The 144,179-nt window shown below is 43.5% G+C and overlaps 1 protein-coding gene and 1 pseudogene across 1 annotated transcript; both read left to right on the top strand.

The window, feature by feature from the left end:
- Positions 1-30,422: 30,422 nt before the first annotated feature.
- KIAA1755 (KIAA1755 ortholog) lies at positions 30,423-104,231 on the top strand. The gene is made up of 14 exons (XM_036753145.1): positions 30,423-30,708; positions 42,342-42,539; positions 54,357-55,794; positions 56,784-56,972; positions 63,431-63,554; positions 69,646-69,739; positions 72,574-72,660; positions 78,834-78,950; positions 83,062-83,160; positions 84,029-84,177; positions 90,884-91,022; positions 92,362-92,484; positions 93,064-93,255; positions 103,263-104,231. Exons 1-14 carry the CDS (start codon positions 30,706-30,708, stop codon positions 104,187-104,189), a joined length of 3,879 nt encoding a protein of 1,292 aa, XP_036609040.1. The 5' UTR covers positions 30,423-30,705; the 3' UTR covers positions 104,190-104,231.
- Positions 104,232-115,992: 11,761 nt separating this feature from the next.
- Positions 115,993-116,633, top strand: LOC118845072 (annotated as a pseudogene).
- The last annotated feature ends 27,546 nt before the right edge of the window (positions 116,634-144,179 follow it).

Here is a 144,179-nt window from a genome sequence, read left to right as displayed (position 1 = left end):
ACAGAGACCAGAGATGGAGTATTGTTTTCAAGGAGCAGCAAGTAGGTCATTATGGATGGAAGCAGCATTAAGTGTTAAAAGACTGGAAAAGTAGGATGGGGCCAAGGAGAGAAGAGCTTTAAGTACCAAAGAGGACTTTCTATTGGATCCTGATTCTAATAGGGAGCCACTGGCATTTATCTAGGAAGAAAGCATACAATTCTTTGCACAGGACTACATTATAGAGGTAGGCTGAATAGGGGAAGTCAGTTCAGTTTTCAATGCAATTTATCTCAACAAAAAATTGTGTTGTTGTTCAGTCATGTCTAACTCTTCGCTACCTCATTTGAGTTTTTCTTGACAGGTACTGGGGTGGTTTGCCATTTCCTTCTCCAGCTCATTTTACAGATGAGGAAACTGAGAGGTTAAGGTTAAGTGATTTGCCCAGGGTCACACAGCTAGGATAGTTTGATAGTTTGACATTGTGGAAGGATGACACCAAAACAGCTAGCATGAAAAAAAAACATACAAGTAGGAGAGCACAAGACATAGCTATATGGGTCTGGGGTTGGGGGTGGGGTGGGTACAGAAAGTAATCAGGAGTGTCTGGGGCCAGATTTGAACTCAGGAAGATAAGTCCTTCTGACTCCAGGCCCAGCACTCTATCTTCTCTGCCAGCTGGCTGCCCTAAGCCAATTCAGTTTTCAATGCAATTCAATTCATCTCAACCAAAATTTACTAGGCAATTATAAGCACAAGGTCCTACGCTAGGTACCGGGGTTAAAGATCCCAAAGGGTCAGAAAGCACCCTACCTGCCTTTCCAGCTTTCTTTCCTTTTAATGAGCTCTATTTCTCTCTTCCAACCAATCCTGATTACTTTCTGTACCCACCCCACCCCCAACCCCAGACCCATATAGCTATGTCTTGTGCTCTCCCACTTCTATGTTTTTTTTCATGCTAGTTGTTTTGGTGTCATCCTTCCAGAATGTCAAACTATCAAAGCTTGGAAAATTTCCCGTGTCAGTACAGTACAAGGTGGGCATCTAATATTTGTTGCAATTATGTTTGTAAGAAAAGATGAAAAACGACCCAATCTGTTCCTTGAAGAAGTTTTCAATCTAATAAGAGAAATGCACCATGCTCCCCAAAAGAATAATAAAAGACAGACTTTAATAGGGGCTAAAATGGAGAGATCCAAACAGAATACTCTAGGAAAATTTGAGGATAGCACAATTTTTAGCTGTTGAGATCAGGAAGCCACCTAAGTACTGTATTCACAAGAATATAGAGAGAGAGCTAGAAGTGATTTGTGGGGATCCAAAGGCTCCCTCTCCTGCCCGCTACAGTGCCTGAAACTCCCTCCACTAGGAAATTTCCTCCTTTGGGCTAAAGCACTGAAGGATGTAGTTAGAATACAAATATGTTGTCATGGACAGGTGACACATTGACCTGCTAGTACTCATAGGGCACATTAACATATTTTTAAATAAATTTTTATTGAGATCATTTTTATATCACTACAATTTCTCCCAGCATCCCCTCCCATTCCTTCTCAGAGAGCCATCCCATATAACAAATGGTATTTTTAAAGACAAAAAAAAAGGAAGAGGAAAAAATCAGAATAACTAATCAATACATTTTAAAAGTCCAAAAAATATCTAAGATGGCAAGACTTGTGGATGATTTCCCACCCAAAAGAAGGTGTGGGTTCAGAGTGAAGGGGCTTACCTTCCAAGGGTGGAGGGCAACACATAAAGGGGGCTAAAAGGGAGTGGGGGAGGTACTTGTACAAAGGCAACTTGGAAAAGCTGTCTAGAGAATTGGAGGCTGAGCTGGGTTAGAAGTAAGCATGGCTGGCATGTGTATTTCCTCAAATGAGGTTCCTGGAGGAACTCAGAGGAGGTCATTTGGATGGAGATGTTGTTATTAGGCTAGAGGTAGAGAAATATGCTGAGGAGTCATGTGCTGAGCCAGATTAGAAGTGAGCGTGGCTGGCAGGAGTATTTCCTCAAATGGACACTGTCACCAATCAGAGGAGGATATGGAAGTGGCCGCCAGGGTGGAGGCATTGCTGTATGAGAAGGCTGCTAGGGCAGGGGTAGTCCTAGGTCTATGGGGGAGACAAACAGACATTAGACATAAAATCTGCCTCAAGGCACAGTTTGGTACGGAAAGATGTACATGGAGAGTGGAACAGATAGCACTATTCAGATGAAGAAGGTTAGCAGGAGCCAGAGAATTCCGGAAAGATTTCCCCAAAGAGGTTCACCAGTTGAATCAATTCAACAAGCATCGTCCTTCTATGTTCCAGGCATCGTAGCAGGCACTGGAGATTCAAGGACAAAATACAAAATAAAATCTGCCCTAAAGGCTTAAATTCTACTGGAGAAACAATGTGTATCCTGATAAGTGTATACAAAATACATCCAGAGTAAATACAAAGTAATTTTATGAGGCCAGATGGGGAGCATTAACAAGTGGGGAAATCAAGAAAGGCTTCCTGTAGGAGGTAGCACCTGAATCACATTTGAAGGAAGCTAGGGATTCTATGAGGCAAAGGTGAGGAGGGAGAGCATTCCAAGCATGGGAGATAGCCTGTGCAAAGGCGTGGCGGTGGGAGATGAATTCATCCATAGGAAATAGCATGAAGGTTGGTTCCAGTAAACTAATGAATAAGAGGGTGAAGGGAAGTAATGTGATTAGTCTGAAAAGGTTGGACATATTGTGAAGAGCTTCAGATGTCACTTGGAGAGGTTTGGTATCAGTCTTGCAACTGTGTAGAGAATAGTAACAGTAGCTAGCATTTATACAGTGCTTTACAAAGACCTCATTTTATCCTTACAACAGCCCTGAGAGGTAGGTGCTATTATTACACAGACAAGGAAAGTGAGGCAGACAGAGCAATTTACCCAGGATCTCCCAGCTAGTGAATGAAGCACGGCAGATCCTGGCTCCAGGGCCAAACCTCTGTCCACTGCATCACCCAGCTGCCTCATAGATTGCATAGATTGGAATGGGAAGAGGCTGGATTTGTTGTTGTTCAGTGGCTTTCAGTCACGTCTAACTCTTCATGACTCCATTTAGGGTTTTTGTGGCAAAGATACTGGAGTGGTTTGCCGTTTCTTTCTCCAGCTCATTTCACAGATAAAGAAACTGAGGCAAACAGGGCTGAGCAACTTGCCCAGGGTCCCACAGCTAGGAAGCGTCTGAGGCCAGATTTGAACACAGAAAGATGAGTCTTCCTGACTCCATGCCCGACACTCTATCCACTTTGCCACCTAGCAGCCCAAGAGGCTAAATGCACAGAACCAATTAGGAAGCTATTGCAATGCTCTAAGTGAAAAGTGATGAACTAAAGTAATGTCCGTGTGAGTGGAGAGAAAGACATGAGGGACGTTATGAAGGCAGAATGACAGACCTTGGGCACTGGTTGTCTTCGGGGTGAAGGGGAATGAAGGATTTGAGTGTGACTCCGAGGTTGAGAACCTAGGTGTCCGCAAGAATGGTGATGTCCACAAAAGAAATAGGAAAGTTAAAAGAACAGCTGATTTTGTCAGAAAGATAATGAGTTCTGCTTATACACAAAGGTTGAACTCTGAAGGGAGGCTAAGAACTAAGGAAATGGGAAGGCAAGAAGAGGGCCTTCCAGAGCATAGACGAGAATGCCTATTTAGAGAACAATGCAGTTTGGCTGGAGTGCCTGGATCAAGTCAGAAACAGAGGAAGCGATGGCTGGAGCCAGATGGTGGAGGGCCTCTAATGTCAAGCCAAGGAGTTTTATCTTCCAGACAATGGGGAGCCACTGAAGGCCTTTGAGTAAGGGAATGACATGATCAGGTATTACGCATAATGAAAATTAATGACAAAATCAAAGAATGTTAGCATTGGAAGGGATCCTTTGAGGTCACGTGGCTCAAGCCTCTCATTTTACACATGAGGAAGCTGAGGCCCCAAGAGGTAAAGTGATGTCCCAGGGCTAATAAGTGAAACAGCCAAGATGAGAATCCCAGTCTCCTGCTTCCAAGTCTCACATTTTCCCACACTTAGCTTCTCATAGATTTATTTGGTAGCATACTCAGGATTGATTGAGAAGGGAACAAACCAGAGTCAGGGGGACAGTCTGGTCAGGAAGAATAACATGAGATGATAAAAGCCTGCACTAGCATGGCAGTGCAGTGGGAGGTAGTCAGCTTGAGATCTGTGTTAAATAAAGAAGACAGAGTTTGAGGACTGTCTGGGAAAAGTGGGAGGAATCTAGGATGACTTGGGATGTGCATTATAGCTACACTGTCATTTCCTATGGTTTCCGATGGTCTTTTCTGAGTCTGAATTACTCTTAGTTCCATCCGAGAAGAGAATTCAACCTCTCTCCTATGATGCCCCTCCCACCTCCCTCTTTCTGTACCAGCTGCTGCCGCCCACATGTTTACCAGCTTAATTTCCCACTGGGACTAGAAAAAAAAAGGCAGCCTTGAGGTTGGGGCCAAGGGCTCATTTGAGGACTGCTGTTTTTCCAGCTGTGGGATCAGTCTAAAGTTTTACAGACCAAGAGCTAGAATCCAATGGCTCCCAGGAGCCAAGGGAATGTCCTTGGGAGACAGCAGAATGAATTACTGAGGGAAGGGAATCCACAGCTGAGCTTCCTGCTGAGAGAGATGGTATGTTGGGCCCCTCTGAAAAATAATCATTTTCCTGCCTCCCATTCTCCTGGGGCCCAGGATGTCAGCCAGCCTCTGTGATAACCTGTGGGGATGGGCTATTGTTAGAAGACTGGGGGCAGACTTCAGTTCATAGAAGAAAAACCTTTCCAAGGATTAGAGCTATTCACAAGGAAAATGGGCGAATGACCCCTTTCCCTGAGAGTCTTCAAACAAAGGCTGTATGACCAGTAGGGAAGAATGTTACAGATAGTATTTCTGCTCAGATGGGGAGGGGTGGGTGACAGGGGGAGGTTGCAAGGCTCCAGAGGTTCCTTCATCTCTGAGTTTCTATGATTTTATGGGCATTTTGGCTGGAGCACTCTGGAGGTGCCATTTGTTGCCTAACCTATTAGAGGCAATTAAGTGGCACAATAGATAAAGTGATAGACCTGGAGTTGGGAAGAACTGAGTTCAAATTGGGTTTCAGACATTTACCAGATTATTTGTATAACCCTAGACAAGCCACTTAAACTCCATCTTCGTTTGTTCATCTGTAAAACGGGGATGATACTATCACATACCTCCTAGGATTGCTGTGAAAAGCATTTGTAAAGTGTTTCACAAACCTTAAAACACTATAAACATGCTAGTTAGTAGTAGTAGTAGTGTTATCATTTCCACTGGTGGGGACTTCAGCCTGGGAAGGAAGTGAGAATGAAGGCCAGAGAATGACATCCTAGATCCTCGAATTACAGATCACAGAGTCTCAGAACTGTAAGCTTAGATCCTCAAAAGCCTCTAGGGTAACCACCAAGAGATATGTAGTGATTCAGCGCTGGACTTGGAATCATAAAGACCAATGTTTGAATCTCACCTATAGCACTTGCTAGCTGTGTGATTATGGCCAAATATCTTAACCTCTCTGAGCCTTTTTGTTCCCTCATCTGTAGAATGGGGATAATGTTTCCTTTATTCTAGGGACATTATGGGGCTCATATGAGATAGTATATGTAAATGCCATATACAGAGGGCCAGCTAGGTGGTGCCGTACCAGACCAGGATTCAGGAAGACTCATCTTCCTGATTTCAGTCTATTCTCAGACACTCAGTTGTGTGACACTGGGCAAGTAACTTAACCCTGTTTGCCTCAGTTTCTCCATATGTAAAATGATCTATAGAAAAAATTGCAAACCACTCTAGTCTCTTTGCCAAGAAAGCCCCAAATGGGGTCATGAAGAGTCAGACATGAGTGAAAATGACTGAACAAGACAAGTTCACCTGGGGACTTCTTTATATAATTATTTCATTGGTGACTGTTTTCTACCATCTCTAATTCTTTAATCAAAAATTTCTGAGTAGAGTTGTCCATTCTACTTTGTTTCAGAGTTATGGAAAAGCACCACTTGGTATGAGTCCCATTACATAGGAAGACCTGGAGTCAGGAAAACTCTTCATGAGTTCACATCTGGCTTCTAGCAGTTGCTACTGTGTAACCCTGGACAAGTCACTTAAACCTGTTTGCCTCAGTTCCTCATCTATAAAATGAGCTGGAGAAGGAAATAGCAAACCACTCCTGTATCTCTGACAAGAACAACAACACAACATCATTATTATACAAATGAGAAAATTGAGCCCTTATAGTTGAAAAGTATATATTTTATACTTACTGAAAATTATGTATTTTATAAATTTGCCAAAATCACATAGGTAACACTGAATGGATCCAGGATTCAAACTTAGGGATCTAAATCCAAAGTTCATATCACTATACTATCATTGTTACCTCATTTGGGAAGGTGGTAGACTTGATGATCTGAGCCCTGCCCTTGCTCCAGAAAAGCAATAGACCTCCCTGAAGAAGAGTTGAGGAGGAAGTGGTTTTTTTTTTCTGTCTCCTCTAATCATTTGGCCTCCTTAGATAGTTCAACCAAAGGTTTCTTCCAGTTCTCAGCCTCTATAACTATATGATTCTAAGATCTGCAAAGAATATAAGGCTGAGACTCAAACCTTAACTGTTCTCTCTGTCCTCACTTCAGCCTCCCTTGAGGGCCAAGACTCTGGCCATCCCTCTACAGTTAAGAGGCTTCCATGCATCCTTTCACCTTAGACAGTCTCCAAATGGTCCCCATGTCCCAAAGATGAGCACGCACCCTCCCCACTAAATGAATGGAATTGAAGAAAAACAGCCCCTTGAACACCTTGAGTCAACATTGATGAAGCACCCATCAAATGCAAGGCCCAGTGCTTGATGCTGGGGATAAAGACAAAAAGGAAAACTACCTCCCCTTTCTCCCAAAGGAGCTAAGCTTTGACTTGCAAAATAATTTCCAAGTCTGGTCTCAGGGATAATTCAATCACTAGGCTACCTTCATCCTAGAATCATAGGAGCATCAGTCTAGAGTGGGATGAGATTTTGGAGACCATGTAGTTGAACTCCTCCATTTTGCAGATGTGAAAACTGAGGCCCAGGAAGGATAGGTGACATCATACATTGAAATAACCTATCAATCAACCAGCATTTACTAAGTTCCTACTGTCTGCCAGGTACTATACTAGGCACTGTGGATATAAGGAGAAAGAATGAAATAATCTCTTCTCACAAGATACTTCATTCTAAGAGGGAAGCCATTAAGTACAAACATGTACAGAAAATAAATGCAAATAAACATAAATTGATTAAACTCATGGTAATTTGGAAGGAATGGTACCAAAAGTTGAGAGGATCAGGTCAGGTTTCATGTAGAAAGTGGTACGTGAGAGAAGAGAAGAATTCTAAGAGGCAGAAGTGGGGAGAAAGTACCCTCTGTTTTATAAATGTTGAAGCACTATATCTATATATCTATATCTATATATATATATAGATATATAGATATATATATCAGCTATTATTATGATCATTCACCTATTAGGAGTGGTGGAAGGTCATGATTTCAAAGCAGTAGCTACAAGACACTGGACCGTCAAACCCAAGAATGAGTTTAGAGGTGAGTAGAACCAGCATGGGGCAGATAGAATAGGAGAATAGGGACGGTGCAAAGGACTGATGGTTACTGTGAGGGAGAAGGAATGATTTAGTGGGGAAGAATAGAAGAGATGGAAAGACAATTATCACACAATGGAATTTCAGTCACAGAGTCACAGGATTTCAAGCACTGGAAGAGACCTCAGAGGGATAACCCAGGCCTGAAAAAGAATCCATTTTATAATTGATAAGATGCATGGTCACTCGTTCTTTGCTTGAAGATCTCCAATGAAGATTATGGATCTTGGAGGCAGAGTAAGAGATATTGATGTGTGGGGTACAATCATATTGGTGAGTTCCTGAAGTAGGGGGGAGAAGGTGAGTTTTGGAGTTGAGAAGTTGAGGAATTACAAGGTTATTTGAATACTGAAGTCCCTAGGAATGATGGCAGGAAGGAGGGGCAGTAAGTCAGCTACCAAACTCACTAAAAAAATTTGAGGAACTGATTTGGAGGTTAGTAGATAACAGCCAAAAGAGTGGTGAGAGATACAAGTGGATAGAAAGACCCAGGAAAGAATGAAAATTGAAGGACAAGGGAGAAGGACCTGGAGGGAATCAGTATTCTCGCCCTTCCTCTTGATTCTGCACATTGGTGAAAAGTTTCAGAGTAGTAAAATTTTAAATAATAACTGGGTAGGGGGGATAGCTCAGTGGAATTCACGGGGTGATAATGAACTGGATTAAAGCGGGACAGAAGAGGAATAGGGGTAATTAGAATAGGAATCAAGACTTAGGAAGAGGTGCTTTGGGCATGATCCTTCAACCCTAAGAGATGATATGGAATGACCAGAATAGGGGGCCAGTATAACAAGAAGTATTTGACAAGCTCCCTCCATGTGATAAAAATAAGATTTAGGCCCCTGTTCATGACTGTAATACCATACACTTACATGTCCCCCTAGGGCCTTTTCGATCCTAACTGATGCAATCCATTTCACAGTGTCTGGTTTGTAGCATCTAGGACCCTTTCTTATGATGTGTCTAAGGACATATTTAAGTCTTAAAATTTTTTAAGAGGCAGTGCTATCTTCCCTTACCCTGGAGAATGAAAAGAAATTTATATTGCTTAGTAGGTAATACATATATTCAAGCATTCATGCACATACATTTATGTGTTCTCCCATTCTTAAGGTTTTTTTTAATTCTGGAAATTTATTTCCCCCTATGATCCCTATCCCCTATGGAAGCTGAGTTAGCCTTCCTATATAGAATCCTGATTGAAAAAACTCTAAGCAGCTCCATGAGGTCTTGGATCCTTACTGTGGGAGGACAATCCAATGTCATTCTTCTAGCACTAGACAGGGATTTTATAAAGCAGAATTCTCTGGAGAGATACATATCCATATCAGTTGGCCAGTATTCTGTTAAGTGTTAATTGTTCCTTATTTTCTTTTGCTTTTACCCCTAAAAGTAGCTAAAGAGGGTTCCCTTTCTTCTCCCCAAAATAACTCTGTAAATAATTGTCCTTCTGAACTCAAGCTGCCCCCTATCACCTGGCATGATGAGTAAGTCCCTCCATATACTCCCTTGCTAGTTAACCTTGAGTAAATTGGAAAACATCCTGATTCCATACACTCCTTCTCCTCAAACAATTGTTGTGCTCAAAGATTCCAGTGTGGCTCTAGAAACAGAGATAGTAAATAATACCTTATTGCTCATCAAAAACCACCGTGGAACCACCCAAAAGGAGAATGCATCTCTCTAATACACACCATAGATGGGACATTTTCTGTACCAAAAGGAAAAACTACAAAGTCATTTTTAGAGCTGCCGTACCACCACCCCAAAATCTGGGGAACTGTCACATCATCATCGTCTGAACCAGGGGTGTGCTCATAAATGTTTTAAAAACAGTTCTTAAAAACAAAACAACACCCAACCCCGAAAAAAACTGTGTACGCATCATACACTTTTAAGTTTAATCTATATTAACATTTTCTCTGTCACTTTCATAAGTCTAGACAATCAACAAAATAAATCAAACCCTGATTTGTAGTGTTTACCAATTTCTGAGATATAAATGCTCACACTGAAAATTTGACAATTGACTCTCACAAGCCAGTTAAGGATGCCTCCAACATAGCCTTGCTCTGGACCCAGATTTGGACACTCCTGTTTCTAGCTGGCTTTAAAGAATATTCTTTAATAAATCTCTTTTGAACACATACATCTTGTCCACGGGTTTCTTCCTTTTCATTTTGAGACTTATTTGCTGCCAAATTAAGGTATTAAAATATCTAGAAGACACTGATCAACTCTCCTCCTTTTTAAATCCTCAAACTCAAAGAACACTCATTGCATTTGCTTCAGGGAGTGTCCTTAATTTTGTCACTGTTTTCAAAATGTTTTCAGATCTTTGATCTTATTTACTTAGAATACCCCTCCGAAATAAGTAGGACAGGCATTATTCCTACCTGACAAATGAAGAAATAAAGACACAGAGCTGTTGAATGTGATTAAAAGGACAGAACAAGAGTTAGAGGATGAATCGAGTCCTAGTTTGGTCACTTGCTGCTGGTGTGCCCTTTGGAAATTAACTACCCCTCTTTGGGTCTTAGTTTTCCCACTTTTACAAGAAAGGGATTGGCCTTTTCAGTTTTTAATTCTATGACCCTGTGATAGACTGGAAGGAGATTTAAGCTGGAAGTCGGACAATCTGGGCTCTAGTCCCAGTTCCACCAATGACTCCCTGGATAATCCTGGGGGAATCACTTCACCTCCTTCACATTCTGTTTCTCATCTATAAAACCTGAAACTAGATGATCTCTATGGTTGCTTCCAACACTAACATTTCTTGATTCTATGATTAAATGCGCTCTTCTCTGCTTCCCTCCACTCAGGGTGGGTGTGACAAAAAAAAAAGGAGTGGGCTCTCGGCAGAGTCACAATAACAGGATTTAGAGCTGGAAGGAACTATAGAGATCTAGTCTGGTTCCTTCATTTTACAAATGAGGAAACTGAGCCACTGGGAGGTTAAATGACCTGCCTAATATCATAATGCTGATCTGGAAATCACCCTCCTCTCTGCCCTCAGGAACAATCTGGTTTATTCTTCTCCATGTTCTGCAATGCACCCCTTCCTCACTTTATCTGAGCTTCCTGGTTCATCCTCTGCCCAGTTCTCATAAGTTCTGATTTCTTTTTTTCTCTCTTACTATCCTCGAGCAAAGGATTTTCTGACTGGCTATTTTCTTAGCTCCTTTATTCTGAACCTGTACACACTCATTTTCATAGAGTTACAGAAGCTGGGAAGGGACCTCAGGGAATCTACTCAAACTCCTAGCTAAATAGGAATACCTTCTATAACATCTTTGACACATGAACCTCCAGCTACTGTTTGAAGATCTCCAGCAGTTGGGACCCCACTGTCTCCTAAAGCAATTCATTCAAATTTCCATGGCAACTTCAATTGTTAGGAAGTGTTTCCTTTCCTCCCAGACTCTTCGTGAAGATCCAACGAGGTGATACTTGCCTAACCCTCACCTTACATTGAGTTGACCAAGCTTAGCCTGCTTTCCATAAGGTCCACTCATTGTTCCTACTTTTGGTGTCTATAGCCAAGCAGAACAAGTGTAGTTCCTCTTCCACAGGACGACCCTTCAAATATTTACCAAAATAGTCTCCCCTAAGTCTTTTTCTTTCCAGTTTAAACTTCCTCAGTTGCTTCTGCTGATCCTCACTTTACATGGCATCCAGCTCCTCCAACCTGGTTTCTCTCCTTTGGATACATTCCAGTTTATCAAGGTCTTTCCTAAAATGTGATATAAAATGTGAATAAAACCCTCCTGATATGCTATAACCAGGAAAGAGCTGTCTTCTACAGGATTCATTTTTTTCTAAGATTCACAGTGCTTAAAAACATATTAGCCTAAACAAGTCATGGAACTTGACTGTGCTTTAAGAAATAATGAAGGGGGAGGGGGAAGAGAAAAAAGGGAATAAAAGAAATTGACATGATAAGTTTATTATATATTTAAAAGGAATAGCAAGTTATATGTAATAGATTTGCAGTTTCATGTACAACTACCTTTTTTATTATACTGTGTTATGGAAATGCTTGTTTATTCCATAAATCAAAATTAAATATTAAAAAAAAAGCAATGAACATGAAGAATTCTGAGAAGCGTAAGAAGACTTATATGAATGGATGCAGAGTGAAGTAAGCAGAACTAGGAAGTCAAAGTACATAATGACTTCAGAAATGTAAATACAAAGAACAAAAAAACAAAACTGAGCACTGTGCAATTATAATGACCATCTTTGCCCCCTAAAGAAGAGATAAGAAAACTCACTTTCCTACTTTCTTCGCAGAGGCAAGGGACACTAGGTGTGGAACATTACAAATACTATTAGACTCATCTGATGTGTTGGTTAGTTTTGCTGAACTGCTCCCCCCCCCACTTTTTTCAAACACTTTGTTATAAGGGGCAGCTCCCTAGGTAGGGAAGGAGGAATACATTCAGAAATGAACAATATAAAAAATAGCAACAAAATTTAAAATTTAAGCATTAATTTTTAAAAGGTACATTCTTCCACTAGAAGAGATAATGCCTATGTAGTTCTAAGTGAGTCCCAAATTGCCTTCCATTTTTTTACAACCTCCCTCAGCCATCCATTATCCTATTTTAGTGAGGTCAATGTTTATGTTAGGGGGATACATTTGCCAGCATCTGTCCCATTTTTGTGAGATCCAGACATTTTCCAGGCAGATTCTCTCAGCAGAATGTCCTCCTCAGACTTAGACTTGCTGAAAATCTGGCAAACTGGTACCATAAAAGGAAAGACAAAGGATTCCTTTTGTACCTGTTCTAGGCTCAGCCTTGTTCGTGAGTATGTGGGTTCATGAGGCTTTTCCTAGATGCTTGGCTGAGCACTACCTCAGAGACTTGGGAGCACAAGCAACTGGCTAGAAGAAAATCAACTCTCAGGGCATAATCCTCTGGCTGTATCTGCCCTTTCCAAGGAAAGCTTAACTTTAGTCCTTGCTCTAAGGCCTGTGCTCCTAGGATGGCCCACAAGGGGCTAATTGCATGTACAATTAAGCCCATATAGTCTAAGGAGAGCATAAATGGCTAATTGCACCCCACCCCAAGCAGCTACTTGTGGTTGGAAATGAATTGATCCTGTAGGCAAAGACGGAGGCTCTGGGAAGCCCTGGGAGACTGGGGGTGGGGGAGAGCTTCCTGGTGAAAAATGGAACTAATCATTCCAAGCTTTGCTGCAAACACAAAGCATCTCTAGCCCTCCCTTAGAAACATGGGTTGATGGAGACCAGAGCAAGAGCCCCCTCCCCAATCCAGTGTAAGCTCACCCATTTTTGTGTTCCTAGTCTCAAAGCTAACAGCTTCTTTGTGCTCAGCACATTAATGAGCCCTGCAGAGAATGCTTGCACTCAGCCACCATCCATCTCCTTCTCTCCACAGGAAACTGGGGCGGGGTGTGCTGGAGGCTTCTTGTTCCACCCCATTAAAGGGAGAAAGCAGCAGTGTGGCCACCCCTCCCCCCCATTCCTTATACCTTACATTGAACATCTGGAGCCCCCCACTCATACCTAGTGGATTCTCTAGGGGGCACCTTGTGGTAAAGGGCTGTAAGTGAGGGCTGCCCCTCTTAAGGAAGCAAGACTGGAGGCTATTATAAATGGGATATTGTGCGGCTCAGATTCCATTATAGTGGCGGGATCTAGGGGATAAAGTTCCAGGTTGGGAGCCAGGAAACTGAGATTTCAGGACTTCTTCTACCTCTCATTTGCTGTGTGATTAAGCTCAGGCAAATCTCAGAATAACCTTTTGGGGCCTTAGCTTCCTTCCTTATTGAACAGGGGTAAAGATGCCAGTCCTAAATTTACTCACAGAGGTGATGGCAGTAGCCAGTGAGATAAAAGTGCTCTGAAAAGAAAGAAATTGATTTAACCACAATGACAGACATCACAATAAAGGGAAAAAGGAGTCCAGATTTCAGCCGATGTCTCATGGCAGCCAGGTTTCAGTTAAGAAGAAGGCCCAGAGAATGGGCTACTTCAATGAGAATGAAGATTAACCAGGGATTTCCCTGATCTATTTTTATGAGTTTCCTTCCTCCAAGTCAGCTTGATGAAATTACACGGTGCAGTGCTGGACTGTGGGTCTGAAGAGCACTTCCTGTGGAAACATCCCCACTCACTAGAAACCAATCAGTAAGGATACTCAAGGTTTTAGCCGATCAACCCCTGTCAATCAATCAAATTTTCTGGGTACTTAGGGTTAACTTAGAATCTGTTTCTTCCATATCCAACCTTTGATGTTAAAAATCTTTATTAAAATAGGGCGTCTTAATGTGAGAAGAAAACGGTTGTAGTGAAATTGGTTTCAGGAAGACATTGATTTAAATCTAGCCCTACAATTGGCTATTAGTTAAGGGCAAGTCCCTTAGCTCCTTCCAGACTCAGTAAAATGAGGATACTTGCGGTATCTGCTTCACAAGATGGTTGTGTTGGGGTCTTTTAATATTGTAAGGAATCAGTGTCATCTGTCTAAACAGAAATTCTCCAGGTCCAGGAGAGAGAGGGATCCCATCTCTGACTCTTTACCGTGCCTGCTCTGTCCAGAGTTACCAACGATCTCTCAGTCTAGCCAAATCTGATGATCTTTTTTCAGTCCTCATTCTTTTTAATCAGGGCATTTGACGTTGTTGACTATTCTCTCCCTCTGCATACGCTCTCACCTCTGGGTTTCCATGACACTTGGTTCTCCAATTTGTCCAACTTCCTCTTTTCAATCTCCCTTGCTGGCTTATCATCCACATCATGCCCCCTAATTGTGGGTGTTTCCTAAGGTTCTGTCCTAGGTCCTCATCTCCTTTTACACCCTCTGTAACCTCATCAAGTTTCATGGCTTTAATTATCATCTCTAAGCATAAGACTCCCAGATCTATATATTTAGCCCCAGCCTCTCTCTAGAGCTCAGTCAGTCCCCTATCACCAATTGCCTATTGGACATTCCAAACTAAATGTCCTGGAGATGTCTCAGACTTGACAATGAACTCATCATCTTTCCCTGGCCCCAACCCTCTCCTCTTCTAAACTTTCCCCTTTCTGTTAAAGGCCTCAAGTCCTTCCAGTCTCCAAGGTTCACAACCTCAGCATTATCCTCTATTTCTCACTCTGTCTCACACCACATATTCAAATAGTTGCCAAATTTTGCCTTTTCTACTTCAATGACATCTCTCTATTCACATAGCTACCACCTTAGTTCAGGCCCTCATCACTTCTCCCTTAGATAATTGCAACAGCCTTCTAATTGGCCTCCCTGCCAAATTTTCCCCACCTCAGCCCATCCTACACATTGTTGCCAAGGTGATTTTCCTTAAGCAAGATCTGACCATGTTACTCCCCTTCTCAATCAACTCCGTTGGCTCCCTATCACCCCTAGGATCTAATAAAAACTCCTCTGTTTAGCTTTTAAATCCTTTCAAAACCTGGCTTCAATTTACTTTTCTAGTTTTATTATATATTATTCCACTTCGGCTAAAATGACCTTCCTGTTATTTCTCACATAGGACAGTCTATTTCCCATCTCCACACCTTTGCACATGGGGCAACTAGGTGGATGGAGCTCTGGGCCTGGAGTCAAGAAGACCTGGGTTCAAATCTGGTCTCAGACCAGATTAGATATGTTACCTTGGGCAAGTCATTTAACCTCCATCTGTCTCGGTTTCCTCAAAGATAATAATAGCACCTACATTCAAGGGTTGTTGTGAGGATTGAAAGACATAATAATTATAAAGTGCATAAAACAGCATCTGACGCATAGTAAGCCCTACATAAATGATAGCTGTTGTTATTATAAATATTAATTAATTGATTCACCTCTTAAACACCTGGCCATTTTCCTAAACTCACTTCAGATGCCACCCCCTCCAGAAAGCCTTCCATGATCCCCCTGGTTAGAAACAACATCCCCCCCTCAAACATCACACCACAGGAATCCATCACACAACAACCACCTCATTGTGTAACACTCAGATGTACTTTAAAAGGCCTTAGGATGGACAGAGGAGGTCACATCATGAAGAACGATGTGCTAATGAAAAGTTATTTTTCCTATCTTACATGGTTACCCAGGCCTGGTCTCAGTCTTGTCTTCCTAACTAGATGATAAGTTGTTTCAGGGCCAGATTTATTCTAATTCTGCTCTAGCTATGTGACCTTGGCCAAGTCACTTCTAGGCCCAGGGACCTCTGAGCCTTGTTTCCTCTTATCTATCATAAAGGAGTTGGATTAACTTTAATGTCTTTTCCAGCTCTAACATCCCATGCTTCTATGGCTTGTCACACAACAATTTAGAGCCTGGACTAAATGGTCTCTAAAGTCAGCTTTGTTTTTCATATTCTACTACTCGATGAAACTCTGGCCTTCAGGCCCAAGCTATCTCCCTTGTTTGTGTCTTTTCCAGAATGTTTCATTTAATAAACACTTATTAAGTGCCTTCTGAGTACAGAGCACTGTAGCCCTAGGGAAGACACAAAGTTTAGGAAAGGCATGGTCCTTTACCTCGTGGGGCTCATAGTCTAGTGCCTATTAATCAATCAACAGACTTTTATGAGATGCTTAATGTTGTTTGTCCTTTGTTCTTGAAGAGGACCATGACACACAAGTGAAACGGATTTAAGTGAGGAAGGGCTGTGTAAAGTCACCAGTCTCGCTTTCTTCTCTGGAGCCATCTGGGTCCAGTGGCAAGATATAGATCAGGACAACTGGAGATGGCCCTGGATGCACTGGGAGACCTTGGCCTTTTCAAGCTAAGGTCTTCAACAGGTCTCAGTTTGACCGAGGCAATATCCATTCAGTGATCAAGGCTAGGTAAGAAAAGAGTCAGAGAATGGACTCTTTTATCTAGTCCAAAAAAAAAAAATCAGTCTGGCAGGGGAAGACCCTCAGGGTTTCTGGCCAAAACAGAAGTGCTATTTATACCCACTCTGAGCCCTCAGGGCCCAAACATTGACCAAGTAGGGCTTGGCCTGGGACTTATTGTTGGCTAATCAATGAGAGCCAGAAGGATTTAAGTTTAAGGCACTGTCCTTAGGGAAAAGAATTAAGTGCTTCCTGTGTTCTAGTAATAAAAAGAAATAAACAGGAGTCTCTGCCCTCAGAGAGCTTAGGTTCTATAGGAGGAAATAAAACATATAGCTGTAACCCCAGCTCCAAAGCCCATTGATATGGGACTCACTGGTGGAGGCGAACACTTGGTGAGAGCGGTAGAGCTTGTTAATTTTCTGAGGTCTTCTCAGAGTCTTTTCCTTCAGCAGCCTGAAGTGGATGACCTCTTCCATCTTTCCTCTCCAAACTGCAAGCCAGAAGTGCCCGAGGCAACTTGAAAAATGTCTGAAAAGAAATCAAAGAAGGCTGGAATTCTCCCACTCTTGCCAACTCCAGCCTTTCCCTCATGTAGGACAGGACATTCATCTCCACCAATGAGGAAAGAATCCCATACCAATGGGCTTTGGAACCAGTGTTACCTAACTATAATATAATGTATCATAAGCGAATTAGAGTTAGGAAACAAAGAGGCATGTTAAGTGTGAGGTGAAAGGTTATATACCTTTATCTCTCCCTCTAGAGTAAGACAGGAAAATTAGGAGCAGATGGAGGGGGAAAGGAGCAAGCATATATTAAGCACCAACTATGTGTCAAGCACTGTGCTAAATGCTTTACAAATATCACATTTGATCCTCACAAAAAACCCTGGGAAGTAGGTGCTATTATGATCCCATTTTACAGTTAAGGAAACTGAGGCTGACAGAGGTTAAGTAACTTTTTCAGGTTCACACAATTAGTGTCAGAGGACAGATTTAAAATCAGATTTTCCAGACTCCAGGCCCAGGGGATCCACTGCATCACCCAGGTGGACATCAAGAGTCCCTAGCCTACATACTGACTTTCTTCATTCACCATGGTAGAGTAGAAAAGGGACAGGTTTGGGAGTCAGAGGATGCGGATTCAAATACTGCCCCTCCCACTCACTACCTCAGTGACCATGGGCAAGTCATTAAGCCTTTCTTATATGGTTTCATCTTTCTTATCTGTAAAATAACGGAGTTAGATTAGATGGCTCTTAAGGTCCCTTTTCAGTTCTAAATCCATGAGCCTATGATCTTAGTTCAGTCTCTCTGAAGAGGAATTTGATATAGAGGAGAGAGTGCTGGACTGGATGTCTGGAGACTCTCTGCCAATAACTAGATATACGACTTTGGGCAAATAATTTTCCTTCACTGGGCCCCAGCTTCCTCCACTAGAAAATGAGGCAGTTGGCCTAGATCATCTCTAAGGCCCTTTCCGGCTCTCATAATCAATGACTCAATGCTTCGTTTCAGGATTGAAATAACCACAATGAATCTATTTTGGCCAGCTCCAAGATGTGCTCCAGCTGGGGGGACTAGATGGCCCATACACCCTCACTATAGAGGATGCTGTGTCTCCTGTCCCTTTGACCCCCTTTTCCCCACTGCCTTCTGCCCATATCCATACAGACGTCTCCAAAGATACAATGATGACACAGATTCTGAAAGCCTACTTAGCTCCCGAAAAATGCAGAAGTCCTGACCCCTTCTATACACCCTTGGGGGAAAAGAATGTAACTGAAACTTTGGACCCTGAATAGTGGCTGTGTGCCATGGGATGACTGAGATAAGACAGGGAGGGTGAGAAGGAATTAGAGGCTGTGGAACTAGACAGATGTTTGAGAGAAAGACGATGGAGCAGAAGGAAAGAAAGAATACTGTAACAGAAAGGGCAATAGCTCAAAAGGAGCTCTTATACCAAGTCGCAGGATGATAGGGCTTAGAAGATAGAATGCCAGTTCTATTCAATTCAATAAACTTTTATTCAGTACTTACTATGTGCCAAGCACTGTGCCCAGCAAGGCATATCCACACCAGAGAAGGTGTTGTGTTCTGTAAGCAAATCAGAATGGAAGTAGCTCAAAAGAAATGTGAGATGCACAAATTTAGAGGATCCACCCCAGATGGTCGCATGGACTATTTGGGCCCAACCTGTGGTAGGGCATTTGGAGCTTGTATTGGCCCGATCAGCCACAGTCGGCCACACGGTAGCTTAACTCTAATAGTGATGCCATTTTGGTCCTCTTCCAGAACAAAGGACAATGACCATGGCCACCATTACATACAAGCACTGGGGATACAGAAAGAGGCAAAAGACAGTCCCTGCCCTCAAGGAGCTCACAATCTAATGGGGGAGACAATATGCAAACAAACATATATCAAGCAAGTGATGTACAAAATAAACAGGAAATAATTTTTAAAAGGAAAGCACTGTAATTAAGAGGGGTTGGGGAAAGCTTCCTGTAGGAGGTGGGATCTTAATTGGAACTTAAAGGAAGCCATGGAGGTCAGCGATCAGAGCAGAGGAGGGAGAACATTTCAGACATGGGGGACAGCCAGAGAAAAGGTCTGGAGCTGACAGATGGAGTGTCTTATTCATGAACAATCAGGAGGCCACTGTCACCGGATCGAAGGGGGCATGTTGCCTTACCTATTTTCACAGGGTTGTTGTGAAGCTTAAATGAGATTATGAATATAAAGCGCTATAGAAATTTAAGCTGCTATTGACAACAATTTATTAAGCACTTGCCACATCAGGCACTGTGCTAAGCGCAAGGGATATGAATCAAAAAAAAAAAAAGAAACACCTTTGCCTTCGAGGAGTTTACATTTGATAGCAGGGATGTATCACACACACTTAAGATAATTTGAGGAGGGAGAAAATGATCACTAGAGAGATGAAGGAAGGCTTCATGTAGGAGTGGACACTTTATCTGACCCTTGAAGGGGTATAAGAATTCTGAGAGGCAGAGATGAGGAAGGAGAGAGATGGTTTGTGTGAGCACATATGGAAGGAATACATTTCAAGTTTGAGGATCATTTAATAGTTCATTTTTTTTTGCTAGAACATGGAATGTATGAGAGTGATATAAAATTAGACTGTATGCCATAGTCGATGGGGCATTGCCCTTGGAGTCAAGAAGATTCTGGTTTCAAATATACCTCAGACACTTACTAGCTGTGTGACCTTGGAGAAGTCACTGAACCTTTCAATGCCTCAGTTTCCTCATCTGTAAAAATGATAGAGTTGGACTTGATGGCCTCTAAGATCCCCTGTAGCTCTAATTCTATGATCTTTTAAGTGCAGAACAAAATGTTATGTGAGTCTCAAAAAGAAAGATCATTGTCATCCAGGCAGGCCACCCTTCATGGAGAACCCAGCATTTGAATTAATCTTTAAAGACTGCCTAGGAATTCAACCCAATTCCCAAAACATTTTAACAAAGTTGGAGTGGTGATACTTCCAAACCTCAGGAACACTGTGAGCAAAGTCAGTGAAGTTAGGAAATAAAGCTTTTTGGTTTCTTTTGTTTTGTTTTTTCTGGGAACAGAAAGCAATTCAGTTTGATTGGGAGCCCCAAATGTCAGGAGGTAATACAAGACAAGGCTGGCAGGTACTGCTACATCTGACTGTGGAGGACCACAGAGAAAGAATCCATGATGGAACAGAGGCAGCTGGACAGAGTCTAGACTCGAGCCCAGGGACTTAGGCAGCGAGTTCTTCCTGGAAGAAGAAACCATGGAAGAGGTCTGGGAAGGCTGGGAGAGCTGTCCAAATCAACAAACATTTATTAAGAGCCTGCTCTACGCAAGATGCTTAGAGGGCTGCTGAGTATATTTATATCTTCTTTTAGCTGGCCTCTCCTCTTCCAGAATTCTTGTTCTGGCCCTTATTACCTTTCTTCTGGACTAGGTTAAATGGGATCATAGATCTGGAGCTGAAAGGGACCTCAGAAGTCATCAAATCCAACTCTCTCTCTCTCTCCGTCACTCTCTCTCTCTCTCTCTCTCTCTCTCTCTCTCTCCCCATCTCTCTCTCTCTGTCTCTCTCTTTCTCTCTCTGTCTCTCTGTCTCTCTCTCTGTCTTTCTCTCTGTCTCTCTCTGTCTCTCTCATAGATAAGGAAACCGAAGCCCAGAAAGGCTAAGTAATTTACCCAAGGACACACAGTGGCCGAGCTGGGATTAGAGTGCAGTCCAGCTTCCTTTCTCTCATACTACTTCCTTTCACATAGTGCACATTTCAGCCAAACTGGACCTCTCTCCATCCGACATTCTTGTTCCACCCTCTCCCACCTCAGTGCCATTGTTCACGCCATTCCAAGGCTAAAAGGGGCTCCCCATATCCCCACCCGTGTCTTTTGTAGTCCTTCCCTTTCTTCAAAGCCTTCAGATGCTACCTCCCCTACAAAGCCTTTCCTGCCCCACCCCAGACCACAGCTGGAAATGATCTCTCCCTCCCCAGATGTTTTTTATCCAGCTTTGTCTGGGCTTCTCCTTTTAAGTTTCTCCTTATACCAACATTATTTGAGAATTTCTCCTGCAGCACCCATTAGATCACAAGCTCCTTGAGAACAAGGACTGTCATCTTTGTATCCTAGCCCCAAACTCAGGATTTTGCATTTAGATGGTATTTTTTTCAATGTTTGCTGAGATCTCCCATGCATCACCTCTCACAGAGTGCACTGAAAATAGTCTTGGCTCTGTCCCAATGGCCCCTGAGGCCAGTCCCCAGCCACTGGAGTTGTGGCAGCTCCCCCAGGTGGTCAGAAGAGAGACTGAGTGCTTTGTCTGTCTGTTCACATTCCCAGGGGGTGGGAGCAGCTGGGTGAGGGGGAGGCAGTTGGAATAACAAGCACAAAGCCTTGGGATTAGTCAGTGGATGGACTCAGCGCTCCATAAACAAGCCGGTGCTGGGTGGAGTAGTGAGCACCCTGTGGCTGGACTGGGAAGGAGGCCCGAGAGCCTGCCAAGAGAAGGAAGCATTCAGAGGAAGGATAATGGGTTGGCTGTTTTGGCAACCTGGATGACATGAGGGGCATAGTCCTCGCTTCTGAGAATTCACCAGTGCTGGGTACCAGCTTCCATAGGCAGGCTGCCTTCTTCCACAGCATGAGGTGTCCTTCTGGGTATGGCTTGATTCAATTCAAGTGGACAAGCATTTATTAAACACCAATTGTGTGCCTGGCACTAGAGATGCAAAGAAAAAAAAATAGTCCCAGCCCCCAAGGATTGTTCATTCAACAATACCTGACAGTGGCTTTTCTCACCTCTCCCCAAAGAGCTGAAAGAATTATTTGTAAGACCTTGGGCAAGTGACTTAACCCCACTGGGCCTCAGTTTCCCTGTCAGTAAAATGAGGGTTAGATCATCCTTTGCAGCTCTAAATCTATTATCCTATGACAGTGCCTCCTGGAAATTCCTCCTTTGCAGTCTAGGAGAGCACCTCTCCCAAGGGTTTTCTAGTGGTCTAGTTCATTCATTCATTGAACAGATATTTATTAAGCTTCTAGTGTGTGCAGAGAGAGAAGAGGAAGATGCCAAACTGGACCTTGTCTTCATGGAGTTTATAGTGTAGTGATCACACCGCCTTCTGAAAAAGAGTAGATCTCATCTGGGTAGAAAGAGAGCCAGCCTTGGAGTCAGGTCCCTGTGCTGCTTTTAAATGTGACTGGTTTGGGGGTAGCTAGGTGGTGCAGTGAGTAGAGCACCGGCCCTGGAGTCAGGAGGACCTGAGTTCAAATTCTGTCTCTGACATTTAATCTCTAGTCTGTCTCCTGCTCCCCTGAGAGGGGCAAGTTCCTAAAACTTCAGTCTCAGTTTCTTCATTTATCAGAATAAACAAGTTGGCCAGTTGGCTTTCCCTGAGGTCCCTTCTCCTTCTAAATTTATGATGTTATGAATCCTAGCTCTGCTGCTTACTAGTAGAGTGACCATGGCACCCTGGCTGAGACTGAATTTCTTCAAGTATAAAATGAGAATAAAAATATCTGCCCTTTCTACCCGAGAGAGTCATTGTGAGGCAAGTGCTTTGTAAGCCTTTTTTTTAAAAAAAAAAACTATTTAATTCTGAATTCAAGAAAATCCTAAACATTTCCATATATAAAATGAAATATAAAAAGCATTGTATATGAGACTATAAATCTCTATTTCATATAGTTTGTTTTTTAAACATATATGAGTTCACCATGTCACTTTCAAAACTGTCCTGCTTGTCTGTGCTCCTTTCTGAGCTGCCTTCTAGTCTTTTCTGTGCATTTTTTTTAAAGTTTCACTGGCCCTTTTATTTTTTCTTTCTTTTCTTTTTTTTTGCACTTTTTGTCTAACCCCTTCTTCCAAAATTACTGTCTACCACCCAATTAAGTTTGTTTTGCTCTTAGCTTTTCCCTCCTCTGTAGTATCTTCCCTCTTCACCACCCCTAAGTTTCTCTGGACTCTTGTGTATACATTTCAAAATTTTCACTTAGCTCTAGCTTTTTCATCAGGAGTGCTAAAAATCCTCCACTCCATTAAAGATTCATTTTCCCTTATAGGATAATATTCAGTTTTGCGAGTTAAATTATTCTTAATTGTAAGACTTGGAGTGTCCTTTTGGACTGCTGTATACTAAAATCTCCTCTCATGTTTAATAGAAGTTTCCATGTTGTTGCTGCTGTTGTCATGGGGGGGGGGGGGGTTGGTGTTTTTTGTGATCCCGATTCATTCCTTGGCACTTGAACTTCTTTATGCCCTCTTGCAGTATTTTTTAGAAGCTCGGGATTTTGTCTATAACATTACTGGGGACTTGACTTCCCCCACATAATTGAGGTCATTCAACAAATGTTACCAATTCTCCCCTCCTCATTTTACATCATGCAGACATTCCCCCCCCCACCCCACCGCCCACCAACTATCTCTGCCTTTATTCCCATCTTAAATAAATAGGCATCCCTTCTCCTTGCCAAGGCCAATGTCTGCATGTGCACTCTTGATCCTCTCCCCTGACCTTGTCCACCAGCAGATTGTTTTGACTATCATCCCACTGACTCTTATCTTTAGTCTCTACCTCTCTCCTGGCTCCTTCACTGCTGCCTAAAAATATACCCATATTTCCTCCATCCTTAAGAAAAAAAAAACCCTCACTTGATCCTACCAGCCTCTCTGGATATTGTTTGGCATCTCTTCTCCTCTTCATGTCTAATTTGCTTTAAAAAGCCATCTACATAAGGCGCCTCTACTTCCTCTATTACCACTTGATTCTAAACTTTGCAATCTGAATTCCAACCTTAAAGTTCAATGGAAGCCACCCTCTCCAATTACCAGTGATTACTCAGTTGCCAAATGCTCAGTTTCCATACTCTCAGTCCTCATCCTTCTTGACCTCCCTGTAGCTTTTGAAACTATTGATCACCTTCTCCTCCTGGACAGGTTTTGGTGATTGTTCTTTCCTGATTCTTCTCCTGTCTGTCTGACTGTTCCTCCCCAGTCTCCCTTGCTGGTTCTTCACCTATGTCATGCCTGCTAACCACACATGTCCCCCAAAGCTCTGTCCTGGCTCTCTTTTCCTTTTTCTCTATCCTCTTTCACTTGGGGATCTCATCAGCTCTCATGGGTTTAATTATTATCTATGTGCAGATGACTCCCAAATCTACATATTCAGCCAGTCTCTCCTGAGCTACAGTAACATACTACCAACTGTTTTTTAGACTTCTCAAGTTAGATATTCAATAGTCCTCTCAAGCTCAATGTATCCAAAACAAAATTAATTATCTTTTCCCCAAGTCTTCCTCTTTTCTGAACTCTTATGTTACTGTTGTGGGCACAACTATTCTCCCAGTCATCCTGGCCCACAACCTTGGGGTCATCCTCAACTCTTATTCACCTCATATATTCAACCTGTTGCCAAATCTCACCATCTTTACCTTTACAACATCTCTCAAAGAATCTCCTTTTCTTCATTCACATGGCCACCACCCTAGTTTACTCTAGTTCAAGCCTTCATCACCTCTTGCTTGCAACAAACTTCTCTCTAATCTTCCTTTTTCAAGTCTCTCTCTACTCCAGTTCATCCTCCGCTCAGCTGTCAAAATGATTTCTGTTTCTCTAAGATTATGAACTTGGATAACTAGAAAAATGGGGGTGCCCCAAGCAATAATAGGGAAGTTTAGAGGAGAAGGAAGAAGTTTAGTGAGGAAGGTAATGAGTTCTGTTGTAGATGTGTTTAGTTTGAGATGCCCACAGAACATCCAGAGGAAGTTATCCAACAGGCAGTTGATGGCACATGACAGTAATTAAGGAGGATTAGCTCCAGATATGTAGAAATGGAATTCACATGTATAAAAACAATAATTGAACCAATGGGGACAGATGAGGTCAGAGAGAGTGAGCAAAAAAAGAGAAAGATGTGGTATAATGGAAAGAACACAGAAGTTGGAGTCATAGGACCAGACTGAATTCTGATTTACTATCTACTACCTTGAGAACTTGGGCAAGTGACAACCTCTTTGGGAACCAGTTGCTTCATCTGCAAAAAGACAGAGTTGACATCTAAGATTCCTTCCAGTTCAAGATCCATGATCCTAGGATTCCATTAAAAGAAAAGAGAGGTACAAGATGGTCCCTTGGTCCTTCTTATGGCAGGACCACATGAAGGTTTTTAAGGATGATGTAGGTAGACTTGAGAATGCTTGTCAGCACCAGGGAAAGAGTTAATAGAGAGAGATTCAGGGACAAACCAGTGTTACCCTGGGTAACTGGAAGTGTGGTGCTACCCTCAACAGAAATAGGGGTAGGTTTGGCAGCAAATATAAGGAGTTAAGTTTTGGACATGTTGAGTGTGAGATGCCAGTGGGACATTCATGTAGGGATATCCAGCTTCTTCTGGAGCTTGCCCCCATGATCATTACTTCCACTTGTCCTTCCAGCACTAAATCAACCCTACACAATCAAACCATCCACTCCAAATGTTTATATGGACTATTTGTGCCCGACCTGTGCTACGGTGTTCTGAACTCATATTGGTCTCATCAGCCACATATCCCAACATAGTGATGTCATTTCTGTCCTCTTTGAGAATGAAGGACAACAACCAACCAACAGCTTTTGGTACTAGGTCCCCCTCCTGGATACTTTCTCAGTCATTGGCTACCAAGATATCGATATTTTCTGGTTTTCTCCCAAGTCATCTGACTGTTGGTTCTCAATTTTCTTGATAAGTTGTCACCCATCTTCTGCTCTCTTATCCTAAGGTGTTCCCCAGGGTTTTGTAGGGGGCCCTCTTCTCTTCTCTTCTCTCTTCTTTTCCTCTCTTCTCATCTTTTCTCTCTTTTTATCTCTCCTCTCTTCTCTTTCTCTGTCTCTCCTCTCTTTTTTATTTCTCCTCTTTCTCTTATTCTCCTCTTCCTTACACCTCACATCTGACCATCTGTCAAGTCTTGTCAATTCTATTTCCAAAAAATCTCTTACATCTGCCCCTTCTCCCCATTCACATGATCATTACCTTAGTTCAGGGCCTCATCACTTCTCCTTTGGATTATTGCTATCACCCCTGATTTATCTCCCTGATTTCAGGTTCTTCCCTGTCTCCAATCCAACCTTCAACCTAGCAGCCAAATTAACAATCCTAAAACACATTGCTGACTATATCACCACCTTAGTCAAACGTGTTCCATGAATCCCTGTTGCATCTTAAAGTGATACAAAAATTCCTCAGCCTGGCATTTAAAGCCATCCATAATCTGGTTCCCACCTAACCTTCCAAACATTTGTATTATTTTCTTACCCTACATTCTAGCCAAAACAGCCTACTAGCTATTCAATGATCTTAACATGCCATCTCTGATGCCCTTTCTCTGGCTATTTCCCTCTCATACTTCTAAGTGCCTTTCCTCTGCCTCTTGGAATTCTTGGCTTCCTTCAGGTTACATCTCTGGAGCCACCTCCTTTGCAGAACCTTTTCTGGTCCATCTTCCACCAACCTCACCCCCATTTTTGGTTCTCTCTTCCTCATGAAATTACTTTGGATATAATATCTGAGTATGTGTTACATACATATGTGTATTCTCCAGTAGAATATAAGCCACGAGACTGATGGCTTCATTTTTGTCACTATATCACCAGCGTGCCTTACACACGGCAAGCAATTAATAAAAGTTTGTTGAACTGAATTGAATTGAAAGGAATGAATGGTATAATTCGGGATACTAGAAGCTGGTAACAAAGCAAACTAGAACCTGGATAGAAAAGTTCTTCCTAGCTACCTTTATAGTACGATTGGAGAGATGATTCCTCTAAACCGTTTACCATTATAGACAGGATGGGGAATTTTCTAATATAGTTCTACCTTCAGGAAAAAGCTGGTAGGTCCAGCCTCCAGGAAAGGAGTTAGCCCCCTTTCCTTAGGAATTCAACAAACATTTATTGAGCACCTGCTTCATGCAAGGTCCTGTGTTTAGTACTTGGTGGGAAGCACAAAGATGAATAATCTATTATCTCTGTCATCATAGAGCTTAGAGATGAGTTGGAATAATGACACATGTGAAAGGGATGTGAACATGCCTCTAGAATTGCTCTCCTTATCATTCTAAGAACCTACGATGAGACTTGGGCTCATGATGCTCTACTTGGCTCAGCCTCTACCCCCTGGAAATTCATCCTATTTAAAGAAGGTCCTTGAAAAACTTATAGAGTAGGAAGCAAACCTCTTGTTTAGGAAGCATAATAAACACCAAAATAAAGGAGATACAATCGCCTCCCAAGCTCAAGGTTCTCCTCCACCTGAGTGGAGTTTGATCTCTTCTCACACTCCCCATCTTGCCTCCGTGCTCCTGGGAGCGGACAGGATATAGTTCTATTGGTTCCTCATGTTCTTCCAATGCATCTGTCACTCATCAGGAAGATGGAAGCATCTCTTGGTGTATGCTGATTAAGCTCCATTCTCAGAATGTTGAGAGATCCTTGGCCATGCCATGCACTGACTCCTCTTACTGTGTTGATTGATCTGTACCAATAAGATGATAACAAAGTTCCCTCTGACTTAACTCAGGTACAAGAGAGAGATTAATGCCTACTGTGTCTCACCCCCAGGGATGGGATGGCAATTTGTACCCATGCTATTATCCATGTGGGTGTTTCACCCACATGAAACAACCATGTTATTCCCTTAATCCTTCTTCATCTTCTTTGCTTTTCTCTTTCTTCCATCTTCTAGTGTCCTTTCCAAAAACTACTGCTTCTCTATTCAGAGCTCTGGCTGGGGTTACCTGCTGCATACATAATAATACAAAATAGAGAACAAAAAATACCTAAGGATAAGCAAAGCACCATGAACTCTCAAAACAGGAAAACAGTGCATTTGGTTGAAGGGATCAGGGAAAGCTTCGAGGAGAAGGTGACATTTTGTAGGATCATAGATTATAGTTGGAAAGGACCTTAGGAAGGCATTGACTCTAACCTCTTCATTTTATAAATGAGGAAACTGAAGCTAAGTGACTTGAGTAGGGATCACACAGATTATATCTGAGGCAAAATTTGAACCCAGGTCTTCCTGATTTCAAGTCCTGTGCTCAATCTACAAAATCATGATATCTTTATCTGGATCTTGAAGAATGGATAGGACTTTTATCGGGAGAATGGTAGAGGATGGACATTCTAGGCAGAAGAAAAAGAGCAAAGGCAGATAAGATGTATTCAAGGAATTCAATTCAATCCAATTTAATAAACATTTTTAAGCACCTAACATGTGCCAAGCACTGTGCTAAGTACTGGAGATACAAAGGGGCAAAAAACAGTCCCTGTCCCCAGGTGCTTACAATCCAATTGTGGAGACAACATGCAAACAAATGTATACAAAACTAGCTATATACAGGATAAATAAGAAATAATTAAAAGACAGAAAGCACAGTAATTAAAAGAGGTTAGGGAAGGCTTCCAGTAGAAAGTGGGATGTTGGTTGGGACCTAAGGGAAGCCAGGTGAATCATACAGTTTGGCTGAAGAAGGACTAATGGAAGACAAGGTGGGCAAGGTAAGTTGAACTGTGGAGGGCCTTTGATGTGTTTGTTAAAGATTCAGCAATTTAACAGTCCTTTCAAAATGTCTACTGCCTGCAAAGCCTTCTATTAGGCTCCAGAAGAGACATAAAGCTTTGATAGGACAATTGCCTGTCTTCAAGGAATTTCAAGTCTAGAGACACACAAATAACTATAATACACAGTATTAGGCACTGGGAGAGATAGCAAGCTTGGATAAGACCCATTAGCTGTCCTCAAAGAGCTTCCAGTCTAAAGGTTCACAAAGGAGTATAATACAAACTATGACATGATAAATTCTCTAGAGACGTATAGTAAGGTTATGACTAACAAGGAATCAGAGAAGGCATCAAGGTGGAAGTAATTATCTGAGTTAGGCTTTCAAGAATAGGTAGAAACTCAACGGATGAAAGTGGGGAGGGAAGGCATCCCAGGCATAGGGAATATCTGGAGCTAGCATATCTGGAGATAGAAACAAAAGGCTACAGGATGCTTGGGGCTTGGGGATTTTGTCCAGTTGACTCAGAGCATACAGTTTAACAGGAGAATGACAAAGCTGAAAAGCAAGAGTACTGCCAGATTGGGAAGACTTTGAATCCCAGGCTGGGGAGTTCTAATTTTCCTACCTAGGCAATGGAGAGCAAGGTTTCTGGGCAGCGGGAAGTGAGATGAGCAGATCTCTACTTAAAGCAGATTGGGGTTGAGTGTTAGGGGGATTAGACGAGATGAGAGTGGAGTCGGGAAGCTCTAACAGTAGATTAGATTCTGGACCCTTTTCTCCTTTCATCCAACTTGGTCCCTGAGAATCTCCCGCCCGACCCCCCCCCCCCCACCCCCCAGCCGAGCTTCCTGGGCTTTGGGATGGGGACTCCATAACCCTTGAGTTGTTTGCAGGAGTTTCGGAAAGGGAGTGTTCTGGCCAACTAGCTCGAGGCCTTTTCAGGGCTGGCAACGGAAAGACAGCCATCCAGGGGCTCAGATCCGTGAGGTACGGAAGAAAGAAACTGCTCTTGGAAAAAAGAATGGTTAAAAAAACAACTGTGTGGGTGTCTTGTGTTCCTCTTGGCAAGCGCAGCCGGCGGCGGGCGGGCCGAAGACTAGCAGACGCACACTAGGGGAGGGGGAACGGCTGGGCTCCGCTGGGCTGGCCGGCGGGGCTGCCCCCTCCCCCAACCTGCTTCCCTTCTCCGAACTGAGCCCAGCCCTGGTCCTTAGCCGGGGAGGCCGGTGGGGGCGGTGAAGGAGGGGTGGGAAGGGGGAAAACTGGGGGCAGGGAGGGGGCTCACTAGGTTCTACAACAGGGGCTGCTGTTCCTGGACCTGGATAGACTTGGGACAGGAAGGAGGTTTAGCAATGAAAGAGACTCAGGCTCAGGCTGGAGCGAGACTGAGTTTTAAGACTTCGTTCCCAGACACCCTCCTCCCTTCTGCTTTTCCACTCCCCTCAGTCTCTCCTTAACAAGCCAACTTTCTTCTCTCTCTGACTGTGAGTGTACACCTCGGTCCTCTGTCTCTCTGAATCTTGATCTCTCTCTCCTCTCCTGTTTTTGCCCTTCTGTCCGTTTTCCTCTCCTCTCTCTCTTTTCTTTCCTATTTCTCTCCTCTATTTCTTCTTCTTCTTCTTCTTCTTCCTCCTCCTCTTCTTCTTCTTCTTCTTGTTCTTGTTCTTCTTCTTCTTCTTCTTCTTCTTCTTCTTCTTCTCCTCCTCCTCCTCCTCCTCCTCCTCCTCCTTCTTCTTCTTCTATCTCTCTCTCCCGCCCTCTTTCCCTCTCTCCTTTCTTCCCTCTCACCCTCTCCCTCTCACCCTTTGCCCTGTTTCTCAGAGATGAAGGAGGAGGGAGGAGAACTAGCTCCTGGCCCACAGGTTTCCTCTTCAACTCTGGCTGCCTTAGAAAGGACGCGGAACTGACGGATGGGGAGGGAGGGGACAGAGGTGAGGTCCTCACGGGACTGCCAATGTGGGCACCTCCTGTACCTGGATTTGGGGAAGACCTGCCCACCAGCCACCAGCTGCTCACAGGGATTGGACAGAAACACCAGGAGGCGCCCCCTCGGGAGAGAATGGAAACAGGAATGTGCACTGACCCCCCAGCAGAATTGATGGAAAGGAAGCTGGCTGGCTCTTGGACTTTCTCTCCTTAGCCAGTCGCTCCCCTACCTGCTTCCAGTGCCTATAAACAACATGGTAATACTTTTCCTCTTTGTTCTTAGGCCTCTTTCTTCTCTGTTTCTCAGGTGTTGTGTGAGTGAGTGACTCCAGAGACCAGAGATGTGGGGCTCAGAGTCCTTAGGATCAGGAAAGAGAGAAGGAGAGGGAATAGGCTAGGGCCCAAAGCACAGGCTGGGAGGGAGGAGGGGTGCTGCTTTTTAATATGACTTTTTAATAAGGGATCATGTTCTGCAATGGCTAAGTGTTGATTTTGTGTCTAGTTGCCTATGTCATAGCAGAGGTTCACGGGAACGCAAGTCCAATGGACCTGTATTTTTCAAAAGCTCTGTAAAGTATGAAGCTATAGTATTTTGGGTTAGCATTTTGTCCTTCCAGTTTGAGACCAGGATCTGGAACAGAGAATGAAAGGGATTCTGTTTCCCAGGGGACTCTAGGCCAAATCTACAGATTCAAGAAGTTTGGATAGCCTGGGATAAACAACTAATATTTGAATAAGAACTTTGGTGGCTTTTTAAATTCTTGGCTCTTTGACTTCCATTTGGGAATTCTATGCACACATATGAGAGAGAGCAAGGCCCAAGGGACCTGGGTTGAAATCCTACTTCTGACACATACTAGCTGTGTGAATACGAGTAAATCACCACTTCTCAGGCCCCTCTCTGACACTATAAATTATACACAGAATGCTCATCTGCATCGGTAGAAGGAATTTCCACATTGGGAGTTCCCTATATGCATTAAATTGCTGATGAGGCTGTCTTCCCCTCCCCACCACGAAAATACACCTAAACACAAGACTGTTACATACATGGAAAATCATTCACACCAGGACATACTAATGTGTAAACATTCATTCTGTCAGCACACAAATGCCATCCATGATAGGCATACCTTCATATTAGCACATATATTAAGCATGTATTCACAAAACATACACACACACACACACCAACATGGGTCCGTGTAGAGAGAGTTAGTTTGGGTTTAAATCTTAGCAAAGATTTAAAGCACCTGTGAGACCTTGGACATTTAATCTCACTGGGCTTCTGTTTCCTCATTTCTAAAATGAATGGGTTGGACTGGATGATCCCTGAGATCCTTCTTGCTCTAAGTCAATGACTGTTATAATGAATATGCAGATTGTGAACTTACATGGACCCCCTTGCATGCAGGCACACCCTGGAAGGGCTGGAAGAGCTGAAACAGCGGGAGCTGAGTACTGACCTTGCCATTCACTGCTTTGGTGACCTTGGGAAGTCCCTCACCCATTCTCTGTGCCTTAAATGCTCTTAAGGTTCTTTCCAGCTTTAAATGCAACAATCTGGTGATCCTCTCTGAGAGGCATTTGCGCAACTTCTCCAAGCTCTGCCTAGAGCCTGGAGAAATTTGCCAAGCCTAGGGCAGCTAGGTGGCACAGTGGACAGAGCGCTGGACTTGGAGTCAGGAAGACTTGAGTTCAGATGTGGCCTCAGACATTTACTAGCTGTGTGACTCTGGGCAAGTCACTTAATGGCTCTCGACCTAGAACCCTTGTAAGAGAAGAGATAACACATGTAAAACATTTTGCAAACCTCAGGAATTCTATAACTATAATATAAATGCTAGCTATTACACGCTAGCTATTTCATATGAATGGTAGCCATCGTTATTTTAGAACTATTAAACTTTCAAACATCCATCAGTTCTGAATCCCAGAAATATTCACAGAGCCCCAGACCAAACCTGAATCTAAGAGTCAGACCTCCCATACCTAACAAAGGATGAATTCTTAACCGTGAAGTTGAAGTTAGAGTCCCTGCCTTGAAATTCCAACACTTCCACTTAGTACTGGGGTGGTTTGGGGCAAGTATTTTCCTTTCTCTGGGCCTCTGCTTCCTCATCTGTAAAAGGCGGGGTTTGGACCAAGCAACCTCCAAGGCCCCTTCTAGCTCAAAAATCCTGTGATTCTCCCAGGGAAGACTTTGATTTAGGGATGGAAAGTTTTCCTATTAAAAACCTAAAAATCATGTTAAAAGGAAAAAAGTCTAATGAGGTATGAGAGTGAGGGCAGAGTTAAAATATACTTAATTGTGGGGCTTGGTGGGGAGTAGGCCAAGGGGTGTCTGAGCTACAGGTGGGAAATACCAAGAAATAGGCCAAATTCTCTGACTGTTCTGGAATTTTGTGACGTCAAACACAGCTGAGAACAAGGGGACCCTTGGCAAAGGCCTGAAGATTTTCCTATAATACAGCAGTATTTGTTGCAGAAGGATGTAACCTATGCTGTCTTCGAGTATCACTTAGATTGTTAAATCCTTGACAACAGGGACTATGTGGTGTTTTCTACCTTTGTACTTCTCTCAGTGCCCAGTGGGAGGTAAAAGGAAGAGGGGGAGATGCAAAAGTCAGTCATTGGTGTTGATTAAATGAAAGTATATGGCAAATAGTTTTGGGTTATTTTTATTTTTTTTTACAACTGGGGAATGTTTATGATGTTTGCTGACGAAGAAAAGGAAAACAAATTAAAGGAAACATTTCAGTTTGGTTCAATTCAATATTTAGTTAAGGGCAGAAGATGTGCCAGGCACCGTTCTGGGAGCTGAGAATACAAAGACAAAAACATAATAGCTCCTGCCTTCCAGGAGTTTCCATTCTATGATTGAATGAAAGGAAGAATTTCCTGACTATCAGGGAAGTGAAGCTTAGTTTTAAAAGGTTCCCTCTTCCATCTTTCCCATGGTGTGGAGGTGGCCCTGTATTCAACCAGGGGTGGGGAATCTATGGCCTCAAGGCCACATGTGGCCCTCTAGGTCCTCAAGTGTGGTCCATTGGCTGAATCCAGACTTCACAGAAAGGCCTGGATTCAGCCAAAGGGCCACACTTGAGGACCTAGAGGGCCACATGTGGCCTCGAGGCCGCAGGTTCCCCACCCCTGAAGACGGATATACTAGCGGTATACAAGCCATGGCTGACATACATGACATGGCTACTAAGCTGGAAAACCTTCAAAAATGGGCTCAGAGACAGATAATGTATCTGTCATCTGAGTGCCAGCCTAGCCAAGTTTGGGGAGGCTCTTCAGCTGAACATTGACCCCTGAGGGATCTCCAGCCCCAGCAACTCACAAAGCTGACTGTTATGGCATAGAGGGATTGGGATGTGCATTCTAACATCCAAGAGATCATGGGTCCTTGAGGTCATTTTGGAGGTTACATCATAAAGATCTTTAAGAAGTAGAAGATGGTTCTTTTTCCTGAGTGCCTCAGGTCTTCTACTGCCTGAAAGCGAAAGGACAGACCAGATCTTAGGTCTAGAGCCAGAAGGCACCTCAAAGGTCATCCAGTCTTACCCTCTCATTTTACAGATGAGAAAACTGAGACCCATGGAGATTAGGTGACTTGCTTGAGGTCACACAGGTAGTTTGTAACAAAGGTAGCTCCCTCCTAATACTAAGACTATGATTTGCTGCTATTAATCACTACCCATCTCTAGCTTCATTTGCTTAATCTCATACCATATCAAGATCAATAAATAAGCATTTATTAAACACCTGCTGCATCCCAGTCACCAGACTTAGTACTGGGGATACAAAGAAAAATCCAAAACATCCTCTCCCTTCAAGGAGCTTACATTCTAATTGGGGGAGACAACATGTGTATAACTAAATAGATAACGGCTACATACAGAGTAAGTGAAGGTCAACCTTAGAGCAGACGGCCTTAGCAGCTAGGGGGTCAGGGACAGGCCTGCAGAAAGTGGCATTTGAGCTAAATCTTGAAGGAAGCCGGGGATGCCGACCGGGAGAGGTGAGGAGAGGGATGCAGCCAGTGCAGTCAGAGGTGGGAGATCAAGCATCATGTAGGAGGAATTGCAAGTATGCCAAATCTACCCTCTCAGGGAAGTTTCAACACCGAACTCAGGTTTTGTTTTGAAACTCAAAAAAGCCCTGATTTCACTAACACCTGGTAAGGGAGGGGAAAACAAACAAACAAGATGAATGATCTTGTCACCAACATCTCAACAAATTTGTATCGAGTAAGTATGTACTGATACAGAAAGCACCGTGCTGGGCTAGGGGAGTTATGATACAGTCCCCAGTCTCATAAGAATTCACTCTGATGGGGAAGAAAACGTAAACATGGATAACTTTTTAAAGGCTTTTGCAATATGGATCTTTGTAGAGATGACTGATGGCTTTTTTTTTTGCTTTTTTTTCCTCAACTGAAATCATGATCTGAATTTCTTTCCACCCTGTCAGTTTCAACCCTCCCCACCCAAGCTCCATGTTGGACAGTTTTGCGTGTGTGACAGTGGGCAAGTCTCTTTCTGTCTCTGTATCTCAGCTTTCTCCTTGTAAAATGAAAATGTGGGACTAGATCTCCAATGTTCCTTCTGGCTCTTAAGTCCCATGATCTGATGGGGCTGTGCAGTTAAATGTACAGCCAACCTCCTGACCCTGTAAAGGAATGGAAACAGATCTATTAAGTTTCATTGAAACCATTTCCAGGGGTCTGTGCCTGGTTAATGTTGTATCAATTACAGGGCTCCCAGGGCCTTGCTATTCAGCTAATTAATCATGGGCGTATACTCCCCAGGGTTCCTTTAATATGTCCATTTTCCTATTAATTTTGTTTTTATTATCAATAATAACTCACATATCTATAGCACTTTAAGGTTTACAAAGCACTTTCTTCCCAACAACCCTGTGAGATGGGTGGTATAAAAATAATCCACCCTATTTTATAAATGAGGAAACAGAGGCCCAGAGGGAACTGATTTCCCCAGGGTCACATAGATGCTAAAAGTATCAGAGCCAGGACCAGGTCTCCTAACTTCAAATGTAGTTCTGTTTTCCCTGACATTTACCTCCATGTATGGGCAGCTAAGCGTCACAACGAATAGAGAACTGGACTTGGAGTCAAGAAGTCTCATCTTCATGAGTTCAGATCCGACCTCATACACCTCTGATGGCTGGCTTGAATGACTGGAACCACCGGCCATTGACCACGCATGAAATTTAAATCAACTTTGATTTGGAAAACTCTACCGACTGTTTCTTAAGATTCTGATTCTCAGAGCTGAGATGGTCTGTCTCAGTGGCATTAGGCATGTGAATTCAGTGAGTTTGGACTAGAACCCCAAATGTCCCTTCCCATTTCAAATAACTGAGAAAAACAGACAGGAAAAGCTATTTGTGGGTTATAAGGCAGCACGGTACAGGGGAAATGGTAGTAACTCTGGAGGTAAAGGACTTGGATTCAAATCCTACTTCTGATGCTTATCTGTGTGACTTTGAACCGGTCATACTCATCTCCCTGGACTTATTTCTTCATTGATAAAATGAGGAGGATAGACTGGGTGGTTTCTGAGGTTGCTTTCACTTCTAGATCTTGGATCCTAAGCTCCCAAAAGCTCGCACTCTAGAACAGGACCACCCATAATGAGCTGTATTGGCCTGGGCAGGAGGCCGTATTTGCCTTCAAAACCATGACAGGCAGGAGGAGCCCAGGGAAAGAAGAGAACAGAATGAGCCAGAAGAGTCAGGGTACAGCTCCTGAACTTGGGACCTTGCAGACTAAAAATGGTGGGGCACATTGAATGGAGGAAGGGAACGGAAACGAAGAATCCGTGGAGATCTAGGAAGGATCTTGGAATTCTAGCCCAATTCTCTCATTCTAACTGTCTCAGCATATCCTCCACATAGCTTCCTAAAGCACCAAAATAGCTCCTCAGCCATATCAATGCCTTGCTTCAATGACACCCTTTTGCCTTTAGGATCAAACAGAGACTCCTGTGTTTGGCATTTAAAGCCTTTCACAGTCTGATTCCAGACTATCTTTACAGGCTTATTACCTTATTATTGTCATTTCATTAATTCTATATTTGAGCCAAACTGTCCTACTTTCTATTTTATCTATCTCCTGACTCCAGGCCTCCACACAATGGGTCTTTCATGTCTGGAATACATTCCCTCTTCCCTGACACCTCTTCACACACACACATATCACATATACATATGTGTATATATACATACATATATATATACACATGTGTGTATATATATGTGTGTGTGTGTGTGTGTGTGTGTAATACATAGGTATGTGTTCTTCCTTCTTTGATCCAATTTTGATGAGAGTGAGGTTCACGCATTGCCTGCTACCCCCCCTCCATTCTAACCTTTACTATAGAAACTCTTCTTTGAGTGCCTTTTATGGGAGTAAATTTTCCCTATTCCATCTCCCCCTTCCCCCTTCTCCCAGTACATCCCTCTTTCTCACCTTTTCATTTTTTTAGATCATCTCAACAAAATCAATTCACATCCATGCCTTCTGTCTATGTAGACTCCTTCTAATTACCCTAAAAATGTTAAAGTTCTTTGTAGTTACATGTATTATCTTCCCATATAAGAATGTAAATAGTATAACTTTATTGAGTCTTTTATTGTTGCTCTTTCGTATTGACCTGTTTATGCTTCTCTTGAGTCTTGTGCTTGAAAGTCAGATTTTCCATTCAGTTATGGTCTTTTCATCAGGAAAGCTTGAAGGTGTTGTACATGATTAAATATCCATTTTTCCCCTGGAAGGATTATGCCCATTTTTGTTCTGTAGGTTTTTCTTGGTTGTTATCCTAGTTCCTGTGCTTCTGGAATATCATATTCCAAGCCCTTCACTCCTTTTACATGTAAGCCACTAAATCTTGCATGATCTTGACTGTAGGTCCACGATATTTGAATTGTTTCTTTCTGACTGCTTGCAATATTTTCTCCTTGACTTGGGAGCTCTAGAATTTGGCTATAATATTCCTGGGAGTTTTCCTTGGATCTCTTTCAGATGGTGATCAGTGGATTCTTTCAATTTCTATTTTACCCTCTGGATCTAAGATATCAGGGCAGCTTTCCTTAATAATTTCTTGAAATATAATGTCTAGGGTCTTTTTTTTGATGATAGCTTTCAGGTATTCAATAATCCATAAATTATCTTTGCTTTATCTATTTTGTAGGTCAGTTGTTTTTTCTAATGATATATTTCTTCTTATTTTTATTCTTTTGATTTTGTTTTATTTTTTTCTTGATGTCTCATGGAGTCATTAGCTTCTATATTTGCCCAATTCTAATTTTTGAGGAATTATTTTGTACAGTGAGCTTTTGTACCTCTTTTTCCATTTGGGTAATTCTGCTTTTTAAGGAGCTCATTTCCTCAGTATTTTTGTGCCTCTTTTACCAAGCTGTTAATTCTCTTTTCATAATTTTCTTGCATTACTCTCATTTCTTCTCCCAGTTTTTCTTTTATCATTCTTATTTCTTCCTTGAACTCTTCGATGAATTCGTTAGGTTTGGGTCCAATTACCATTTTTCTTTGTTGCTTTGCTTGTAGTTCTGTTCTCATTATCTTTTTCTGAATTTGTATCTTGGTCTTCCCTGCTACCATAATAGCTTTTTATGATTGAATTCTTCTTTAAAGAAAAGTGTTCATTTTCCTAGACTATTTCTTCACTTTGAACTTTTTTTTAAAGTTGGGCTTTGTTCACCTGCAAGTGGCAAAAAAGCATTGTACTAAGCTTCAGGCTTTTTAGTGCTACTGTTTTCAGAACTAGATCTAGGGGTTTTTGGTGCTTTCAAGATATTGTGACCTGGGGAGAGGTGTGGTCACTACTTTCCTGGTCTGTGCTCTGGTTTTTGTCTAAGAAAGGCCCCTGCTCCCCTTAAGCTGCAAGAACTAAGACCTCTCTTAGTCCCAGAACTGTGACCAGGTCCCCTACTCTCCTGCAGTATCAAGCACTGGTGCTCCTCTGTGCCTTGGAATTATGACCAGGGCCCCTGATCCCTTGTTACTGACCATAAATGTTCCTCTTTGCCCTGGAACTATGGCCCAGAACTTTAGGCAATAGAGTTACTGATCCGTGCCAGCTGCACCCAGTGCCAGCAAAGAATTCCCTGTAATGTCTTTCTGACCATTTGCCCATCTCTGGGCTAAAAGCTCCCAATGCTACTACTGCTGTTATAGCTGCCTCTATGGCCAACATCTGGTGCTCCTGCAGCATGCAATCTGGACCGGCCCCAAACCCAGTGTTACAGACCCTTCCTTTCTACCTCTTAAGTTGTATTAGGCAAGAAAAATTTCTCACTCTCACCTTTTGTTGGCTCTGCCACTCCAAAATTTGGTTTGCACAGTTATTTTAAAGTTGTTTAGAGGGGGAATATTGGGAGAGTTCAGCTGGGTTGCTGCCTGTGCTCTGCCATCTTGGCTCCCTCAATAAATGCCACACTCTCTCATTAGGTTCCCAGAGTACTAGCTACATCTCCTCCTCAGGGCTCTAGGTTAAAAACTTCTGCTTTATGTTATCTCACATGGTGATTTCATCAGCTCCTGTGGATTCAATTATCATCTCTATGCAGATCATTCTCAGATCTATTTATACAGCCCTTAACCTCTCTTCTGATCTCCAGTTTCACATCGCCAACTGCCTTTTGGATATTTCAAACTGGATATTCCCATAAGCATCTCAAACTCAACATGTCCAATATAGACTCATTACTTTCCCCCAGAACTCTTCCTTCTTCTGAACTTCCCTATTACTTACTGTAAAGGGTACCACCATTCTTCCAGTCACTCAGGCTCAAAATACTGATGTTATCCTCAGCTCTTCACTCTCTCACTCCACCTCTCTAACCTGTCTCCACATCTTATTTCTCCATCACATCTCTCCTATATGACTCCTTTTCTCCACCCTAACAGCCAGACATGTTGGTGCAGCCCTTTCTGACCTCACAGCTGGACTATTTCAATAGCCTTCTGGGCTATTTCAACCCCATGTGGGATCGTGACCCACAGTTTAGGAAGTGTTGAAGGGGTTACAAGTGGAAAAAGTTTAAGAAGTCCTGGCTAAGTGATCTTGCTTTTAAAAAAAAAAAGCAGTTTTGACTGTGTTACTTCCCTACTCAAACTCTAGTGGCTTCCTATCACCTCCAGGATCAAATATAAAATCCTCCATATTCCTTTTAAAGCCCTTCACAATCTGGACCTTTCTGTCTTTCCAGTCTTCTTACATCTTACTACCCCCAAGATATTCCATAATCCAGTGACACTGGCCTTTTTGTTCTTCCTCACAAACAACACTCCAGCTCCAGGCATTTTCACTAATTCCCCATTCCTGGAATGCCCTCCCTGCTCTCCTCCACCTTCTGATTTCCTCAGCTTCCCTTAAGACCCAGTTCAAATCCCACCTTCTACAAGAGACTTCCCCCAATTCCCACCTTCCCTCTGTGATTACTTCAAGTGTATATATCTTAGAGGTACGGAGTTTTTGTATCTTGTCTCCCCCTATTAACTCCTTGAAGGCAGGGATCATATTTTTGCCTTTCTTTGTATTCCGTCACTTAGCACAGTGACTGGCACATAGTAAGAAGGGCTGGTTGTTATTTTTGTTGATGAAGAAGGAAGGAAGAAAGGAAGGAAGGAAGGAAGGAAGGAAGGAGGAAGGAAGGAAGGAAGGAAGGAAGGAAGGAAGGAAGGAAGGAAGGAAGGAAGGAAGGAAGGAAGGAAGGAAGGAAGGAAGGAAGGAAGGAAGGAAGAGGAAGGGAAGGGAAGGAGAGAGGGAGGGAGGAGAGGGAAGGAAGGATAGAGTTCTCAGGGTCAAATTTTAAATTAAATTAAATTTGTTCCTTGTTATTAGTGTCACCTTGGCCAAATCACTTCCTCTTTCTAGGCCTCAGTTTCCTCATCTGTAAAATGAGGAGGTTGGACTAAATGATCTTTAAAGTCCTTTTAACTATGCGCAAAGGGCTATAAAAATGCACATATCCTTTGACCCAGCAATACCACTTCTAAGGCTATATCCCAAAGAGATCATACAAATGGGAAAAGGACCTGTACATACAAAAATATTTATAGCAGCTCTTTTTGTGGTAGCAAAGAATTGGAAATCAAGGGGATGTCCATCAATTGGGAAATGGCTAAACAAATTGTGGTATTGAATGTAATGGAATACTATCGTCTATAAGAAATGAGGAGCAGATGGACTTGATACGAACCTGGAGAGTCTTATATGATCTGATGATGAGTGAAGGGAGCAGAACCAGGAGAACATTGTACACAATCACAGACACATTGCTTCTGTGATGACTCACTTTGATAGACTTGACTCTTCTCAACAATGCAAGGTTCTAAGATAGCTCCAAAAGACTCATGATGGAAAAGGCTATCCACATCCAGAGAAAGAGTTACAGAGGCTGAATGCAGATTGAAGCCAACTATTTGCTCTCTCTTTTTTACTTTATTTTATTTTTGGTTTTGTTACATCTTTCTCATGGTTCATTTCATTGGTTATAATTCTTCTTTACAACTTGATTATTGGGAAAATAAGTTTAATGTGAAAGTATATGTAGAACCTATAGCATATTACATGCTGTCTTGGGGGGAGGGGGGAGGGGGGGAAGGGGGAGAAAATTTGGAACTCAAAAACTTGTGGAACTGAGTGTTGTAAACTAAAATAATTAATTAATGAATTATTTTTTAAAGTCCTTCCAAGTTCATCAATCTATGATTGTATGATCCCTTCAAGCTTTAAATCTTCTGATCTTAGGAAATCTAATTCAACTTAACACACATTTATTAAACACCTACCAAATACTAGATACTATGCTGGGTCCCTGAAATCACAGTAGCTTATCACAAATCATGCTCTAAGACCCAGTGCCTGAAAACAGGGTAACAACAAGAGTACAGCAAGTATGGGCTAATAATAGGTGACATTCGCACAATGCTTTAAACTTTGCCAAGTGCTTTTACACATTATCTCATTTGGGTCTCCCAACAGCCCTGGTTTTTCTGATTTTGTTCAAATTCCAGCTAAAATCCTACCTTCCACAGGAAGCCTTTCCCAGTCCTTCTTAATTCTTGTGCCATCCCTCTATTGATTATCTCCAATTTATCCTGGATACATCCTTTTTGGCGACTAGGTGGCACAGTGCATCAAGTACCAGTCCTGTCAAATCCAGCCTCAAATACTTACTAGTTGTGTGATCCTGGGCAAATCACTTAATCCCGTTTGCCTCAGTTTCCTCATCTGTAAAATGATCTGGAGAAGGAAATGCAAATCACTATCGTATCTTTGCCAAGAAAATCTCAAGCGGGATCATGGAGAGACAGACATAACTGAAACACTCAACAACAACAAATATCCATTTTTGTATAGTTGTTTGCCTGTTACTTGAGTGAAACAACTGAATGGCAATTGCCTGTTACCTCCCCCATTAGATTGTGAGAACTCTGAGAGCAGGGTTTTTCCCCTTTCTTTGTATCCCCAGCACTTAGCACAGTGCCTGGCACCACGTAGGTGTTTAATAATGCTTATTGCTTATTTGGCTAACTACAGGTGTTATTATCCTCATCTTACAAAGGGCAAACAGGATCAGAGAAGTTGTGTTACTTGCCCAGCATCGCTCAGTGTTTTGATCATGGGTGTTCTGGCTCTCAGTCTGTTACTCTATACATTCAGTTAGCGTGATTCTCTGCCATTGGGGCAGACCATGGAAAGGGTGAGTTGTGAGATGGCCACAAGAGCTTGACAATCTCCCATTGTGCCAGTTGGGAGCTGCAGCACATAGTTTATTATTTCCCTTCCCTTCCCCCACAATATATCTCATTTCTTTCCCTCTTCCCCCACCCCAGGATTCCCAATCACTGGACACAGCAATTCAGAGCACCCTCGCAGCCCTCTACCCTCCCTTTGAAGCCACAGCTCCAACCATCCTTGGCCAAGTGTTCCGCCTCCTGGACATTCACTACCAGGGAGATGGGCTCTGCTGCCTCCTGGATTTCTTGATACCTGCCAAACGCCTTTTTGAGCAAGTCCGGGAAGCAGCCTGTGTAAGTTAAGGAAGGGGGAGGGGTGGGGATGGCTGATCAACTAGCTTTGGACCTCCTGAGCTCATGAGAAACCTGGGAGTCTGAGTCGAGTTCTTGCAGAATGTAATTAGGAATCCTTCCCATTCGTCTCCCTAAGAATAGTATTTAAAATGAAAGAAACAAGGGAGTAGGATGACTTATGGGGGATATGAGGAAATGAGATGTTATATACTATGTTGGTGGGAGAAGTATGCCAGTGAGATAGATGTGTCTTCTGTCAGTGGAAGCAGTTATAAAATGGGGGTGATTGTGCCCTATGTTGATAGAAGAGAGATGGGATATTGGAAAGAGTGCTGCTTTTAGAGTCACAAGACATGAATTCGTGACCTTGGACAAGCAACTTTCCTTCTCTGGATTTCATCTATAAAATGCTGGGGGTAGGACTAGATAAGGAACAAGTTGAGAAGCTGGATTTCCCTGACATATCTGCCTTCCAAGGTCTGTTCTGTTCTCTCTCCCTTCCCCTCTTCTCCTCTCCCCTCCCTTGTCCTCCCCTCCCCTGTCCCCCCCTCTCCTTCCCTCCCTTCCCCTGCCCTCCCCTTCTCTCCTCTCTCTAAAACACTACAGCCAGTCCTTTCTCAGAGCAGGAAAAGGAAATGTCACTCCTCTCCCAAGCTCTCACACCAGCTCCATCCATAATTCAGGCTTGTAGAGGTTTAGTCATCTTTTTTTCCACCAAGGAGAATCTTATGCAGATCTTTCAGGCTTGAACCTGGGTTACACAAGAAATAAGGAAACAGAAATGTTGTGTCTTTTGTTGGTGGAAAAAGTAAGACTGTGTGCTCTGAGTCAGTGGAAGAAATAAGTGAGATGGTTGTTTGTTTTGTAGATGGGAGGCTTAAGGAAGTGGGATAATATGCCTCAATTCCATTACAGAAATAAGGAAGTGGGACAGTTTAGCATTGGCCATATTACTTTCAGGCAGGCCTCCTGAATGATGATGATTCTAATTTTGGGCTGCCATGGCAACTTCTTCATCTTGCTTTGACTCTCCCCACACCAGTTATTTTGTACTTTGATTTTTGGGGGCGTTGGGGAGGAGGACAGAGAGGGAGGGAGGAGAAAAAAAAGGGAGAAAAAATGGCACCAGTACCCTAAGTCCTTGGAAGCCCTGACACATAGCATGATGGGAATTTGCCTTTCTGCTCCAGGAAGGTCATCCCACCCAGATGGAAATACTAGAGAGAGCATCTCAGAGTATCTCAAAGTGTTCCTACTCCCAGTGGCCAGCATAGCTGACTCATCCTTCCCAAGTTAGCTTTCAATCCAGAGCCTTACCAGGCTCCCTGGCTGCGGCAGGAGTCAAAGGGAAACAAGCCCACATACTCTGTGTGTCTGCCAACTGTTCTGTGTTGTTATTTAATATTTATTAAGCACTAGAAGAGAAAAAAATCAGAGGCCCAGCCTGATGAGTCCCACCCACAGTGCTCCAGTAATAATAAATGGCGGCTGTAGCCATTACAAAAGAATTTTTGGAGCCAGAAACTTTTTCTCCACTATTTGCCATGCACTAAATGCATGCAGAACCAATGTGCCCAACTGTGAAGCCTGAAGGGAAGCTGCTCTTTGATGGTAAATTGGAGATTTGAAGAGCAAAACACCTGTCCCACAAATCAGAAACAGGCTCTGAGTGGGATGAATTAGTCTTTGAGATTCATCCTTTGAATTCCTAACATGTCTCCCTTTCTCTTTTCTCTCCCCTACACCCTTTCCTCACCCAGTCCAATCTGCCTACAGCCTTTGCCATAGTCATCTACCTCCTCGTCTTGTCCTTCCCCTTCTTTCCCTGTGGGTCTGTGTTTGATAACAGTAGTAACAGCTAACATTTATATAGAAGTTACTATGTGCCAGGCACTGTGCTAGGCTCTTTACAGATATTCTCTCATTTGATCCTCACAACCGGCCCTTTTTGCAAGTGAAGGAACTGAGATAGACAAATTAAAGCACTTATCCAGGGTCACACAGCTAGTAAGTGTCTGAGGCCACATTTGAACTCAGGTCTTCTTAACTCTGGGCCATGAGGGGACAGCTAGGTGGCAGGGTAGAAAGAGCGCCAGGAATGAAATGCTTCAGTGCTGAAGTTGGGTGACTAGCAGGAATGGATTTTGGTGCAGAAGTCTTGACTGGGGCTCACAGGAAGACCAGGGCTTATAAAGGTGATCAAGGTTTCCCTCTAGCTCTATTGCAGAGGCTTAGTTCGTAATGTGACTAGGGCTTTCTTCTTTGGAGCAGAATCTTTCCAGGGACTACCTACAAGACCGTGTGACTTAAGTTTGTTAGTTACATTTAGAAGCTTTTTCTCCAAAAAACTTGGCTATGATAATTGTTTGTAAATGGGAATATATTTTGAAATGTGCTGCTAGAAAAACAGTGTAGAGAAAAATAGTATTAAGGGCATTCAGAGCAGAGGGAGTTAAGGGCCAAGCATGAGAAACCATTGCCCACATTAGGCAAGTGATCTGAGAAGCAGAAGGACAAAGCCTGGTTTTGTTTTGTTTTGTTTTTACATCCGATGCAAGCTGCCAAATGGTCTTCAACAGCCAAGTGGGGGAGAAAATTTTGCCCCTCTAAATTTGAGCACCTCAGGCAAAACTCTACTTGCCTCACCTCAGTTTTGGTTCCAGATAATACTGTGCCACCAGGTCAGCACTGGTTTTGTCTATGAAAACACTTTCTGCATCCTATTTCTTTAAATAGATTTATTATAGACAGTAATTATCAACAAGAGGCAATATGGCAGACGTAACAGCAATAAAATCCAGAAAAATATACAAAAGCAAAAAAAAAAAAGCGGGAAGGGACCATATAAACAAACAGAACAATTGTGTTCCCATCTTGTTCAAGTTAATATAAATATTGCTTTGAAACAGACTGCAAATTGAGGAAGTCTGAGGTTTTGTACATAATTTTATTCTAGTTCATTTTTGCATGTTTGACTTTGTGTTGATAGTTACTTTTTCTCTCTGTGAAGGCCTGGGGTTGCATCACCATAGGATGCTGCCCTCGGCTGTGGAAAATTTACAAATATTCCACCACTTGGAGTTTTCCAGCAGGGATACCCAGCCTTTCCTATGGAATGGACTCCACGGCCAGTCTGATAAAACCTTTGAGCTCCTTCTCAGAATAATGCTTCTAAATGCCTAAGATAAAATACATTGGAAGGAAGCGAGGATTTATTAAACACATGCTATGTGCCAGGTACAATGCTAAAAAACTCTACAAATATTACCTGAGTTGATCTAACAACAACCCCCTATGAGGTACATGCTATTATTTTCCCCCTGTTTTATAGTTAAGGAAGCTGAGGCAAACTGAAGTTAAGTGACTTGCCCAGGATCACACAGCTAGTAGCTAGCTGAGGCAGGATTTGAAATCAGTTCTCCGCGACTCAGGCCCTGCGATCTATCCTTTGTACTTCCTAGCCACCTCAGTAAGACAGTGTAATATCATCATAGTGCAGTGAGATACCACATTGGATTGAGCGCTGGCCTGGAGTTGGGAAGATCTAAGTTCAAATCTGGCCTGAGATACTTCCTAGCTGTGTGACCCTGGGCAAGTCATTTAACCCCGATTGCCTCAGTCTTCTAATCTGTAAAAATAAGCTGGAGGAGGAAAGGCAAATCACTCCAGCCTTTTAGCCAAGAAAACCTGAAATGGGATCACAAAGAGTCTGAAATGACTGCAGAACGACTGGACCACAATAATATAGTGATTGAATTAAAAAGGAATGAATTATATTGAAATTTATTTATTCAGATTATATATGTGTATGTGTGTGCATATATATATTTTGAACCAGTTCACAAGCTCACAGACCTTCAAGCTAAGAACTTTTTTTTGTCTTAGAGAGTTGACTGGGGAATGGAGAAGGTAAGTGACTTGACCACGGTCATGATGGTCCAGAGGTAGGATTTGAACCCACTCCTAGGTTCAGGCCCTGCCAGTATCTGTGGCTTCCTAGATACTAGAGAAGGTTGTGGGGGGTGGCGGGGGAAGGGAATGAGCTATCAACACATTCAAATGGACAAACAAGGACAAAAAAGATTATATTAAAACCTTATACTTCCACCATTTACATTTTTCTTAAAATAAAAATGAATGTTAATTTGAACAAAATAAGAAAGCCATTGTTCTATTCCTCCCCTTGGCCCTATTCTGGACTTTTCTTTTAAACTTCTCTAAGGCCATCTACAATAGGCTCCCCCACTTTCTCTCTTCTCACTCTCTCCCTGAAAATTGTTCTCTCCAAAGTTACCAATAAACTCCTAAGTGCCAAATTCAGTGGCCTTTGCTCAATCCTTATCCTTCTTGATGACTTTGCAGCCTTTATGACTGTTGCTCAGCCTCTTCTCCTTGACACTCTCTTCTCTCTAGGTTGTCCTGACACTGTTCTGTCCTGGTTCTTTTCTTATCTGTCTGAGTGATCCTTCTCAGTCTCTTTTGCTGAATGTTTATCCAGGCTGCTGTGAACAGGCTCACAGGATTCTGGCCCATGAACAGTGAAAGCTGTTCTCCCTCCTGCTGTGATGCCAGTGGTCTTACACAGGCTAGGTAAGCATCCGCAGGAATCATAAGGGGTTGACTCATGGTGCAGAAAGCAAGCCACATTCAGGTGCCCACAGTAGTCTCAACAATATCCCTATCCTCAGAACATTGCTGGTAATTGCTCACTACCTGTGGTCCAGAAGCAAAGGGAGTAGACAGTGAACGTTGGCTGACCTTCAAGGCCCAACCATAGATTTTCTCAACAAACTATGCAGCAGGTGGCCTGTATTTGGAGCAGAAGACAGGAGGGAAGGAGAGGGGAGATCTAGATCAGGTGATTCCTCTGAGGAAGGAAAGGAACCCCTTGTTGAAGAGCTATCAACAATTGAAAGCAAGGTGACTGTCTGTTTGGGTCACTCCCATTCTGAACAGCTAGTCAATAAATATGTAAGTTCCTGCTATGTGCCAGGCACTATGATAAGTACTGAGGATTCAAAGAAAGGCAAAAGACAGTTCCTGCCCTCAGGGAACTTACAGTTTAATGGGGGAGAAAATATGCAAACAACTATGTACAAACAAGCGATATGCAAGACAAATTTGAAATAAGCAATGGAGGGAAGGCACTAGAATTATGGGGAATTGGGAAATGCTTTCCGTAGAAGGTGAGATTTTAGCTAAACCTGGATGAAAGCCAAGAGGTAGACATGTAGGAAGGAGAACGCTCTAGATATGGGGGACAGCCAGAGAAAATGCCCAGTGTTGAAATATTCAGGTCTTCAGAAGGAATAGCAAGGGAATCTAGCATCACTAGGTCATGGAGTCCATGGGGTGGGGCCTGGGGTGGGCAGGGGGGAGGTGGTAAGGTGTAGACAGGATTTTATATTTGATCATGGAGGTGATAGGGAGACACTGGAGTCTATTGGGTGGGGATAGGGAGGGGTGACATGGTCAGACCTGTGCTTTGGGAAGATCATTTTGACAGGTGAGTAGAAGATGAGCTATAGCAGAGGCAGAGAAACCAACCAGCAGCTGTTACAATAGTCTAGGTATGAGATGATGGGAGCGGGCACCAGAGTGGTACCAGTAACAGAGGAGAGAAAGGGGCATATTCAAGAGATGTATCAAAGGTAAAATCAAGAAGCTTCAGCAACTGATTGGATGTAGGAGGTGAGAGAGAGTGAGGAGTTGAGAATGATACTTCAGTTGTCCTGGGGAATAGGAGGATAGTGTTACCCTCAACAGTAATAGGGAAGTTAGAAAGACAAAAGGGTTCGAAGAGGAAGAAAATAAGTTCTGCTTTGGACATGTTAAGTTTAAAGTGTCTATAGGGTATTCAGTGTGAAATGTTTAATAGATAGTTGGAGATGTGAGTCTGGAGATCAGCAAAGATGTTGTTATTGAGTTATGTCAATTGTGTGCAACTCTTCATGACCCCATCTCGGGTTTTCTTGGCAAAGACACTAGAACGGTTTGCCATTTTACAAATGGGAAACTGAGGCAAACAGGGTTGAATGACTAGCCACACAGTGTCTGAGGCTAGATTTGAACTCATGAAGATGAGTCTTCCTGACTTCAGGCCAGCACTCTATCCACTGAGCCACCTAGCTTCCAGCAGAGACATTAGGGCTGAAGTAAATTTGAGAATCATCAGCACAGAGACGATAATTGAGTCTATGGGAGCTGATACTATTGCCAAATGAAATAGAACATAAAGAGAAGAAAAGAAGGTCCGGGACAGAACCCTGTGGGACATCCACAGTGAGCAATAATGAAGATCCAGCAAAGGAGACTGAGAAGGAGCACTTGGATAAGCAGGAAGAGAACCAGAAGAGAACAATGTCACAAAAACCTAGAGAGAAATCAAAAAAAAAGATGGTAATCAATAGTGTTAAAGGCTAAAGAGAAGTCAAGAAGGCTGAGGATTGAGAAAAGCCCATTAGATTTGGCAATTAGATTCTTAGTGACTTTGGAGAGAGAAATGTTGATTAATTGATGAGGTTGGAAGGCAGACTGTAGAGATTTAAGAAGAGAGGGAGACAAAAGGGAATGGAGGCGTCTATTTTAGATGGCCTTCTCTAGGAGTTTAAGCACATAAAGCAGATTTCTGAGCCATTCTTTTTGAGTGGCCTTCATATTTCAAAGCTGCTCTGCTGTCAGGAAGGAGCACAAGAAACCATATAACCAGGAGAGATATGGCACAATAGCTAGTGGGGATAGATGGATCAAGGGAGTGTGTTTTTGAGGATGGGGAAGACTCGGGCAGATTTGAATAGGGATGTAGCCAGTATTCAGGGAAAGATTAAAGATAGGTGACACGGGTAGGTGACAGTGGGGGCAATCTGCTGGAGAAAGTGAGATGCAATGGCATCATTTGTGTATGTTGAGGGGTTGGCCTTAGCCTGTGAGGCAGGGGTGAAGAGAGAGATAGTGGCAAAAAAGCATCCAGGTGATTAGGAGGGGAGAAGAAGAGGTAGCTCTTGGCCAGTGGCCTCATTAGGTAAAATATGAATCAAGGTTCTCAGCTGAGAGCGTAGGGACAGGGAGAGCCATGGCAGGTTTGAGGAGGGATGGGAAGGTCTGAGAGTGAGTTTATTAGGCAAGGGTAAAAAATATGCCTTGCAGCAATGAGAGCGCACTTGAAGTTGTGAAACATATATTTGTAGTAGATGCAGCCATCACAATTACATGATTTCCCCTACCTCCTGTCCTTCACTTCATTCAGTAGCACATGTGTGTAGGCAGGGAACAGCAGGAGTAATTCAAGGCCGAGGCTTGGCAGGGTGAGTTGGACAACATGATACAGGAGTGAGGTACTGAAGAGAACAGGACCCTGTAGAGTTGAAATGATTCAGTACAGGAGTGGTAGCTGAGAAAGAACTGAGGAGTTGAGGGATTGGAGGTCACAGTGTAGATGAAGAACAGGTTGGGGTTATAAGGCAGAGGGAGAAGTAGAAGGATAATAAATGTGAACATACACATGCTGGGGCTGTGGCCAACTAGTCAATCAACAAGCATTTGTAAAGTACGTTACTGCTGGGAATTCTGCCAAGGACTATCTTGAGTTGGGGGGAGTTCTCAGATTCTCAAATGAATCTGTGATCTCAATAATGCAGATTACAATGGTACTGATACCTAAACCAGGAGGAGTCAAAACAGAGAAAGAAAATTATAGACCATTTTCCCTAATGAATATAGATGCAGAAAATAATGCAAATTACAAGTCATCTACGCCTCCCCTTCTTATGCAGTGCTTGTCTGTGTCCTCCTGTGGGTACACTGAGATGTTCTGGGCAGGTTTTGAGTTTTATGGGCTAGCCAACACGTTTGATTGACACATGGCCGATCAACAAAAGGCAAAGATAAAGACTCTAATTACCGTATGGCACAGTAACAACCGGGAGAAGGATGGCTATGTCCTTGCTGGTGGGAGCCAGTTCCTACCCCCATCCTCTTTCTGTCCCCAACACCCTCTAGATTCATGTAAGAAGGCCAAATTATAGTCACCCTTTCAGGAAAGGTAAGCCAGGGAGGAATGTTGTCATCACAATCATGAAGACAGAATAAGTGATCTTTGGAGCATTAAGGCAGCAGCTCTTGCCAAAATAACCTTATAAGGGTCTCTCCCCTTCTGAGGTTGCCTGTAGGCAGATTACATAAAGCAGATTTCTGAGTCATTATTTTTGAGTGGCCTTCATATTTCAAATCTGCTCTGCTGTCAGGAAGGAGAACAAGAAAACCATATAACCAGGAGAGAGCTCTGTAGGGGTAGAGGAACACAACTCTGAGAATGTCTGGTTACATGAATGGCTTTCTCTAAGTTCCTGTCTGTGTTCCCAAGTTGTGTGTGTGCGTGCGCGTGTGTGTGTGTGTGTGTGTGTGTGTGTGTGTGTGTGTGTGTTCCTTGTGCAGTGTTTTCATTACTGCAATCTGCATTCTTAAAAATCCCTTCAAATGCCAGAGGTCATGGGACTTTGCACTCAGAAGTCACAGAACCCTGACAAGGAAGCCACGAATAAAATGCCAGGCCTGGGGTCAGAATGACATGAGTTCAAACACAACTTCAGACACTTATTGGCTGTGTGACCCTGGGCACGTAATTTAGCCTCTCCATTTACTGCAAAAGGAGGCTAATAGCACCTACCTCCTAGGGTTGTTGTGAAGATCAGATGAAATATTTGTAAAATTCTTTGCAAACCTTAAAGTGCTATATAAATACTAGCTATTCCTTATTATTATGTATTATATCAGAATGATCATTTGTCGTTCAGTCATATCCAACTCTCCATGACCCCATTTGGGGGTTTTCTTGGCAAAGATACTAGAGTGGTTTGCCATTTCCTTCTCCAGCTCATTTCATAGATGAGGAAACCAAGTTAAACAGGGTTCATTGACTTGCCCAGGGTCACACAGACAGTAAGTGTCTGAGGCCGGATTTGAAATCAGGAAGATGAGTCTTCCTAACTCCAAGCCCAGCACTCTATCACTGCATCACCTAGATGTCCTGTTGGAGAGGACTCTTTCAGTTAAGGTCAGAAGTCAGATTACAGAAGAGAAAAATGAAGAGATTGTGAAGAAAGGAAATAGAGATATCCAGTGTAAATGACTTTCTCAAAGAGTTTAGCTATGAATGGGAAAAGGTAGAATCAAAGGAGAGTTTTTAAGGATGTGGGAGACATGAACATGTTTTTAAGAGTCAGGGAAAGAACAAGGGGAGAGGAAGAGATCAAAGATAAGAGAGAGCAGGGACAATTTTCCTAAGTCAAGAGGGGTGGAATCAAAGGCACATGTAGAGGGGTTTGTCTTGAGATGGAGAAGCACCACCTCTTAATCAGAGCCTGGAGTGAAGGAGGAGGAGAGGAAGATATTTACATGATGTAAGGTGAGGGAAGCTCCCAGTAAATGTTTTCATTCACAGTTTTCTTGGTTAAGTAGGAGGTAAGGTCCTCATCTGAGAGGATGGTGGAGGGGCTGCCTCGGGAAGCTTGAGAAGAGATGAGAATTTTTGGAATATCCATTGTGGAGAGTGGGATAGTGAATGGATTTGGTCCTATAACAATGGAAGCAATGAATCAGTCAATAAACAAGAATTTATTAGGTGTCTACTATGGGCCAAGCGCTGTTATAGACACCAGAGATACACAAACAAAATTTAAATGGTTCTTGCCCTCAAGACACTTACATTCTACCATGAAGAAGTTGAGGTGGTTGTGCCCTATGTCCCTAGAAGTGAACAAGTGATATGGAAGTATCCTACATCACAGATAGAAGTGAAGATGGGATATAAGTATGCCCTATATCAACTCACAGGGATCCTGTGAGAAAATATTAATGTTATTAATATTTTGGTCTAAAATATTAAACATGAAATGATATACAAAATAAAATATTCATTACCTATTGCTATTATGAGATTAAAAAAACAAGTTTAACATTCTTTACTTTGACCCTAAATTTCTCTAAATCATTTTTATCGTAGGGGATTCCCTAGATTGCATCCTCATCCCTAGACCAAAATTTATGGGTTCCATTAAAACATTTCAAGTGCCAAAATATTTCCACTGTCAGATAAGTTTGAGAAACTGTCCTACAGGATAAAGTCCTGACTCTTTAGCCATGTATTCATAGGATAACATAGTACCCCAGATTCCCCTCACATGTGGGCCTTAAGAAAGTTACACCAGGTTTGAGGCACTTTGTGGGTCAAGCACCAATTCAAACCCATAGTTTATAAACCCTCACCAATATATTTTCTTTTAAAAAAATTGTTGATTTTCTCTTTTATTATGAACCTAACAAACATGAACAAACATTCTCAACACACATGAATGTTTCAATATAGAAAGAACAGAAAAGAGGATTGTATATAAAGCTGGGAACTTATATTGTATGCAGGTATTTGAGGGTGTATATTTGATTAAACACAATAATAACAAAACTACCCTGCTTGTTTATATCCCCTGCTGATCTTCCTTTTGCTCTCTTAGATGTATTTGTACATGTTTTGTTGAAGCTCTTTTCTTTTTTTCTTTTTATGTTACTATTACTACCTACCATTTCCCCCTGAAAATTAGAAGCTCTTCAGTGAAACAAGTAGAGTCAAGCAAAACCAATAGACATGACCAATGTGTTTCCTTTACCATATCAATCAGGGGACACAGTAGTTCAAAGCAAAAGGCATTCAATTTAAAGACATAAGGTAGGTGATAAGGAAAATCTCCATCTCTTCCCTGTCCCCGTACATACAGGAGTACCCTCTACCCTAGATTACAAACCATCATTGGTTAAGGGGACACATGCAGTGAACACACATGACCAGAAAAATCACATAGAGGGTCACTCATATAGGCAGCATATGTGACCAAGGAATAACTTACAAAGATACAGAGCTGCCAGTGTCCTCTGGTGATATTGTCATCTTGCTCTCTATTGGGCATCGCCTCTGCTTTCACTAACCCATCTTCATCTGTGATGCAGCTTCTTTAGCTTGTAGCCCCAAGGGCTATCTTTAGCTCTTTTGTGATACAGACCTCAGCCAGCCATACTGAGTGGCTTACTAGAGAAGGTGTTGGGTATCTTTGATCTATCTTGTGCATTCCTTAGAGTCTTTCTTAGCTGCCACTATGGTTTGACTTAAAGCAATTAAATTTCTTTCCACGGTTTTCCCCTCCCATGATGCCATTTGGCCCTGTGAAATCACCACCCTGGGAACTTCATTATGTAAGACTAGAGGCATAGCATGACTTCATTCTGTATTCCTGCCAGCAACCAAATTATTGCTGCTCTGCCTCGGTAGGATTTAGAACTAGAAAAGACCTCAGACATATTTACTTTCATCATCTTATAAAGAAGGAAACTAAGGCCTAGAAAGGCTAAGTGATTTGCCTTTAGTCACATAGCTAGTAAGTGTTAGAGTAGAAATACAGACCCAGATCTCCTGATACCTAGACCAGCGCTGTATAACACACAGCTTCTACAGGGGCTATTAAAAATATGTAAAAAATATGAGCAATGAATGAGGGCAAAAGTGCCTGGAAAGGCCTCTTGGAAGCAATAGGATTTGAGCTGGGCCTTGATGGATGGGCTTAAAGCAGATACCAGGCAGGAAGAATAACATGGAAAAGGTATAAGTACCACTTCTCTAACCTGCCCCTTCTCTTCCCTCGGCAAGTAGACTGGGATTTGCCGACAGATATTTGGAAGCCTTCTTCTAGATGTGAACAGTGGAAGAAATGAACCCCAGCTCAGGGTTTCCTACTTCCTGCTTCACTGACTCTCATTGTATTTTTTCTTCAGGCTCCGTATTCACACTGCCTGTTCCTCCACACGGGTTGGCCCCTATGCCTTGGGGAAGAGGTAGTGGTTCACCTCGCACCACTGAACCCCCTCTTATTACGTCAGGGAGACTTCTACCTACAGGCAGAGCCCCATGAAGAACAGTCTGTCTGCATCATGGTGAAATGCCTTTCCAAGGACTTGAGAAACGTGGAAGAAAGACCAGTTCCTGAGTCATCATACCCAATTCTATTCACCAAGGAATGGCTAGAGGGTCTCAACCAAGACCTTGAGAGAGGGCCCCTTCATAGCTGCCTGGTGGCCACAGAAAAAGGAGTTTCTCCTGTGCCTTGGATAAAAATAACTGCCCCCAAATTTGTCCACAAACCCCAAACACTGGTTGACCCTTCCCTCTCTCAAGTGTCTCTCCAGTTAGATGCACTAGATTTGAGCACTCCCAGAGGGATGCTCCAGACAATGTCCAGTAGCAACCCAAAACCCCCCAGCACAGCTAGCTCTCAGCCAATACTCAATAATAAAGACACAGGATCCTGGAGGTCAAGCAGGAACAAGTATCCAGGACTCATCAAAGTGGAACAAACAGGGTCTTGGAAGAAATCTTGCATATTGGCTGCCCCTAGCATGGATGAGATGATCAACCAGAACCTTGAGGGGGATTATGTGGATCTCCTCAAGATTTCCAAAGAGAGGAGAGGGTGTTCTCCACCTAAGTCAACAGTGAATTCCAATGAGTCCCTTTCTTCAGACACCAAAGAACCATTGAAGAATCAGATGGTATCTCCTACCCAGAAGATGCCATCTCCATCAGTGGTCAGTGGTTCCTCTTCTTTTGCATCAGGGTCTGAAAAGTGGACTTGTGGGAAACCAGAGAGCTCTGAGGATGGGCCCTGTACACCATGCTTGAGGAGAAAGCTCAATGGATCTTCTCAGTTCCAGAATTCAAGATGTCGTTACCGTGAGTCCTACTTGGCTGCTCTCCAGAACCCAGTGAGCTTCAGTTCGGGTCTGATGACTGCCATTAAAGAAGAATCAGATAGCACAAAGAATGAACAAACTTTGGAACCTGCAGCTGGAAAGCATTTGAGTAACTCACAGCTCAGATGCAGCCCCAGCCGGGCTTCTTCTCCTGAACTTCAGGTAGCCTCTGCTCACAAAATGGTACACCAGGAGAGCAGAACGGAAGAGACAGGTCTGCAAGGCTACCTAAAACTTCTCAAGTCCCCAGCTAGTTCTGCTAGAATTCTCTCTAGGTCAGGATCTCCCACAACCAATCAGAAATTCTCATTCCTGAAAGGGCACAGACAATCCCCTTCTTCACAGGATCCTACTCCCCCAGAGAAAGTCACACACCTGCATAATGGACCCTGGAAAATCATGTCTTCTATTTACTCCCCCAAAATGGGCAGAGCAAAATCCTCGGGGAAATGTAATACTACACGTAAGTAATGCCATGGGACCCTATAGGGGGCAGGGAGGGAATTTTATAATAGCCTTTCTTGAAAGAAACACACTATCATTCCTAGTGTACAGATTATTTAGTATTGAAAGGAACCTTAAGGGTCCTCTGCTCCCAATCCTTCCTTTTACAGATGAGAAAAATGAAACTCACCGTTGGAAATATCACTTGTCCAGGGTTATACAGGTCATAGCTGCTATTTATATAGCATTTAAGCTATGCATGCATTATTTCATTTGAGCTCCACAATAGCTTTGGTATAGTGGAAAAAGAACTATATATAAAGAGTCCAAGCACCTGTGTTCAAATCTCAGCTTTGCCACGTACTATCTGTGTGACCTTGGCCAAGTCCCATTACCTAGCCCTACTAGATCCTACTATGAGATCTACTTTACAGATAAGAAAACTGAGGCTCAGAAAGGTTAGAGATGCTTATAACCCCCACCTAGCTAGCTTATCAGAGATAAGCTAAGAACCCAGGTTTGTCTGACTCCAAGTTCATCATTCTATCTACTGGACCACACTGCCTCACTACAAAGTGACAGCAAGTGGATTGGAACCCAGAGCCCTGGGCTCCAAATCGAACGCACCACAGCACACTGGGTATGATAAGGAGTGAATTCAGGGATGAATAGTTCAGTACTTTTTGACTAGAGGTGAAGCACGGTATAAAATTAATTAGTCCCTCAAAAACCTGCATTTATCAAACCATGCTGCCCTCCAGAGGCACAGGGGCACCCATGCAGTTATGTTCTTCTTCAGCAACCAGGCACGGAAAAAAAAAAAAAACAACCAAACAAGAAACCCAGAGACCAGTGCCTACTTGCTAAAGCAGTTTCCTGGTGCTCCTTTAAAATTCATGCCCACCCATTTGTTATGAAAGAGAGAAACTTCCTCCTTGAAGCAGCCTCCTACTCTAACACACTCATTAGAAAACTTCATGGTTTTTTTTTTCCTTTTCTTTCACATAGCTGGCTCCAGTCAGCCCAAAACATCTGTCCAGGAAGCCTCCTCCACCCAGGGTTTCGGTGCTAAAGCCAGTTCAAGTATGGACCTCCCAGAAAGAGACTGCGCGCTTTTAGAGACCCTCTCTGAACAGCCGCTCCATGCCTGGGATCTGAAGGCTGAGATCTTCCTCTCAGGGATAGCTTGCTTGCCAGGTACTGCTCCAGTCACCAGAGAGGTGGGGGATGGGAGTGGGGCACAGGTTTGAAGACAATTCATTGACCTCATGCTGTCCTCTCCATGCCTCCATGAAGCCTCTCCATACCTAAAACACACCCCGTCTCTGCCTCTATTATAATTCTTCCCCTCCTTCAGGGCCTGCCCCAGGTACCATCTCTCACAGGATTCGGGATCTAGGGAATTCAGAGGCCAGCTAGTTCCACCCCCTCTTTTCACAGATGAGGCCCAGGCAGGCTAAGTGACTTTATTTTACAGTCATGTCTCCTTGGAGCCTTCTCTGGTGCTTCTTAGTTGAAAATTGCCTCCTCAAGTATCCCAGACCACTTTATATAGATTTTTTCATTTCCCTATTCACATTTTACTCACTGTTATATTTGTAGGGACTGTGGGGCCTTTCATTTTATGGCCTTACCACCTACCACAAGGCCTGGGGCTTATATTGATAGAATTGAGTTGTTAGGTTAAGATCCATCATTCCTAAGGTTCCTAGAGTCTTAGTCCCGAGTGAGGTCTCTGACCACTCTTTGTCTTTAAAATATAGTCCTTAGACCCCTGGAAGTACTCAGAACTCTTTCAAGTTGTCTGGAGGGACAAAACTATTTTTGTAATAATACTAAAATGTTATTTGCCTATTGAAATTCTCTTCCGAGAATATCTGTATGAGGTTGGATTTTCTTCGTGTACTTCATGCAAAATAACCTATCACAACAGAGTGGATGCAGAAGCAGATGTGAGAATCCAGCTGTCTCCTATTAAGCCAAACATTAGATTTGCAAAAATATGTAAAGCAATGCCACTTTTCTCACTAATATTTTTATTTTGGAAAATAGGGTTATTTTTTCATTTAAAATATGTTATTTCTATAAGCATGTCATGAATCAATCTATTATTTTCAAATGAAAGAGTAAAGGTTTTAAAATTTTATCAGTTTTAATTTCTAATATTGTGAATACTAAGAGATATAACCTGCATAGACAAAAGCTCTTTGGAGGTCTCAGTAATTTTTAAGAATGTGAAGAGGTCTTAAGACTGAAGTTTCAATACTTCTACTCTAGACCTTCCCTCTTTTTCCACAGACTGAATTGCCTACTCTTTTCCTGGACACCTTCATTGAAGGACATGGTATTGTTTCCTTCTTTAATCAAGTTAACAAAGACTAGTGGACTGAGCTTTGGGCTTGGGGCTAAGAAGTTTAAAATCCTGTCCCCAAAATTATGTTTTCAGTCATCATAGTCTTTTGAATGTTCATAACTAGAACGTGAGCTCCTTGAGAGGGACCATGCTTTTGTCTTTGTATCCCCAGCATAATCCCTGGCACATAGTAGGTACTTAATAACTGCTTGTTGGTTTGTTGACTGACCAAAAACCTCCAGCAATGCTAAATGGCTGTAAGTCATTGAACACCAAGGTTTCAGAAGAATTACAAAATCAAGAGATCCTAGATTTAGATTGGAAGAGACCTTTGAGATTATTCTAGTCCAACCTCCTCACTTTACAGATGAGGAATCTGAGGCCTAGGGAGTTTAAGTGATTTACTCAAGGTCATCTAGGTAAGGCGAGAGGCAGGATTTGAACCCAAGTCATCTGATTCCAAATCCAGCAACTTTTTCTACTGTGCCCTTCCCCCAAACCAAAGTGATAATAGTGATAATAGCTGGCATTTGTGTAATGCTTTTTAAAGTTTTCAAAGTGCTTTAGACATGTTATCCCAATTGATCCTCGCTATAATACTGTGAAGGACAGCTAGAAGGCATAGGGCAGCTCGGTGGCGCAGTGGGTAGCGCGCTGGGCCTGAAGTCAAGAGACCTGAGCTGAAATCCGGCCTCAGACCCTTACTAGCTGTGTGACCCTGGGCAAGTCACTTAACCCTGCTTGCCTCAGTTACCTTATCTGGAAAAGTGAGCTGTAGAAGGAAATAGCAAATCACGCCAGTATCTCTGCCAAGAAAACCCCAAATGGGGTCACAGAGAGTCAGACACAACTAAAGATTAACTAAACAACAACAGTACTGTGAGGCGGAAGACTGTTATCATTCACAGTTTACAGATGAAGAAACTGAGGCACAGAAAAGTTATATGACTTGCTGAGGCAGAATTTGATTCTAGGTGTCAGTCTAACCCTCCTCTCACTAGGCCATGCTGACTTATAAATGAATAACCCAAAGGTTGGTGGCTACAGGGTGTTACAGACATGATGTGAGGGAGGGAGGGAGGGAGGAAGGGAAGGGAAGGGAAGGGAAGGGAAGGGAAGGGAAGGGAAGGGAAGGGAAGGGAAGGGAAGGGAAGGGAAGGGAAGGGAAGGGAAGGGAAGGGAAGGGAAGGGAAGGGAAGGGAAGGGAAGGGAAGGGAAGGGAAGGGAAGGGAAGGGGAGGGGAGGGGAGGGGAGGGAGGGAGGGAGGAAGGAAGGAAGGCTAGGAGGGAAAGAGGGACAGGAGGGATAGCCCACTCTCTATTCTAAGGTAAGATGTCATGTTGTAGAGACAAGAGCCCTGGACCTGAGGTGAGGAGGCATGGGCCAGGGTTCTAATTCTGCTGCTTACTCCACATGTGGCCTTGTATGATCAATCAACAAACATTTACTAAATTGCCGCAGGCCCAGCACTGTGTGCCGCATGAGTCACTTGCCCCACATGAGCCCATTTTCCTCATCTGCAAAATGGAAATGATAACCCTTTTACTAGCCACCTCACAGGGCTGTACTGAGGAAGACTGTTCATACATCTTAAAGGACTTTAGAAATGTGATCGCTGCCACCCTGACAGTCTGTGTTCTCAGGTTCTTTTCAGTTCTGACATTCTATTTTCTAGCCAGCTAGGGGACATGATGCATCATATATCAGGTGTTGAACTCAGAAAGACCCAAGTTCCAATCCTTCCCCAGACATTGGTTAGCTATGTGACCCTGGATGCTCGACCTTGCCAAACCTCAGTCTCCTCCTCTGTAGAATGGGGATGACAAGAGTCCCTCCCTCCCAGGACTTTTATGAAGATCAGATGAGGTAATGTCAGTAAGGCACTCTGCAAACCCCAAAGTCCTTTAGAGATGCTGACAGTTACTATGGTTGTAAGGGTCCTTCTAGCTCTGACATTCTACGATTCAAAAGTCTGGTTATTTTTTTTTTTAGGGGAGGAGGGTGTAGAGAGAGAGAGAGAGAGTTCCAGAGTGAGGGTCAGGCAACCCCGCCATGGCCCCTATTGAAGAGGGCCAACAGCGTGGAGGGGAGCCTGGCCAAGAAGGCCAAGGGCAGCTTACAAAGGTCAGGGCCCGACAGCAGTTTTGCTGGCTGAACAGATGGGGTGTTGATGGCTTCCAAGCTGAACACCTCCTGACAGGGAGGATAATGGGAACAGACGCTGCAGTCTTCCCGGGAACAGGAAATTACATGACATGAATCTCATGACTGAAAATCTGCAAGTATAAATATAGAAAGCAGGGCCTGTAAATGGCTCCTTCTCCCTCCCCAATGTCCCCCACACCACACCTCCCCTGATCCTTCCCAGGCCATCACAGGGCTGCAGACAGAGCTGGTTTTTATTCTCTGCCTGCCTTGAATATAAACTCCCCAGAGGAGAAGACGACAGGCTTTTTTAGCCTGGACGCTGGTAGCCATATCCAAAGAATATGGTACCCCCAACTCGGCCCTCAAGGAGGCCTTCCTTCAGTTTAATTCAGCAAAGTTTATTAAATTCAGAGCATTTATTAAATTTATTAAACTCCTATATGCAGAGCACTGTGCTCAGGACTGGGGGAGAGAAAACATTTAGATAAGACACAGATCCTGCATTCACAAAGCTCACATTTATGCTAATACCATAATAAACACAAATAATTATAATATACAATATAAATATTAATATACATATTAATATGATAACTATATTAGCAAGAAGCAAAGTATAATGTAGGACAGCTAGGTGGTGCAGTGGGTAAAGTACTAGGCTTGGAGTCAGGAAGACTCCTCTTCCTGAGTTCAAATCCATCCTCAGACTCTTACTAGCTGTGTGACCCTGGCCAAGCTGCTTAACCCCGTCTGCCTCAGTTTCCTGCTCTGCAGAATGAGCTGGAGAAGGAAATGGCAAACCACTCCAGTATCTTTTCAAAAACAACCCAAATAGGGTCATGAGGAGCCAGACATACTGGAAAGCAACTCAACAATAGCAGCAAAGTACAATGTGAGGTCCAAGGATGAAGATCATTAGAGTGGATGAATGAAGGATTGTTTTAAAAAAATTTATTAAATTCTTACTTTGTGCAAAGCACGGGGGATAAAAATGGAAACATAAGACAGTATAGTTGGTTCCATTCTAGTGGAGGAGACAGCACACGTGGAAGGTCTCAACCGCCAGTCAGATGGAAAGGTCCCATGAACAATGACAAATCATACGGTAATATCTCTTCTCTAAAGTGATTTCCACTGATAAAATCATACCGGCTTCTGATGTTGGACCATTTCAGAGAGCCAAACACCGGTGGTGAAAGCTCTCTTTTCTAAGTCCTCATGGCTCTGCAGAAGCAGCTGCCAGGATCCAACTCTCACCATAGGGCTTGCAATCCGGGGTGATCACTGGAAGCATTGCTATCCCCAAAGCTCTTGGGCTCGAGGTCCTGGGCTGCCTCCTTCAGGGTCTAAGGGGAAGTGGTCGCCGAGGTGGTGGTGGTTTGACTTGCCTGGCAAATGCTGCCTCCTGCCTTTCTATCTCTCTCAGCGTGTACTGCTGCTCTAACTAGGCTGGCTTGCCTGCCCTATGGGTGGCAGTTGGTTGATAAGCAGTGGGGATGGCTTGTCCCTTCTCCCTGACTACTGCCTCCCCTCAGACCTTGATGGAGTTAGCCTCAGACTTTGAAACTAAGAACGTTGGGAATAGCAATGCTTCCAGCCCACTGACCCTAGCCCTCACTCCAGGGAAGTGAGTCTTGGGCAGAGCCATGTTCCCAGATGATGCTCTGAGGCCCAGACTAGAAGCAGAACCAGTGGTCTGGGTGATGTTGATGTCCTAGGAAGTTTCATAAAAAAGATGGCATTTAAGTTAGTTAAAAAGCCTAAGCAGGAATTCAGCAATATTTATAATTATAAGATCATAAGACCTGGAAGAGATCTGAGGCCATCTAGTCCAACTCCTCACTTTACAGATAAGGAAACTGAGGCCAGGGAGGTTGAATGACTTGTCCAAGGTCATACAAGTAGTGTCAGGAGTGGGACCTGAATCCAGGTACTTTGAATCTTGGACTAGCGCTCTTCCCACTACACCACATTCTCTCTCTTTCTAGGCATAGGAAACTGGCAGGTAAAGCACAGGCCATGTTTGGGAGACAGAAAAGAGTCCAATTTGGTTGGAGTGCAGGGTACAGGGAGTGGGGTGACGTGAGATAAGGCTGAGAATATAAGGCAGTGTTGGATTGAGGATGACCTTAAACCCTCAAGGTAAAGGTGTTTGGAATTCACTCAGTAGATAATAGGGAGCCATCGGAGCGTTTGAGCAAGAGTGCCAGAGCAGTGTTTAGGGAAGGTGATGCTGTTACCTTGTGACATGTGTAGGAGAGTAGGAAGAGAGAGCAAAAGCAGGGGGACCTATAAGGAGAGAAGACATGAAATCAGTAGTATTTGGCAATTGATTCAGTTTAATTTTGCAAGCATTTATCAAGTACCCACTATGTGTGGAGCACAGTGCTAGGCACTGGAGATCCAGAGGCCAAAGTGAAAACCTCTCCTTGAGGTGCTCATCTTCCATTGACTGGATCTTAGTGGTCAGTTAGAACAATTCTACGTTCGGCCATTAGACCGACGTTTCCAAACATTGACAGTGTGCTCACTGTTGGTACATGGGATACGAGGTTTTCCCATGATCTAGTAGGATGCCACAGTCTAGTAAAGGACTAACATAGGGACACAGATCTTTACAATACGAGGTGAAGGATGATGACTTCTGTGAGGGATACAAATCGCTGTGATATTTCAGACAGCAGATGGAGAGATCACATCGGTTTGCTGGATCAGGAAATGCTTGGTCATATCCTTTGGGACTGTTTTCATCAGTAGTGATAGACTTACACTGATTCGTTCGTATTCTTTCAGTCTATAACTATGGACCAGAGTGAAGCTAACTCCCTTTTTTGGTAATTAACTCCCTATCCCAGGGTTCAAAATCATTTGCTGTCCTGAAGCTAAGTATGTTTCCAGTCAGAAATCAACACATCCCTGGGGTTTCATTCCGTATCTGCTACTTACTACGTGTGTGACCTTGGGCAAATTACTTAACCTCTCTGGGCCTCGGTTTCCTCATTTGTAAAATAGGGAGAAGGATTGGATTAAATGCCCTCTAGGATCCCTTCCCGTTCTAAATCTAGTGACTTTGGAGAGAGAATTGTTCTCCTTAGAAAAGCTCTCCAACTGGGTGAGCTCAAACCTAACTCTATTTTGACCTCTTCTGTCCCAGGTAGCCAAGACAAGACAGGGAGACGTCTGCTCCAGGTGACCACGAGTGGCTCAGCATGGGATGCGCCATGGTGCTCAGCCAGAGAGGTCACCAAGCTCCTCATCTACTTGTGCTCCATCCCCAGGTATGACAGTGGGTGGCGTCTATAAGTTGGGCAACAAGCATGAGCTGAACAAGGCCAGATTGTCACCCAACAATTCAGTAACAGGGTTAGAGCTAGAAGCCACCTGGCCTCTTGGCTTCTTCCCGTTCCCCCCCACCACACACACGCACATTTGAAATGACAAAAATCAGTAGGTCTCAGTAGTATGGCCTGAGGGAAAGAGCTCTGGATCTGAATCAGAAGCCCTGGGTTCAAATTGTCCCTTAACTTCTCATTTCATGAATCAGTACCCTCCCTTCTCTGGGACTCAGTTTTATGCTCTGTGGTGGAAGGGTTAGACTCGATGATCCATGAAATCCTGAATGAGGGAAAAGGAGGAGTCAAAGATGACTTAGGTTTTGAGCCTGAGTAAATGATGGTTCCCCCCTCCACCAACTCCATCCACACAAGAGATAAGGAAGTCTGGAGGAGGAGAAGGCCCAGGGGAAAGAGAAGAACCTCAGCTTGGAGCATATTGGGTCTGAAATGTTGGAATATCCAAGATGTGGCCTTGGAACTCAAGCAAGTTGAGAGCTACTGAGAATTCCTCTTTTAAGAGGTAGGAAGAAAGAAAAACTACAGAAGGAAACAGCAAGGGGATCCCTTAGAGTTCCAGGAGGCTTCATAGAGGTGATGACCTTGAGCTGAGCCTTGAAGGAAAGTAGGGCTTAACGAAGAAGAGAGGAGGGGAAAGGCATTCCAGGTAGAAGGAAAAGCATGGGCAAAGGTGTGGAGGCAGGAAAACTCAGGGTCAGGAAAAGACCTGGGCCTGTGAGAGAGTGAGAGTGAGAGAGAGAGAGAGAGAGAGAGAGAGATCACTTCCCCTTTATAAGCCTCAGTTTTCCCATCTGTAAAATGGAGATAATCATACTCACATCATAGAACCACGAAATCTCAAGAGTTGGAAGTGGCCTCAGAGGTCAACCCCAACTGGGCAAAAATCTACCTCTACCACGTACCTACGATGGAAAAATGAGGGACCTCCTGTGACAGGCCCTTCTACTTCAGGGCTGTGACAAAGATTTCTTTGTATCAAGAGTAAATTTGCCTCTTTGAAACATCAATTCACTCCCCATCTGGGACCAAAAAGACAAATCTATGCCCTCTTCCACGTGCCAGGCCTTCAGATATTTGAAAACAGTTGTCATGTCACCCTCCAATGACCCCCATGGTAATCTGGGGGCTCTACTCTGGGGCTGTAACAAAGATTTCTTTGTATCAAGAGTAAATTTGCCTCTTTGCAACTTCAATTCACCGCTCATCTGGGACCAAAAAGACAAATCTATGCCCTCTTCCACGTGCCAAGCCTTCAAATATTTGAAAACAGTTGTCTTGTCCCCCTCCAATGACCCCCATGGTAATTTCCCTATCCTATTAATTGAAGAATCTCCAAGGAAGCTCAAAAGCCTTGAGTCAGCCTGCCAGAGAAAGGCCAGTAGTTATAGTCCAGCATCCCTTTTTCTACCCACCAGAAATGCCCCATGAATCTTCCTCACCCTGACTTGCATGACAGTGTTAGCCCCCAGGTCCAGACTCCTTGTTCCCTTCCCCCAATACCGAGGCCTCCTATGAAAACCCACCAGGACTTTACTGGTTGGTGAGTTTGTCCCATGGCCTACAGGGCCCTAGTGAGGTCCGCCCAACTTCACCATGGTCCCAATGGACCAGACTTTTCTCCATCGTCTTCCCTGCTGCCCTTCATATTTTAAGTATGTCACCTCAATGAAGCTGCTTTGTTTTACTGCCTTGTGTACTCCATGTTTCCCTGTACAGGACTTTGGCATCCTGAATCTTCCTAATCTAAATTAAGATCACCTGCCTTCTCCCTTCCCCTCCCCACAAACCTCAGCTCAGATTCCTTTAGTGGATACTTTAATGGTGTGTCCCTAAGACCCTCCTTTTAGTGCTCTCCATCTTACTCCCAATGTCTGGCCCCAGAGATGGCAGCCAGGCTTGAACACAGCACTTCGGCTGTGGTACCAGATGTACCAGAGTACATCACAGCAAGCATAGCATTGCCCCCCACTCCTGGATGCTACTCTGCCAATACCGCAGCAGCATTGTAAAAAACAAATGAGACAATGCATGCCAGTGCCCATAATGCCTCTGCAAAATAGAAGAGATTATGGTCATGACTGTAGAGAGGATAGGGCCTGATTGAAGAGGTCCTCAAAAGCCAGGGAGGGGTTTTTGACCTTGATGTCACAGGCCAATCAGTGGCTTCCATGACAGAAGTTGCTTTGTGGAGAGGCGGGGGGAGCAAGAAGGAATAGAACAAAAGGGACTTTAAACTCAGTCTAATCTCTTCACTTGACATAAGGGGAAACTGAGTCCCAGAGAGGGGAAATACCTTGTCCAAGGTCATGTGATGAATTGGACTGAGCCATGTTGTCCCAGGCTTCAGTCACAAGGCCCATTGCCTCTGGCTAGGCTTTTTTGCGGGGAGACTCAGGGCAGGAGCTGGCAGGTTCTAAAAGGACATGGAAACATTCCAGGCTAATAAGCTTTGCTTCTGCAATCAGCTATTTGGAGCAGGGAATGGGTGGGAAGAGGAGGGGGATGGTATAATCCATGGGCCAGTCTGGACCTTGTCCAGAAAGAGGCTGCTGCCATCTTCTGGACTTTGAAATCACTTCATCCAACTTGGCACTGAAAGAGAGGGCATTTTTACTCCAGCCCAGGGCTGTCCTATGGGGAGTAGGGGCAAAGGCAAGGGTAACCAGAGCTGAAGCTCCCTGCTGCTCCTTTCCCAACTCCTGTCTGCAAAGCTGAATGTCCACATCCCCAGCCACCCCAACCCATGGGGTAAATGCTCCCTTTAGGCATTCTGGGTATTTGGCCCGGCTCAGGTCTCCTTCTTATAGGCCAGGATAAACATGTTCCCAGGTCCCCATTCCTACCTACTCAAACATCCCTGACCTGTATCCATCAGCCTGTGTACAGTGGGTGCCAGTTGGGTTAATGTCTTTCCCTATCTGGGTGATGTATTTGTATGTTAACCAGACCTTTCCATTCCTTAAGCCAACAAAGTGATGCTCCTGATAAATTTTAAGCAGGGCAGGTTGGTGGGAGAGGGATTTCTGGAGAGGGATCTTTGCAGTGCCTCTCATATAATATCACATAGACATTAGCAGAGTTATAAGAACTCCTCCAAGCGAGCCCTCACTCCAAGAAATGAGCTCGGGAATAAAGGGGATGTGGTGTAAGATCCTTCAGCTAGAAGTGAGGAGACTGATGATTGGTCTTGACTTTGATGTAAAATCACTGGGTGACTTTAGACTGGGCACTTCCTTCTCTGTGTCTCAGTTTCCTCCTCCACAAAATAAGGAGTTTGGAATATCTGATCTTCTAGCTCTGACGGTTATGATCTATTAAAGACACAGCCAAACCCTTTCCCAGCTTCTACAGCTGGTGGCATGGACACAGGAGAGCAGGTTTTAGCCCCCAGAAAGGGGATCAGGGGAGTACTGAGCAGCAGCATATGCTAGGCCACAGGTTCCCAAAGTGGATGATACTGCCTCCTAGGGTGCACTGGACTGATGGGTAGGGCAGTAGGAGCCTGAGGTGCAATTGGGGGGCACTGAATAAAAATAAGGGGCGGTGGAAGCATGAGGAAATAAGAGAAGAAAAATTTGAATAATCATTTGTACATGTTTCATCTGTTGTGTAACAGTTAAAGTCATAGGGGTTACATTATTTTCCAAATAAATACACAAAATGCAAGTTATAACCAATCAGTAGTCAAATCTGCCAACAGGTCTTAACAAGCAAGTGTTGGCAGGCAAGTGTGTCACACATTACTGGAAAGTCCAACAAGCAAGGACAGAAATATGTGTGTATAACATGTTTACAATACAATATACAGTTACATGATGCAATGTTGCATCATCAAAACTTCAATACAGGAAAAAAAAACACAAATTTATAATAAATTATGAAATTTAAGATGCATCATCTTTTCAGGTATTTTATATGTTTTTGGGATGACACAAATTTCCAAAAAAACCAATAAAGGGTTAAAGAAAGTAGATTTCCAGGGGAGCACTGAGTAATTTTTTTTTAAAGGAGGCAGTAGGCCAAATAAATTCGGGAACCTTTGTGCTAGGCAGAGGCAGTTCTCCTCTGAAGGACATTGTTCAAGCCAGTTTGTTCAAGCCTCTCTAGATCAGCAGTTGGACCCAAAATGCTTGATAAGGATGAGAACTTTGCAAATAGAAATAATTTGTCTAAGCTACACGTGCCTGTATGTCATATGTCTGTGTGTGTGTGTGTGTGTGTGTGTGTGTGTGTGTGTTGGTGCCTATCAGTGGTTGGGTTCACTTTTGTGCTTGTCTATATATCTCTGCAGGTACTTGCCAGTGTGGGTCTGTGTACATGCATGTGCAGCTGTCTTGCTCACTGCATGTGTCTCTGGGCATAAACTCCTTGAAAGCAGGATCTCTGTTGTGTCTACCTCTGGCTCTCTGGTGGCTCAATGAATGAGTATTGAATAGAATTTGATTGAATTGTACATGCAAGTCTGTGCCTACTTGTTCTCTATCTGCTCAGGTCTGTATGTCAGTGGGTACAAGTGAGTGTGCTCTTATGTGTATGTCTCTAAAGGTTTAGCTTTGTGTGCATGTATGTGTACACACGTGTTTCTGGGTCAGCATATGTGCTTGTGTGTATCCAAGTTTCTATGTAAACATGTGGTAATGAGATTTTCTCTTCAAAGAAGAATTCCCAGGGTAGCCTGTAGGCCCTGGCATCTGGTTCTATTTACCAAGGTGTGAGATGGTCTATTTTTCTTTTGGGGCCTCATTAGAAGTGATTTTAGAGAACCTGAGTCACATGTCCAGACACCAATTCAGGCCAAGGAGCAGAACAGGTTTCCTCCCAGGAAAAGGGAGTAACCAATTACTTCGCAGGCCTTTCTCCAAAGGCAATACTGGGCAATGCCCCAGCTCCAAAAGCAACAGCTATTGGCTGCCTCCCCTGTCAGCCTAAAGACCTCATGGAAGATCTAGGGGAGGGTGGGGGTGCCTCCCCAGAACCTTTTGGGATCAGATGGAGGAAGCCAAGTCACTTGGCAGAAGCACTCAGGGTCCACCCACTGCAGTTGCATCTGCCATCCAACTGGCAGATGCCGAAAGGGCACATTTCAGGAATGGGTGAGGTGTATTCACTCCCCAAGCATTTTATTGATTGGGTCAGGGAGACTTTTGCAAAATGAGTAAGTTATAGTGTCAAAACTGAAAGAGACCTTAGAACATAAAACATAGAATGCCATAGCTAGAATAGACATTAGGATATAGAATGTAGAATATAATATATCAGACCTTAGAGAAGGGGTTCTTAACCTTTTTTGTGTCATAGAACCCTTTGGCAATCTGGCAAAACTTACTGATCTCTCCTCAGAAGAAATTTTTAAATGCATAAAATAAAATACATAGGATTACAAAGAAAACTAATTATATTGAAATGAAGTTATTCTTTTTAAAAGTTTATAGGCCTCAAGTTAAGAACTCCTGCCTTAGATTATAGAACATGGATTGTTAGAGCTGAAAGGGACCATAGACATTCTCTTATCTAATCCAACTCCCCCCCCCCACCTTTTTTTAGAGAAGGAAACTAACTCCAAAGTAGAGAGGTGGTATAGCCAGAATACCAGACCAGAAGCCACATCTCCTTACTCTCAGCCAATTGTATTTTTCACTACCCCACACTGAGGTAGGTAGGAAGGAAGGAAGGAAGGAAGGAAGGAAGGAAGGAGGAAGGAAGGAAGGAGGGAAGGAAAGATGGCAAAGAAGAATTTCTAATGGTTTTATTCTGAGGCCCGAAATATTACATTGGACCCTCATTCCCCTGTAACACCAGGCCAATGAACCATTGTCCCATCCTACTGTGGGCCAGGATCCAGAAATTTGGCTCCCCTCATCCACCAGCAGAGGTAGCTAGGAGGAGAAGCTTATGAAGAGACATTTCTTCCTCTTGGTGGAAGAGAGTGTTCCTCACCATCTCCACTGGTTTCCCTCTTCCTGCCCCCTTCCCATGTTATCCAAATGTAATTCACAATTTGATGTCTGACCCACAGACAAGAAGCCAAGACCACAGGACTGACTGTTGTGATTGATGCCAGGAAACAACCCCCTACTCCCAGCCTGGTCAATGCCCTGAGAACAACCCAGGTAAGTGGACCAAATACTAAACTCTACTTAACAATGTGAAATGTAATTGGAATAATGTAAAATCCTACACTTGGGTTCAAAAAATCAACTCAAAGTACAGGAAGGGGAAGACAGAGCTAGACAATAGTTATCATGAAAAATATCTGGGGGTTTTAGTGGATTGCAAGATCAATATGAGTCAGCAGTATGGTAGAACAACCAAAAAGTTAATTGGATCTTACAGTTCATTAAGAAAGGAATGGTGTACAGAATGGGGGAATCAGTGGACCCAGTGTCCTCTACCTCAAACTCATGTCATATTGAGGAACACTTAAAGGAAGTGGAAGTGTTTCGACCTCAGTAAGAGAAATTTTAAAGGGAACATGATTATTATCTTCAAGTATTTGGAGGGTTGCTATGAGAAAGAGGGAATAGACTTGTTCTACTTGATGCCAGTAGATAGAACTAGGAGCAAAGGGACCAAGTTACAAGGAGGCAAATTTTAGCTCAGTATAAGAACAAGCTTCCTAATGAGAGGGGACCAAAAGGGGAATAGGCTCTCCTGAAAGCTCCCTATTGTTGGGTATCTCCCAACCCAGCAGAGGGTAATTTATCAGGAATGTTGTAGAAGGGACTCATGCTTCAGGCAGCGGTTGGACAAGGTGCTTGCTGAGGCCCCTTCCACCTCTGAGATCCTCTGCGAGACATATAGTAGGGGAACACTTAACCAGCACTCCCATACCCCAGCTGCCATCTTGCCCTTTTCCTGTCGACCTTTCCTGCTTTCATTCCATCAGTCAGCAAATAAGTATGGAGTACCTTCTAGACATAAACATAGAATCAAAGAGCTGAGGGGATCTTGGACCACCCACTCCAACCCCCTCACTTTAACAGAGGAAGAAACTGAGGCTGAAGGAGGAGAAGGAATCTACCCAAGGTCAGACACAAAGCCAGCACTAGAATATAGCTTCACATTCCCTGCCACATGGTGCTGTGTTCAGTTCCTGTAGTGAAAAGAAATTGCTTATGTTACATTGGTTACAATTTTTTATTAATAAAATTAAATACTTCAACATTTTATAAATATTATCTCTAGTAGCTAGGTGGCACAGTAAATGGAAAACCAGGCCTGGAGTCAAGAAGACCTGAGTCCAAATGCTGCCTCAGATACTTCCTAGCTGTGTAACCCTGGGCAGTCATTCAGCTTCTTCTCAGCCTCAGTTTCCTCAGCTGTAAAATATGGATAATTTAATAGGGGTGGGGAACCTGCATCCTTGAGGCCATATGTGGCCTTGAATCCAGTCACAGAGCTGCACTCGAGGACCTAGAGGGCCACATGTGGCCTTGAAAACGCAGGTTCCCCAGCCCTGGGTAATACATCTTAGGGTTATTGTGAGGATAAAACAAGATAATATTTGCAAAGTGCTTTGCAAACCTTTAAGTACTATATTAATGCTAGCTATTATTATCCTCTCATCATTGTGTAGATCACAGACCAGCCATGCCTTCTTACACTGAGTGTCTCCCCTTTTTCTGTCACTTGGTCACCATCGCTACAGAGGTAGAAGGAGGCCACATAGCTCTGAGGACCACTTTGCATTTTATCTCCATCATGGTCACTATGGACAAAGAGTTCATCCTTTGATGGCCTGTCTGCTGCTTCTGAGTCTCTTCCGTACCCCAGCCCCTCTGGTTTTCAGGCACTAGGCACAACCTGTCCCTGGGCCTATCATAGGGCCATAGAATCTGAGCATCATAGTGGCCCCCATAGCGAAAAGAAAGTCCACAATAACATACCTAGTCAGTGGTCTCCTGGACTCTGCTTAGAGACCTCCAAAGAAGGGGAGCCATGCTGCTTTGGGAAGCTCAGATTGTTAGGAAGTTTTCCTGGCCTCAGGCCTGAACTTGCCCCTTTGAAATGTCCATTATTGCTCTTAGTTCTGCCCTTGGGACAAACAGAGCAAGTCCAAGCTTTGTTCCACATGCCAGCCCTTCAGATACTTGAACAAAGCTGTCGTGTCCCTAGATTCTTATCTTGTCCAAGCTAAATGTCTCCAGCTTCTTCAAAAGCTCCTAATATGGTGTGGATTCAAAGGCCTCTCACCATCCTGGACTTTATCCAATTTATTGGTGTCCTTCCTAAAATGATGCCTAGGCCTGAGTACAGTATTCCAGATGAGGTCTGAAAAGGGAAAACTATATAGTCAGAACTAGTATACGTAAAAGTACAGAACTATACAATGACCAGGCCCGGAGTCAGGAACCTTTTCTAGAGTTTAAATCCAGCCTCAGATGCTTATTAACTATGTGACCTTGGCAAGTCACTTAACTCTGTTTGCCTCAGTTTCCTCATCTGTAAAATGAGCTGGAGGAGGAAATGGCAAACCACTCCAGTATCTTTGCCAAGAAAACCCCAAATGAGGTCATGAAGAGTCAAACACAACTGAAAAATGATTTAACAAAAAACTGTATGAAGACTTTTACCTTACTAAGTGTAAAATGTGAGTATGGATGAGGGAGAACTGGGGATGGCCTTAAGGAAGAGGCAGAGAATTCCCCCATCAGTGGTCCAGATGTGCAAAGGCTTGGGTAATATTTATCTGGATTGGATTCCCATGAAATCTCAATAGAGCAAGTTATAGGGGTCCTTTCCCAGCTCAACTTAATGATATAATGGATACTTTTTGGCTCTTAGCAAAGAGGGGACAGTCATGATCAATCCTCCACACAGCGTCTTCAATCTCTGAGGTGCCTTCTTTCCCTTGCATCCCACCCAGAGGATCTGTGAGAGGAAATGTGTGTAGCCAGGGTGGGCAAAGTGAAAAGGGTGAATCTGAAGCTACTGTCTCCTACAGGCCCTGGCCCCAGCCTCCATTCATAGTTTGCTGCTCCTGGGTGAGAAGGAAGCTGCTACCCAGCTGGAGAAGGTACCAGGCATCCAGGTAAGAGCAAGAAGCATGAGGATTGGCCGAGTCAAGGGGAGAGGGGGGATGGGAAGAAAAGAGGGTTGGAATATAGCTCTCTCTGCTCTTAGTCCAGAGAAGAGAAAGCATTTTGGTGAGGTCAGTGGTCCTTTCTTATAGTCACAATGTGGAAGAGTGTAGGAATGAACAGCCAGGCTCAGTCCCTTCTGTGTTTATTCTGTACCACTCTGGCTGAGGAGAGAAAGGTTACCGGAAGAGCATGTGGTGTGTGTGTGTTTCTCTAGATGTCTGTAGATGTCTGTCTGCCTGTGGGTCTGTGGTTATATTCTGTGCTGCTACTGCAGGGCTGGAACTCAGAGTATGTTAGAGAGATCTGGACGAAGTGACATTCTCCACCTGGACTCTATCTCCCAGTCCCTATAAAGAGTAGCAGCAAGCAAGAAAATGTGATCGTAGGGCTTGGGGGATGAAGGGAGGAGCTGAAATCACTCCATTTCCCCCACTTTCCGTGTTCTCTCTGCCCTTCCCCAAACTTGGCCTGTCCAGTCCCTCTAGAGTGACTGAGAAGAGAAGCAATAGGGAGTGAAACAGAAGGATTTGGGGGTGGGAAGGGGTGAGAAATCCCAGAATAGCTATCCTTCACTAAAAAAAAGGTGAAGTGAAACATATTTCAAGAAAAATGTGTTTATTAAGTAACACCTGTGTGCTCAGCCCTAGACTCAGTCAAGCTGGAGTAGTAAAGGGAGGGGGAAGAGAGGGAGGCAGGTGAGAATGCAGAAGACGTGGTCATTACCCTTAGCAAGGTCACAGTCTAATGGAACAGACAAAACGTATGCATGTAAGACAGATAGATGAAAACATGAGATGGTGAATGGTTAAGTGCCAGGATGACTGGTATAATACTTCACATTACAGCAGCACTAAAAGGCTTACAGGGAGCTTTCTACATAACCCCGTAAGGCAGACAGGGTAATCAGTCAACCAATAAGCATTTATTAAGTGCTTACTATGTGCCAGGCACTATGCTAAGCCCTGGGAATACAAAAAGAAGCAAAAGACAGCCCCTGCCCTCAAGGAGCTAACATTCTAATGGGGAAGACAACACATAAGGGGAAGATGAAGAAGGGTGACCATAGAATGGAGAAGGTATCCAGCCACAAGCATGATGGAGTCCAGAGGAGTACCATCTGATGAGAAATGAAAACACGGATGCCTTGGGTGCCCTTCTTAAATGGAGGCTCTAGAAGAGCCCTCTACCATCCAATCAGAGGGAAGGGCTCTAGGAACAGTGGGTTAGACCTCATTAAAGTGACGTCCAGCCTGAGGACCTTTCAGGTTTAGAGGAGTGTGTAAGAGCAGAGCACCAACAGCTCATCTCTTAGTACTGGTCCCCCTGACCATTTGACCTCTAGTGTTAGATGCTGTCTGCCTAACCACTTTATCCCAACCTGACTTGACCCCCCCTAGATTTCACAAAATTCAAAGTCATCATTATTCATCTAATCCAACCTGTACCCAAACAGGATACAAAATTCTTTCTAAAACATCCCCGACAAGTGATCATCCTTCTTCTACTTAAACATCTTGGGTGATGGGGAGCTCATGGCTTCCCAATCACTTTTGCACTGTTCCCATTATTAGGAAATGATGCTTTCTATTGAACCAACATCTACCTCACCAGATGCTCCTAGTTCTGCCCTCTGGGGCAAAACAGAACAAATCGGATCCAACTTCCCTAGCACAGCCCTTCCACTACCCTCTAAATCTTTTCATCCCCAAGCTAAGCAGCCTTGGCTCTTTGGGCTGGTCCTGATATGGCATGGCCTCTGCCCCCCTCACCATGCTCCTCAACCTCCTCTGTGTCTCTCCAGTTTGTCGATGGCCCTCTTGTAACATAGTTCCTCAAACTGAGCGCAATACTCCAGTTTGACCAGCAGAGGGCAGCAGAACTCCTCTCATTGCCCTTGTTTGGCCAATGGTACCACTGTGATCTTTGGAAGAGGAAATGGCAAACCATGCCGGCATCTTCACCAAGAAAACCCCACGGACAATTGGTGCACGGGGTCATGAACAGTCAGACACAACCGAAGGACTCAACAGCAGCAGCAACAACAACCACTATGACCACAGGATCACAGAACTGGAGGCAGAATGGACCTCCGAGGCCACCTAGTCCAACTCCCTTGTTCTAATGATGAGGAAACTGAGGCCCAGTCCTCTTGTCCCCACCCCCACCTCCATTCCTCCAAGATAACAACAACTACAGGCTAGGGTACTCTCCCATACATTCTATGAGGCGCGGTGTATAGAATGCCGGACTTGGAGTCAGGAAAACCTGGATTTAAAACCTACTAGAGACATACCAGCCCCAGGCAGCTCACTTATCCTCTCAACCTCCATTTCTTCATCTGTAAAATGGGTTAGAATAAAAGCATCTACTTTACCAGGGTTGTTGTGAAGATCACATGAGATAATGTTTGCAAAATGCTTTGCGAACCTTAAAGTGCTATATCAGTGTCAGCTATTGAGAAAACCTTTCCTGAGCCCCTGTGGTGCACGATCTTTCTGTGTGCTGTATCACAATGAGGGAGTCAGAGAGGAATGAGATAGGATCCCCATATTCACAGAGTCATGACATCGAAGGAAAGATGTGGCAATGAACCCAGTTCTTCCTGGAGTGAAAGAGACGGAAGACCCAGGCTCAAATCCTGGTCCTGCTACTTCTTATCTATATAAATTTGAATAAATCCTCTAACCTCTGTGGGGCTCAGTTCCTTGTCCGTAAAATGAGAGGTTTGGGCTAGATGGACTTTAAGGTCTCTTCCAACTCTAAAGCTATGCTCCTGAACAAGGTTGGTCATCTCAGCCTCGAACTGCCTTTATGGGGCAGTGGGTCAGGGATGTACTTTTCTTTCTCAAAGCTTCAGTTAATGTACTGGAGCCACCAGGGGTAACTCAATGTTTCGAAAAGAACAAGTCCCTTGTACTTATTTCACTCCCCGTGTACATTATGGCAGCCATTCTGAGCCAGACTGTGCATGGTGTTCTTTTAATGTGGCTCCCTTTAATTACCACCATATACCACCGTAATGAGTGCGCAAGCTCATGTTTCTGCTCTGCTCAGGAAAATGATTTAAAATGTCGCCATCTTTCTCGGGGGTTAGTAAACGTGCCGCAGCAGGCAAATTGTTACTTAGGGGACAGGCACATAAAAACACAGCAACAACTCCCTTCCTGGCCTCTGCCTGTTATTGTTCTCGGCACCCACCTCAAATCAAAACAGTCAACAGATTTATTTTGCCTGTAAGCCTGTAGTACTCATCACTCAGTCCCCAGGAACAAAAGCTCCTTCCCATCAGATATGTCTTAGTGGGTGTCCCTTTTCCTATAGCAGGATGATAGCAGGGGGCAGCAACCCATAACAAGCAGCCTGATTACAAAGAGACCATGGGCTGGTTGAAGCTGCCAGCCCCTAGCTTGTGAGAGTCACTGCTTTATTATACCCCAACCCTCAACCTCCCCCATGGCCCTCACAAGCCCCAGCCCATTGCTTCTCTCATAAATTTAGAGTAGAGATTATGTTCATTTCGGATGTCAAAGCTGAAAGGCTCCTTAGAACACAGAATGTCAGAGCTGAACAGGATTTCATAATGTAGAACACAGAATGTAGGAACTGGAAGGGATTTTGGAGTATAGAATAAATAAATACATGGGTGAATGAATGAATGAATGAATTGTATATATACACATATATGTATATATCAATGCTAAAAGGGATCTTAGAGCTCATCTAATACAACCTGCCAATTTTACAGGTATGAAAACTGAAGCTCAGAGAAGGGGATGTGATTAGCTCAAGATTATGTAGCCAAGAAAGTATCAGAGTTGGGTTCTCTGACTCCAGAATTCATAGATTAAGAGCTAGAAGAGGCCTTAGAGTCCAACTCCTCCTTTTACAGATGAGGACACTGAGGCCCAGAGAGTTTAGATGACTTATTAGGGGTCCCACAGATAATAAGCATCAGAAGTACTGGTTGAACCCAGTTGCTCTGACTTCAGAGCCGGTTTTCTTGACCCTATACCATGCTGCCTCCCAAGTGCAGTGTTCTTTCCACTACCAAATGAGATAACTGTAAAGTGCCTGGCACATACTAAGCACCATATATTCATTATTATGGTGATGACACTCCTAGGAAAGCTAAGAATTAGACCACATTCAGTAATACTGCATCCCCATCGATGGCTGGTCAATGCCCTTCCCTGCATTCCTTATAATTTTTTAAATTTATTTTTAGTTTTCAACATTCATTTCCACAAGATTTTTAGTTATAAATTTTCTCCCCATCTCTACCCTCCTCCCCACCCCAAGATGGCATGTATTCTGATTGCCCCTTTCCCCAGTCTGCCCTCCCTTCTATCATTCCACTGCCCCCTCTTATCCCCTTCCCCTTTTCTTTCTTGTAGGGCAAGATAGATTTCTATACCCCATTACCTATGTGTCCTATTTCCCAGTTGCATATAAAAACAATTTTTAACATTTGTTTTTAGAACTTTGAGTTCCAAGTTCTCTCCCTTCTTCCCTCCCCACTCACCCTCCTTGAGAAGGCAAGCAATTAAATATAGGATATACATGTATCATTATGCAAAATATTTCCATAATAGTCATGTTGTGAAAGACTAATTATATTTCCCTCCATCCTATCCTGCCCTCTTGTATTCAGTTTTTTCCTTTGACCCTATCCCTTTTCAAAAGTGTTTGCTTTTGACTCCCTCCTCCCCCAATTTGCCCTCCCTTCTATCATCCCCCCTTATCCCCTTCCCCCCTATTTTCCTGTAGGGTAAGATACCCAATTGAGTGCCTACATTCCTTATAAAGCAGGGGTTCTTAACCTAGGGTCCATTCATCTTTTTAAAATATATTTTGATACTCGTATTTCAGTGTAATTGGTTCCTTTTGTCATACTATTTTATTTTATGCATAAAAAGCATTATTCTACCGAAAGGGCTTATGACATGTAAAAGATTAAGAACCTCCCTATCAAACATCATAGGCTTAGAGTTGTAAGGGACCTTAGAGGTCATTTAGTGAAGTCCATCAGCAACCCCCTCATTTTACATTTGAGGAAACTGAGGCCTACCTAGATGGTTCAAAGACTTGTAAAAGATTACAAAGCTAGGGAATACCTGAGGTGGGATTTGAACTCAGGTCCTCTGAGTGCTCTTTTCACTGTATCACCCTGAATCAAGAGTCAACACATGGTTATTATTATGATTGGTAAGGATCTACCCTTCCAGCGTCCACTGTAGCCCTAAAGGAAGAGACTTGGGGCCCTTGCCTGGTCACTTTTTAAAGATTGCCATGCTCTCGTCAAATAAGCACATAGATTTGTAAATGTGCCTCTTTGTAACTGGTGAAGGAAAAGGATTGAAAAAAAAAACGGAGCCATCCCAAAATGGAATCAGCCACTATAGAAAGTAATGAGTTTCCCATTAGTCAATAAATCAATAAACACAAAGCATTTGGCAAAACCATAGGTCAGCTTGTTGGAGATGGACGTTACGGAGAAGACTCATGCTTCAGGTAGAGGTTGGACCAGATGTCCTCTGAAACCCCTTCCAAACCTGAGATTCTATAAATCGATAGTTCCATCAGACTAGAGTCATCTGAATGAAGAGTACTGAGTCTAGAATTTTAGACTAAGGCCGAGGCAGGGTGGTGCAGTGGAATGAGAAGTGGATTTGCTGTCACAGGACCTGGTTTTGAATTCTGGCTGTGATGCTTGCTACCTGTGTGGTAGTTGTTACTAGACGTGTGACCTCAGTCAATTCAATCCAACAGATATTTAGAGAAGCTACTACCCCTCCCTCACCCTTCACTTTCTCTTTTATAAAATGAGTGGCATTAGACAAGATGGGCATCGAGGTCTCTTCCAGCTTTAAATCCAATGATCTAATACCCAAGGGGAGAAAGAAGACTGAGTGAGAATAGGGTTGTGGGGCTGGGGAGTAGGGAAGGAGGGCAGGTTTGGAGAGTTAAGCACTTCAGTTAGAGTGGAAGACCAGGTTAGACTGGCAGCCCAGAGAGGAAGAGTGGAATATCAGGGCATTCCAGTGCCTGGCAAACGCTCCAGAACTCATGCTTGTCCATGCTCTTTATGTCTAATATCTCATTTTATTTTTCCCTCACCCAGGTGGAGGTGCTGACATCTCTGAAGGCCCTAAGCCGCCATGTGGACCAGAGCCAGCTGACCCCAGACCTGGAAGGCTCCTTCCCATACTGCCACAGTCAGTGGGTTCAATTCTTCCAGGTGTTTACAATCATGGCCTTCAGTCTTCTCCCCTTTGCCTTCTTGCTTAAAAGAGCTGATCTCTTCTACCCACTCGAGGAAGCTCACTGTTACTTTTTGTTTCTGGCCCTATGTGGAATACTAAAAAGGGAGCACACAGATGACAAAGATACAATCCCTGCCTTCAATTCAATTTAATATTTACCAAGCATTTACTATGAATAAGGTTCCTATGTCAGGATCCAAAAATTTTTAAATTACACAGCCCCTGCCCTCAAGCAGCTAAGCATTGTAACCCACTGCACATTCTAATAGGGGAATATGGCAGGAACACAGAATCTATAATACAAAGTAGATTGCAACAGGATCCAAAGAGAAATCCAGAAAAAGAGCTCAAGAGAAAATGTGATGAGAAGAAAAAACTTTCAGTTGAGGGGTGGGAAGGAACAGAGAAGGTTGCATAGAGGAAGTGGTACCTGACTGGGCCTTGAAGGAAGGAAGGGATTTAACTAGGTGATGGTGGGGAGTCTGTATCTTAGACATGGGAGATGTCCCAGACAAATGAGCAGAGGTGGGAGAAGGCTAGTCGCCCAGTACAGTGAGGAGCTGGAGTATGGTAAGGGGGTAGTATGAAATAAGGCCAGAAAGATAGGTGAGAGTAAGATCATGGAAGGCTTGAGTGGTAAGGGTAAGGAATTTGCGTTTTATCTTAGGAGCAATAGGGAGCTACTGAGATTTTTTCAGCAGATATGACATCATCATATCTATACTTTACGAGGATTATTTTGGCAGTTTGGCAGTCTAGGGACCCAAAGATACGATCATGAATAACTATGATACAAAGTAGGGCGTAAAGCTATAATAAACGTGTTAAAAACACAGAACTGTGAGAAAGCAGAAGGGAAGGGATTGTGTTTTGCTGGGTGGGCTTCCTGGAGGTCTGGAAGAGCCAGTGGCAGATGATCAGGTGAAGCTAGAGCAGTATGAGAGACAAAGTGCATTCCAGGGAGAAAAAAAGTAGCATGACCAAAGGCGTGGGAACAGAAAAGTGGAAGGGCTCAAGGAATACTGAGTATTTGTTTGGCTGTAACATAGGCTATGGAAAGAGAAACCGTGGAAAAGGCTATGTAGCCAGGGGCTTTCTGGGGTGTGATAATAACAGGAACTTGGAACACTGCTGCTCTCCTAGATAGCAGAGGAAGAGGCCACTGCTTGGCCTCCTGGGGACTGGCCTAGTCCACTCTGGGCAAGTCATTCCGTCCTGCTTCATGCTTTCCAGGGGAACAGCTTGACCATTAGAGCAACATGTACTCTTGCTTAGAAATCTAATGATTTGGCTATTTCCAGTCCTCAGAGAAAGGTACTGACCCAGGGATCACAGATTTAGGGCCAAAATGTACTCTAGAGGCCATTGGGTCCAACCCTCTCGTTTTATGGGTAAGGGAACTGAGGCACAGAGAAGTACTTACATAAGTGACTTGCCCAAAGTCACACAACTAGTAAATATCTGAGATAGAATTTGAATCCATTTCTTCCACACCCTAAGTCCAGCCCTAATGACATGGCCTCTCAGAGCATCCCCTCAAAGCTTTTAGAACCCACTGAATGATAGGCTTATAGGATTTAGAGCTGGAAGGGCCTTTAGAAATCATCTCTTTCAACCTCCCTCACTTGACATATGAGGCCCGGAGACAACAAATAATTTGCCTGATCACCTAAGCAGTAAATAGCAGAGCCAGAACAGAGCCAGAACTCAGATCCTGACTCCAAATACAGTGCTGTTTCTAATAGGCCATATTACTGCCCTTGCCAGGTGTGAGACCCTGAAAATTAAGACACAGCATCACCCCTCATAGAGTTTCTAGTCTTATCAGGACAGATGAAACATGTACATCTAGTTTGAGCAGCATTGGGGAAGCCAGATGGGAAGAGGGAAGGTAGGATAGAACCGAGGCTAATCAGGAGGTCATAGTATCCCAGTGCTTACTCTGACAGATAATATACTGTATGGCATAACCACCAGAGGTTAGATGACCACTTGCTGGAGATATTTTATTATACCTGTTCAAGCACAGGTTGGCCTCGATGGCCTCTGAGGTCCCTTCCAACTCAGAGGATGGGTCTGTGATTCTGAGTAGTGGTAAGTCCACTATAGTCTCCTGGGAGTCAGGACACCTAGGTCCTAGTGGGTCTGTCACTAACTCGGCAAAGTGGTCTTGGGCAAGTTCCCTTCCCCCTCTGGGCCTCAGCTTCCTTATCTGTGATCATACCTACACTGTGGACCTCGAAGTGTTGTTTTTGTGGGCCAAGTGAGATAAGGGACGGGGAAGTACTTTGCAAACTGTAAAGCACCATAGAATGACAAGCTATTACTAATTGGGTATTGCATAGATAACTTGGTTATATTATAATGTGGAATAATATTATTTTAGAGGTGTTGGGATACAGTGGAAAGGGCCCTGGATCTGGAATCAGATGACCTACATTTGAATCCTGTCTCTGCTACCTTCAGCAAATCACTTAAGCTCTCTAAGCCCGAGTTTCTTCATGTGTAAAATGAGGGGGTTGAACTAGATGACGTCTGAGATCCCTTCCAGCTCTAAATCTGTTTTGTGTACACACACACACACACACACACACACACACACACGCTCACTCACACGCACACCCAGCAAAATGGCAATATACTTTTACACACATGTAAGTATATATGTATGTGTATGTATATATGTATACACACACATCAAGGTGACACAGTAGATAGAATGCATGTATATATGTGTGTATAGAAATATATATACATATACTTACATATATATATATATATGTATGTTTATGTGGCACAGTAGATAGAATGTTGGGCCTGAAGTAACGAAAAATCTGACCTCAGACTATATACTAGCTATATAACCCTGGGCAAGTCACTTCACCCTGTTTGCCCCTGTAAAATGAACTAGGAAAGGATATGGCAAACCACTCCAATATCTTTGCTGAGAAAACCCCAAATGGGGTCATGAAGAGCTGGACATGGCTGAAACAACTAAACAACATATGTGTGTATATGTATATGTATGTATCTGTATACACACACATACATATAATCTCTATATATCTGTCATACCCAATGGAGGACACTAGAACCTTTCCCAATAAATGCAAGAGTCAGACTAACAGAAATAAATAAGCAAAGCTACAATTCTATGACCTAGTTAATCTTAATGTTATAATTTACCAGTAATGACTCACCCTCTAGAAGCAGCACAAAAATCTTTCAAGATATGAGAATCATGTATCAAGATCAAAGGATAATAGGTAGAAAAAAAATCCTATCTCAGTGTCCATAAGACACCCCAAAATTGGGAGACCAGTTTATTGGGTGCATCCCCTGTGGAGAATTGTTTATTAGGTTATAAACTCCTCGAAGATGGATACTGTGTTGTTTTTCCATCTTCTCCCAATGGCCTTGCAAACAGTTGACACTTAATAAATCTTTGTTGAATTAACATGAATGAGAATCACAGGATTCAAAGAGTGGAGATCTCCTGGTTGAGTGGGGTACTCCCATTGATGAGATTCCAGCTCCATAACACTGAAAGTCAACATAACTGAGACTGGAATAGCTGCAGACATGGGCAGGGGGCTTTCAAAAGGTTTTTCACATCCACTGTCTCTTTTTATCCTTAGGACCACAGTGTGCCAGAGAAGTAGGGCAGAAATTGGGATTATATCCATTTTATGAGTTAATAAAGGCATAGGAATATTGTTGAGTGACTTGAAAACTAGCCCCTAGAACACAGATTTCCTGACTCTCAAAGCAGGGCTCTGTCTACTGTAGCACTAAAACCACTCTCAGTCAGCATGAGAGAGCTCATGTAACCTCACTGATGACCAGCAGACTTCAGAAGAAGCCTGTATCTGCTTATAGACGGTTCTCACCTCTGCCTTCTCCAATCAACAAAAATGTATTAAGAGCTTCTTGCCAATGTGTGAGGCTTTATGCCAAGGCCCTAGGGTTACAAGGAAAGGGAAAAACTATCCCTGACTGCAAGGAGGTTACATTTTAATGTAACTCCTCTCTCCTCCTTCCCAGCTAAGCACTAACCGCCATGCCCTTGGGATCTCTTTCTTCCAGAGGGTGGACCCCTTCCTGACTGAACTCCGAAAGGTTTCCACACTTCTCCAGGATGCCATCCAGGAGTTTGAGAAGGGCAAGCCTCCCAAAGGAGTACAGGTGAGCACAGGGAAGCGAACTAGGGGTGTAGGGAGCAAGTCTCAGCTGAAGTCTCACGGTCAGATTTTACAATAACTATTTATTTACGTGGGAGATGGGGCAGGAATTGCTACCCCTATTTTTTTATAGACAAGGAACCTGAGTCCCAAAGAAGCAATTAAATATGGCTTACCCAGGGATACGCGGCAAGTCACTGCCAGGTCCTTGGTCTCCAGTCTCCTATCCCCAGAGCAGGCAGCTAGCCAGTGTCTTCTCCCTTCTGACCCGACAGTCTGGGGATCCCCAGATGTGGCAGAAAAGATACAGGTTTGGCCTGAGCCTTCCAGATGTCGAAAACCTTATAGAATGAGCTGTAGAGCAGTGAAGCTAGAGGGAAGGAGTATGTTCAGTGAAAACTGATGACTTGACTGCATTTGAAAAGACCCCAAGAGCCACCAAAGACTGGCCCTAGGAAGCTTAAGGACCCCTTATGCTACCTGAACACTGCTCTTCTACCAGCTTGAGTTAACCAAGAGGCAGCTAGGTGGTGCTGTTGATAAAGCACTGGAAAACTCATCTTCCTGAGTTCAAATTGAGCCTCAGACACTTAGTTGCTATGTGACCCTGGGCAAGTCACTTAGACCTGCTTGCCTCAGTTATCTGTATTTTACTTATCTGTAAAAATAAGCTAGACAAGTAAATTACAAACCACTCCAGTATCCTTACCGAGAAAACTCCAAATAAAGTCGGAGTCAGACACAACTGAACCACAAGAAGACTCCCCAATAAAATCCTGGGTGTACCTCTAGAGTCCAAGTCCATTGTTTTAGAAAGGCAGTAGGATTTCCAAATCTAAACCTGACTTTGATACCTCCGTATTTCCCTGCAGGAAGCAGCTCAGAGCATGACCAAATACAAGCAGATGATGGAGACTGTACTTAGTGACACCCAGCTGGTGAGTCTACAGAGAGAAGGAGGAGCCACCTTAGCCAGGCTCAAGAAGGAGGCCTGCAAGCTGGGCCACTCGCAGGAAGTCAGGTATGGCAGTTCCTGGGACGGGTGTCTCCTTTCACCTCCAGGGTTAGAGGGGTAGCAGGGACACCTGGCCCCTCCTTGCTCAAGACCCACTGTCCCTCCTGGTCCTCTGTATAACTCTGTACAACTTGTTGAGTCAGATGGCAGAGGAGCATGAAACTATCATGACTCAAGACTCCTTTGGGTTTCAATAAAACTTATGGACTGCCTACCAGGGACCACAACTCTCAGCTAGTAAAACCAGTTGGTCTCATAGGCCAACGTGGCACGATCTGAGAGGTGTTGCCCAAAACCTCTATGCCCAAAAGTGACTTGGCTATCCATAAGGGACTACAACCCACCAACTGTAATGATGCCTAACATGCCACCATAAAACACATGCTCATAGATTTAGAGTAAAGAGACATTTGAATAGGGAACATAGAAGGCAGAGCTGGAAGGGATTCTATAATATAGTATGTCTGATCTCCAGTGGACCTTAGGATATAAATATAAATAGAGCTGGACTGGACCTTAGACTATAGACCATAAACCATAAGATGATAGATTTAGAGATGAAAGGGTCTTTAAAATATAGAATGTAGAATGTTAGAGCTCAAAGGGTCCTTAAATAGAGGATATTCCAGAGCTGGAATTGAACGAATAAATTTTTAAAAGCACTTATTAAGTGCTTACTATGTGCTAAGCACTGTAGTTAAGCACAGGGAATTAAAAAAAGAAGAGGAAGAAGAAGGGGAAGAGGAAGACAGTCCCTGACATCCAAGGATTCACACTTGAATTGGAGAAGACAACAACTGGTATAGAATATAGCTGCAGGGCATATTGAAAGGTCCAGAGGTCCTAAGGGTGCAGCTACAAGTGAGATGACAAGGCCTGAGAGCCTTTAGGGGTGCATCAAGGTATCTGCCCCACAGGAGTAGCCCACTCCCATTGGGACATGGGAAATGGGCCTAAGGACAAGAGTGGAGAGAAGATTCTGGGTTCCTTTTGGTAGGAGTGGGGGTGGGGAAGAGGCCAGTATCCGGCCTGGAGGAGAAAAGGAGAACAGGACATTGGCAGGAAAATAGGGGAGGAAGAAAAGAGGTTCCTCCTGGTTCCATCTCTGTCTGGGACCCTGTAAGGGCAACCACACTGGCATACCCAGGACGGCTGCTAGCACAAGTTCTTAGATCTGCTTTACTAGGAAGGACAGCTGTTCCAGGGGTCAGCAATCTTCTTTAATTACATAAAAGACAAACAGAGAAAATGCAGAGAAGAGAAATAAAGACCAACAGACAGGGCTCTAGTGCCTGAATCAAAGCTTTACATCCACTACTGAATCAAGAGAGCCTTTACCTCTGAGGAGTCAGGGAGCTCTAAACATATGGCCACTCAACCAGGGAATCATAACATCTTTCTCATAATCGATCCCCTAAAGCTAAAACTCACCTCTCAGAATATATACTTGTTGAGCAAATGGACTTAGTACCTAATTAGAAATTAACCAAAGGTGTGTAAGCCTTCCTACAAGCAAGCAAGCTTCCCTTAATGCGCTCCACATGAGACCGGTTGGTGGGTGGGGAAGATCTTATTCCCCATTAACCTTCCAGGCCCTGCAGCCCCCCACAGATGGCATCTGAGATGGTTGGGGAGGAGGAAGGAGGTCCTGCTTGGCCCCAGCTCTGGCAAGCTAGAAGACAACTCAGACCATAGATCGTGGAACACAGAATTGATCATAGGATCGTATATTTAGACCTGGAAGAAACCTTGGAAATTATTTAGTCCAACTCTCATTTTACAGATGAGGAAATTGGGTCCCAAAGAGGTAAAGTTATTTATCCCATATCGTATCAGTAATGAGTGACATAACTTGTAATTCCAAACTAGGGCCTTTGATTCCAAATCCAGTAATTTTTCCACCTGCTGTATCACATTATCCTACATCAGGGCTAGAATGGGCTTAGGGCACAGAAAGTAGAATATCAAAATATCTAAGCGCCTTAAGGATGGAAACTGGCTTGCTTTTATCGTCATATCCCCAGAACCTAGCCAATGTCTTGGTCCTAGGAGGCAGTTAATAAATGGATTTTTTTTCCTTTACTTTGTTGAATTTAATGTCAAAAACATCTAATGTCAGAAATGGAAAAGACCTTAGAACATAGACTGCCAGAGCTAAGAAGTACCTTAGAAGTCACTAGGTCTAATTCCCTCCCTTTATAAAACAAGGAAGCTGACTTACCTAAAGGCACCTAGCTAGTAAACAGTAATGTAAAATTCAAACTCAGATTTCCTGACTCTTTCCGTTAAACCATTTTGCATTGATTTTAGATTCTACCAAGATATTTCAAGCACTAAAGTGTTCTGTGGTCCTTTCATTTTGGGAAATAAAAGTGTTGCATCTCCTGGAGTAAAATGTAAACCTCTATCACTTAACCCCTTAGGATCACTAGTTTCTTGGCAAATTCCATGTTAATTTAAAGAGAGCATGACCCTGGGAGAGAGGACAAGTAAATTTTGATGGGAGGTAAGGGATAATGAATTGCATAGAGAATGAGCAAGGTTGGGAGCAAAGCCAGGGAGGACTGGTCATCTTTAGGTCTCTGCTGCAGAGACTCTAGACAGCAAGAGGAAACGTGAGGGTAGCAGGAATTTGGGGCTATAGGGTAATAGAGTGCCAAAAGTAAGAATAGGGATACAGAAACAGGAGGTAAGAGTGAGCTGGTGACTATCCCTTCCATGTTTGCCACTACCCCCTGTCACTCATTCCTGCCAATCAGTACGGTGCAGGGGGGAGATTCCTGGACTGGGAGTCAAGAGACCTGGGCCCTCTATCCTCAGCTCATTCACTGGATTGAATTCCTGGCTCCTCTTCAAGTAGAAAGAATACAGTCAGAAGTCAGAAAACCTGGGTTTAAATTAATGAGACCTTGAACAATTAATTCACTCGCCATCTCTAGGCCACCGTTATCTCATGTAAAATGAATGATCTAGCTTAGGTGCTCCATATAGTAGGAAAAGCCCTGGAGTTGACATCAGAGGGCATAGGCTTGAAGCAGAGCTCTCCTGCGTCTTACCTGGATGACCCTTAGCAAGTGACTTATTCTCCGGGGCCTCGATTCTCTTATTTATAAAATGAGAGTGTTAAACTAGGTGAATGGTCTCTAAGGTTTCTTCAAACTCTAACATTTTGTGATCAGTGGGTTTGATTGAGGTGTTACTCTGGGCTTGGGAAAGTTGGATAAAGGGAGGCAACCTTCCCCCATACCTGCCTCTTCCTGCCTTCGCTTGCCTCAAGATAAGTCAGTGCTAATGGTCGGGCTTCCTAGCCCAATCCAGGCCTTATCCACTCAAGCTAGCAGGAGGGCATCCACCTTCCCCTCTGGACTTGGTAGTTGGACCTAGAGTACAGTTACACTACCCATCTTTCTCGTTAGATGGCACTACTTCCTCACAAAGCCCCAGCCTGTTTTCTCATTGTGTTGTTCCAATACCAAGGTCCCTTCCCCCATCACTCAGTCCAGCCCACTCCCTCTCTGCTCTGCTGTGTTTTTCCATTCCTAAAACTCTCTCAGGCAGCCCCTGCGCTCAGCCCCTCACATCAGAGATGAGGTTTCGTGCCCCTTCCCTTCTTCTTTGTCATTCTTTAAAAAGAGTGGCTAAAAAGGTGATTTGATCATAGGATTTCCAGCTGGAAGGGGATCTCAGAGATTATCTAGTCTAACCTCTTCATCGTATAAATGGGGAAATTGAGGCCCATGGAGTAGACAGGGACTTGGGCAAGGTCGCAGCAGAGCAGGGATCATAGGATGGTAGATCAGAGTGGTCAGGGACCTCAGAGTCCATCTACTCCAGGGGCTTTTCTTTGTGTCTAGGAGCCTTTCGGCAGTCCGGTGAAACCTATGGACCCCTTCTCAGAATCATCAGATAAAACACAGAGGATCACAAAGAAAACCCATTCTGTCAAAGTATAGTTATTAAATGTGAAAAAAAAATCCTGCACTCCCTCCCACCCCAGTACTTTGCAAATGAAGAAATTGAGGCCAGGGACATTAAGTGACTTGACTAAAGAAGTCACACTGATGATTAGTCGTCAAAGGTAGGATTTGAGTGCAGGTCCTAGGTGACACAATGGAGAGAGGGCCAGGCCTGGAGTCAGGAAGACTCCTCCTGAGTTCAAATCTGGTACGACATGTATTAGCTACATGACCCCAGGCAAGTCGCTTAACCCTATTTACCTCAGTTTCCTCATCTGTAAAATGAGTCGGAGAAGGAAATGACAAACTATTCTAATATCTCTGCCAAAAAAAAACCCACATGGGGTCACGAAGAATCAGATATGACTAAACAGCAACAAGCGACCTCTGACTCTAGGAATATCTCCTTTCTGTTGTGCTGACTTGTTTTTTGCCGTTGCTGCTGCTGCTGAGTTGTTTCTAGCCGTAAGGTACAAAGTACTCTTTAAGGTCTAGAGGGGAGAAGACCATTGGTGACTGGGGGAATCACAGAATAGTGACAACTCCTACTTCTATGGTGCCTTAAGATTGAAAAAAAAAAAACATTTTCCTTACAACTCATGAGATGGGTAGTATAGATATTAGTACCTGCCCTTGAGAGTGGAGGTGGCACGTAGTATGATGGGTTGAGAACTAGCCTGAGTATCAGAAAGATCTGAGTTCAAGTCCTGCCTATGACATAGTCTGACCAGAGTCAAATGATTTAATGAAACTGTCAGATAATTTTCTAAGATTTTAAGTTGAAGATAAAAGGAACAATCCTATCACCAGTTCCTCATACCAGTGAAGTCACAGATAATGTTAAAAAAAATTCTTTATACAAACACCATTTAACATAGGGGGAAACTCAGGTTCGATAGTCACGCAGCTAGTAAGTATCAAGCCAAGATTCAAACCCAGGTCTTACTACTCCAAGTCTAGTGTTCTTTTCCGGTGTACACAATCTCAGGGAAAGTGTCGTGATGAAGGTGACCTTGGTTTTGTTTGGTTTTGGAGGTGGAGGTTGGCAGAATTGATTCTTTTTAACATTCTTTTTTTTATTTTGAGTTCCCAATTCTCTTCCTCTCTCCAGCCCTTCCCCCACCAATTGACAGGTCAAGCACTGTGATACCCATTATATGTGTGAAATCATGCAAAACATATTTCCATATTAATCACGTTAAAAAAAGAAATAAAATGAAAAAGGTATTCTTCTATCTGCACTTAGAGTTCACCAGTTCTCTTTCTGGAGGTGGATGGCATTTTTTCACGAGTCCTTTAGAACTGTCCCATTGTTGTGTTGATCAGAGCAGCAAAGCCTATTCACAGGTGAATAACTTGACAATATCGCTGTTACTGTGTACAGTGTTCTCCTGGTCCTCTTCACATCACATTCATGTAAATCTTCTCAGGTTTTTCTGAAACCATTCCGCTCATCATTTCTTATAACACAACACTGTTCCATCACAATCATGTACCACAACTTATTTAGCCATTCCCCAATTGACGGGTATCCCCTCAACTTTCGATTCTTTGCCACCACAAAAAAAGAGCTGCTATAAACATTTTTGTACATATACATTTTTCTTTGATCTTTTTGGGAAACAGACCTAGCACTGGTCTTGCTGGGTTGAAGGCTATGCATAGTTTTATAGCTCTTTGGGTGTGGTTACAAACTGTCAGAATGGTTGGACCAGTTCACAATGGAGGTGACATTTGAGGCAGCCAAGTAACACTATGTAGAATGCTGGATCTAGAGTAAGGAAGACCTAAATTCAAATCCATCCTTAGACACTTACTTGTCATCCGACCTTGGCACACAGATGGTAAGTCATTTAACCTCAGTCTGCCTCAGTTTCTTCATCCATAAAATAAGAAAATCTGTTTAAAATAATAATAATAGTGCCTGCCTCCCAGGGTTACGCTGAGGATAAAATGAGACCTTTGTAAAGTACTTTGCAAACCTTAAAGTGCCAGCTAGTGTTATTATTATTATTTGAGTTGCTATATAAGGACGGATAGGAATTCAAAAGACAAAAAGAGGAAATGAATATATTCCAACTATAGGACAGCATTAGCCAAGGCAGAGAGGCCAACCTACCTCCAAAAACCTTAGAAGTCATTACAACACTGTCTTCTAACTCCAGGTCAAACTAGCAACTATGCAACTACTTTACAAGGCATTTTAGAGAAAGTGTCAGATCAAATCCCATCTTCAAATTATTTAGAATACTGGAGGATACATTCTTGAAGCATTTAGTCAGCAAGTATTTATTAAGCACTTCTTACCTGTCAGACACTGCTAAGTATTAGCAATGCAAAGAGAGACAAAAAAAACCAACAAAAAACCAATATGTAGGCCCTGACCTAAAGGAGCGTATATTCTAATGGGAGAAACAACATGTAATAGTTACATACAAGACACATACAATGTAGATGGAAAGTAATTTCATAGGTGAAGGCCCTAGCAGCTAAGGGAACCAGGAAACACTTCTGTTCTACAGAAGGTGGGATAGGTACCGTTTAGATAAATGGCGGGCAGTGAGGATCGTCTCCGTTGAGTCCACCCCTGCCCTCTCGTGACCTTTTACACACCTGTAGAAGATGACTAGAGCAGTCCCTGGGTGACATAGCAGAGATGGAACCTGGGGTTCATTTTGGACTAAATGGGCATTGAGGTCCCTCCCCATTCTGGGATTCTGTCCTTCATTAATCTGTGATTCCTCCTTGGTCCTCAGAAACAGTATGGCTTTGGCAATGGCCCTGTATGGTCAAGTGGAAGAAAGGGTGCATGTGCTGGTGACCACATCAAACAAGAGCCTAGAGAGACTGGAATCCCTGGTGCAGACCAGTGAACTGGAGTCCGAGTTCCGCCAGGTGAGTGAGTGGAATGCCTTTGACCTTTGGCTCACCTGAGCCAACTAGTCTTGCCTCAGGAAGTGAGGCCTTAGGCCATTGTCCATGGGCTCTCTCCCCTAGGAAAGGGCTGAGAGTACCTAACATACAACTCTCCCACCCATAACATACATCTCTGCCACCTACCCCATCACCCCTGAGCCAAGGAGGCAAATTTCACCTCAATATAAGGAAAAATCCCCTCGTTATCAGAGCTGTCATGGATTCTCCTTTGTTAAAGGAGACGGGTGGAGACAGACCGATGGTCTATCAGGATGTTATGGAGGAGATTCATGGCTAAGTGGAAGTTAGACTAGATGACCTCTGAGCTCCTTTCCACCTATGGGATTCTAAGACCTTCAGGCATTCACCTGAACTAGATGAATAATCTAAATATTCCCTGGAGAAGAGAAGCTATGCTTTTTCATCTTTGAGAACTGAGGATGTTCTTAGGTTCCCTCAATATCATCTTTACCTCTTAAAGAGGAGGAGGTTCTCCTTCTCCAGAGCAATAGGAGATAAAGCAGTGCATCTATGTCTCAAAGCAGAGGGATGACCCAGATGTGAAGCCCCTCAAAGGCCCAAGCACTAGCTCTGCTGGGTTCTTAGGCTCAGTCTCTACAGTCTTAATTAATGCATTCATTCAGCAAACATTTATTAATGGCTTGCTATGCCCATGCTAGTCAATGAAAGAGAGAACGTTTCCTTTCCATTCTCACATAGCTTATAGTCTAGAGGACAGACAAGAATACGGTTAGCCATACAACACTGCAGGACATGATTTTTAAAAAGTGCTCAGAGAGGTACAAAGTACCATGTGAGGCCCCAAGGAGAAACTTGTCATTGGCCAGAAAAATTAAGAAGACTTCCTGGGGGAAGTGATATTTGAATTAAATAAGTAAAGATGGAGGACAGAACATTCCAGTCATAGGGAATGGTGCGGAAGCAGGAGAGGACAGGATATGTTTGGGAGTCAGAGTAAAGAGTAGTCCAGTTTTGCTGGACTGTACAGTAGGAGGAGTAATATGGGATACAGCTGGAAAGGTAAGAAAGTATCAGATTATAGATGACCCTGAATGCCAGCTGGAAAAATTTGAACTTTCATCAATAGGTAATACAATAGATAATCAGCAGGAGCCACCAGAGTTCTTTGAGCAAAGGAGTAACAGAAGAATAGAGGCAGAAAGGAGTTTGGGAAAGTCAGAATGATGTGCCCAATGAGTGATTCCTTCCCAAAGGTAAAAGACTCTGGAATGTACGGAACACATGGAGGGCATCTCTTCAGCTGCCCCCTCATCTCTCATTGCGTTGCCTTCCCCAGATCAGCGACTGGATTGATGGGGAAGGAACTACATGGCTTAAGGCACTGACACCTTTGGAATGGAGCCTGGAGCGTGTGGAAAAATCCCATGAGCAGTTTGAAGAATTCTTCCAACAGGCCACGGTATGTCTACTCTAAGGGAGTTTTCATTAGTTGAGGTCAATGAAATAACAGAGGCATGTGAAAGAAGGAAGGGGATATTAGAGATACAGAAATCACTGGGTACCTCACCTCCTACTGACCATCAGACATCTGGTGCAGGCATGCCTGAGAGAATAGGGAAGGATTCAGAAGATGCTCTCAAGAATTCAGCTGTGTTAGATATTATGAAAGAGCTATCATCACCTGTCTCTCTGGCGCATTCTCTACCCAAGACTTCAGGCAGGCAGTTTAGAGTACAGCCCAGTGCACAAGGTACACATATAACACAAGGGAACAAATGAACAAATAGAGAGGAAAAGCCACCTAGGGCACAAGATTCCCAGAGCCACAATTTTCTGATACAAAAAGGTCTTGTTCTCTCTGCTTCTAACACAACCGGATCCACAGCCATGGTATATGGAGGTGTCCGTTTTTTTTTTTCCTAACAAACCCTACAGATGCACTAGGGCCAAAGCCGGGGCCTTGCGTTCAGTGGATACTTCATGGCTGCTTATTGAATCTGAGCAGAACTGAGTTAAGATCTCTTCTCTTCTCCTTCAGGCTCACTACAACCGAGGCTTAGAGCTGTCAAAACAAGCAGCCAGATTCCAAGGAGCTGACTCTCCAGAGATTGCGGCTTTCACAGCTGCCAAGAGCACCTTCCAGGCCAAGCTGACCCACTTCTACATGGCCATAGAGAGGCAAAGAACAGACCTGGAAACCCTCCTCCACCTCTATCGATTTTGCAACAAGGTGAATATGGTTACTCCTCTCTGCTTAGAGCCAAAGAGCTTGACGTCTTGTAAAGAGCTTTGAATCTGTAGTCGGATGACTAGGTCCCAGGTTCACATTTCTTACCTGGATGACCCTAAGACAAGCCACTTCTTCTGTGTGGATCTCAGCTTGCAATTATCATTAGATAGTATTTGTTCATCTGTAACAACAGGATAATAACGCCCTGCCTACCTGCCTCACAAGGCAAGTATGAGGTAGTAAACTATAATAGAGATAGGAATTACTTTTTATTTCTTTTTTGTTTCTGGTGAAGAGGATATCACACTCTGCAATGACTTCAGGGTCCTCTCAGCCATCCCAGGACCAGCATCAGCCTATATATGATCTAATCTAGGGTTTTCCAAATAGCCCATTAAAGAATATGGAATAATAGAAAGAACTTTGGACTTGGAGTCTGAGGACCTGAAATCTAATCACATATCTACTATTTACCAAGCTGTGGGGCCTTGGGCAAAGTCTTCTGTTTGGTCCTGTTTCCTTAGCTGTAAAATAAAATTGGATTAGATGATGTATAAGGTCCTTTCAAGCTCTAAAAGTCATGAAGACCCTCCCCTTCACTCTCCCCTCACCACCACAATATGTTAGAGTATTCTGAATTCCCTCCTTCCTTCCCCTTTCCAATATTTAACCAAAAAGGGTACAGGTATGATAGATAAAGGAGGAAGACCAGATGCATGACCTTGGGGAAATCCTGTCCTCCCTTGGCTTCAGTTTTCCCTGATGCAAAATAAGGGGCACAGACTATATTTCCTCTAAGGTCTCTTCTGTTTCGCAACCTCTGTGACTCCAAAGATGACTGAGGTTGTGTGCATGTATGCATGATGAGGCTGGAAGTAGGCCTTGAATAAAGAAATTAGTTGATAGTAAAAAGAGGGCTCCTCTTATACTCCACTGGAATCTCCTAGTGAGCTCTTGGCCTGGACGAGGGCATAAGAGGCCAACAACAAAAGATCCTAGATTTAGAACTGGAAGAAGCCTGGTAGAGGTCATCTAGCCCATCCCCCTCATTTTGCCAGGGACCAAAATGAGACCCAGAAGTGACTTAGCCAGATTTACACAGGATCTTAAGACTTTACAGGTAGAAGGACCTTTAAAGATCGTCTGTCTTGGAGTTGGCAAACAATAGTCCACAGGCCAAAGCCAGCTGGCTGCTTGGTTTTTTGTACCACCCATGAGCTAAGAATGACCAGGTTTGGCCCATGGGTTGTAGTTTGCTGATAACAGAGAAAAGAGACTTGCCCAAGGTCACATGTGTTGTAGCAAGTGATAGAAGAGGGAGTTGACTCAAGGTCCTCAGACCCCAAATTCAGTGCTCTTTTGACTCTGCCATGCTAGAAATTGACCTCAATTCTATGTGACTCTGGGCATCTCATTTAATTTCTAAGTACTCTAGTCAACTCTCTTAAGACTATAAGGTATCAGGTCAGCTAGGTGACACAGTGGGCAGAGCACCGGCCCTAGACTCAGGAGGACCTGAGTTCAAATGTGGCCTTAGACACTTACTAGCTGTGTGACTTTGGGCAAGTCATTTAACCCCAACTGCCTCAAAAAAGACCAAAGAAACAAAGACTATAAGGTGTCTTCCTGAATTGGTAAGTTTTCTCATCCAGGAGTTCTATATACCAGCAGAATCGCAAGAGTAGTCCCCATCACTGTCCCTCTCTTCTGTTACTTCCCTACATGTAGAAGGAGAGGGTGGAGGAAGCTGAGGGCCAAAAGAACACATAGTCCTTTAAAACTGAACATTCTAGGGGAAGAAAGTGTTCAAAGGGAAAGACTGATGGCATGTCTGTGAGTAGAAGCTTACAGACAACACCGTCAGGATCTGGAGGAGAGCGGAAGTACTCAAGATCATTTGGATCAAGGAATTTGAAGTCAGAAGGGGCCTTAGAGATTACCTAGCTAGATCGCCCCATTCTGTAGATGAAGAAACTGAATTCCAGACAGATGAAGTAATTTGCTCTTCATAATAATAGGAAGAACAGGAAGAACTCTGGACTTGGAGTCAGAGGACCTAAGATCTAATCCCACATCTACTGCTTACCAAGCTGGGTAACCTTAGGCCTGTGACTTATATAATTTATTTTCACATATATAGTAAAGAGCAAAGCAAAGATTCAGTCCAAGGTCTTTTTCAATGTTCTTTCCCCAAACCCACACTGCTTGCTCCTAGACAGTGGTGGTTTAACAGAGAGAGGGTGCTGCTGTGATCTTTATAAACACCCTTTGGAAGGCTGGCAGATGTGTGGCTGGCCTAGGCAGCCTAGTTACCAGGGAGAGAGAATGCCAACATTTCCTCATGCACGAGCTCTCAGGGCAGGCTTCCAGGAGGAAGTGGTAGAGGGCTTTGGGCACCGGACAGAAAGGCAATGGTCTGGCACCTAGGAATTAGGCAGCTTTGGCAGCTGTGAGAAAGGTTGGGGAAGAAGGGTGAGAGATGGAAGAACAAGTAGTGGGTGGCTTGGTGATACAGAAGCCACACCGCCCTAAATAATACTAATATAATCATGCCACAAACTTGGATTGATGTCACCCTTTCCCATCTCTGGGCTCCGTGTGCTTCCATGTATATTAAGTCATTTATCTAAAAACAAGTTCCTTTAATCCGTGGAAAGATGGTGCCTCTGGAGAAAATGTTTCTACGCTGCATGCTGCCTAACAGCTCTCTGTCGGATACTAAATTAATGGAGGGAAAGATTAGGTTTTTCACAAGCTGCTGAAAATTGGTTACATTCATTGCTATTTGCATCTGTTTTGCAGGAGGAATGAAGCACCCCAGGGTAAGAGCCCCCAGCCAGACCAATGCTCCCTTTAGCCCATCTGTCTAGGGCTCAGTGGATATTTTGACGAAGGTCAGAGTCAACCTTCTTAATGAAAACAATCTCAAAAGGTCAGGGTTGTTCCCCAGACATTCTATGCTTTTGCCAATTCATGAATTAGACTAAAACCTTGAAACCTATAGTTTCATAACTGGGACTCCAGAGGTCATCTCATTTGACCTCTTCCCCAAAGCAGTAGGAGGTGGGGAGGAGCGATGGGAAAAACCCTGGATTTGGAGCCAAGTGACCTCAGTTCTAATTCTGACACAAAAAAGGCTCATGTCCCCAGATCATCCACTGGTCCTTAGTCAGATGGGGCTGGAGGAAGCATCAGATTGCCTGGGGGCTCTTACTCTGGGGCGGTTCCTTAAGGACTAATCTCTGGTCCTCCCTGGTAAAATAAAGAGGCTGAACTAGATGTTCTGAGCCTTAGTTTTTTGGTTTTTTTTTTTAATCTGCAAAATGAGGAGAATAAAACTTGATGAGAGAAAAAAGTTTAGCAAATCCCAAAGCGTGATAGGAATGAGTCATTACTATTATTATGTGGGAATTCCATCTATAGTATGCTTCCAACGCTAGGATGCTCACTGCTTCCTGGGGCAGTCCCCGCCATTGCTGGATAGCTATAATTGTTAGGAAATTCTTCCACTGCTGACCTAGAATAATAATAGCTGACAATTTTATGGAGTTTTAAGGTTTGTGAAACTTATAACACCTTATTGCATCTGGTGCTTCCCAGTTCTAGGGGTTCTAGGTACTACAGATGAGAAGACATATTAGAGATGAGGAGGAGGAGGTTCAGAGAAAAGGGACTTGCTCATAGTGGCATGATTTGAACCCAGATCTCTTGCCTCCAAATCCAGTGTAGCTTCCATCTATTGCTCTTGCCTTTTGAACCTATCCAAGTCTCTTGGACTTCTTAAGGAGACTAGGTTGTTAGTTAAATAATAGACAATGCAAGAGTGAGTCCTATCAATCAATAGGGAAGATTTTTTTAAAGTACCTATCATGTGGACACAAGAACAACAGTGAGACCGTTCCCTGCCCTCTGGGAGCTTGGTTGTTGGTTGTTGTCCTTCCTTCTCCAAGAGGACCAACATGACATCACTGTGCTAGAGTCAAGTTTCAGTGTGTCCGACTGTGGCTGATCAGAGTAATATGAGCTCGGAATGCTCTACCACAGGTCGGGCACAAATATTCCACCTGAACATTTGCAAGCTTTGCAAAAAGGTGGGAGCCTCTTTTACTCATCTACCCAGGCTGCCTCTGGGCAGGATGCTACTGACAACATCCTGGATTACTATAACTCCTGGCATTCCTGTCCTCAAATTTCTATTTTTTCCTATTTATAGGAAAAAAAATGTGGTTTATTGTTTTTATTAGTGTTAACATACCTATTCTTAAGTTGTCCTCCCTCCCTTCCCCATTCAGTAAACTCCAGTGGCTCCCTATTGCCTTTAGGAGCAAATACAAAATGCTCTATTTGGCATTCAAAGCCTTTCATAACTTAGCCCCCTCCTACTTTCCAGTCCTCTTAAACCTTACTCCCCAAAATGTACCCTTCACTACAGTGACACTGGCTTCCTGGTCGTTCCACAAACAAGAAATTCCATCTCTCAGCTCCAGGCATTTTTTCTGGCTGTCCTCCATGCCTGGCATATTCTCTCTCCTCTGCTATAACTGCTGACCTCTCTGGCTTCCTTTAAGTCCCAACTAAAATTCCTCCTTCCATAGGAAGCCTTCCCCAATCCTTCTTAATTCCAGTGCCTGCCTTCCATTATCCTGTTTATCCAGTGGATAGCTTGCTTTGTATAGATTTGTGCGCGTGTTGCTTCTCCCACTAGATTGTAAGGTCCTTGAGTGGAAGAACTATCTTTTGCCTCTTTTGTGCTTAATACAGCGCCTGATGCTTTGATTGATTGATAGAGGCACCTCTAACTTACATTTCTCCTAGCCATCAGTTTGTACTTATCTCACTATTCTTTGTATTATGCTTGTTCATGTGCATGTCTCCACCCCCACCCCTACCCCTATTAGACTGGGAGTTCTTTTTAGAACAAAGAGCAGGATCTGTGTCCTGTCTACTGTTTTATCCCTAGGTCCTGCCACATGGTAGTTGGTTAATGTTTGTGGAATTTAATTGAAATGAAATGAAAATCCTAGAAAATAGCTATTCTGTTGTATGAATAAAATTCCCTTTAAGATGAGCATTGCTAAGTGCTCAGATCCATAGGTGCTAAAGCCATGAGTAAGTGATGCCCCTTGCCCTCAGGGAGCTTACATGCCAGGTGGAAATGTAAGAAAGACACAAGTGAAAATATAATGAATGGCCAGACCCAGCGTGGGCCATTAACAGTTCAGTGTCAGCTTGGAAGGACTCCAGTGGGCTTGGCCTTATGCTACTTAACCATACAAGACAGATTCTGCCCAGTGGAAAAGGACAAGGGTCCAGACATTAATTGCTAGGACTTAGTGGTAGGCCAGGGAGCATCGTGGTGCCGGGTGCTAGGGTAGTCAGGAAGGGTTTTACAGAGAAGGTGGGTCTTTGGCTGGGCCTTGAAGGATTCCCTCATTCAACAAACATCAAATCCCTGTGTTATGTTCAGAAGTTATAATGCCTGTGTTGTATGCCCTAGAGATTGCAAAGGTGAATTCTAGAATAAAGTCTCCATTCAATAAACAATTCCTGAACACCTGCTGAGTGCAGGGCCCTATGCAGGATACCAGGGAAGAGACTAAATTTAAATAAAATACAGTTTCTTATCTCTGCCTCCAAGAAACTGTGGCCAATAGGAGATGGATGCACAAATTATTATAATATCAGGAAGAATGTGCCATAAGAGAGAAACAAACAGAAGAATATGAAGTTCAGAGGAAGGGAAGATCCCTCCTGACTAAGAAGGGGGCCAGGAATCAGGGAAGACTTCCAAGAGGAGGCAGCACTTAAAGTGTGGATAAGGTTTCAATGAGAAAAGATCTTGCTCAGGAATCAGACTTCTTGAGAACCTGGGAAAGGGAATGAACTGGAAGAAGATCCTATATATTGCAGGTAGAGAGAATAGCGTGAACCTTAGACTGGAAGTAGGAATGTGAAAAGAATGCTTTGAGAGCTCTAATTAGTCTGGTCTGGTTAGAGTGATGGGGAGATGGGGTACAAGGAGAAAGAAGAATGATGGGTAGATAAGATAGCAGAGAAGGGTACATTCCAGGCATGGGAACAAAGTGCAAAAGAGGAATGCATGTTTGGGAGATGCTTAGGAGGCTGGCAGCATGAGGAGGCTTGGGAGATAAGGGCAGAAAAGGAATTTAGGGCCAGAGTGTGGAAATTACTCAATTCCAGAAGTTTAATAATTCCTGTATAAAATACGCCTCCACTGATGTCTTTTTCAGAGGCCTCCCTCCCACCACCACATCAGGCAGAGTGTTAACCCTCAAAAACTATGCCTGTGGAGTACAAGCTCAGTCAATTCAGGGTATGACCAGATGACAAACTATGAATCTACCTTCCAAGAACCAACCTAGCTCGGTACCAAAAGGTTCATAAGTAAAGCATGGTCCACCAAGGTCCGCCACAATCTTTTTAGTCACAGTCACTATAATTTTACATGAAATTTCATAGGAGTAAATGTCAAGTCTCATTTGGGCTTAAAACTTAAAGCTTCACAAACTGAGGAACACGTGCCCCAAGTATTTGTGTGGATACATATCTAGGGGTTGTAGTGGATTACATGTACCAACCAATTTAGATTTTTAAAATATATGTACAAAAAAATAGAAGCCAGGACAGATAACAGAATATGAAACTAATTGATAATAATATCTAGCTTTTATATAGCATTTTAAGGTTCACAAGGCACTCAGTTATCTCATTTTATCATCACAAATCCATGGGAGGAAGGTGCCGTTCTTAAATAAAAGCATAGCATGTACTGTACAGATGATATCAGAAGTTATAAATCTCAAAATGAGCTGAGGATATAGAGAAGAACTAAGGACGAGACAGTAGCAGATCATTGTTTGCAGATCAGAAAAAAGAAGAGAAACAAAAAAGGAATGTGACCATTGCTTGGGGTGGATGGGACCTTGATCGACAGCAGCTCAAAGTTAAACATACTCAGTTCTTATTTTGCCAAGGAGATGACCTTTGGCCTGGGAAAGATGGAACAAAAATGGCTAACAGTATTTTAATACCCAAGATAAGTAAGGAAATACTGTAGTAAAAGATGCCCTTGAAATTCACCTGAGAGAATTAGCAGGTGCGATTGCTGAGCCACTGTCACTAATGTCTGAATAATTACGGAGAATGGGAGATAAACATCTAGAGAAGGGAGGATATTGGCCAGAATTTTTTTAAAGGCTGAGGGCAGGCGGGAGAGGGGGCAGAATAGGGTTTGCAAATTCTAGGCTAGTGAACTTGGCTTCTCTCCTGGCAGAATGTTAGACTGCATTAGTAAAGGGATGGCTAGCGAACACCTAGAAAAGGAAACAGCGATGGCTTCATATTAATGCTTCCACTCCTGCCTCTTCCCCCTCCAAGAAGTCATTGTGTTCACTTTATACATATATATATATGTATGTATCTATATATCTATACATGTATGTATATATACATATACGTATATATATATATATACACATATATATGAATTTGTACTTACCTGTGTACATACTGTATCCCAACAGTAGAATGTAAGTTCCTTGAGGAGAGGGACTACTTATTTTGCTTTGTTTTGGACTTTTTTTCTTTATACCACTAGCACGTAACAAAGCACTTAGCATGTAGAATATGCCTAATAAATGCTGTTGAATTGAATGCCATTCCATATCAGATTAACTTTATTTCCTTTTATTCCCTTCTTTATAGGGTTAGTAAACTGGCAGATCATAAGAATGTCACATATTAGCCTAGATTTTCACAAAGCTTTTGACAAAGCCTCTCCTCTTTATCTTCTCTAAAATGTGGAGAGGTGTGGGCTAGATAATAATACACTTAGATGGATTTGGAGCTGGTTGACTAGCCAGACCAGAGTGGACCATTAACGGTTGGTTCAATGTCAGCTTAGAAGGAGGTCTCCAGTGGGCTTGGCTTTATGCTACTTAGCCTTTTTTTGAAAACCATAAATAGTGTCCTTATTAAACTCCCAGGTGATACCAAGCTGGAAGGGACAGTTCACACAATGAATGACAGAGGAAGCATCCAAAAACATCTTGCCACCTAGAACAGTGGGCTGGATCAAATAAGATGAAATGTAATAGAGAAAAATGTAGCATCTCACACTTGGGTTCAATAAACTGCCATCACACGTCCATGATGGAGAAGGAGCAGTTAGACCACATTTTATCTGAAAAAGATTTGGGGGTTTTATAGTGAACTGCCAGCTTCATATGTGTCAGCACTAAGATATGGCTGCCAAAAAGGCTGATCTGAGCTTGGGAGAAGGGGAGAGATTCCAGAAATAGGGAGGTGATGGTTGTTAGAACACTCCTGGAGAGTTGGGCTCTGTTCCAGGCACCACGTGTTAGGAAGAACATTGATAGACTTCAGAGTGTCCAGTAGAATACAACCAGGACGGTAAAAGGCCTCGAGGATATGCTATATGAGAAGATGTTTACTCTAGAGAGGAGGAACCCAGGAGTGGGGGTAGGATGTGAGGGAGAAAGGATAGCTGTCTTTAAGCATTTTATAGCTAGGTGTCATAGTGAATAAAGCAAAGGGCCTGAAGATAGGAAAACTCATCTTCTGAGTTCAAATCTGGCCTCAGACACTTACTGGCTGTGTGACCCTGGGTAAGTCACTTAACCCTGTTTACCTCAGTTTCCTCATCTATAAAATGATCTGAAGAAGGAAATGCCTAACCACTCCAGGATCCAAGAAAACCCCAGATGGGGTCACAAAGAGTCAGACGTAACTGAACAACAACACTTGTAGGATCCTAGATCTAGAATTAGAAGATTCCTTCGAGGTCATGTGGTTGGAGTGCTGTCCTAAAGATGCCAAGGTCCAGATATGGAGTCAGAACACCTGGGATGGAGTCTCAGCTCCACCACTCATTAGCTTTGCCACCTTGAACAGTCACTTCTGAGTTGAGCCTCCATCCTCTTATCCATTAAATGGAAATAATAACTCTCCTATTATCTGCTTCATTGGGAGGTGGTGAGATGCAAGCAAAATAATAGATATAAAGCGCTTTTTAGCAGAAAGAGATGCTATTGAAACGCCCATTGTCAGTATTCCTCTAGTACATGGTTGACACTGTCCTACATTTGGAGTTGAAGGGCCTGGGTTTGAATTCAGGCTGTGCTTCTTTCTACCTATATGACCTTACCCAAGTCACACAGCTATTCTGAACTCTAGTTTTCTTCTCTGTAAGGGGAAGCTGTTGGATTAAATGATCTCTAAATTCCCTTGTAGTTTCAAATACTACAATCCTTGGCCCAATTATCGTTGTACATCTTCCCAGGCCTGAGGCCTCATTGATTTTAGTCTGAGTTCATTCCCACCCTTTCTCTTTTTTCCATTTTATTGTATTGATCTCTTTTGTTTTTACATCACCTACACTTCTGGATGTATCCCCTTCCCAGTGAGCCATTCTTTGTAACAAAGATTTAAAAAGAAAGAGGAAAAAAAAGCATTCGCACAAAACAAACCAATAGATCAACCCTATCTGACAATAAATGCAGTATTCTATGCCAATAGTCCCTGATCTCTGCAAAGAAGGTCTGTAACCCCGTCTTTGGGCTTGTTGGGTATGTGCCTAACTAACAGTAGGATCTGTGAGTCGAAAGATACGGACATTTTAGTCACTTTTTAAAGCTGAATTACAAATTGCTTTCCGAAATGATTGGGCTAATTCACAGCTCCACCAACAATGCATCTGTGTGCCTATCTATGCATAGTCCTCCTAATATTATTCATTTCCATCTCTTGTTGCCTTTGCCGATTTGCTGGGCCTAAGGTCAAACCTCTAAGCTGTTCTCATTTGTATTTCTCTTATCATTAATTGTTTGGAACCACCTTTCACATAGCTGTTAATAGTTTGTAATTCTTGTTTTGAGGCCTGTTTGTTTTTATCTGTAGACATTTACCCATTAGGCCCTGGCTCTAGGTATTATGAATTGATGCTAACCCCCCTCTCCTTTTCCCAGATGACCTGGTTCAACCTGGATTGTCAGGACTTGGTGGCAGACCTAAAGTTGGGGGAGGGCTGTAAGGCCAGCCCAGAGGCACAGCACCACCTGGAAAGCTACCTTCAGAGGCTTGCAGTGGAGTTTCCTGCTGAGAAACTGTGGGAGATGTGGCTGCAGGCATCTTCTCTGAGTCGAGGCCCTGGCCTGGGCCTTTGGGAGGAAGCTCGACTGAGGCGGCATGAGAGTTATGTTATTCTTCAGGAGGCTCTGACCCGGTGCCAGGGGAAACTAGAGACTGAGCTGGGCCCTAGTAAGGGAAAAGACATTTCAGTGAACTTAGCCCCCAGATCCCTAGAGGGAGGCTCCATAGCCATTCTGGAACCTGGGAAAACATTCACTGGAATCCAAAGATGGAAAGGACAGTCTGTTCGAGGAGGAAGGTTGGGCACAGGTATGAATTCAAACTCTGTAAGCCGAGGTGGCCTAAAGGAAAATGACTCCTCTGACCAGTCTAAGGAAGAAGGGGATGGTAGAAATAATCAACAGAAAATGGGGACTTCCAGCCCAGCTCCTGGAATTACGGACTCGGAGCGAAGGCCCCAAGGTGACCTGGCTGTAGATCTTAACAAGGCAGCCCCAGAGAATTTGCAGCCTCCCGCATGGCTACCTGCTCTGCCTGCGTCTTCCAAGTCCCCTACCCTATGGAAAGGCCTCACCAGAAAGAGGCCAGGACGAGGGTCTCGCTTCCAGTTCTCCCGACATGGTAGTTTCTCGTCAGAAGAGACGGACTCGCAGACCTCCCTAGAGGACTCACCACTGACCAGTCCTGTGGTATCCTTGGAGCTAAGCAGCCCCCAGCTGCTCTGGGCTCCGGGCAAGGGCCCAGGCATAGTGCAGCTGGAGGGCAAGCCTCTCGGTAGTCAAACACCAGGAAGCCCTGTGTAGAATCACTTTAGCAAGCATTTAATAAACACCTACTGTGTGTCTGGATCTGTGCTCAGCTATTCTGGTGGAAGGGAGGTGGGGGGAACTATGGAGGGAAGGGGAGGAACAGCCACTGCCTTATAGAGACTGACATGTACAAAACATTTAGAAAATAAGACAAGGTAGCATATAATAAAGTATTAAACATAATGGAATTGAATTTTCAGATGAATGATGGAGACAATATCTGATATGGATAAATAGTATCAGAGAGATCCGTGTTGGCTAGAATAATCAGGGTTGGCTTCCTGGAAGAAGTGGGACTTGACTCGGAGTCATGATGCGTGACCTCAGGAAAGGGATTACCTTTCTCTGGGCTAATGGACCCATAGTCAGAAAAACCTAGTTTGAAATCCTACCTTTAATCCTTACTGGCTTGTGGCTTGTGGCTATGGGGAAGTAACCTCTCACCTTCTGTTTCTTCACCTGTAAAATAATAATAATAGTACCTGTAGTACCTATCCCGAAGAGCTACTGTGAGGCTCAAATGAAGTAATATATGTATTATCCACAGTCTGGGGTGGGCCCACAAATGGATCCAGTTTCTGGACTCACACAGACTTGGTTTAATCCTGAGGGAACCAGATGCCAAAGAGAGGATCACACTTTGAAGGCTGAAATTCTCTAGCTCATTATGCCCTCATCCTAAAGGTCTGCAGAAAAACCCTATGAAAAAGTTTACATATGACTCATGTCTAGGGTTCCTCCCTGCTGCCTGAACAATGTCCCTGCTAGAAAAAAATACTCGATGTACAAAAAGACATCATGTAGAAGACAGCTATTTATTTTCTCCACCACAAAAGAAATGCTCAGAACACAAAAGCACATATTAACACATACTTAAAACATAAACAATATAACCTGTCACCTATTATGCTCTCCCAGGAGATTAATAACTTTGTGAGACCCTGGAAAAGATAGCATCCAGCTGGTAATGATCATCTCTTCCTTTGAGAAGTGGTATAGTTTCAGGAAGTACCTTCTGTTATGTAGCTGTCACTGATTGGAGAATTCCCGTCCTCTCAGTGGGGTCACCACTAGGGGATAAAATGTCCATTTCTCATGACTTTGGATTGGGGAAAGAAACACAAAACAGAAGAGGCAGCCAAAGGCTTAAAGTCCAATTTTAGGCCAACCTAGGCAAGCACAGATTGTCACTGCCGTATACTCATAACCACCACAGCCTCTTCAGGGGCACAGGGGAGAGAAATCTCCTTCCTACTCCCTGGAAGTCCAAGGCGGAGCTGACAGAATGCTAAACAACATCCTCAAAAGAAGGAGGAAGGGAGAGAAGGAGAAAGGAAGGAAAGGAGAAAGAGAAGGAGAGAGGGGAGGGAGGAAGGGAAAGAAAGAGAAGAAGGGGGAGAGAGAGAGAGAGGGAGGGAGAGAGAGAGAGACAGAGAGACAAAGAGAGACAGAGAGAGAGAGAGACAGAGAGAGAGAGAGAGCCTTTTTCCTCTCCTTGCATAGCCTACTGGGTAAGCTGCCTCTTCTCAGCTCAAACACCAATCATCTTTGACATGGCCTCCCCAGTCACAGGAACCAATAAGAGATTACATTATCCCAAAGAGCAGGCTCTTCATCTCTGAGCTAGAACACATGTCCATCCCCCAAAAAGCAGAGTGTCCATGCCCAGCTCCCAGGGAGGCCTCTATGCAGAAGATCAAGTGATTCCCCTTATCAGCCTTACTACATACATGAAAAATTTGCAAACTTTGAGGGACTACGTAAATGTCTGTTAGCACCATTGCCTTGTAGCAAAGCTATGTGGATGAGTAGCAATTACAGTTCATATTTATGTAGCATTTTAAGGTCCAAAAAAAGGTTTTCCTCGTCACAACCCTGCGTGGAAGCAGAAGCTATTATTCATATTTGATAGATGGGGAAAACAAGTTTCAGAGAGGTTAAATGGTAACTTAGCATTACACAGCTGCTAAACATTAGAGCCATGATCCTAACTGGGGCTTTGTGACTCCAAATTTAGGAAGTGCTCTGGGGATGAAGGCATAGCATTAAACAGGAGCTGTGAGACAAAGGTTGAACTATCTGCCAGACCCCCTAATGTCACCCTCTACTCCTCCAGCCCTCGGCAGCAAGGGCTGGACTGCTTATTTTAATGTAATTCATAGCTCCAGGTCTCAGTATGCCTGAGAGTAGCAGACAATCAAAGAGACCAAGCTGCCTGATTAGCACATTTCTGTGCCTCCCATCTCCCTACCATGCATGGCAGGGGGCTGGCCTGGTGCTTCAAATACGGTTGTCATGGAAGCAGCCTCCCTCTGCTTTAGAAAGCTGATTACCCCAGGCAGGGAGTCCAAGGCTCAGAATTGTGGAGGCAGAGCCCCGCTCCCTACAACCCCTAATCCAGTGTGGCTTTCTGATCAGGGTTTAGGATAGAGGACAAATGAAGTAGCTGAGTAGAAATCTGAGAGTCAGAAGACCTGGGTTCTAGAACGAGTTCCGCCACTAACGTATCCCCTCTGTGAGCCTTTTTCTCCATCTGTGAAATGAGGGAATTGGGCTCAGTGCTCTCCAAAGGTCCCTTTTTGCTCTGACCTTTGCACTCTATGGTCTATTGCTATCAGAGCTGATCAAATCATAGAATCTAGAGCTGGACCCAGCAGTCTCCTGGTTCAGTCCCCTAATTTTATAGATGAAGAAACAGTCCCAGAGAGGGTAGGGGACTTGTCCCTGGACAGTTAGTAGGTATCAGAGGAACTTGAGGATTTGAACCCAGATCTTCCTGATTCCCAGTCTAGCATGTTAGGGTGAATGAGTAACTACTCTAGACTTCCTCTCTTGCTATCTAAGACCCTTCGTAATCTGGCTTCTGTGTATCCCTCTCTCTAGTGTTATCTCCTACTACTTCCCTATGCCAAGGCTTTCCTTCAGCTATCTGGGATGGGTAGGCATTGTTCTTGGCACATTACCCAGGCACTCCGGCCTCACCAGCTCTAGAAGCCCTCCATCTGCCCCTCGGTTTGTACCTAGATCACACAGGTAGTAAGAAGCAGGGTCATGTCCTCTGACTCTAAATCTAGTCTCTTTTCACTATGTCTTGCTGTCTTCTGGCATTAGATGACTACCTTGGAGCAGATGGGAAGGGAGATTCTAGAATCTTAGGGTGGGTCTGACATTTCTCTGGGTCATTTCATCCATTACTTTTGTCACGTCTGAAGCTCTCAAACACACCCTAAGCTTAATGGGGCAGAATTTCAGACATTTACTATGTCAGGAGCTATTTGAAGCAGCCCTTATCCTCACAGAGTCCTCATATACCAGCAGACTAATAAGAGAGATACCCCTGGAGAGGTATCATGCACAGTGAGGGCATTTAAGATGCCTGAGGGAAGGGGATACATAGACACATACCCAGCTCTTCTGGCCAGCTCCACATCCAGAGCAAGGAGAAAGGTTAGGAAACTGTCAGGTTTGGGAAAGATCTTGGGGATCCCAAACAAAATAAAACTCTGCCATGGACAGCCTGGGAACACCTTTTCTAAACTCTGAAATCTTATCCAAGTATATCTGCTCTAGCAAGAGAACCTGGATCACAAGGATTGGAAGATCATAGGGCTAGAACAGAGAGGGACCTCAGAACCCCTCACTTTATAGAGTTTAGCCTAGGACTGAACATGCAGCAGGCACTTGATAAAAGTTTGTTGACTTGACTTTACAGATGAGGAAATTGAGGCCAAGGAAGTAAAGTGACTTGCCCAAGATCACACAGTATCAGGGGATTCGAACTCAAGTCCTCTGACATGAGATCTAGTGATCAAGGCTCAATAGTGGTTGTTGGGCTCCGTTCTTCTTCTTTCTCAAGTCTCTCCACTATGTGCTGCTTGCGAAGGTTCATATTGGGGGGAGGGGGAAAGAGGAAAGGGAAAGGAACCCAGATGCAAGTAGTGTGACATTTTCCTTTTGCCATGGGGCAGTTAGGTGGCACAGTGGATAGAGCACTGGACTTGGAATCAGGAAAACTCATCTTGGCGAGTTCAAATCCAGCCTCAGACATTTACTAGCTGTATGACTGTGGACAAGTCACTTACCCCTGTTTGCCTCAGTTTCCTTACCTGTAAAATGAGCTGGAGAAGGCAATAGTAAACCACTCCAGTATTTTTGCCAAGAAAACTCCAACACGAGGTCACTGACAGTCGGACACTATTGAAACAATCGAACAACAGTACAAGTGCTGACCTCATTCGCTACTCCGAGATTGCCTCCTATCCATTATCATGACACAGAATTTAGACTGGGTTTAGATAGTACCCTGACTTAAGTGCCCACAGACCATTGACTCCCTAGAGGAAGAGAGATCCCAGGAAAGGAATAGGGTGTGACAGATCATGGTTTAGTGAAAAGAGCTCAGGCCTAGGAATTGGGAAATCTGGGGTCTAGATCCATCTCTGCTGCTAATTTGCTTTGTTACCTTGAGCAAATCACTTGACCTCTCTAGGTCTCTGTGTTCTCTTCTGTAGTACAAGAGGTTAGGAAGATGTAATCTCTAAAGCTGTTCCAAGATCAGGAATTCATTGCTTGTTTCTTTCCTTTTTCCTTTGCTCATATGCAATGTATGATCCTCACTCAAGGGTCAACCTTGAGTCTCAAGCAATTCTCTTCAAAGACTAATTCTAGCCACAACTATTAAATCCTTGTTGGTTTAGTTGGCAAAAGCAACAACAAAAAACATGGTGCTCAGAAGGAAGGGATGGAAAAAGGAAGAAAGCCACCATCATTTCCATGCCTGCCCAGGTATAGGCCCTTGATGACAGCATCAGCACTAGAAATTCCAGGTGTAGGACAGCTGGAACAAAAGGGAAGAGATATTCTGTAGAGTTTGAAAACCTTGGCCCAATGTCCATCTGTTCCTCTCGAGCTTCTGATGAGATCATTCTCCTGAGATGTCTCAGCTTATTAAGAAATAAGACTGGGAAGAGGAGGAGGAAGAGGAGGAGGAGGAAGTTCCCTTTTCCCCTAAGTCTGGAAGGGGGTGCCTGAGCAGCTGGAGATCTGCCTGCCCCTAACCCCTCACCCTTCCCCTCTCTCACAACATCTCTTTCCTCCTCCCCTCCTCCACCCCTGCCTGAGAGATCTCAGAAATTCCTACACTTTCCTGTGTATGACAGAGAAAAAGAAAAGTGAGCAGAACTGATTGATGCATTCCAGGGAAAAGGGGTGCAATGTATGACACCTGTGGATCCCTCACCTCCTGGACAGGGACGGAAATACAGTCAGCACAACTGTATAATACACAGAGGAAAAGATACTTGTGGTGGGAGACATTGTCTCTGGGAACATTCCATTGTGGGAGGGAGGCTAGGAGGCCTTTCTGCACAAAGAAACCAACCTTTGGGAGAGACAAAGGTGGGGTCTACAGTCTGCCCAGTAGTACAGTCTGAGACCCCACTTTTGTTTCTCTTAATAAGGGTTGGTTTCTTTTGTTGATTTCTTTGGGAAGCGGGACTTCTTAATTTCTTTCTTATACCAATTACTACCAGCTTGCTCTCTATGGAAACACATCTATCCTCAGAACACTCACCGCACAAGATATTTGTGGCTGGAGACACACACACTCTGAAAACACCCCAGTTACTACAGGTTTGCTCTCTACAGAAACATACCCAAAAATGGATATTTAAGGAAATAGAGGCCTTCCTGAAGAAAAGACCAGAGCTGAATTGAAAATGTGATTTTCAAATACAAGATTCAAAAGAAACATTAAAAGGTAATCGTAAGCAACTTAAAAAAAAAAAAGAAAGGAAAGAAACAAGACTCCCAAAGGAAATGTAGAGGTGACCTGTTTTTAGTGACTTTCTGAGGCACTAGATTAGTTTTAAGCAGGGGTGACATGAATCCCCAAGTCAACCTGGAGCAAAGTCAGAGAATTTTGTACCTGGGCTGTGTGCTCAACATTCACACAATTTTTGTTTTCTGAACTTTTTTGCCCTCTAAATGTTTTTCTTCGATATGGCGCAGTGGAGATGGAATTGAGGTCAGAGGACCTGGGTTTAAATCCTAGTCCCGCCACATGCTGCCCGCTACTGAGCAAGCTATTTAATGTCTTTGGCACTCCAGTCTCAAAATCAGGGCTTTGGATTAGATGACCTCTAAGTAAGTGATTTTAGTTCTAAGTTTGCAATTCTATGATCCCACTGTTCACCTCCATCCCAGGTGTTAGGAGCTCAGTGTGTCCCCTCCCCCACCAGAGATGATGTTTTTGTGATCCTAGAGACCTTGGTGAGGGTAATGCTTAACCCAAGGAAGTCCGTGCTAATGGTGAAATTTCAGGCATTGGTTATAAAAGCAATGAGGGAATTATAAAATCATAGATTAAGAGCTAGAAATGACTTTAGATACCACTTGGTTCCAACTCCTCATTTCACACATACGGACACTGAGGCTCAGAGAGGGTAAGCAACTTGCCTAAGGTCACATTGACAAGAAGTAAGAGTCTGGGTTCCAGCTCAGGTCTTTGGGCTCGGTTTTCTTATTCACAAAATGATGGAGATTGGATTAAAGAACCTGAAAACTCCCTCCCTGGGTTGATCTTGTGAAGTGATGACTCTCCATCCAGCGTCCAGTCCACAGGACTGTATGGCACAGGCTAACAGGCCCCGGCAAAGAGCCCGGGCTGCCTCTTGGGCTGCCCTTGGACCCGCTGGAGGAGGGGGGTGGGGACAGAAATGGTTACAGAACCATGCAGCCAAAGCCATCCTACCAACTTGATCATATAACTCAGCTCCTGAAATTTCTCCAGTGGCCACCAATAAACTTTCCCATCGATTCTCAAAGTATATTTGGCTCACTTTATTAGGGGCCTACTATTGATTCTGGATCCTTAACTGATTTGTTTTCTCACTTCCCCAGTCATTCTCAGACACCATCCTCAAAGGGCCAGAGGGGCCTGGGATATTAACTTTTGCTGAAACCCAAATCTAGGAACTGTACGTGTTTGCGCAGGGAGACAGGGCTGAGCCGGGAGGGAGGATGAGTGAAGACCAGCTGCTCCCCAGTCACATGCCAGAAATCTGGCATCACAAGCCCTGCCTCCAAGTGTGACATAATGGGTAGAATGCTGGACCTGGAATAGGAAGAGCTGAGTTTGAATCCTGCTTTGAACACACTCTCTGTGTGACCCTAGGTGAGTCATCTTACTTCTCTGAGACTCAGTTTCCTCATCTGTAAAAGGAGGAGGTCAAACTCAACGACTTAAGGTCCCTTCCAGTACTAAATCAATGAGCCAATGAAATTCGTGATTCTCCTGAGCTTCTTTAGAGTCTCTGTGGGTGGGCAGACCCTTCCAAATATATTAGTTGGTTCTGAGAAATTGGAGAAATGTTTATGCACACAGTAAACAAACTGACAATGATAAGCCAAAAAAATAAAAAAAAAATATGTTTAAGGGAGTAAATGCTGCTGGGACAGAAACACTCACTGACCGCTTGACTAATATCTCAGGTCATCCACCAACATATTAATACGCAGCTTTGCTGGAATGTTATGCTCAAGGCCAGCTTTTTATGTAGTACATTCAAAAGACCGTTGAATTTGGCTCAGAAAATCTGCAACTTTTACAGATATGCTGCATGCAGCTAAACAAACCCTTTCCTCTCTGGGCCTGAGCATCCTCCTCTGTAAAATTCACTTCTATCTGAGGTTCCATGTAGCTTTGACCTTCTACATTCTAAGGCCCCTCCCAACTGTGACATCTTGTGATGCTATGAATGGGCCATGGGCTAGGACGGAGTGTGTCTTTGATGACTGCATCAGCCATCTCGGGGGTGGGGGAATGTTTTAGAGAAAAAGGAATGATAGAAATCATCATGCTCACATTGTGTGTGTATGTGTATGTGTGTGTGAGAGAGACAGAGACAGAGAGACAGAGACAAACAGAGAGGAGAGAAACAGAGAGGTGGGAGAGACAAACAGATGGAAGGAGGGAGGGAAGGAAGGGGAGAGAGAGAGAGAGAGAGAAAGAGAAAGCAACAGAGACAGAGAAACAGAGATGAGACAGAGGAGACAGAGAGAAGAGAGAGAGAAGTGAGGGGGAGAGAGAGACAGAGAGATATTGAGAAACAGAGACGGAGAGAGGAAAGAGGGAGAGAGACAGAGACAGACAGAGACAGAGACAGACAGACAGAGACAGAGAGGAGAGAAACAGAGAGGAGGGAGAGACATACAGCTGGAGGGAGGGAAGGAAGGAGAGAGACAGAGAGAGAGAGAGAGTTTAAAGACATTCTGGTGACCAGAAGGATGCAGTACAAGGAAGTAGGAACCAAGAGGCAGAAAATCTGGGCGCAAGTCCTAGTTCAACCTCTGACTCGTGTGAATTCAATGCAACTACATTCATTAAGTGCCCCCCATGTGCCAGGCACTGGCACTCTGCTTAGGCGCCAGAGATTTGTTGTTGAGTTGTTTCAGTTGTGTCCAATTCTCCATGACCTCATTTGGGGTTTTCTTGGCAAAGATACAGGAGTGGTTTGGCATTTCCTTCTCCAGCTCATTTTACAGATGAGGCAACTGAGACAAACAGGGTTAAGTGACTTGCCCAGGGTCACACAGCTAGCAAGTGTCTGAGGCCTAATTTGAACTCAGGAATATAAGCCTTCCTGACTCATCCCTGCATTCTATCCACTGTGCCACCTAGCTGCCCAATACCCAGTTGGGGAACACCTAATAGTCCAATTTGACTATAATGTAGAGTCCATTAAGAGGAAGGATATGAAATAAGGCTAGAAAGGTATTTCATATTTCAGAGATTGAGAGTTGGATGAGACATCAGAGGCTACCTAGTCCAACCTCCTCCTTTTACAGTTGAGGCCCTTAGAGATTAAATTACTCACCCACCATGGCAGAACAAGATGCAAACCAAGCCGGCTGACTCCAGAGGAGGCATGCTTTTCATTGAACCACATTGTAGGGTATCTCTAGACTACAGAGAGCTCTAAACGCCTGACCAAAGAATTTGTATTTTATCCTCAAGCCTATGATAAGGAACCATTGAAATCCTTTACTAGGGGAATGATTCAGTCAGGTCTGTGCCTTTGAAAAATCATTTTGGCAGCTGTGTGGAGAGGGTGGATTAGAGAAAGATGAAACTGAAAGCAGAGACACCAGATAGGAGCCTCTATGATATGTCAGGCAAGAAGTGATGAGAGCATGAGCTAGGCTGGTGGCCCCCTGAGTGAAGAGGACGTGGCAGCTGAAAAGATATTTTGTAGAGAGAATCCATGATATTCAGCATCAATATGAGGGAGAGGGAGAGGGCAGAGCCAAAGACAATTCTTAGATTTCAAACCTGAGTTACAGGAAGGATGATGGTGCCCTCAACAAAAACAGAAAGGTTTGAAAGGGAAGTTTGAGTAGGAATATACAGTTCTATTCTATTCTGCATATGTTGAACATGAGATGTTATTGGTAGAGTCATCCAAGAGGCAACTGGCCACGGGGGTCTGGCATGGAGGAGATATATTAGGGACTTTTTGTTGTTGTCCTCCAGCCATTTTTCAGTCATGTCTGACTTTTTGTGATCCCATTTGGGGTTATCCTGGCAAAGATACTAGAGTGGTTTGCCATTTCCTTCTCTAGCTCATTAGACAGGTGAGGAAACTGAGGCAAACAAGGTTAAGTGACTTGCCCAGGGTCACACAGCTAGTAAGTGTCTGAGGCTAAATTTGAACTCAGAAAGATGAGTTTTCCTGACTCCAGGCCCAGTTCTCTATCCACCGTACAACCTAGGCTCTTCATTAGGGTCTTAGGGACATAGATTTAGAACTCATCTGCGTGGAAAGGATCATTGAACCCCTTGGGAACAGAGAATAATAATCAACAATTTTATAATACTTCAAGGTTTACAGAGTTTGTTCCTCAAAGCAACACTAAAATGCATATTATTATCACCCTAATTTTACAAAAGGGGAAACTGAATCTCTGAGAAGTTAAATGAATTGCCCAAGTTCAGACACAGCTGGTATCTGAGATGGGATTTGAACCCCAGTTACCTGACTCCAGAAGAGAAATGAACTGCAAAGGCAGAGTCTCAGTGAACATCTACACTTAGGGGATCATAGATGGATAATGGATGATTCAGCAAAGGATCCTGAGAAAAACCTGTTAGACAGGTAAGGAGAGGACTAGGAGACATCCAAGGGAGAAAAGAGCATCCAGGTGCAGAGAGCAGACGAAATGGGGAAAGGTATAGAAAGGTCAAGGAACATAAGGATGGAGAAAAAGAGGACTAGGACAAGATAAAGACCACCCTCTTCAACAGCTAGCATTTGCACAGTGCTTTAAGGTTTACAAGGTGATCTAGGTAAGTTATCTCATTTGAACCTCACCACAACCCTGTGAGTTTGGTGCTATTAGATCCATTTTATAGAAGACGAAACTGAAGCTAGGAAAAGTTAAGTGATTTGCCCAGGGTCACACAGCTAATTATCATCTATGTTGTGATTATACATAGGTTGAGGCAGGTTTTGAACTCAGGTCTTCCTGATTCCAAGTCCAGCATTTTAACAATGGTAACCATTGAGAAAGCAGCCTCAGTAGTATGGTAAACCAGAATCCAAGTCCAACATGGTGCCTTGCCCATAGTAGGGGCTTAGTAAGTATTTGTTGAGTTCAGTTGATTTGAGTTGATTTGGGTTGCATTGAATCAAGAACTACTGCTGTCAGGCTGCCATCACCTTCATTCCCCACCCTATGCCTCTCAGCTGTGGTTAGGTGAGCAGTAACTGGGAAGGGGAAAGGGGGAGGAGAGATGATAGCGGGGGAGAGGGGGGTTGGGTTCAGCTCTGTATGGCTGTTTATAACTTCTTCTCCCTGTATTACCTGGGCGTTTCTCCCAGTTATCTGAGCAAAGTAGAGCTGACAGTTTGGAGAATGGATTTGCATAGAATCTGCATGAAATTTTCATCCACCTCAGAGGAACTGTCTCCTTGCAATTTTCAAGTTAAAATATCTTTTACTCCTTCTGTAAAGCCTGTAATTTCTTGATTTCGATGCTTTCTCCTCCTTCTCACCTGCTCAGTCTCTCTGTGTCGGGCATTCTCATTTCTGCAATCTAAATACGATATCCTTTGTCCGGGAAGGCAACATCGCCGTCTCTTACATTCAGAGTCAGCAGCGTAGCATGGTGGCTGGAACAGTGGATTTAGATTCCAAGGACTTGGCTTCCATTCTCACTTCTTCCACTTGTCAGCTGTAGGACCCTGGGCAAGTCACTTAATCTGTGGAGGCCTCGGTTTCCTCCCCTGTAAAATGAGGCGGATGGTTCACTAGTAGATCTCTCAGGTCCCTTCAGGCTCTAAATCCCGTAATTTAGACTGGACACTTCTACTTCTTTCTCTAGGGTTGAGCCTAAGGCAAAACATTTCACCCAAAGCCTGCACAGACTAGACTGTGGTGCTGGATATGCTGCATAACACGCTCAGTATCAAAGAGGGCGAAGGGAAGAGTCATGGGAGAGGGCAGGATGGGGAAATGGGGCAGCTTGCTCTTCATTAGGTCTTGAGTCTGATCCTCGTGATTTAGGATTGTTGCTTCTCAATTCCAAATTCCTGTAGTACGTTATATCAGCATATATAATACTATAGAAAACAGAATGTGGAGCGGTGGGACACCTCTTCGTGGCAGCAGCAGCGATGGCGATGGCGGCTTTGGGACGGTGATGGAGAACACGGGCCAGGTGATGCATCTCCCCCCTACCCCCACCCCCATGCTGTGCACCCCTGACACTGCCCCGACCTCGACACCCGCCGGGACGATGGTGAAGTATTTTCTGGGGCAAAGCTTGCTCTGGAGCTCCTGGGACCAGGTGTTTGCTGCTTACAGCAAGCATGTGCTGAAGGAGGGCATTGTGCACCAGAAGGTGACTCCTGATTGAAAGCTGCTGTCCAGGTGGCTTCTAATGAAGACCAACGGGATGCCCCACTGGGCACTGGGCAGAGCGCTTCTTTCCTGCTAATGTAGCCCCACTCAATGCACATCCTTGAGGACTCTGTCGTGGACCCACAGAACCAGACCATGACCACTTTCACCTGTAACATCGACCATGCCCGGCTGATGGTGGTGGAGGAAAGATGTGTTTACTGTGTGAACCCTGAAAACAGTGGCTGGACTGAAATCCCACGGGAGGCCTGGGTCTCCTCCAGTTTGTTCCGGGTCTTGAGAGCTGTGCAGGAGTTTGGCCTAGCTAGAGTCAAAAGTAATGTGACCAAGCCCATCAAAGCCTTTGAGTACATCTTGGTCAAACTGCAAGGTGAAACTCCTTCTAAGACACTTGTTGAAACAGCTAAGGAAGCAACAGAGAAGGCCAGGGAAAATGCTCTGGCAGCTACCAAGAAGGCCAAGGACCTGACCAGCAAGGCAGCCACCAAGAAGCAGCAGCAGCAACACTATGTTTAAAGGAGTCACCCTACTGCTTCCCCTGCAACAAAAGGCCCTGCTGCCCTCCCAGATTGCCAGTACCCAAGGCTGAGAGCCTCTTGGCAAGACCTGGCATTGGGCACAGAGTCCCAGCTCCTGAGCAGACCATCCAGGTCTTGTTTCATTACCCGCCCTGTGTCCATCCAAGCTGTAATTTATCATCAAAAATCTATTTTCGGTGCAAAAAAAAGAAGAAAATAGAATGTCAGAGCTACAAGGGACCTTAGAACACAGAATGTGAAATGTCAGAACTGGAAGGAACCTTAGAACATAGAACATGGAAAGTTGATAACTTTATTATATTAAAAGGAATAGCAAGTTGTACTTAATAGATTTGCAGTTTCATGTGCAATCATCCTTTTTATTATACTATGTAATAGAAATACTTGTTTTATTCCATAAATTTAAAAAATTAAAATTAATATTAAGATAAAGAAGCTAGACAAGAGTTTTAAACATAGAACATAGCATGTCAGAGCTAAAAAGATCTTAGGGTATGCATAACTTCAGAGCTAGAAGAGACCTTGGAGCATAGAATGTTAGAGATAAATGGTACCTGAGAGACCATATAGTACAACCCCTCATTATACAGAGGAGAAACTGAATACTAGAAGAGAAAAATCTCCCCTCCTGGCCTAGGTTGATCCTAGACTTCTCCCCATTCATTACTTGGAGTTAAGCATTTTCCTTTCTACATGGGAATCCTGATTCCTTAGTAGGGAGTCTATCAAATACTTTCTAGACAGTCTCAATGAAAAAAAGAAAAAGCGTTTCTTAAACACATATCATGTGTCATTTTGAATACATATAGAAAAGTTAAGACAGTCCCTGCTCCCAAGGAACTTACATTGTAATTAAGGAAGACAATACAACCCAAGGGCAGATGGAAAGTCCTGAGGGTACAGCTGATACAAGGTCCAGAGTCCTTGGTTTACATAAGGAGGCCAGATGACATCATGAAGGCACCCCCTCCCCCCCTTCCCCCCCTCTCCCCGCCGCGTGCTAACCAGCCATTCCAGATGAGTTCTGGGATAGTCCAAGGTTGTGTAGAGTAAGGGGAAAAAGATGAGGAGGGAAGGGCACTCCCCACCATGGGGGCAGAGAGCACTCTGAGCCAGGGGGATAGGCAGAGAAGGCAGGGAAAGGTGAGGCTGAACACTAAGGAATAGGAGAGACAGAAAGGGTGGGGAAAGCTGCAGAATTTCTGGCCAGAGATGTTATGGAGGTAAGGGCTTCTGGCTCTCCATGGGCACCAAACAGGCACACCCAGGGATTCAGTGGGGATGAGTAATGAAAACATCTGTACAGCCAGACTCACTGGGGAGAGAGGGAAGGAGTTGTGAGCCTTGGAGAAGCAGCAGATCCTTGTGCTGTCCCCCTTTTCCCAGACAACTTAGGCCCATCATCCTCTGGGAGCAGCTATAGGCAGGACTCCAACCAATGCTGCCTTTCTTGGCCATGCCAAAGGCTAGCCTGGATCCTTGCATCCCCCATTCCCCAGATAAGATGCCACATTCATCCCTCCAGTCTGGGATTCTATCTGCCTCTGATGTGACTTCAGAGGGATGGTTTGGGGAGGGCAGGACTCTCACTCTCCCTTTCTGGGCCTCAGTTGCTTCATCTTTGAAATGGAGTAATAATCCATGCCCTTCCCCCCTCACCGAGCTGCTGTAAGATGCTACTGAAAAGAGATGTGATCATAGGATTTAGAGCTGGAAGGCACCTTACAGCTAGACTGGTCTATGCAGCAGTCCCTCCTATACCTCTAAGAGAGGCGGCTTATTCAGACCCTGTTGAAATCTCTTCGGTGATAGAGAGTTCACTATTTTTGCAAGATCATATATTCCCATTGTAAGAAAAGATAGTATGGTATCTGGTTTTGCTCCCACAGAATCTATCCATATAGTTGAGTTTAAACTTATTTGTCAAAACAATGGCCATCCTGGTGTCAGGGAAACTAGAGAGGCCAAACTGGTTGAACCAGTTCAAGCTTATCTTGTCAGTTCAAGGATCTGGTCTTGGTCAAGGGTCCAGGTCTACTGATTTGCATAATTTGCATATGTTAAAGAGGGAAGGTAGGGGAAATAAAGAATATAGATTAATCCTAACTCAGACAAGGAAGATAGAACTAATTAACTTCATTTCTGCTTCTGTATCCTTATTATCCTACCTATATAAACTGTATAACCTAAGAAAACTATGTAAAAAGTAAAGAATGTGAACTAACCATAACTCAAACAGGAGTGGAGGTGATGGTTACCGCCCCTCCCCACCCTCCCACTCCTGCTGCTGTATCGGTGTGAGTGTTTCTAGTGAGCACTGTACCCACTCTCTCAAGGAGTGTAATAAATGCCTTCCTCTGCCCACTCTGGTCCTGAGTTCTTTGGGTGAGAATGGGCAAATCACATGGATCTTCCTAAGGTTATGCTACCAGGAAAGCAATGAGCTGCGGAAGCATGTCTCAGGCTAACTTCCTGACCTTGCCTTGGGGAGTCCTATGATCCCCACTGCGATGTTAAGAGGGCTGCCATGTGGGATTTCCCTGGGGAACCCTGTGGTCTGCACAGCCTTCTTAAGGGGCCATCACTTGGGTCTTTCGGCCCTGTCTCGGGAGCCTTGTGATCTTACCGCAGTTCTAAGGGGCCATCACTTGGGTCCTCCTTAGGGTCTGACCCCTAGGAGGCCCTGTGATCCCTAGAGATAAAAGGGGGCTACCGCTTGGTCTTCCTCTGGGAGTCCTGCGGTCTGCACAGCCTTCCCTAGGGATTATCAGGGGGTTCTTCCTCAGGACTTTGGCCCTGCCTAGGAAGTCCAGTGATCTCCAAAACCACATTTCTCACACCATGTTTAGATGGTTCTAATTAATTGTTGGACAATTCTTCTTTAAATTGATAAGAAATCTGCCTCCTTATAACTTCCTCTAACTGTTCCCAGTTCTGTGCACTGGAACTACACGTAGTAAGTCTAGTTCGTCCTTTGCCTTAAACCCTTTCAATTGTTCCAACTCTGCTATCATGCATCCCAGTCTCTCTCTTCTCCAGAGCAAGCATTCCCAATTATTATAACCACTTTTCCAGAAAATGCAGCTGTTAGTGGGGGTGGGACAGCAGCAACCACTCAGCCTGGGCTGGTTCCACCCAGGCTAGAATGGAAAAGTCCCAAGGCCCTCAGGAAAATCCCACAAATGGTCCTTCTTCTTCCCTATCCATGCCTAGGTCTAGAGAGCTCATCTCCCTGATAGCTGCCCTCCACAGGATGCATCCTCCCACTGAGATGTCACCAGAGCCTGGTGTCAGGGAAAAGGCCCCTGCATGTAAAGTCAAGTGACGTGGGGTTAAATCTCGGCCCTGCTCATGCGTATGAGAGTGAACAGCATGTGTGCATCTGTGTCTAATTATGTGTGCTTGTGTAGGTGTAGTGTGTCCGTTTATCTGGGCACCCCTCTGAGCCTTGCATTTGGTACACCAAGATATAGTTATTTCAGCAGCTTGTTCATTCCTCTGAAATCAGAATCTTTCATCTGCAGCATTCCGAGGCTTGCCCTGGATTCAAATCAAGGAATTAGCATAGTAAATGTTTGTCCTGGAGAGGGCTTAATTGAAACCCTAAGGGTGGTGGTCAGGCATTGGCCTGATGCTGTCTCCTGAAGGAGGGGGAAGAGGCCCTGCCAGGCCCCCAGGAGAGGAGCAATGCTGGGTAATACTATGAATAATAATAATAATAGTAACTATTATCCTCCTACTACTAATAATAATGGTTTTTGTGCAAGCTTTAAGGCTACAAAGCTCTTTCAAATCCAGTCTCTCATCCTCCATTCCACTGTCACTTTGATCTTCTTAAAGCATGACATCACCCCCATTCAACAAACTCCACTCTCTCACAAAGACCTCCAAGAACAAATACCAAATCCTCAGTTGTGTTCTTTAAGCCTTTCAGGACCCAGCCCCCTCTTATCTTTCCAGTCTTCTCATTCTTCCTCCTGTCCCTGTACTTTAGAACCAGTGACATCATCCTCCTTGGTGTCCATGACCAAAACAAAACATTCCATCTCCTGACTGGTCGTTTTCACCATCCGTCCCTTCATACCAACAATGCTCTCCCTCCTTATCATGACCTCGCAGCCTCCCTGGTTTACTCCAAGTCCTCGCTAAAATCTCTGCAATCTCAAATTTCTGCAAGAAACCTTTGCTGATCCCCCTCAATGCTAGTGCTGTCCCTCTGAGATCATCTCCAAGGGTCCTGTGTACACCTTGTTTATACAGAGTTGTTTGCATGTTGTCTCCCTACTGAATCGTGACCTCCAGAGGGGTAGGAAGATCTGTGGGAAGATCTGGATGGGATTGTTTTGATTTTTTTATGTAATATATCTATAATTTTTCATATTTTTATATAATTTATATAACATATATATAATTTATATAAATATTTTATTTATTTATTTTTAAATTTCTTTTCTTTGTATTCTCCAGCACTTAGCATAGTGCTGGCCACATTGTAGGCACTTAATAAATGCTTATTGACTTGAGTTGAGGGAGAAGAGGAAAGTATCTCATTTCCATTTTATAGGTGGAAAAAATAGAGGCCAAGAGAAATGGGCTAGCTGGACCAGAGAAACAGCACTGGAGTTGTACTCAGAAAAAAAGCTGTGTTCTTCCTCCAGCTCTGGCACTTAGTACCAGTGAAAGCTAGGGCAAGTTATCTTACCTCTTTAGGGGACTAGACTAGAAGACTTCTAAGGTCTCTTTGAGCTGTAAGTCCTATAATTCTATTCCTCCCTGCCCAAACCCCCAAGACACACACACACACACACACACACACACAGAGGAGTTAGAAGCTCAACAGGTGCCCCTTTCAGAGGGAAGAAGACTGACTGACTAGGGGATTAAGAGGAGGTACAGTAGGAAAAGAGATGATTTGAATCCTGGTCCTACCACTCAGCCTTTTGTCACCTTGGGCAAATCACTTTGATGAGGTGCTAATGATGGACCCCTAAAAGGAAAAGACCACATCTTTGGGACCTGGGGCTCTCCTACCACTTAACTCCTTCCACTCCAGGGTTCTTGCCACTCTTTAATCCCATCCAGATCTTCCCACAGTCTTTCTGTATAAAATATCAATCTTACCCTCATCAATTATGCAGATTCCTTAAGAATCTGGCCGGCTCATATTGGTGCTATAAACAGTGCAGACTCACTAGGAGTCTCGCCCACCCCAACTGGTGTCATAATAAACTTGCTGCTTGGACTGAAGGAAGGCTTGAATGGTTGAATTCTTTTGAGGCAGACCCGCACCCTGTATCCCTTGCATTCTGGGTTCCTAGCACCCCTATACTGCAATATATTTTGGTTCCCTGACCAGGAAGCGACCTGGGGCTATGGAGGTGATCACCAAATCCTAACCACTGTGGTCTAGGAGTGCTAGGAACCCCAAAATGCAAGCCCCAGTGAAAGGGCAGTTAAACGGATTACTGACTGGGAGTGTCTCAGGCAAACACCAGATATCTGGGTTCAGAGGCTTTGGGGTCCAGGTCCCAAAGACATGGCCTTTTCCTTTTCAGTGTCCGATGTTAGCACCCAATCAACTTGATCTTTCAGAGTTCTGTTTCCTTATCTACAAAATGGAGGCCTCATAGTAGGTGATCTCTCAGGTTCCTTCTCATTCCAGATCCTAGGATTCTATGATGAAATGAAGACTGGGTCAGGAACCAGAGCCGGTTCTAGCAAGCCAGATGGTGAAGAAAGCTGGAGGGCCAGCAAGTCTGCTGCTCCTCACCCCAGGCTCTCAGGCTGAGCCTGGCTCCTTTGGCCTGGGACAAAAACAGATGTTAACACCTTTATTGCTGGGCTCTAGAATTCAATATGCCCATTTTCAAAGAGGAGACAGATGAGAGCAGTGTTTTGCTCAAAAGAGGGGGCTGTCTAATGGAAGATCACTTATTTATAGGCAGTGAGGGAGAAATATGGGAACAAGGAGGGTTGCTTGGTGTTCCCTACCTCAGAATCCACATGTGAATGCTTCCCTAAGGTCTAACAACTTACGGACTAGCCTCTGGACTCAGAAGTCTTAGAGTCTTAGGGCTAAGAGTCCAAAAACCCAGGTTTCAATCTGAACCCTGCCCTTGACTGAGTATATGACCTGGAGCAAGTCCCTTTCCCAGTTTTCTCCTCTGTTAAATGAGGTCTCTAGGGTCTCTTCCAATTTTGACATTCTCTGGTTTATATTCTAAGGTCTCTTTCAGCTCAAATGTCCAACAGTAGCTGGATTCTGGAAAGTGATATAGCTCTCACCCTAAGGCCACCCTCCCCCAATAGTTCATGCTCCTCTTTGGTGCCCAGCAGGAAGTGGAGGGGAGGAGAGGCAGAGGAGACCACAAGAAAATTAGCACTAAGGCCTCAGGAGCTTCTCCTAATTTGTAATGTTAATTTAAAAGATTTGCATAATGTCTTCCTGGGGATTTTATTTTTCTTGCACATTTAAACCATTTTAGTATATATATAATTTTTTTTCCTGACACCCTGGAGGTTTCCCTCCTCTTTTGGTCTCTCTTGTATATAAGTATCTTCTCCCAAAAAGTAACAAACACTGGAAAAGTCAAGTCTACAGGCCCCACCCAAATCCCCTTTTACAAGATCAGGGAAACTGAGGCTCAGAGAGGATAAAGAGGCCCTTCCAAGGTCACATAGGAGACTAGTAACAGAGCCAGGACTAGATCCTAGAACTTTTGATGCCTAAACCAGGGTTTTCCATTGTCCAGCACTACTTTATAGTCTTTTTCCCTTTGGCTACAGAGAAACAAGAAAGAAGGACCTATTCTATCCAAAGAAATCCTGCCCAGCCATCAGGACTGATTGTTGATTCACTGACCAACTGTCCCAAGGAGATTGGTACCAGGTCTCACCAAGGAGATCTATTTCACTGAATGTGGGGAGTACAACCTTGGCAAGTAATCCCTCTTTTCAGGATCCCCCAGATCCCCTTCCTGGAGTCAAGGGGCAGCTGAGGGCTGCAATGTCCTACTGCATACACTTCCAGCAGCCTTAAGAGGCTGCTCTAGACCTTAAACCTAAGTCTAAGTCAAGGACCCATTCTACCAGCCTTTAGTATCCCTTCAGAATGAGCCTGGGGTTAGAAAACAGAAAATTTGTATTTTAGTCCTGGAGCCTACACCTGGCTAGATGTGTGTGGGCAAATTACTTCTCCCATCTGAGCCTTCATTTTCTTATCTGTCAAATGGGATTAACAATCCCTTCTTGACCTCCATTAATAGGGAGCCTTAATAGGCTATAGCGTAGATCACGTAGGATGAGAATAACAATTCCTATTTCATAGTAGTTTGATATAGTGGATAGAGAGCTGGTTTCAGAGTCAGGAAAACAGAGGTTCAGGACTCTCCTCTTACACAAACTGGCTGCATGACTCTGGGAAAATCATTTCACTTCTCAGTACCCCCATACAACTCTCTTACCCTGGTAACAGACAAGGGGCTGACCTACTTTGACAGAGGGAGTGTCTTGACAAGAGATCCCCTACACTGATGAAAATACAAGCCCAGTACTAATATATATATACATATATATATATATATATATATATATATACACACACACATACATATATATACGTATATATATATATATATACACACACACATACATATATATACGTATATATATATACACACATACATATGTATGCATATATAGTATATATTTCCCCATATAATTTTAAGACTTACTGAGTGTTTTCATCACAATAACCCTGAGGGATAGGTAGGTACAGATTATTCATTCCATTTATAAATATGAGAACCTTGGTTCAGTGGAAGAAGTGATTTGTCTAAAAAAACACCCTACTTACATTGTGGCCAGGATTTGGAATCACATCTCCTGCCTCTGAACTCTGCATTCACAGCGCTTCTTTTGATCTCCCAGCTGGCCTGATGGATGGGGGCATGCTTTGTTAAAAATCTAAAACCCTATATGCATGTAAGACGTGGCTATTATGCATCTGATAGGATGGACCCAAAACCTTGTGCTGTAGAGACAGCCTGAGGGAGTTGGCTTCAACTCCCAATGTATTATTTGGCTGTGGTCCCAAATTCCCTAGATAATTGTGCAACATCCTGCCTCCCTTTGGACAAGCAGATGTGACCCTCCACACATGTAGGTTGATAGCTGAACCTTTAGTTCATGCAGACAAGAAAGGAAATAACAGCTATACCACCCACCCCCCCCCCCCCACACACACACACACACGCACATACCACGAACTTCATGAATAACCAGCATATACACATACACACACACACATACACACACATTCACATTCACATACACACACCATCAGGAGGACACGACAGACTGAAAAAGAGATGTAGGCTCAGGGGCTTGGAGGGAGAGAGCTAAGGATTCCTCCATAAGAACTCCATTTTGAAGACTTCAGCGCGTCAGTCATGTAGTTCTAGGGCCTCTTCAGCCCATCCAAGCCAGGGCCTCCCAGATTTTTCCCTGAATTCATGGGGTGGAAGGGCCAATAACAGGCTATTCCTGGAACAGTCAGGGCCAGGCCTGGGCCCCAGAGATGGGAATGTGAGATAACTTCTCAAGTGTAGGAGTGATACCAAAGGTCCCCAGGAATTCTCCACTAAGCAGACCTTGAGCAGGTCCCTCTTCTTCTTTGGACATCAGATTTCTCTTCCATGAAATGAAGGGGGATGGACTAGATTATTTAGGAGGTCTCTTCTAGACAGAAATTCTCTGAATCTGTAAACTAGCCCCAGGGGGAGCATGGGCAGGGGGAGACAACAGAGAGAGAGAGTTTGAATAATTTGGATCTTGAAGATGAAATGAGTGGTCTGGAAAATAAAAGGGAGCAAGAAGATGTCATGATATAGAGACTGCACAATAATTCTCCAGAACCACCATAGTAGCCAACTAAGGACCCGTATGCAGGACTGTTTGCCCTTAGGGGCTGTGGGGCCCAAGAGCATTCTTCATTGCTTCCGATGATTGCTCTAAAATCATTAGGTTTGATGGTTTCTTAGCCACACTCTAGTCTCAGGGTCCTTCTGCATGATAGTCTTGGGTGTCTTGGGTTCCATTCAGAGGTGGGATTCAGCCAGTTCACACCGGTTCGGCAGAATCAATACTTAATTTTATGTTGAGTTCAGAGAACTGGTTGTTAATTGCCATGGTGAGAAACTTGTTTGATCTTGTCCCCTTTCCATCATCGCTTCTCCTCCCATCCTCTCTTCCGGGTAGTTCCTGGCTTCTGATTGATCCAGTTGTGACATCTCATTATCCCAGGCGCACAGACTCTCATTGGCTGAGCCAATCTAAGGCTTCTTGAAGTAAGGGATTATTTTCTATTTCTGGATCCCCAAGAGTCCTGGACACATAACAAATATCTTCCAGCTGTAAACCTCAATTTAGGTTTGCCTGTCCTAGATGTTCTTAAGAATAGCCTTAACACCAGCTCTCAGTATCTTTGTTAAGAATCTTGGACAGGGCTATTTACAGGAGTTAAGTCAACAACTAGTTATTAATATATTTGTTATGTGTCCAGAACTGTTGGGGATACAGAAATAGAAAATAATCCCTTACTTCAAAAAGTCAAGATTCTAGGTAGTAGAGACAAGACAATGGTACCAACAATGAGATGGATAAACGATAGTTTGTAGTCCAGTGCTAAGTAGTTAGGTAGGGAACAATGTCACATTTTTAAACACGGCTAGGGCATGACTTTGAATGAGTCATTTAATTTATTCAGACTTCAGTGTCTTATCTGAATGATATGGGAGTTGGAGCTGATGATCTAAGAGTTTCTTCCAGCTCTCAATCTCTGATCCCAGGATGGTAATGACCGTTTAGGAAGGTTAGCCCATTTAGCAGTTTGCAGAATGAATTGGAGGGAAAGAGGTGGGAGAAAAAACTGGCCTGGGAGACTAGTGAGGAGAGAGCTTTGCTTCTATCTGAGATGGAGAATGGTTCAAGCATCTGCTTCTGGTGGGACTTCCATGTTTTTTGTTATATTCTCAAGGCATCTAGATTAGCTAGCCACTGAGGTACCTACTAATTCTGAAATTCTGTGAAGTAAGTGTCAGAGTCCAGATGATATCAGACAGGAAGAGCAAAAATAAAAACCTGAGATCTGCTCCCCACTCACATGGTTAGTGACTTATGCATAATTGGACTGAGGTTGTCCAGTACTTAATAAATGCTTACTAAGTGACTGATTCAAAAAAAAAGGTCATTAGGGCAAAGAACCAGTTGTTAATTTATTTGAATCCCACCACTGGTTCCATTCATATAGTGAAAATAACACTGAAATTGGACTCATAGGATTAGCCAATCTACCAACATTTGCATTTATTAAACGCTCACTATAGGCCAGGTCCTGTACTAAGCAATGAGGATACAGAGAAAGGCAAAAAACACAGAACTGGCACATGTGCAAATCACCCATGATATCCTCTCGACATGTAGAAGTCACTAGAGGGGCTGCTTCCGGGAGGCTCATGATGACACACAATCCGAGTGTTTAGAGAGACACTGAAGACGGCATAGACATAACTGGTTCTGGTCCACTAACAATGTCATTAGGAGGTCTTGTCAATTGACCCCATTATCAGAATTATGGGTATCTTCAAAAAGGCTCTAGCCAGCTTTGGCCAATCTCTTGACCACTCTACTCATGATTGAACTCCTCTGACAGCAGCCAGCAAGAGAAAATCCTGGAAGGAAAGAAGTCTTGAGCCTTCCCCACCAAAGCCAGCAGATGACCCCATGGAAAAAAAGGCCTTGGTCCTATGGCTCTGCATTTGTGTTTTTCCCTTCTAGATGAAGGGATTAGAATTTCCTACCTAGTGGTCTGAAAGATCAATAGAGGAGGCTTCCAGTGTCTCACAGTCTAGTGTTTGTAGTCAGCTCAGCATTGATGCCCAGAGGGGCAAGGAGTGACCTTTGGGAGTGACCTTCAGGACCCACCTTAGCAATTACTGTGAGGCAAGGACTCACCTAGCAGCAGTGCTGCCTTTGGGCATGAACTAGTTGCAAATAATGCAGTGCAGGAACTATGCAAAGTGTGAGCCCACTCTCAATAGAGGACAGGGAATGATGTGCTCCTGAGATGTTGATGGAAAATGTTTATGCTTTTGTTCTTACTACATTTTCAAAGTAAACGCCTCTTTTAAAAAAACTAATTAATGTTAAGTAGATAAACAGAAATGAGGTGGTAGTCACTGGCACCTAACAGGAAAAGTAGCACAGCTGGTAGAGTCGTGAACTGATGGCATTAGTGAAGAGATATCCCCAAATCCCTCTCAATATCCCTAAAACCCTGAGGAGGAGATGTAGTAGCCGCCTCTGGGAGAGCAAGTGGAACATTCTCACTGCACACAGCCCTTGCCCACATTCTCATGGGGAAGACTATACAGTATAAATGGGAGGGGGACTGGCAAGGTAGAAGGAGAGGGGAGGGGGACTGGTAAGAATTTATGCAGAAGGTAGGATTTGAAATGAGTTTTTAAGAAAGCCAAGGAATCAGGAGGCAGGGGTAAGGAAGGAGAGCATTTCAGGCATGAGAAGAAGCAGCAGAAAGGCCTGGACTCTGGAGATAGAAGTTGATGCCAAGGAATGGCCAGGAGGCCAGTGTCACAGAATTATAGAGTACGTGGAGGGCAGTAAGGTGTAAGAAGACTGGAAAGGTTTGAAGGAACCAAGTTGTGAAGGGCTATAAGAGCCAAAGAGAAGGTTTTATATTTTACCCTAAAGGGCATAAGGAGGTATTAGAGTTTACTGAATAGGAGAGTGATAATGGTCAGGTCTATGCTTTAGGAAAGTCACTTTGGATGAAACTGAGACCCAGAAAAGGAGAATAACTTGCCCAAAGGAAATTCAATTCAACCAATGTTTACTCACACAGAAAATTCACGGCAGAGTTCAGTCCAGGTCACCAGAACCATTCTGTCACTCTGACAGTAACCAGTCATGTGACCTTGTGCCAACCCTTTTGTTTCTCATCCATCCAGTGGGGGTAACAATACTTACACCGTTCTACGACACATTGGGAGGCAAGAGCTTTGTAAACCTTTAGAAGATGTTGACGTGAAGTATTATTGTTGTTATGATTATGATTATTATTGTTCGTCTGGCTCTTCTTACACTTTTAAATGGAGTTCCGATAGAAGTTGTCCTGGGTCAAGGCAGCTAGGTGGACTCTAGTGGGAAGAGCCTTGGGGCAGGGTAACCATCCAAAAGACTATTTCAATAATTCAGGCATGATACAATGAGAGCTTGCAACATGGGGGTGGCTAAGTGAGTGTAGAAAAAGAGACATGAATGACAGATGTTTAAAGGTAGAAAGAACAAGGCTTGGCAGTAGATAAGATATATAGTGTGAGACAGGAGTTACAGATAACACCAAGAGTGTAAGCCTGGGTGACTGGGAGGCTGGTGGTGCCCTCAACAGTGATAGGGAACTTGGGAAGAGGGGAAGATTTTTTTTAGGAAAGATCATGAATTCTACCAGGGACGTGTTGAATTGGAGATGCTGATAAAATTTCTAATAAGAGATGTCCAAGAGGCAGTCTGTGGGTGATTCAGGACTGGGGTTCAGGAGAGATGTTGGAGCTGGATATATAGCTCTGAGAGTTGTCTGTGTATAGATGATAATTGAACCCATGGTTGCTGATGAGATCACCAAGTAGAAGAGAAGAGGGCCTAGGTCAAAGCGTTGGAGGAACATGCACAGTTGGTGAGTGTGTCCTGGATGAAGGTCCAAAGAGAGACTGAGGAGGAGCAGTCAGATAGGTTGGGGAAGAACCAGGAGAGAGCTGTGAAGTGACAGTCTAGGGAGAAGAGAATATCCAAGAGAAGAGGGCGATCTACAGTGCCACGGGCTACAGAGAGGTCAAGAAGGATGAGGGGTGTGGAAAAGGCCCTTAGATTTAGCAATCAGGAGATCACTGGTGATTCTGGAGAAAACAGTCATAAGTAAATGATGTCAGAAGCCAGATTGCAAAAGGGATAGAAGAAAGAGGGGAGAGGAAGTAGTTTTGACCTCATGAACCCTCTGAAGGTTCACAGGAACTCCCATGGGACCCTGGGCCACACTTGGTAAACCTCTGCACTGGGGGATCTCTAAATTCCCTTCCAGCTCTGGATCCTATAAAACAGTCCCCTAGTGTGGGCATTGGTCAGGTGTGGTAAGTGAAGAGAGCACTTCAGTATGCTGGGTTACCCAGCATGGCCCTTACCACCACTGAATAACCTTCAGCAAGTTGCTTTCTCTATATGGGCTTCAGCTTCTTCTTCAGCAACAAGCCCCTACCAACTGTCATTAAAATAAGAAACCACATTTAAGTTTATTTGATGCTATGTAAACCATGACTTTTTGCTTGAATGCAATGATGAATGTTTATCAAAAAGGAATTAAATTCGTGATGTCATAGCATTGGCTGAGAGATTAGAAAATTTGTCTTTCCTCTTAATTTGTCACAGGGCCCAAGATAGTGCCCCCAGCAGTCCATGCCAGGCCCAGACCACTGCTCGTGGTGTTGAGCCTCCCAGGAGGAATCCGGTGACCTCGCACCTCACCCTGTATTAGGGGATGGGGACTGTGTCTCACCATGCTCTGGGTTACCACAGCTATATGTCCCAAGGTACCACTGTCATGGGGGCATGATCTCCAGCCCTGACTAATATCACCCACCATAACCACTAAGAACCCCTCCAATGCTCCTAAATCTCCCTTTAAAAGCACCTCTCACTCATTATACCAGTTGACCAGAAGTCTGCTCTATAGTAATTGATGCGAGCGCGGCCCTTCCCCATGGCCACGAGTGGAATTCGTAAAGCCTGTTACTGACCCTAAGAGTTATAAATTGTCAGATCCGGGAGGAACCTTAGAGCTGAGTCTGTCCAGTGTTTTTATTATGCACATGGTGATACCAAGACCCAGAGAGGGAAAACGACTTGCCAAAAGGAAATTCGATTCAATTCAACAAATATTTATTCACAAAGAAAATTCATGGCAGAGTCCAGAGGAGACCCCAGGTCACCAAAGCCATTCTTTCGCTCTGACAACAACCATTCGTGCGACTGTGCAAATCCCTTAACCTCTCCGAGCCTGACATTCTCTATCCATCAAATGGGGTCATAATACTTAGACTGCTCGATTACACGCTGGGAGGCAACTCTTTATAAGCCTTTAAAAGCCATCGAGATGAGGCCTTATTATCCCTGTTGTTATTGTTCATCGTGTCCTTGTCCTTTTCAATGAAGTCCAGAGAGAAACTGGCCTGGGACAAGTCTCTTTCTTGATATTATTCTTATATATTTAATGTTCTCCAGACTATGGCATAGGTGAATAAAATAATTGCTTTTTGTAATTGAATAAATGTATTAGAACATAAGCTATAGGCTCTCTGAACGAATCTCTAGGCCAGCTCCAGTAATAAACAACGTGATGGAGAAGCTATATATCGCCTCCTGTTTACATGGGATTTTGATTTCTTCCTCTAGGTCTCTCTTTTTTAATAATATTTTTTCTCCCCAACTACCTGTAAAAACAATTGTCGACATTTTATTTTAAGTTTTGAGTTCCAAATTCTATCCCTTCCTCCTTATCCTCTCCCCTACCTGAGACAGTGAGCAATCTGATCTAGGTTATACGTGTACAATCATGTAAAGCATTTCCATATTAGTCATTTTGTGCGAGAAGTAGGTCTCTCTATTCTGAAAAACTTGCATTGTTTGGTATGGAGTCATCTATTGAAAACACTGTTCTTAAATTTTTATGGTTCACTGTTATGCCCAGGTGATTGTGGGTAACATTTTGGTGTGCTAATGCTCCAATTATGGTAGAATTTGTTTCTTGAATTCTCAAGGATATTTTTGGGTCTCTAATTATAGCATGAGGATTTTTCAGCCATTAGATTATGAACGATAGCAAGCTTCCGATGTATAATCCTGGTTCATGTCTTTTTGGTATTTGATAGATACTAAATTTTAGTAGCCTGACCTGATGCGTTTGGTTATTCTGCTTGGATATATTTATTTGTTACAGGTGGAGTAAGAAGAAGGTTAGTAGTCACACACACACACACACACACACGCACACATATACAAAAAAAATTGTCACTACTGTGTTGAATTAATAAACATTTTTTAAAACTACATGTAGAAGTCTCAAATTTATATGAAATCCTCTTTTTTGATTCTTTGCATGCCAAGTTTATACTTATTGGTGACTGTTAAGTTCAGAACAAAAATTTGTTAAATTCCAGCCACCAAAACAAGGTAGCAATAGTGGACTTGTAGCCCCTCAGGCCCACCCACCCTCCTAGCCAAGAGGAAGGTAACGGAAGTAGAAGCAGCATGACTACCACATGACTAGCCTCACCTCAGCCATTGACTTTGACCTGACTTTGATGTAATGGGGGTTTGACACAAGAAGGACACCATCCTAGGGATTCTAGGCATAAAATCCCAAATTACTTTGGGCAAGTCACTCCTCTCTGAAACTCAGTATCCTCATCTATAAAAGGAGGGGGTTGATCTTTATAGTTCCTTCCAGCTCTAACATACTGTGTTCCATGTTCTAGGGTCACTCAGGGCTCCGAAATTATATGTAATTACCCTGTATGTATTTAACCTCCACCTCACCGCTCTGCCATGGAGCCCTAAGTCTTTTATCTCTCTATCTGTCTCTGTGTCTCTGTGCCTCTGCCTCTCTCTCTGTTAAGGAATGATGGGCAGGCCTGGAGCCATTAGAATTCCCTACCCAGATCTCTTGCCCCCAGCATGATTGCAAAACAGGGGAAGTCTGCTTTGAGAGCCCATTGCTTTTCAACTTCTGGGCCTTCTTATTGCTGTTCCCCTTTTCTCTACCCCTCTCTTAGTTCCCTGTCAGTTACAGCAGCCTCTAGAAGGTATTTTGTTGTTGTTCAGTCATGTCTGACTCTTCATGACTCCATTTGGGGTTTTCTTGGCAAAGATACCAGAGTGGTTTGCCATTTCCTTCTCCGGTTCGTTTTACAGATAAGGAACTCAGGCAAACAAGGTTAAATAACTTGTCCGAACGTCACAAAGCTAGAAAATGTCTGAGGCCAGATCTGAACTCAGGAAAATGAGTCTTCCTGACTCTAGGAACAGCCTTCTATCCACTGTGCCACCTAGCTGACCTAAAAGATACCCGAGTAACTCAATTAGAAAAGCTTTCCTGACTCCAGTCAATCACTTAGCATCTAATTCTTGTGCACCTCCTGTGTGGCCAGCCCATCCTAGTCACTGAAGAAGACAGGATCCTGCCCTCAGGAAAATCAGTCTAGGTGAGGAGCCATCTGTAGTGTCCTAGGAAGAGCAGTGAATTTGGAGTCAAAGGATCTAGCTTCGGATCCTGATGACACTTTGTACCTGCAGTACTTTGGGGAAGTTACTTATCTGGCTTTGGTTTCCTCATCTATAATGTCTTTGACTTTGGCTTCCTCATCTATAATGAAAGGGTTGGACTAGATAGCATCTAGGATTCTTTTCAGCTCCAGGTCTCCCACCTATGATCTACTCTCCCATTCATGATTCTCTTTTATACAGGATCTCTGACAGATAAGATCATAAGATTTAGAGCTGGGGGGACCTTGTAGACTACCTAGTCCAAGCTCTCTCCTTTTACAGATGGAAGCCCATAGAGAGAAGTGACTGGACCAAAGACATACAGACGTTTTCACCTCTTGGGTTCCTGGTTCTGCCATCTTGAGGCCAAACAGAGTAAATCTCATTCATCTTCCACATGAAACACTTGAAGTTATTTGACTATCACATGACTGATCTCTGCAAAAGCCCCTGGCTCATCTTTCTTTTCCAACCCACACCCCCAACACTAAGCCCCTCATAGTCATAGAATTACATTATTTGAGGGTAGGAAGAGACCTCAGCAGCCTTCTAGTCCAACCTATACATTAGAGGAACCAGGGATATTATAGAGGGGTTCTATTCAGGTGAGGATTAGGTGAGATGCCTTCTGACATACCTTCAGACTTTGAGATCTTGTGATTTGGTGTCTTTTACTCTTAGGGGTGGGGTTTGACAGGGTATGAACTTAGAACTGCTAAACTTCAATCTGGCATCTCCAACTGCCTTTCAGACATCTCACACTCAATATCCTATAGACATCTTGAACTTAAAATGTCCTAAACTCAAACCCATTGTCTTTCTTCCCAAATCCTTCCCCCTTCAAAGCTCCCCTGTTACTGTTGAGGGCACTGCCCATCCTCACAGTCCTCTAGACTTGCAACCTAGGTGTCACCCTCAACTCTTCATTTTCTCTCACCTCCCATATCCAATCCATGGCCAAGATCTGTCAGTTTTACCTTAATAACCTCTCCCATATTTATCCCCTTCTCTTCTCTGACATTGCCACCACCCTGGTACAGACCCTCATCATCTCCCAGCTAGGCTATTGCAATAGCCTGCTGGTTAATCTGCCTGCTCTGGTCTCTCCTCGCTCTAATCAGCTGTCAAAGTGACCTTCCTTAAGCACAGACCTTACCATGTCACAGACACCCCCACTCAATATATCCCAGTGGCTCCCTGTCATCTCCAGGATCAAATATCAAATCCTCTGTCAGAAGTTCAAAGTCCTTTGTAACCCAAGCCTCACCCACTTTCCAATATTTTTACACCTTACATCCCCCATGTACTCTTCAAACCAATGACATTGGTCTCGTTGCTGTTGCTTGAATAAGATATCCCACCTCCACACTCTGGGCTATCTCCCATGCTTGGAATGCTCTCCTTCCTCTGCCTCCTGGCTTCTCTGGCTTCCTTCAAGTCCTAGCTAAAATGCTACCTTCTACAGAAGGCTTTCCTAATCCTTCTTAATTCTAGTAACTTCTCTCTGTTGGTTATTTCCTATTTATTCTGTAGATAGCTTGTTTATACACAATTATTTACATATTATCTCCCCATTAGATTGTGAGCTCCTCAAGAGCAGGGACTATTTTTTCATTTGGGTTTTTTTTTTGGTGGGGAGAGTGTTTGCCTTTTTTTGTATCCCCAATACTTAGCACAATGCCTGGCACTTGACTCACAACCTTTATGCCCTCAGTTTCCTTACCAGTAAAATGAGTATCTTAGGCTAAGATTTCTCTAAACTTTAATTTTACATTAGGGCAGGATCCCCAGCCTCTGTAATATGTCTATCAAGGCCTTAAAATATTTGAGCTGAAAAGCCCTTAGAGACCAATTCCTTCATTTTACAGATAAGGAAACTGAGACCCAGAAAGAAGAAGGCACTTGCTGAAGGTTACCGTGAAACTCATTGGCAGAGGTAGAAATCTAGGCAGGAATTTATTGGCAGAGCCCTGATCTGATTACTTATCCTATGCCTCTTCCACTCTATGATAATAATGCCCTTCCTCTTTGGGTTAGTATGGTATAGTGGAAAGAACCCTGGCTCCAAAAGTTTTTGCACAAGCAAAGCCAATGCAACCAAGATTAGGAGGGAAGCAGAAAACTTGGAAGGAATTTTTACGACTAGTGTCTCTGATAAAGGCCTTATTTCTAAAATATAGAAAACTGAATTAAATTTACAAGAATACAAGTCATTCCTCAATTGATAAATTGTCAAAGGATATGAACAGGCAGTTTTCAGAGGAAGAAATTAAAGCTATCTATAGTCACATGAAAAAATGCTCTAAATCACTATTGATTAGAGATGAAAATCAAAACAGCTCTGAGGTACCACATCACACCTATCAGATTGGCTAACATGACAAAACAGGAAATGATAAATGATGGAGAAGATGTGGGAAAGCTGGAACACTAATTCATTGTTGGTGGAACTGTGAGCTGATCTAACCATTCTGAAAAGCAATTTGGAACTGTGCCCAGGGGGCTATAAAAATGTGAATACCTTTTGACCCTGCGATACCACTTCTAGGACTATGTCCCAAAGAGATTATAAAAATGGGAAAAGGACCCACATGTACAAAAATATTTATAGCAGCTCTCTTTGTGGTGGCCCAAAACTGGAAATTGAGAGGATGTCCATCAATTGGGGAATGGCTGAACAAGTTGTGGTATATGAATGTAGTAGAATATTATTGTTCTATAAGAAATGATGAACAGGCAGACTTCAGAAAAACCTGGAAAGACTTATGTGAACTGATGCTGAGTGAAGTGAGCGGAACCAGGAGAACATTGTACACAGTAACAGCCACAGTGTACAATGACTGATTTTGATAGACTTAGCCCTTCTCAGTAGTTCAAGGACCTGAAACTTTTGCAAAGCACTCATGATAGAAAATGCCATCCACATCCAGAGAAAGAACTATGGAGTCAGAATGCAGAGTGAAGCAGACTCTTTTCTCTTTTGTTTTGTTTTGTTTTGTTTCTCATGGTTTCTCCCATTTGTTATAATTCTTCTATGCAACATGACTAATGTGAAAATGCGTTTAATAGGAACGTATGTGTAGAGCCCGTATCGGATTGCATGCTGTCTTCGGAGGAAGGAGGGAGGGAGGGGGAGAAAATTTAAAACTTACGGAAATGAATGTTGAAAACTGAAAATAAATAAATTAAACATTAAAAAAAAAAAAGAAACCTGGCTCCGGAGTCAGAGGTCCTGGGTTCAGATGCCAGTTCTGATATTTGTTACCTATGTGACTTTAACCTCCCTGAGCCTCAGTTTTCTCATCTGTAAAATGAAGGAATTGGACTTAATAGCCTCTGAGGTCCCTTTCAGCTCTATTCCCTTCCCTTCTCAACCCTGCCCATCCTCCTGGTAAGAACAGCCTAAGCAGAAGTCAGAGGGCAGAGCATAGCCTGGGGGAGGATTAGCTAATGGATCAGGGTTGGCCTGTTTTGGAAAGTTTCTTAAGTAGTAGCCTGATTGATATATGCAGGCAGAGGTTAATACAACACGATATATCATATCGTCATGTACATCTGGAGGCAGAGGTTAATATGATATGAGTACATGTGTTTGAGGTGATAGGCTTAGGATGACAGAATCTCAGAGCTGAATCTGCCAAATACCCTGAAGGGAGAGGAAAGGTTTTATCAGCAAGAAAAGAAAAAAAAAGACTTTTATCTTTTCAAATTTTTTATTTAATTTTTTAACACTCATTTGTTTTTATTTTGTGTTCCAGAATCTCTTCAGGCAAGCAATATGATACCTATTATAATGTGAAGTCATACAAAACATATTTCCATATTAGCCATGTTGCCAAAATAAATAAATAAAGCAAGAAAAATAATGTGAAAAACAACATGCTTCAATCTGCACTCAGAATTCTTCAGTTCTCTCTCTGGAGGTAGATAGCATTTTTCATCAGGAGTCCTTTGGAATTGTCTTGGATCATTGCATTGATCAGAGGAGCTAAGTCCTGTCACAGTTGACGGTTGGTACAATATTGTTGTCACATTTACAATGTTCTCCTGGTCCTATGCACTTCACTTTGCATCAGTTCATATAAGTCTTCCCAGATTTTTCTGAAACCATCCCCTTCTTCATTTCTTATAACACAATATCACACTTATGCACCACAACTTGTTCAGCTATTCCCCAGTTGATAGGCATCCCTCAGTTTCCAGTTCTTTGCCACCAGAAAAAGAACTGCTATAAATATTTTTGTACATATAGGTCCTTTTCAAAAACTTTTATCTTAATTGATTGGGCTCAGGCAGATCTCTTTTTTTTTCCTTTGGGGAAACAGCATGTTGTAATAGAGTCATTCAGAGAATGGATCTGAATCCTAGCTCAGCCACTTGCCAAGTGTATGATGCTTTAAGGTTAGCAAAACACTTTACAAATACAATCTCATTTGAGCCTCACAACAACCCTGTGAAGTAATACTATTATTATTCCTATTATTCCCATTTCATGTTTAAGGAAACTGAGGCTGAGAGAGGTTAAGTGACTTGGCTAGGGATATAAAAATAAGTGTCTGAGGCCAGATTTGAACTCTAGGCTTCCTAACTCTAGGTCCAGTGCTCTATCTACCAAACCCCCTAGCTGCCTCTGTTCTAGAGCTTTTGGTACTTCTAGTCATCACCTAATTTGCACCTTCCTATTGCTGCCTATATCCTAGCACAACAGAGTATGGGGAGAATATCACTGGAGAGGTGGAGTCAAAGAACCCCGAGCTTAAATTCAGGCTCTGCTTCTTACAATCCTTGTGACCTTATTCAAGTCACTGTACTACTGTACACTGTCTTGGCTTCAGTTTCTTTATCTATAAAATGAAGGGGTGTGATTAGTGAGGTTCAAATTAGATAATAAATGTAAAGCACTTTGCAACCTTAAAATGCTACACAAATGTCTATTGCTGTTGTTGTTAGCCTCCAGTCACCAGGCATCGAGTCTGGGGATGACTTTATTTCCTGAACCTTCCACTGCGCTCCCACTGAGTTCAAGCAAGGTTTCTAGGGTAATAGAGGTGTATGATAGTAAATGTTTAACAACTGGGCTCTCAGTGTGGAGGGCGGGGAGGTGTATTCACATGCTTTTAAGTTTAATCTGCATCACTAACACTTTTTGAAAACTAGACAATCAACAAAACAATAAATCAAGCCCTGATTTCTAGTATTTGCAGGTTTCTGGCGTGTAAATGCTCATATTGAAAATTTAATAACCTGTTTTAGCGAGGCCTTAGAGCTGACTCAAGCACATGCCTTGACGTCATCATTTCTAAGGTCTCTCCTAACTAAATTCTTTGTCCAATATCCTAAGGTTCCTTCAAATAATGATATTCTCTTCCAGCTTTAAATGTGACCATTAACCTCATTTGTTAACTCCTTACCTATTCAGTCACATGACATAACCTCATTGGATAAAAGCAGCTAGTATTTATATAACACTTTAAGGTTCGTAAAGTACTTTACAGATATGACTTAATTTGATCCTCACACCCTGGAAGGTAGGTGCTATTATCACTCCCATTTTATAGATGAGGAAACTGAGGTAGATGGAAGTTAAATGACTTTTCCAGAGTCACACAGCTAGTCAGTGTCTGAGGCCAGATTGAACTCAGTTCTTTGTGATTCCAGGTCTACCTCTCAGCTATCATACCAAGGGCCTTATGGAGATTATCTAGTCCAGTCCCAAGATTTTTATAGATGAGAAAACTGAGGCCCAAATAAGTTGCATCAGGAAGGTAGTAATTCTATCAATCAACAAGCATTTATTAAGTACCTACTATGTGCCAGGCACTATGGGAGATGCTAGGGATATAAGGAGAAAAGTGAAGCAGCCTCTGCCCTCAAGGAGCTTACATGCTATAGAAGAAAGCAACAGCACACATAAGGGAGAGAGTCATTCCACATATACAATTTAGTTGATAAAATCATAGAATATAGTCATATAAAATGAGCTTTCACTATATAAACAAGATACACCTATACCATGATCCCTTTATGAAGTGTGAATAGCTCTGTGATTAAGTCAAGAAGAGAATAAGATTGCTGAGGAAACAAATTAAGCACTCCTCTGGGGATTTTAAATGGTTAAGCCCCAAGAAGCTCAAAGCAATCAAATCTCAGAACACTTGGATAATGAAACCCCTGTGGGGAAAGAAGAGGAAGAGGGGTTTTCTTTCTACCCTCTATTAGTAATGACAACTAGCAATAAAGAGTTAGGTTGTAGAAAGGAGCAAGCCCTGGGAACTCATCCTGAGGACTCTACAAGAAGGATGGATTTCTAGGTCCTGCAGTATCAGAAGTTGTGAGATATCTTTTCCATGTATGTTTTCTACATGTATGTCTCACAGTTATTGCTACTCACACTTAAGAGACTAGTATAACTACTGTTTTTGCTATGCCATTTGAATAAATACCTTTAATAAGAGTTGAACCTACTGGCTGATTTCTAATGTAAGTACACTGGTGGGGGCTTATTAGCTACAATAGCAGTATTAACCATCCACAGAGTTGCCCTGAGGACTAGAGGTGGCAGCAATTCTCTGGGGATCCAACCTATGAATACAAGTGTAAGTTGGAGGAGTAACCTAGAGGGGTTGTTATATAGGCGTATACAAAATACATACAACATAAATGTAAGGTAATTTAGTGGGGGAGATGCTAGCAGCTGGGGACTCAGGAAAGTAGGAGGTGGCACTTGAACTGAGCTTTGAAGGAAATTAAGAATTCTAAGAGTCAGAGGTGAAGAGGGAATGCACCCCAGGAATGGGAGATAGACTATAAAGGCAGAGGGAAAGGAGATGGAAAACCATTTAAGGGGAACAGCAAGCAGACCAGTTTGGTTGAACCATAGAGTACATGAAAGGGAGTAATGTATATGCCATGAAAAGCAGGTTGGATTCAGGTTGTGAAAAAGCCTTAAATGCCAAACAGAAAAGTTTATGTAGTAAAAAGTTTATATTATAGAAGTAATGAGGAACCGCTGGACTTCCTTGAGCTGGGAAGTTTATTAAGCATAATCACACCTGCATTTTAGGTATATCAGTTTCATAGTTGCATCTCTAAAGGAGAGACTGAAGAGGGAAAAACTGAGGCAAGGAGACCAATTAAGAGGCTATTGCAATAGTCCAGGTAAGAGGCAGTGAGGCTCTAAAATAGAGAGTTCGTCATATGAGTAGAGAGAAGGGAATAGATTTGAGAGATGGTAGAGAGGGATAATTGACAAGACTTGGGCATTAGGTAGCGGTTAGGATTCAAACTGGTTCCTCTGATTCTAAACGTGTACTTGCCACTACAACAACCAAGATGACTTTTGTTTTGCTACCTTCAAACTTATGTCTACTCAGATGGAGGGAAAAAGACACATCCTGATAACCTCACAGTACAGACAGATAAAAATCTGGACTTTCTTTGCCCTTTTCATAACTGTATAGCATGTATGTCTTTCAGTCCTTTCTCTTGCTTCAGAGATTTTGAAAGTACAAGGAAGTTCCTCAAAAGGCTGCTGAGTGAGGTACAAGAGCCTTGACGCAGGAAAAAACAAAAACCCCGGAGAAGTAGAGGTCACTGGTGCTTTCAGACATAATAATTCTAGGTCCATAAAGAAAAATGTCAGAAGACTCGAGTTCCCTTTTACCACAAATTCCATAGTGAGTTTGGGGCAAACCTTACCATAGACCCTCAAGGTAGGAAGGTAGTTAAATCAATCAACAGGCATTTATTAAGTGCCTGCTCTATGCCAGGCACTGTGCTAGGCACTGAGGACACAAAGGCAAGAATGAAAATTCCTGTTCTCAAGGATTTTGCATCTTATGGGAGAGACCCTCAAATAAAGATCCACTGCCTGAGAGGCACCTTCTCCCACTAAGGGATCCAAGTTACTGGCCAGATTCATTCTCTTGCTCATTATGCCCTCATGCCCCCACCAGGGGAAATTACTCAAAATTTAGATTTGGTTCTTGTCTAGGGTCTCCCCCAAAAGGGATTAACAGAGTCTCTTCTAGAAGGGTATTCAGTGTATAAAGTATATCAGGTAAAGAACAGCTATTTACTTTCTCCCCCAATGTTTAAAACACAAAAGACTCACAAGCACACATTGACAAATATTTTAAATGAGATACGGTAACCCATCACGTTATACTTTCTCTGGCGGTTGATACTTAAAATATTAAAACATGAAACACTTTGTGGGACTGACGAATAGGCATTTCACCACCATCCCAACTCTGCCACCACTCTCAGCCCTGTCTGATCAACTTGCTCAGGTTCTTCTGGTAAGTCAAGATGTGGTTTGAGCTCATCTTTTCCTCTGAGAATTTGCTGCAGGGATCCTTTCTGGTTGGATAACAGAACACGGACCCAGGAATTGCTGATCACTCAAACTCACAAGGTTACCACAAAACACCCATCTCAGGAGCTCAATTTCATCACATATGTTCAGATAAAGAAACGAAAGGGGCAGCTAGGGACTTGCAGTCCAATATCAGGCTCTTTTAGGCCAGAGTATTTGCTCAATGCTATGTGCCTTCAGTCCCCATTGCTGGGGGTAGAGGAGGAAGAGAAAAGTGAAGTGATAATCCCTTCTCCCACCTTAATGGAAGCCTGAAGGAGCTCAGATTCCCTGAATACTCTACAAATAGGAAGAAAAAGTGGTAGGAGGAGGAGGAGGGAAGAAGAGGAGGAGGAGTGGTAGTAGTAATAGTAGTAGTAGTAGTTGTAGTAGTAGTAGTAGTAGTAGTGGCAGCAGCAGCAGTCAGCATTCATGTACTAGTTTACGTTTGTAAAGTGTTTTAAAGATATTACCTCATTTAATTTTTATAATAATCCTGGAAGGTAAGTACTGTTAGGAGGAGGAAACTGAGGCATTCAGAAATTAAGTGACTTGCTCAGAGTCACATAGCAAATATCTGGAGCTAGATTTGAACTCAGGTCTTCCTGACTCCAAGTCTAGTGCTATATACACTGTTATATGCCTGCTGGAAATTGTTTCTCATTCATTTTAAAGCCTACTGGGCTTTAAAGCCTGCTCAATTTGACCCAGCCCTCAGTTGCCTCTAGCTGCACATTTCCTATTCAAGGGGCCAAACAAAGGGGTCGTCAAACATTTGTGACATCAGAAGTGGGCAGAACATATACTCAGGCCCAACATCTTTCTGCCCCATCACAGAAACCAAAGGGCATGTGTCTACGAGCCGGAGTGCATGTTCCATGGGGTTCACCTCTGTTACACAGAGATATGAGTATAAACAAAATATATACAAGATATAAGGTAATAGAAAAGGGTAGGGGAGTATGAGCAACAAAAGGCTTCTTGTAGGAATTGACCCTTAGCCTGAGCTTTAAAGAAAACTAGTCCTTGGAGGTTGCTGGTCCAAGGTTTTTCAACTGCAGCTGAATTACAGTAAGGATGGGTAAAATACCTAAACTGTCTCCTGTGGACTATTCTGGCCATAGGCAGGTGGCTCTTAGGGGCCCAGAGGACAGACTAGAGATATGTGGTTGTCCTTCATTCTCGAAGAGAACCAAAATGACATTACCTTGTTTGAGTCAAGTTCCAGTGTGTCCAACTGTGGCTGATCAGACCAATAGGAACTCAGAATGCCCTACCACAGGTTGGGCCCAAATAGTCCATGTGAACATCTGGGGTGGATCCTCTAAATATGTGCATCTCACGTTTCTTTTGAGCTACTTCAATTCTGCTTTGCTCATAGAGCACAAAACCTTCTCTGATGAGGGCTCACCATGCTGGGTGATCCTGTGCCAGTGTTTCCCATTTCAGGCAATCAATTCTAAAGTTCTTAAGAGAGACCTTGACAGTGTCCTTGTATCACTTTTTCCGACCATTATGTGAGTGCTTGCTCTGTGTGAGTCCTCCATAAAATAGTCTTTTAGGCAATCATACATTTGGCATTTGAGCAACATGGCCAGACCATTGGAGTTGTGCTCTCTGCAATAAAGTTTGAATGCTTGGCAATTTAGTTTGAGAAAGACCTCAGTGTCTGGTATCTTATCCTGCTAGGTGATCTTCGGAATCTTTCTAAGAATTAGAATGGAAGTGATTCCATTTCCTGGCACGGCACTGGTATACTGTCCAGGTTTCACAAGGATATAACAAATACAGAGAAAGTATAAGAAGGGGGAGAAAATAGATCCTTTTTTCAAGTTTATAGACTTTTAAAAATGAAAATCCTTGGCAATAGAAATTTTTGCATTAAGAAAAATTTGCCTCAAAACTGATTCAGAAATTCTGGTTGAGTCCAGCCTCCCAGTCAGTGCAGAGCCCTTGTTCTAGGAAACATTTCAGCTAGCCTCCACTTTAATACACCATTGGTAGGGAACTCACTACCTCCTGTTGCTGGTGAATATTGAAGTTAAAATGAATTGTTAGCTCTGTTTTCAAAGAAGCTGTTCTTGATACGTAGCCAAAATCTGTCTCCTTCAAATTTGTCCCACCCCGCCTTGCTTCTACTCCTGCTTTTTGGAGCCAAGTAGAACAAATTTAATCTCTCTTACCCATGGCTCCCCTTATGATATTGAAAGCACAAAATTGTGGTTTTCCTAACTCTTCTCCAAAAGAAACATTCCCAGTGACTTCAACTTAACCTTTTATCGTCTGCTTTCCAGCCCCCTTTCCTATTCTGGTCACCTTCCTTTAGGTTTGCTCAAGTTTGTCGACATTCCTCCTAATGTGTGGGGGACTACGAGGGCCCACAGCAGGTGAGTGGTGGGGCCAGTTTTAGCCCAGGTGCCTGTTTTTGTGAAGGGCTCTTCCTGTATTTTCTCAGCCCTGGCAAAGGTCCCACTTCACCTCTGAGCCAGTGACCCAGCAGCAAGCTCAGTCAGGATCCCAAACTCAAGGACCTAGACCAGGACCATCCAAAGATACTGACAAATACTCTCGCTGAGAAAGGGAAGCTTGCAAGCCAGGTTCTTGTGCCTCTGAGGGGTACTGAGGAATAGTAGAAAGACAATCAAACCCTGTTCTATTTACTATCTATATGAACTTGGACAAGTCAAGTCACTTTCATGACCTTCTTTCCTTATATGTATAATGTGGGAATAGAACTACATGATCTTTAAGGTTCTAAGTCCCATGATTTTAAGTTTA

This window comes from Trichosurus vulpecula, chromosome 3, assembly GCF_011100635.1.
Source record: "Trichosurus vulpecula isolate mTriVul1 chromosome 3, mTriVul1.pri, whole genome shotgun sequence".
In the NCBI taxonomy this organism is placed as follows: domain Eukaryota; kingdom Metazoa; phylum Chordata; class Mammalia; order Diprotodontia; family Phalangeridae; genus Trichosurus; species Trichosurus vulpecula.
Note: the sequence above shows the minus strand (reverse complement) of the source record. Positions and strands in the feature narration are given on the sequence as shown.

Bases quoted from the DNA above. Each gene is read 5' to 3' on its own strand.
- KIAA1755 (XM_036753145.1), top strand. The intron at 83,161-84,028 runs GTGAGCACAGGG...ATTTCCCTGCAG, and splicing joins AGCCTCCCAAAGGAGTACAG to GAAGCAGCTCAGAGCATGAC. The intron at 84,178-90,883 runs GTATGGCAGTTC...CTTGGTCCTCAG, and splicing joins GGCCACTCGCAGGAAGTCAG to AAACAGTATGGCTTTGGCAA.